Genomic DNA, 128,224 nt, shown 5'->3' with positions numbered 1-128,224 from the left:
GCAGCTGGCACGTAAACGCGCTGTGTGACTCAGAGAATGCATAGCAGTAGAGCTGTAGTAAAACACGAGTAGCATCTCCACTAAATTTAGGATGTCATCCAGGAATTTTTATTGAGGAAACATCCCAGTATTTAAACGTGACTGACTTTAACACGGGGATTTATATTCCTACCGTTATCGTCTCTCCACATGTGATTTATTTCCTCTCACGGTCAGATAGAGCAAGTGATGCACACAGATATAAATCTCCTTCTTGCATCCTGACTCTTTCTGCTCTCCTGCAACACTCCTCCACTCGATTCTCCTTGAGGATAGCGAGGAGGTTGGGGGAGGGGTGGCGGTATACAAATCAAACACTCACACGCCTCAGAGACATTTGTTCACACAGGGTCTCAAGGGTGGGACTACACTTCTGCAAGGAAGAGTTTTAATCTGTTCTTATGGCTGTGCTTACTACTACAGTTTACAGCTATATTCAGAGGAACCGACATGCTCTCTTGCGACTGTGTTTACTTAAGCACATTTGATAATTAATGTGCAGTGTGAGCAGTGTGATTTCCGTCGCTTATGGAGTGTGTTTAAGCTTCACCTTTGGGGAATACCCAGATGTTAATTGTATATATCCTCCATGCCTTGGTTGATTTGCAGTACACACACTGCTTTGAGCAGAGCTGAGTCCTATGGTGAGATGGATGATCTACCCCTTCAAATTTTTGCTAATTTTCTTTTAGGAGGATACACCAAAGCTAGACAGGTGTATGTTGCTGTGTCTCTGCTGCTTTTGCAACACATAGTGACAGTGAAGGTAAACCCCAAGGTATTAAATGTCGTATGCTGTGTCGTGCTTCACAAATCACTGAAAATGTGCCAGTAGGTCCGATGACCCATGAAGCCCTGCAGGCTTGTCTTCACAGCCTCTGGGAATATTTCTTTCATTTTAAACCTATAATATGCCCCATGTCACAAGACTTGTCACTCATCTGGGTAAGCTAACCACCCTGCAGCATCTGGCCTGAGGCTGAGGTTACCAGAGCAACGTGTCACCATAGGATTTATAACAAAAGCGGTCAGTCTGTGATAGCAATTAAAAAAATCTGAATCACCGCCCTCAAGTCTGTGCAGAAGAATGGTGGGTTGCCCCCTTTACTTTAGTGATGCATTTCAGCCCCAAGTGAAGAATTGTTCAAGTTCAAGTATCTCAGAGTCAAACCTATAAATGAAAACAAGATGGAGAGCCTGGACGAGCCCCCAATGTTTCATGTCTGTCTCAAAAACCAGGAGGTGACACGAAGTGTTAAAGCAAAGATCCAGTTATTTATTTAGGTCAAACAACTAAGAATGCCACAAAGGTACAAGGTGTGCCTGTCAGTATGTCAGTAGCGTTAGCGTGTATGCATGCATGATAGAATAGAATCTAAAGGAAAGGGAAATGTAGGAGCAGAGTCCTCTCTTTCTCTCACCAGATGGCACAAGTACAGTGTGCTCTTAGTATTGGGCACACCAGGGCCAGGTGTTCTAAATACCTGATGACCCGTCCATGCCTGCTGGGCACCTGCAACATAAGGGCACAGAAGTCGTTGCCTTCCAAGATGATCGACGCACACACATCTTTGTTGTTGCTTGAGGCTGCAATTTCGACTGGAAAAGTTGAACTGCACGCAAAGCGAGGATACAAATTTTTGCATGTGCGACCACGGCTTTAAACACAAGCACAGGTGACCAGCCCTGCAGCAAAAAGGAGGTGGGTTTGTTACAATGGAGACTGACAGAGGGATTTGGTGCAGGATTGACATTTTTCACACTGAGCCAGTTGAGATGGCTCCACATCAGATCAGAATGCCTGCCAGACACTTTCCTGTAAAGGCATCCTGGACATGTCCAATTGGAAGGAGACCAGATCTGAGAGACACTGCAGGGAAAACACATCCTACTTTTCAGGATCCCAGATGAAGAGCTGGAGAAGTGGCATGGGAGGAGTACCTCTGTACCTTCAGTGTACAGTATAGAGACACCATAATGTTTTTGCTACAGTACAGTGCGTGCATAATGAGTGTTTCTGCAGTGTAATGAAAACATATTTCATTTGTCTTCTCTACAATATCTGTCCCTGGCAGCTACAGCAAGGCTAAAATCTGTGTGTATGGGAAACTCAGTATTTTTCTTCTTCACACATTCTACATGTTAGAAAATAGCTGCTGAAAACATGAAAACACTGAGAATGATGTAGTACTGAATTGTAGAGTTACCCCATTAATCTGTTGTTTATGATTTCTGTGTCCAGGATTTTTTGGGCGCACTTGAATTGTGGCTGGATGAACAACAGAGCAATAGTCCCCTTAACACTACTTAAGCCCTGTGAACCAACTCACATATGACACCACCGCCCCACCCTCCCCAATGGTCACTTACAAACGTACCTTCAGCGACTTCCTCAGCTTACATGAGCCAGCTGATACTGCTCACTTCAATTCCAACAACCCAACAACAACAACAAAGAAAAAAAAACCTCACTGCAGATCGCGCGTAACGAGTTGATTTGCCAGTAAGTTGAAGGTCACCGTCCCCAATAAAGCTGCTAGACAGAGCATCCATCTTCAGGTCATAGTGAGAACACACACGCCCTCAGAGCACAAAGAAATGTTTTCATGATTTTGAGAGTTAATTTTATATAAAAATTAAAAAATCATTAAAATTGGGCTGAATGGTTATATGCATACATCTTTATTATTGCTTCACACAGACTTTAATGTTTTTATAGTTTTCTTTGGCAACTCAGACCACTTGGTGAAGGCCATGTTCAGACAGACAACAACACTGTCAGACAAAAGCACACCCTCCTCTTTCTTTTGAATGGGATCAAACCTGCGTCACAGCTGGGATGCCCACACAGGGAGCTCTATTAAAAAAAAACACAAGGTTATCAGACCAAAAGGTTAAACCTGACTCAAACTCAACAATGGAACATAATCCAACAAAGGCACTGCACTGGACATTAAAATACATGCAAACACACATTCCTGGTAGATTACTGTGTATTATGAACACTATTCTTCACTGTTTACCTCACCTTCTATGTAACAAAAGATAAAATGACTTACAGTGTGATCCTTTCTGGAGTTGTGAAATCCGTTCTCATAGTATTAGAAACCGCTGTGCAGTGTTTTGGTTTGATAAGCCTACATACGCCCACTAGGGTTGGAGAAAGGTTGTTGTCTTGGTTAAATATTAAAAAAGGCAGCAGTGACACAAGACAGGGTGGCTTTACTTTTTCTATATTTAATCTAAAACACAATCTTACCCTTCCATAACCCTAACCAAATTGTTTTTTAGCCTGAAGGCGCCAGTGTACTCCAACAGAAATGCTTGTTGGATGCCTGAGCATCGGAAGAGGGGTAAGGATGTGGGTGTTGTGCGCAAGTATGTCAAGTATGAAAAATGTGGTGAACTTAAAGGATGAACATATATATGGTTTTGAGTATCCTGATGTGACTGTCTGCCTTCACCTCAGTCAATGATTAGAGGAGCTGCTGAACATAACTAGTCATAAAAAATAAACTGGGCAGAAAAAAATGCTAATTTCTTCACACTAAAGTGAAAATAGACATTTTTTTTGCTTTGACTCATCATAACAAAGTAAAAGTTTATTGCAGTGTAATGGCTATAGAATAGTGACATCATCCACATTGAGCTTTGTTACCTATAAGCCTCACTTTCAGTGATCAGACACTGGGCATGATTTTTCCCAGGAAAAGATGTCTCCATTATGGACTAAATTTATAAACAAATTAACGCCTTTTCTCCTATAATACCTATAATATAATTTTAAGTCGTATTTATGCGTATGGATAGAAACAGAGCTTATCCACGCAAATGTAAAGGATGCATGGAAGTACGTGGCCAGTGATGGTTATATAATTTGAAACATATTTATTTCCGTACATAAAAGGATTATAAATGAGCTTTTAGTGCAAAGCAATAGCATGAATCAAATTACTAGGCCAGTGGTTATCAAACTTTTTCTGGTGTGCCCTCCTTCAGAAGACGAAAAAGTTCATACCCCCCAACCCCACAATTATAATCAATCATTAACAGTAATTGGGAAAGCAACTAATAAAACACTATTCAAGTTTAATCTTAGTGAAATAAAGATCTTGTTTGTTTATTTTCCCCTACATACATCATATTCATATAACTTTGTTACACTCTATATGACCCTCCACAGGGGCCTGCCCCCCACTTTGGGAACCACTGTACAAGGCAATGACACATCACCTGTTTTCTTTGCGACATTTGTGTTTGATCTGTGTTTAACATAAAAAAAAACCAAATTCACCTTTTTGCAAAGAAGGCAGATCACTGTATCTGTCCCATGAGGTCCAGCTAGGTGAAAGTTGATCCATTTTGCCTGAAACCTCCTCTTCTCATAGCACGTTAAGAGGCCACAGACATCCTTTGTTCTAAATCCAGTGTTTTCTTATTTTGTTCAAATTAAATCTTGGTTTCCTCCTGTGCCCAGAACAATCCACTATTGACTTGTGGAGGTTATGAGATAAAAACAAACAGAGAAAATACAGAGCGGCTGATTCTAACAACACAGATGAGACAGACAGTGTGGACATTTATAATGTCTTAGGGGTCCAAAAAATTTCATCCCTCCACACTGTGACTGGCCAGGTGTGTAGAGATAAGAAAGATTTAAACTCAAGCTCCTTTTTTTTTATTGTATTGCGGTGAACAAATGTGATTCCTCCAAACTGTATTAGGCAAAGCAATTTAGTCGCATCTATAGCTTATGTCACCTATGCCTTGGGCCATACATCAGTGAAAGGCAAATTTTTTGGAATTTTAATTTCCATTTTTGGAATTACGCAAAAAAAAGTTGTACTTGATGTGTAAATCCCTCAGCAGCTATCTTGACACCAGTCAGTTGACTGAATACAAATCAGCTGTGTTTCTAAAACATACAGAGACCTGATGCATTAATATTTGTATTTCATGAAATGAAACCTAATCCATGACTAGATTGGGCGCACACCCTTTGACACTTGTGTCTACAGCGGCTGATACCTGAGGTATTGAAATGCGGCATCCAGCAGTGATTAGAGGCTGGAATTGGTGACAGAAAATCTTTTCCTCCAGTCACTCATGCCACCTTGCCTGGGCACCTCAATCATGTTTTCTTATTAGGCTTCAGGACTTCAGCGGAATATTCATGTATAAATTGAGTATAATCGTGCTTGGGAAATGAATAGGACAATTGGGAGGAGGATTTGCATATCTTGCTGCTCAGATGTTAACCCTTATCAAGTCGGGAAACAACACAAATTATTTCAACAAAGACACATGGACCCAAAGGGGGGATTCAGCACCACAGCATCTGTTTAATACCTGATCCTGCTTTGCATGTGTGCTCTATATCAGCTGTTGCTGCTACTCGAGTGTCATCACCACGAACCATGCTGTTATTTTATTATTTTTCTGGCCTCATCTTTTAATAAAGGCTTACAGTGATTGTGATTACAGCTGCTCTACTCGTTGAGTAGCACTGATTATAAGTCGCTTTGCATAAGAGTCTCGCAAAGTGACTAAGATGTAAATGTGAATTAGCGTCAGCGCTAAGGATGCAGACAAGAGGGGCCAAAGCCACTGACAGAGCTCCCTTCTGGAAACTGAACTGACATGTTCATTTCCGAAACATTCCGCTGCATATCCATTTTGGCACCTGAAGTTCAATGTTCAGTATTTCTCTGTGAGAAGCAGGAAATAAGTCTTCAGTAATTTGCAGTAATCTTTTTCATTTCCAGTAGAGTCTGTGTCATTTTAAAACAAAGCTGTTCAGCTGCTCAGTGCTGTGTAGGCCTACAAAATTACATTTGTCCTAATCTTAATGGATGGAGCTGACCGCTTAGTCTTAAAGCATAAGTGTCTGAATCCCACACTTCTTGTCAGCACAGTGTCAACAGTACAAATGACTGCACTCTACTTTACATTACATGACATTATTTATGTGTTTATTTCTGTGTATCTGCAGGGTCTAAAGCTGGTTGTTAATCTGTCAGGCAATCTGAGATATTCTGATAACAATGTGTTCACATCCATTAAAATGTCTGTGGACACTAATGATGCTCAGATGATTATTAAAAGAAAATCAAAAGAAATAAAACAACCTAATGTGCAGATTGTCATGAAATGAATGACTCTCCAGAGGATAAACTCTTACTAACCTCTAAAGGATTAAAGGTTACCTGATGGCTGTAGATACTCATAATCATCAGAGGAGGAAACCTACAACTGTGGTGACCCGGTTGACCTTTCCTCTCTTTCATGCTACGATATTCACTCGAGTGTAACATATCTCAGAATCTATTTCCACTGGCTTTTCTGACTGCTCCCTGGAGGATCTCGGTCTATTTTGGTCACTGAGTTATTTTCCTTTAGCGGTTCTTTCATACCTGACTTGGTTCGGTTCAAACCAACTCATGTGCGTTTGCCTGGTCACTCAGATGTTGCAGTTGCAACTTTTCTGCAAATTTGTCCAATCATCAAAGCGTCTTGTGAGTTCCACCAAACATAGCAGTTCCCCATGTAAACTTAATACATGTATCTCAATGAAACCACTCAGTGTGTCATTTTCTTTTATTTTTTGGTGTTTTTTCAATTTTGTCGCAGGTACTGTACAGCTGATGTCAAAGCTGCAAGGGACCTCCAGACAAAACTATGACTGAGACGGCTTGCAAAGGAGGATCTCTGTCTCGGTCTGAAAGGAAACAGAACAACCATAGGAATTCAGACATAATAATACCCCTTTGTATCCAACACAATTAATATGTTGGGATGATATGTTGTGGATGTTGATGATCCACGCATCTCGTGGACTTCACTTCAGAGATTAGGATTACCCTGACCCCTACATAAAATGTTATACTTGCACAGAAGATATTGCATAGTGTATCAGGCTAACAGCCATTTGTGAAGTAGTTCATCCTGCTCCCCAGAGGAAGCACAATAAAAAATGCTGAACCCATTAACTTTCCTCTTTGGCCACCCTCAGGATAAGTTTGTATATTTTAAATGCCTAGCGGCAAGGTTGGTTTAAACCAATCAAAATACATGTAAATTCCCACTTTCATGTAGCTTATAGGGGCCCCTAGTTGGCTGCACTAGTGGCACCTGTGTATGAGCCATACAAGTCTCTGGTATCTGGAGCTTTATCAGTTAAACATTATATCTTTTTCAGATTAGTAACATTTCAGTTCAGCCTGAAAACACAGAAACCCCTGAACAAAACAAAACTCATTTTCAGAAGTGTACAGCATTATCTCCAGTGAACTGTCACAGCTGAAGCATCTGCAGAAAATCCTCACATCATCAATACATTGAGGCTGATCTACCTGATTTGAATGATTTGTCTACACCTGGCAGAGAAAATCACCTCCGTGATATGCGAGGGAGGCATTCCCATGAGAGAACAGTTGAACCTTGTAAAAGTTCTTGGGTCGTCTGGTGTCCCAGCAGCAAATATTATCCACTTGCTTAGACTTAATTCCATCAACCAAGAACAGTCCTGTGTTTAATATGATGTGTAGGCTAGAATGTGTCCATTCAATAATCTACGATCTCTAAAAAAACCAAGAGAGTTGACAGGCTTAGACTTTATTATATGTTAATATGGACTTAGGTCAGTAAAATTAAATGTGAAACATCACTTTAAATCTAAATTAAAAAACAAGTTGTGTTTGGGGCAAATGCATATTGCATAAAGCAGCCTTTCTACAGAATCCACTCTTCGTGTGTGCACATACATGTGTGCAGGTATACACACATGCATAAATATTGGTCATCTGACAAAAGATAAAAATACACACCACCACACCTAAGGACTACTACCTGCTACTTACTGCTACCGTCAGTAACCTAACCCTTTTCCTGTGTCTGTGCACCACGAGCTGCACCCTTGGAATGTACGCTGACTCTCTTTTAACCGAACTGTAACCGTGTTTGTGTGCTGTAACCTAACCAAACTTTAAGCTTCATGGTGTCAGATCAGAAATCAGTTTTATTTTTGTAATTTGTAACAGTTTTAGGACAAAGACAAATCACGTAGTCCCAGAAAACACCTGTATGTATCCTTCTGGAGGACAACTAAACAACAAGTTTTGCCATTATTTTTTTTGGAGGACTTTCCGACTACTTTTGGGACATAATACACTTCTCCACCATTGATCTGACCTCTGTTTTCCAAAAACTCATTTTGCCACATGCCATATACCATCCTCCATCTGAGCTGTGGAGCTTTGAGGAGACGATAACACAATACTGTGTAAACTGTGTAAAAAGTGATGAAAACTGTGAGTGTAATAGTTGTTTTGGCCAAACAGTGGTCGCAACGAGGCATGAAAAGCGATGTCATGAGAGCCTTAACATGAGAAACGTATTTCAGAAGCATTTTTGTTATATTTGAGATTCTCTTTATATCATGACAACAATAAATAAATCAACTGCTCTAAAAAAAAAGAAAAAGAAAAATACTGCTATCTGTGGCTGTAGCAGGCCTGTGATAAGCCCGTCCACTCATTTCATTCATCAATCATTTATTGGATGGCCTATCTACCTGTCTACTTAAATACCTGACTTCCCATGTGCACTCTGCCCATACACTCACTGTACATGACCGAAGTCTTCCACAAGACTGGGCAGATATATTGCTAAAGCTATAGCAAGCTAGTCGCACAAGAAGGGCAGAGAGTTAGCTTGACAGCTAATAGAGTGCTGCAGGAACGACTCCTAAAACCTGGAGCCAGTCCCCTCCAGTGTCAAAGACAATGGGGTTTTGAATGGGTTTTTTGTTATTTTCCAACAAGTGACTACATGAGACTACGGTGGTTGCTGCAGATGTTAAATGTCGTCACGCTGGACACTAGTCACTTACTGGTGGTGACGCAGAGTCATGTGACCATTTTATTAGTCATCGTCTACTGCCAAAAGGTAGTCGACTTGTTGACTAGTTGCAGGACATATATTAAACATGTTTTTACTCAGTAACAATGATCAAGTCTCATCAAAAAGGTCTCAAATGCAACCAGTAAATGGTTAACTAATGTAGGCAGGACCAACGTGGGGTACATGAGTCCTTGATTTGCTCTAAGAAGCTGTTCACAAATGAGCAGTAATCTGATTGGACTGAACTCCCATCAAGCTTGTTTGGCTGCAGTAACTACGATGGCAGGAGTCTTTCCTTCTCGAAATACTTTAAATGCTGTTTTTTTTTAACATGGCAGACCATAGATAAATGATTACTCTACAGTGAATTTTCTGATATTTTTATTAGCATAGAATCTGTCTGATAGTATTTCTTTAGACTCTTCTTCCTTCTTTTTATTTATCAGTCTGTTAGAGCGAAGTCGTGTTTAGTGCCAAGAGTTTTGTTTCCCTTGTTCTTTTCAATTATGTGGTCATTTCCATTTCATAACCTTCAGGAGAAGCCATTTGCTGCCACTCAGTTTTGTCCTCCACACTCCCTCTCCGTTCGAGTTGCAATTTCTTTCCCTGCTGATGGATTTCTCATCTGCCTCGAAATTATAATTTCTCCATCCAGAGCTGTTGGACCTGAAATGGAGCAACATTGTCATGCACATAGCAGAAAGCAAACTGCGAGGATTTTGTGGTACTTTCAAATCTTGCAACAACAAAGTGTGAAAACTGAGGGTGTCAAACAGAGAGGTGTTATTTTTCCATGTAATTGTGTGATTCATCCTCTTTAGCATTTCGGCACTCTGCTCCGTATCAGTGGATGCAGGATCAGTCAGTTGGTAGCGAGAGATCATGGTTTGTAGCACCTTTCTTTTAAGTGATAATATGCAAGTTTTTTCTTATTAATAAATATCAGTTTTGCTACTCTGTTTCACCTCCTGTTATCATTCAACGGTGATTCATTTTTTAGCCAACTAAGGACTTTTTATTTGTGGTACGAACAGTATGAAGGGAGCCTCTTTATACTAACCTGATCGCCAAATCACCACCAGAATATTAATATTGAACAATTCTAGAAAAAAAAAACAAGTTAAATACCAATTATTATTATTTATTTTTTTACATCCAGTAATTTCTCATTTTCTACAATATTTGTGCATGGAAAATTATAGTATGGTTGAGCTCAGGAACAGACCATTGTATGGCAAATAAGCTTTTCAAATCACATAGACTCAAGCAACCAATGTCCTCTATAACGCAGGAGAAGTTTTTCAAATGTGTTGGACAGTTGGTTCCTCTGACGGAACTCAAAGGCTAAGCAGCCTCTGAACAGGAACACTAGTCTGGATGGTGTTGGAGTTTTGACTCAAAGAAAAGTTTGACCATAGCAAATTTGTTACACATCTGTTTCAAGTCCTTACTTGGGATACACCAAAGTTTTAATGTCTGAAACCGCAGAATGAGTCTGTCCTTTGTCTCAAATGAAAAAAAAAAGTACTTGAATTGCAAAACTAAGGTTTTATGTTGCTCATTACAGCAAAAAAGAAAAAGTACTCTAATGTGATACTTCGTAATGCATTACTGTCAACAATGATTCATAGTTTGTGCTAGTTTAGCTAACTCGAACAGGTGGATAAGGTTAGGGATAAATCATGATTGCAGTTAATACAGGTGGACCCAGACATGGGCCACACCACTATCTTCACCTTGGGACTGGATGTAAATCACTTAGTGTGGAGTCATTAAATATGGATGTAATTCAAAGGATACTGAGTTGTCCATCTCTATATATGTCAGTAGTTCTGGGAATCTGTGGAAGAAAGCAAGGAAAATATAGGAGTGACAAGTGAGTGACACCCTGAGTGTCTTGATGAGGTATGTTGGGGGAATGCATAAACTGACTGCAAAACCTATCTTTTCTATTTGCCTCCAATTGCTTGTTGGTGCATGTGTGTGTAAAGCTGTTGAGGGATGATATCTCTGTCACCGCACTACTGGTTGGTTGTGCACTTGCATGGAGAGGGGGTAGGGTTAGCTGCTTCATCAGAAGTGCTTGTATGATCAAATAGATCCAGAAATCCTATCCCCCAGCAACTTCCCAGCAGTCTCTGTAACTGAGGGTGTGTTTGTGATACCTAGCCAGAGTCTAAATAGCCTAGTTCCAGTCAGGTGCATTACCACCACCCTCTGGGCTAGAGTGGAGCTTACCCTGGTTTGCATGCAGCCTGGGGAAAAAAGGGAATGGATTACTATCAGATTTGTGATATGGCCAATAGAAACACATACTTTATATTTGGCTAATTCTAAACAAAAGTGTAGTAAATCACAACTGGATTTGATCCGGATATGATATACTTGAAATGACAAGTGTAAATGGGGCCCTTGCAGATCAAAGAGTATACATAACACTCTTCGCATGCCAAGAGTGGAGTGAGCAGTAACAAGGGATGGATTAGACTATGCAAATTAAAAAGAATATGGGAGAACAAAATGCAAATGAAACTGCTGTAAGACATGTTCATTGCATTTACACATAGCTTAAATAACATGCATACACTGAACACAGTGTGTCATTTTGAGACATACAGTTACTCCAACAGCTAGAAAGGCTTCTTTGTCTCTGAAGGCCATCTGCAGATACGACACAAAGCTGGCAGAGCTGAACTGTTGCAGTTTGAAAGGAGGGAATCACTCATAACAGTTCTGTGAGCTACTTTTGATGATCTTTTTCTGGTGTCAAATAAGTTGTGGGAATTGTCAGCACTAACAATGCAAATGGCATAAAACATCTTTTTTTAGTACTACTCCATGTAGCATTGCGCAAGCACAGTAGATTTACCTCACTTGAAATTCACTTAAAGTCAATTGGCAGCATGGGTGGATCATCATGCTGGAAAGCACAGGACAACATGAGTCAATTACACTAAATGATCTAAATTTGAATCCTTAAAAAGGATTCAAATGTCTAAAATCTCCAGTTATAACAATACACTGACAAGTCTCTTTACAGTGCATACAGTCCATTATAAAGAGCACAGAATGTCCCCATCTTGCTAAAAACAGTTCAACTTGACTCTGTCCATCTCTTTATGATGTAACCCAAACATGTCCAAACATTTAAGCTCTGTTGTGTCATTCCATCAAGAGATGAGGACCTCTTGACCGAGCTGCTGCCGCTGTTTTATTGCTGCCCTGTAGTCAAGTGTTTCTGTGGAGAGATAACAACAAAGAACAATACCATGAATGCACCGATGCACATTTTGTGTCATTTTGCAGCATTCAGTCAGCTTAACCATGCATTTATTATTACTGTTTGGTCTGACAATTGTAGCTAAAGACAGTCCATGAATAATTAGAGAGTGACATTTTTTTGTTGTCCTGGCTTTGTGCTAATTGGGTTCAAAATGTTTTCACATGCATGCCAATTGGTGGTATGTTTTAGAAGAAGTGTGCATCGGGAAATAGGGCTCCCCCGAAAGTCATTGTGTAATTCGGACCCTGAGCAAGTTAATCTGTATACATAATAATAATAACAGTATACATAATTCATCCTGTTGATAAGTCCCCGAGTAATTTTAATAATTTTTTTATTTATTTGTTTATTTTGGTGAATATAGAAGTTATTTATTTATTTTTCAAAAATAAAACTTGTGTGAGGTTAAATGTTAAAATAAATTAACAAAATATTCAGTCTACTTGCTTCAGAATCATTGTCACTTTTGATTTTAGAAATTCACAGGCAGCTTGCTTCCATAGTACTACAGGCCAGAGATAAAATATGTATTTTTGATTTTGGGGTGAATGTCCCTTGAAATAATTAAATTAATATCATAAACGTGTGATGACTAGTCGACTGCTGGCTTGAACTAATGACTGTAAATCGACTAGGAAAATTTTTCTGAACGACATTCAGCTGGTCAGTCATTTCCTTACAGTTAGTTTACCCCCCAAAATAAAGATTGTTCAGGAGTCCCAAATGTTAAGTCTGAGTCATGCCTCAAGTCTTTTCTGGATGAATCTTATGTTAAGTCTCTCATCGCTGTGCACAACTCCAGCTCAAGTTGCAGACTTTGGACAAAATATAATGGCACGATATTTGCAATGACAGATGAGGACAAATGGAATCATATTGTTAATTACTGTTAATCTTATCATCTGGTAGAGCGGAACACTGTGGAGTCAGAGTATCCGCATTCTGTTTAACTTCAAGATAACAAGCAAGTGGCAGTCAGATAAGAAGTGACATGGATTTATGTGTCACTTCGAGACCATATGTAGAGGTTTTCTTTTCAGTCTGTGACCTTTGGCCACAAGCAGTCAATAAATGAACTCGTCTGACGTCTGCTGTGACAGTAAACAGTGTCTGACTCACTTCCAAACTCACCAGGAACTCTGCAGTCTCTTATCACTTCTCTCTACAGACTGAAAGTATTTGCTTAATCATTTTACAACTGATTTCACAGCATACAGTGGTGTACTGGCTGCAGACAGGTGAGATCAGCAGAACTGAAGTAGCTAATGTACAAAGTTTATTTCGAATGTTCTCCAGGCTATAATTTGGTAGGAAAATGTTGTTGTATCTTATGTCACAAACACTAAAACAGCTTTACATTAATGAAAATAATAGGTCAAGATTCTGTGCAGTCCCATGACACAAAGCTGGATGTGCAGCAGCAGCTTTTGTTGTAGTTGAAGCGAGCCAGACACATTTGTCACTTGCATATCTTACGCAACAGAAACACCCTCATTTTAAGTTATGCAGCTGTCTACACTGGCTTTGTGCATCTTGTGCCCCAACTCCATGTAACATGCGTAAACGTGATCTGAAGCGTTTATTTAGACTCCAAGTCTATTTTTTCGACAATATGTAGAGGTTGAAAAATAAAAAGGCACTGAAAGTGTATTTTATCCACAGAGTGCTCCAGAGGCAGAGATGAGGTAACCCTTCTCTGGCTGTAATCCTACAGACCCTCCCTTCACTTTATCCAGTAGCTGGGAAGCAAGTTACTGGAACTTGTCTGTCACCTGTCTGTCCTGGGCACAGGCACTGGTACTCTCTCACTCATCTTCACCCACACACTTGTGCTTATGCCACAATCAAATGCATTGTTTTGATGGGAAAATAGATCAGGGATATTCACACATATCAAAGGAAAATTTCACACTGCACAGAAAGTTTGGCTGCTCATTTCAGCTGATGCTTTGAAATGCTCAGGCAAGATAGATGGACGGTTTCGTGTGGGGTGACACTGATGTGACGTTGCAGTCTAGATGAGGGGTTATAGTCCTTGGGCTCCTCTTTATTTCGGGGCCTGGGGTCCTTTCTAGGTTCTTGATTTCACTTGGTAAGCTCACAGAAATGAGCAAATATGATCTGGAGCCCTGAGGCATTACTCGCCATTTTGTCACATATATATGTAATATAAGTCTTATGTTATATAAGTAGAACCAGACTACTAATTGGAGGACCTTGGATTAGGTCAGAGATGTAGTGAGGTGGGGGACGTAGAGGAGGAGCAGCAGCTGGTTCTGAGTTTCTCAAACCATCTGAATCTGATCTCTGGTCAGGTCTGTGCAGCCAGCTGGCATCTGTGCATGTTTAGGAGAGGTTTATAATGAGGATACCCAACTGTCACCCTCATTGTAATTTATAAGGGCCAAGATCCCATTTGTGTTTTTAGACTTTGTAGACATTAGAGATTGGTTGTCATAGTAACAGTACAGACAAGTGCTCAGCGACACGGAGCATGAGTTCTGTCCATCACCTGTGAATGCAGAAAGACACAAGTAAGGCGGACGTCTGGTCGTTGCTGCAGGTTGACCCCAGATGAGGCTGAAAGCAAGATAAAAGGTATATCAGGAAAACTGCATCAAATGTACTTTGGTTGTGTGTGACTACATATATATTTCTGTTTGAATCATTCCAATCAGCTTTCCTCAGGACAGAAACTGCTCCGATTAAGGTGATGAATGACTTTTATTACACCTCAGAGTAGAAACCTTGGTGTTTTATTTGATAGCAACAGCCATATAAAATCTGTAACAGAGTCATGTTTCTTTCAACTCAGAAAAATCTCTAAAATTAAGCCATTTCCATCCACCAAAAACCTTGAAACAGTAACTTATGCTTTTATTCCATCACTTCTTATTGCAGTTATCTCTTTGCTCTCTCAGTGATTAAAAATAAAAATAAAAACCGCTGGCATGTCCCAAAATATACCATACATCAAATACATACATATCCATACATCAGACTCACCTGTATCGATCCACAGCTGTGAAATAATTCTGTAATTCAGCAGTTTCTTCAGAAATGCTTCAGAAATGTTCCTTCCTCTTCAAAACGTTATGTGTGGCTGTGATACATTAATAACGCTGTTGTCCATTATCCACATTTTCTGATGAATGAACAGCATAGCATAAAACAGGGCTGCTTTGCTTAGTTTTTGACAGGTTGTCATGTTGGAGATATCTTTCATTGGACAGTAACACTGTGGAGGAAATATTTCTAGAAACATTGCTTTTTTAAAAAAAAATGAAAAAAATAATAATCACGTACAAGGCAGAGTCAGTGGAAATAGAAAACTTTTTTGCTTTGACCTATCATTACAAAGTAAATGTTGATTGCACAGTGTAATGGCTATAGAATAGTGACAACATCCATGTTTCGTATAAACCTTACTGTCACTGTGCAATTCAGGAATGACAATTCCCAGCAAAATGAAGTCTTGGTGTACAGAATAAATGACAAGAAATAACAAACTCAAGCCTTTTCTCTTAATGTTTTCTTTTAAGGCTACTTCCCCCATCACCTGGACACCAATTCCTATTTGTGCAGAGCAATAACATTACTCTGTTATTACTGTGCAAAGCACATCATTACAATAGCTTTTTAATATAATATTGTGACAATTTCATTTTACCTCTTCATTGAATGTGTTTGTTTCTTCTCTCTTATTTCCAAAGTGGTGCTGATCATGCCTTCATGGAGTTAGACTCTGAGGAAAACAGAAAGAGCTCCAGTTGTCTTTGCAAAGTGCAAACAATGGTGTCACTTCAAAACACTAATTGTATGATGACACACAATCATATAATCACCAGGTAATTTTAGAATAAAATGACCAGTTTAATTCATATTTAAATAGTTTTAGTTTAACTAAAATCTTTAGTAAATACTATCCACCATAATCACACAGTGGCTATTTTCTTCTGACACACACAGTGCTGTGTTTTATGTTTCAAGTCATATTTAATAACAAATCTGACAAATTATTTCACTGCTTACTGATTGATCAGCAACAGACAAGACAACAGTCAAAATCTGGGGGGACGTCAGGCCATATTTGATGCTGAAACAACCTGTTAGCTACAGTGAGACAACAGCTAGGATTAACCACTTCCTAAAACAAGTGTAAATTAATTCTGACATATCAGCGCACATCTTGCATACATTCATTTAAGCCTGGAGGTAAAATGCAGTGGATGTAATCATGCCTGTAATGTGATGCTGACTCTTGCTGTCTTTTGTCCATGTATGTAAGCAAAGCAGCTACAACAGGGTTGCTGGTATGTTAGGTTGGAACAAAATATCAGTCTGGTCATACATTTGTCCTTATCATAACACTTCTTTGTTGTATTTAATCTGTATGAACACTACACAGAAAAATGTGTTCCAGTGAGCAAAACGTCACATAACGTTACTGACTTACTGACTTAAGTGTTAAATAAATGTGTCCAAGGATTGCATAGATATTTTAGAATTAATTTATGCCTTTCCTATCATATCATGTAACACTTGCTAATGCTAATGCTGCTGTTAGCTGTTGTGAGTTTTTTTTTCAGTTGCTGATCAATTGGGAAGGAGTGAAATTATAAAAAAATTGTCAGATAAACTAAGTGTACACGACTTACAACCTGAAACACGATATAACGTTTGAGTGTGATGTCAGAGGAAAATGAAATTTGCATTTTGTTTATTTATAAAAAACAAATCCAGGCAGGATGTTGGGACCAGTTTTACCATCTTTACCACAACAGTTAATGACAACGAAACATATTTTGAGGACGAAGCACAAATGGATCTATGACATCAAAGAAAAATGATAGATAGTGGTATCCATGGTATCTGTGTTTAATTCCTCCCACATAACAACATTGACATTAGTTGATTTTAGAGCGCTGGTGTCTTTCAAATATGCATTATGCACAAGTCAGCCGACCCATTCAAGCAGTGCTGCGCTGTCCTTTGGGGGATGAGTAATACAAGCTGAGCTATCAGCAGAGAAAATCTCAACTACGAAATCTGCTCTCCCGCCCTCGCCTCTTGCATGCAGACGGGGTCACAAATAGAGACGACTCCAAGCCAAATAAATCCTGATTGCAGAACACACAGTCCGGGCTTTCTGACTTCCTAGCACGCCCAATAACCTTGACCGAAATAAGCCCCTGCTGACCGAGCCAGGTAGCCCTCACTTCTGATGATATCTTGGGTAATGGATGTGGACAATTCCACCTCACAATTACCAGGTTTGAGATAATGGAAGAGGAAGTGGAACATCACTGAATGAATAAACTGCAAGTCAACAGCCCAGATGGACTACATGATTCATTAGCAGAGAGGGTTTGTTTTGTTTGGTGCCTTTGAAAGAATGAAATAAATGAGCAGTTCTACGTTCACCACACTCCTCATATGTGTGTTCTATTGGCACAGGTAAATGAAAATGCAAAAATATGCAGTAGTGGGCCTGTGTCTGTGTGGGTTGACTCTACTGTCTGACATACTTAAAGTTATCCAGTACACCCACATGTACAACTGAAGGAGTGTATGATGTATTTAGTCTGGAAGTGTGTGCATGTAGAGTGTAGAGGTTTTGTTTCAGGACAGTCCATGTGTTGATCTTGTATCTGGTATGAAAAACAGGCCATTAAGATTACACTTAGGGTGATCAGATCCCAAAACACTAAATGTGGGACAAAGAGTTAGTCTAAAATACTGTTGATATCTTATCTGGTTTCAGTAGCCACACATTTTTTTTTGTGAGAATCACACACTGTGAGTTTTCCCCTGATTCCTTGCAAATTTTGCAAAAAATGCCTTCTGCTGTCCTCACATAGTAGTTTCCCAGTTTTTGTTGAAGCTGCATTTCCTTTTTTTGTGTTAGTTTCCATCATAATCAGCTTAAATCTGCACAGTTTATGCTACTGACAGTTTTTCCCATAGCACATGCTCTGCAGTGTTTTGAGTTTTAAAAACTTGAGCCATGCTGCGTAAAAATGCTGTGTAGTCATATGCAGTTTTTTTAAGTGTCTAAAAAAGGATAACAATGTTGCTATTTGTAATGACTGCTTGGTGCTAGTCATGTGAGAAGAAGCCAAATCACATTCCTTCAACAGTACAAATTGAATTGCCCATCTTAAAAGCCATCATCCAGATCATTACGACAAATTGATTAAGACTAAAAAGAAATAGAAAACTGTTAACATAGTTTTCTTATTTTGCTCCCTGAATGTCTGTATTTTGTAAAGTGATACATTTTATTTTGAAAGGCATTATGTTTTACTTTGAAAATCATTGTATTTTATTTTGAAAAGAATTATAATTTATTCTCTGCAAGGTGGAAAGATATGTGCATATATAGGTATTTGTATCACCTATCAGCCAAAATTAATTAGAACAGATTGGTGTATCGGATATCGGCAAATAAATATGGTATTATTTATGTCTGGCTTGCTGTATAGGATTATAATTAATAACATTGCAGAGAAAAAAATGCTTTACAATGAAAAAGTTTGTACTGCTGATAATAGACTACTGGTTTTAACAAAGTCTCTGCCTTCTGTGCACAAACTGTTGTCACCTTGCAGGTACTGATGCACCTAAATGAGGAGGTGGTCAGTTATTTTTTTAGTCATAGCTTGTGAATCTGTGCATCTAAGTCATTTTTCAAAACAGAACAATCCATGTTCTCAAATCAATAATCATAGCCCAGCTGACGCATGTTAGATTGCCACATGAATGACGCCAGGAGGACCAGCGTTTTGTGTCACTGAGCATTCAGATCTCAAGAATGAAGCGGATGGAACCAACGCTGTCCTTTGAAGCTTGCGTCCTGAAGGTCATATGGACTGCATGAGTTGCGTTCAGCCTCTGCAAAGCGCCACTGCCTACGTAAAGGTCATAAACGCTATATGAACATCACAAAGCCAGTGTGTCATCGTCAGTATCTGAGCATGGAGAGGGCCCACACACTGTCAAGGAAATCAATACAGGGAAAAAAATATTGCATTAAATGACACAGCAGATCGGAGAGGGACCATTTTAAAGTAACAGTCAAAAAAATTTAAAGTATTTGGCTATTTCATCTCAGTTTTGGGTTCTGGATACTTTTACAGACTTTTATTTGCAGATTCTCTAAAGCGATTGGTTGAAATCTGCACTACATTCGAATGAACCCAGCCACTGAGCCACTGACATGACTGAAGAGAATTGTCATTATGCAAGTGTCATTATGCAATTGTCATTATGCAAGTGCGTCATCCTCAAATGGTGTATTAAAATTCATACACATTTACAAAGAATAAAATTAAATGAGATTAGCAATAGAAAATCACAAAAAAACAACAAACCCTATGAAAATAAGCAATATAAAGTATAAAACAGGAATTAACAATAAAATAAAGTAAAATACCAGTAACAAGGGTGCTAATAAGGAAATACAGGTAGATGACAGGGTCTCTGGAGATGCAACAACCACCACACAACTTTATTGATGATTCAGCAGCTTTAAGCTTTTACAAACACACACAATACTGCAATCATGATTTAGATTTATAGTAGCAACCAAGATTATTTCTTCAAGCTTCAACTTCACTGTCCAGGAAATAATCAGATATTTAATGCATAGGAAGTCCTTCGAGAAAGACCTTCATCCTGTCTTGCTCTTGCTTCTCACCACAGACAGCAAACCTGAGCGACCCCGGGGCAGAGCGCTGTGGAAGTCGACAGGAGCGAACAGAGCTGAGACTCGAGAGCAGTCAGACAAGGTGTCAGGATGACAAATCCTTGCACCGGCTCATCCCCACAGATCAGCAACAATGTGCAGTGACAAGAGGCAGGGCCGGACTGACTGCTGCTGTAACGGGCTCAGACAGCGCAGGAACACCTGAGCGTACCCGAGTCCACACAGACCAACTGCTATCAGTCGTCGCTCAGCACCCTGCTGCACCGCCGCAGCCTCAACAAACCGACACAGGCAAGCTGTGTGATTTAGTTCCCACCTCAGCCACACGTCACCATTTTACTCAAGTCCATCTTCACACACACACACACACACCCACACAGGATAACTTTTGTGCAGTGACAGATTTTTAGTAGATCACAACAGTTGGCACTGAAGTTGAGCCGTACAAAAACATGCTCAGTTTCCTGGTTAGATATGATACAAAGGTTTATAATGTGGATCAGTCCATGATATACTGTGTTCTCTTTACATAAACAAACTTAAGATGTCTGTACAGGGTAGACTGCGATTTTTTTCACATTTCAGGAAAATAAATATGCAAGAACAGATGAAAGTTACTCAATGTTTGCTTACTCAGTAATAATAATGCAAGGTAGGTTAAAGCTGAAAGACATTGATCATATCAAAATGTTACCAGAAACTTTAGAAACATGTTAAGTTAGCTCAAGATACACTGTTCAAGAAATCAAGTTTAACCAACGGGTTGTTCTCATTAAGCAGTTTTTCTAATTTTCAAAGGTCAATCAGTTCTGCATTTCACACAAAAAAAATGAAAAAAGAAATCTGCTAATATGTTGATCGTGTGCCTTTAGAAACTTAATTTAATAAGTTGATTAAACTCTCTTCAGTACATCCCTTCAACTCATCATTTCAAATCAAAAGACTTCAAGCTAGGTTAGCTCATGTTTAGAACTTCTGGAGTGTACTAGAATTTTTAAGTTTAATTAACTTGAATGAATAAAACTTTTATATTTGCGTCGTGTGAATGCAAAAAGATAAGATTCCACCAAATTCCTGTATGATTTTCTGTGTATTTGCACAAACATAACTACACACAAAACACATAATGCCTTGCCTGGATGCTGATGCCTATACACATACAGCCCCATGCTAATTTGTTTGACAAAAACAAAACAAAAAAAATTAAATGCTCTTTCCATTCTTTTATTGACCTTTATCAACTCTGAATGTTACTTTCCCTTCATATTGATGATGTTGTTCCCGTTATTCAAACTTCACAGTACAAACTGTCTCCTCAACAGCAGTGAGCACTTCTGGGTATTTAAGTTCAAATAATTCCCATTGTCCTCCATTGTGAAGTTGTCTACTCTGGCTTTAAACATCTATGTAATGCTCAAATTTAGTACACTAACTATCAACTTAAGTAAATCTAAAAGCCACTGTGTATCAAAAATTTGAATTTCAAATTAGTTTAAAAGATCCAGCAATCACATAATAACTCTTTGCAGAGTGGCATTAATACAACTAATGTTTTGTACATTGTTACTTCTTGCATAAAAAGGCTGTTACTTAATATGCCTCAGCATGATAAATGGTATTGCATTTTCAATCTGAGTGTCACAGACAATTACTGACAAAGAATTAAATCACCACAAATAATGTTCTCGACAGGTCAGGGCATTTACTGTCGTTTCATAAGCAGCAAAATGAGGCTGCTGGGAGTGAAGGGCGGTCCATTATGCTCAGTCTCACCGAGCTGCTGTTGTCTTTAACCGTTCTCAAAAGACAGAGAAAAGGCAATCAAAGTAGTTGAGCCAAAAACAAGCAATTGATAACAAGTGACGACTAATGTCTGATGATGTCATCAGGGTTATATCTGTCTTGGTTTTAACTGAAGTGCACAACAAACTGGACACGTGGCTTTTCAAATCATGGGGGAAAAGTCCATATCTCAACCTTTAATGGTTCTATTTTGATCCAGTCTTTTTATAATCTGTCTCTTGTGAGTCCTTAAACTTTGTAGAAGTATAAACTTCTAAACTGGAAGTTTGCAAGTTCCAGCACTTGCTTCAACTAACCAATTTCCATTAGCCAAAATCAATGCTGGTGTCCTTAACAATTGTTTCCCCTCCATCGACAGTCAACAAGGACAACAAGAGATCGATTTACAAGTCTAAGAAACAGCACATCTTATATGTTTTACACCACCCTTTTTTTCGGGATACCCTCAAAACAGACACGGTTTGGAAGGACATTTGGGAGCTGTTGGAAATTACAAGTACGTAAACTGTCCTTGGCAATGTGAGGAGGGGATGAGGGAGGATGCTATCCCCATTGTTGGCAAAATGACCAGAATGCATCCCCCTTGTTAACCTGTGAGCCCTCCCCCCCCCCATGGATGTAATGAATTACTCAATTACTTATGCAGAATTTTTCAATATAGTAATATTTGTCAGATTGTGTTTAAAGCAACCCTCCCTATGTTTTGAGCTTGGTGGTTCCATTAAGTGAGATTTTAAATTTCTGGAAAATCTAACAGGGGGAACTCATTATAGATCTGTCTGAAAAACCTGTTTATACTATATATTGCCTTATTTTTAAGTACACTGCAGACAGGAAATGTAGAGTGTGAATACGCTTCTTTAAAGTAGGATATCTGGAAAAGCAGAACTGTAACATAATTTAGGAGCAGACAGTGGCGAAATCAGCCTTGGACTTATCTGCTAAGAGCAGAGGTGAGGGTTGCAGAGAAGAGTAAAGCTGAACCACTGTCTCTATTTTATTTTATTATTATTTTTTAATATTAAAACAATACACATGAACATGTATTTTTGGGACACAAAGAAAACCTTCAAAAAGTTGTGCTGTGTTTTGTGTATTTGTGTTTTTGTGTAACAGTAACTTCTAACCCTCATGTGCATGTTGTCTTGTGCATTGGTTACACTGCTTTTATTTTATGCACAATGAGCTCCCTGAAACCCAGAGGCAAGAAGTAACAAAGTGCAAATACTTTTCTAACGTACTTCTATTTTTCTGACAACTCTTTACTTTTACTCCCTACATTCGAACACAAATATCCATATGCTTGCTACTGTATTTTAAATGCATTTGAGAAGAATTACAATTTATTTTTATTATGCATCATTGCACGCCACCTTCCCAACATCAGGAATGATTTCAACCTAAATGGATAAAACAGTAACACAAAGAAATAGCCATTTCTTAGTGTTCTCATCAGTGCATATCGCACACGACAGACAAGATGGTGTGAAAAATGCTAAAAGAGGATAGATAAAGAGATAACAAGATGGAAAAGACATGAAACTTATAATAAGATGTAACAAGACAAAAGAGACATAACAAGATGATGAAAAAAAGTAACAAGACATGAAAGACCTAGCAAGACAAAAAAGATGTAACAAGACAGAAAAGACATAACAAGATGAGAAAGACATTAAAAGAAATGACAAGACGAATAAGACATTACCAGACGAAAAAGATGTAAAAAAAAAAAAAAAAAAAAAAAAAAAGGTAATAAGACATAAAACACATGAAATATGTAACAAGATGTAACAAGATGTAAAAGAGGTAACAAGACAAAAAAAATGTAACAAGACAAAAAAATGACAGAAATTTCAGAGCCTGTACTTTTTGACTTTTACTTGAGTAAAGAAGTTGCATCAGTACTTCTTATCTTATTTTACATAAGTATTTGTACTTGCACTGTAGTAAAAACTGTGTACTTTTGCCACCTCTGCTGAAAACAAGGGATGATTTAGAAAGTGCAGCTACTTTGATATAATAACATATTAAGTGAATATGGAGACAGCAGTATTAGAACATATGGGCGGCTTTCTAACACACATACACACACACGCAGAAACACTTACAGATCTGTATCAGATGCAGTGTAAAACAATGGATAGACTCATCCATACACGTCGTGTAGGAGGGCTCTGGATCTTGGCAGTCTGCATTGAGAACATGTGCGAAAATACAAGGCGATGAGTCAACACCCAGATCCTCGACAGCTCGAGTGAAACACAACATACATGACAGTAAAATCAAAAAGACGTAAGCAGGCGGATAGCTACTGTGTTCACTTTGAAGTGCACAGGGGCGGGTGCCCTCATGTACAGTTCCTTTGATGCTGGCACCCTTAAAAAGCATGCATTTACCTCCCAGCAGTATGACAGAACCTAATTACAGAAAGCTGCCTCCAGAAAATAAAATGAGGGGAAAGAAACTATTTTGGCTGTCGCTTTGACACTTTGCAGATAAACTTCTCTGCATGTTAATTTGCTACAGGCCCATCCCCGCAGGAAGTGGCATGGGCTAATAGCAGACTCTCATGCTGTGATTGGCCACTGGCGTTGGCCGTGGGAGGAAGTAGATATCTGAGGACACAGCACATAAATCGGATTAACACATAATTGACATGTTTACTGGGGTATTTTTAGCTTCCATTTGATTGGAAAGTAGGGAACAAGGCTAAATTCACGGTCCAATTACATTTGAGGATATAACTGCCGGGTACACATGTGCCCACGCTACCTTACAAATCTGATTTACATCGCTGTGTGCCTGAAATGAATTGAGGGTGACCTTGAAAAGGCGTAGGTAATTGAAATATTTCTTGCAGCTGTGGTTCAATGAATGAACACTTTAATGTAAGAAAATAGTGAAACATTATGGACTAATATAATAAAATTCTGAAAATATACAACCCTCCTGTGAGTGAACGTGAATTAAATGCAAGTGAGACACTTTTGGTATTTAATTTTTGCCTATATTACATTTTGTGTGTCAGTGCCTACAGGAAGTAACAACTCAAGACTTCACAGTAAAATACAAACTAAAAAGGAATACTGCATGCTGTCTGAGATTTCTAAATCTTCAGCTTTTGTCATCTCTCTGGTGTTAAGTGCCACACACCAGCCTCGTGTTAAACAGGAGCATGCTGTGTGTGCTTTACTGGCTTCACCTTGTATGATATCTCTGTTCAGAAATGCCAAACAGCTGTCACTCACTGCCATTTGAAGCTAGCAGATATCACAGTGTTGGTGAGCTCGTCTTTGTTGGTGAGCGGTTGTTGCTTTCGTGCTGCACTTCTAGCAAACAGTCAGACATAATGGGATGGGTGGACGGTGATGTCGTTTTGCTTTTCTGTCTGTGTTTGAAGTTTGTCTTGTTGTATGTGGCACTGCTGTCCTTTATCTGTCATTGTTTGTGCTTATCACTCTGTTCTTGTGATTTTTCCAGATAATTCAATAGTACACAAGAATTAATGACTTGCTGTTGTGCACAGCAAATGGGAAAGTGTTGTCACTATTGTGAAATCTCTTAAAGGTTGCTTTTGGAGTTTTTCATTTGCAGCCACACTATCAGGCAATGTTTTAGCCATTTTGTTGTTTTGTGCACACACGCTAGGATGTCACTGGTTTCATGCTCTTCCACTGATGGACAGGTGGCGGTGATATTGCTGGTAAACTTGGAGAGCACATACCTTCGCCAAGGCCAATAGTCTGCTCTTCTGTGACATGCAAATCTGCAAGCATAAACCTCATTGCCAATATTTTTGCTTGTTCTCATGCATGATATGTGTTTTTCTATAGCTACACCTTATTTTAAAAAACTGTTGTTAAAGTTGTAGAGATATTACAAGTGACCCTTTTTCGTTTGTGCTCCAGTAACATTAGAGCAAACTTGGCACCTCTGTCAACTTTCTCATTTCTCTTTAATAGTCACATATAGAGTCACATCTTAAGTTAGCTAATGATTGATGTAGATTAGCTTGCTGTAGTTAGCATTTTGCTAACATTAGCTAATTTAAGATGTTGGTTTTACAGGTTCCCCAGCAACATCTTTCAACCATCTTCAAAATGTGGTTTTCTTTTCAACATAGGAGAGCCTCAAACATACCGTATCTAAGTAGAATATACAGGAACTGAGAAAAGGGGCCAAAGTTCCAAGCTTGCTCAACTGTCATTGGAGCAGAGAGCGAAAAGGGGCAGGATTTAGACAGGGGCATTTTTTTTTTTTTTTTTTTTTTGTAATCCTGCTGACACACAGATAAACATCGAACACCAAACTGGCACTGAAAACAAAGTTTTGCAAAGAACAGAAGGAAATACATTTAACACATTTATTAGACCACAAGGATGCATATTGGTGAGAAACACTGAATGTAAACTGTTGTTCATTTACCAGGAAACTCCACATTTGAATTTGTGTAAGGTATGCCAGTGGTTCCACATGTTTATTGGTTGTGATCTCTCACTGTAATATGAAGCAACATCTCATTACAACCCGTGCATGTCTAAATGTTGTGAGTACTTTAACTACAGGGACTTTCCCCCTCTCATTTGAATCATTATGTTTCCCAGGATTTATATTTTTCTTTTATTCTTCCGGAGTATTCATCTCATCACACTCAGACACAGCTCTGAAACCTCTGATGTATGATACAAAATGAATACTGTATACTCCAAGCTTTGTATGAACATGAAATGTTAATGCGTACACTCTTTCATACAGATTTCATAATTCATAAAAGATCAGACGTACACTACATGAAATGTTTTGTAAATGTTGGATAGCTCATGTTTTGTGTTTCTTTACACCTGATAAATGACATATAAGACATAAAGTTCATATACTGCTGTTTGTGTGCTATAACACTGGTTTTGGTGACCAACAGGAGTCCTTAAGCCGGTTGTAGTGGGTCCCCAGCAGAAGGAGGAATAGAAGGTTTTACCTTTAATCACATCTTTTGAAAGCTGGAACAACAATGAAAATGATTTTGATTGATTGTAATTTATAGTGATCCTAGTTTGATAATTGATTGATGATGAAGACTTTATTATCTTTGAATGTAAAAATAAAAAAGAGTAGATTCTTTCGGATAAAATCTTCTCAGATTTCAGGTCTGTGGTCTAATGTGCATCTACTGTGGTGGTATTTGACGTGAAAAAGTAGAACCCCTGTCCTATGCAACACCCATGAGATACTACTTCACAAACACGTATTAATGCAATGTTTATTATTGCATTTTTTTTTTTGCCCGCGAAATGCCCAAAATCTGCCCAAATTTATAAAAGAAATGCTTTTGACAAAAGGAAATACAAATGAATTTAGAAATAATAACATTTTTATCATGGTTGATAACATTTTTTCAATAAGACATAACAATAAAACAACAATTGTGTGTTCAGAAGTTGGCTGGAATGAAATGAAATGGGAGACTACAATGCACCTATAAAGCTTTCTTCCATTTCTGACCTCTGCCTTAAAGATAAAGAAAAAAATAAAGGGGCAGTGCAAATAACATAAAATAATATCCTTCTTGGTCAACTGCAACAAGCCTTGACAGTATGCCCAAACACACACATGCCTGAGGAGGGAGAGACAGGGGTACACACAACCCTGTGCTATCAAACGGCCAAAAAAATAGGATGTTGTGTTGCAAGAGGTTTCTAGTAAAATGAATATACAGATTTGATAGAGGCAGATTTCCTCTCAGCAGAATAAATCAGATTTATGTCATATCAGAGTTGTACTGAGTGACTGGATGTATTTACATAACTACGGAATACAAGTTATAAATACATTAATATATGTAAAAACCAGCCCAACCAGCCAAATTCTGTCCACCCACCCAGCCTATTTTAACCTACACAATGCAACTCAAACCAGCTCAACTGGGCGGAAAAACCACCCAATCTGGCAACACTGTGTAGGATGAGATGGACAAATACTGTGTCTTAATATGCCAATATTATGCATGTTATAGCATTTATATATATGGGCAGATATTGTTTCATTACTGTAGTTACTTTATGAAAGTCAGCAGTAGAAATGAGCAAAATGGACAGTAGTTGTATGTATGAAAGTGTGGTGAATTATATCACCTTTATCAGTTGTTGGTCACCATAATCTGCTGTAGGAACCATCAAACAAAGGCTCTTAATCACTGAGTGTTTACATATGGGGGTGGACGGGACACATTGCAAGATAGTAAAATTGCAGCGCTTCAGATCTCTTTCCCCATGCTTAATCAAAGCTTCCCCACTTAATTACTGGGGCAGATTAAAAATAGCAAAGCCAGAGTGTATGTTCCCCCGTCAGCCCCCACAGCCTGTCAGAGCTGGCAACTGAGCCTGTGGGCAGCATATGTGAAAGACTCATCTGCTACTACCCTTCATCCCTTTAATGAATTTACTACATCACAAGTAAACATTTCACCCTCTCCTCCCGTCCACTGATAGCGATGACACACATCAGGAGTCAGCGCAGGCACTCCTCTCAGGCACGATGGTGCTCATTCCCCGAGAGTAACGCCTGTTGACATGGCTGCTGGGAGACTGGACATCTTAGGGGAGACGCACAAAGTCCACAAGGGCTGCCTGCTATTTCATGTGCTAAAACAAAATGTCAACATGCTGGCAGAGGCCATGTTCCTGCTCTTTACTTCTGGGAGTTTCATTTTTATGCTACTGTGCCCCAAATAGACACACATTAAGCCTCATTTAAATAGATTTTTATCCCTTGGACTCTGATATGGGTTTTTGTTGTTGTTGAATTAGTGCTGAATTATGTAACAGTGTTCAGTGGACTTGGAGAGATACTCGTGGTGACAATGAAAAGTATAATTAGAAAAGTCCTTATGCTCTAATTGGGAACAGTCGCACCAAATCATTTGACAGATGGCAACATGCAGGAATTGGCCAAATGTAGCGCCAACCCAAACAAGCAGATGATTTTTGGGATATCAGCTACGTGGTCACATAGTAAAGAATATTAAAACAGCTTTGGAAGTTCAAACTGATATCAGAGAGATATTCTGGCCCTGATTTAACAAGCTAAAGCAGCTAAAAACAAGTGCCACTTTTTGTTGGCATGATATGTATATGTAAAAACCATCAGATCTGCATCAATTCAACAAAAAACACCTGTCAGGCTTCTACTTAAAATGATTATGTTTGTTATTATTATGTATTAAACTAATTTTGGTGGCGAACACAACACATGTGGTGACTCTGTGGTTTTGACGCTACCTGCATGGCTGTAGCGATGGCAGCATCCAAGTCTTTAGTCCAGCCTGGAGTATCTGAACCACTATTTGAATGATTTCCATGAAATTTTGGGCCAACATTCATGGATCCCAGAGGATGAATCCCACTGACTTTGGCCTCAATTACCTCAATTTTCATCTTGTGCCATCAGCAAGTCAAAATCTGACTTTGATTTATCACTTTAGGGGGATGTTCCATTTTGGTTGGTTGGTCACATTGCAATGTTACAAAGAGGTCATTTGGGTCATTAAGAGAAGATTTCCACATGATCCTCTGTTGGTCATGCGAGAATGTTTCATATGGGTCTAAGTTGGTCATATAGTAACGTTCCGTACTGTATGTGACTTCAGGGGGATGTTCCATTTTGGTTACTTTTTGGCCACATAGTAATAACATAAAGAGAACATCTGGGGTATTCAGAGAATATTCTTATATGGTTCCCGGAGGACTTTTCATTCGGGAGCACATTTTGGGAAATAAAAAAAACATTCCCATATGGCTCTCTGTTGGTCGTATGACAACGTCTCCTCAGGATTTTTAAGAGGAAAAAGTTTCCTTGAAAACAGTTTGGGAACATTCACGAACAGAATTTCCTGTACTTACAAGGACGTTCCCATTTGGTTCCAACTTGATCACATCACAACATGGCATTAGAATTTAGAATACATTACGTCAGCCTATTTACCATTTCGTTACATTACAGTAACATTACAGAAACATTACAGAAACAAAGTGCCAGTGTCATCAGGTTTTGTGGAGATCAAACCAGAAGTGTAAACAGAATTGTTGTCTTCTATTTGCTTACATCCACCACAACAACAGTAGGGCCTTTTCTGTGTGGAGTTTGCATGTTGGGTTTCCTGTTTCCCCCATCATCAACAACATGTATGTTGTTAGGTCACTGTCTCCTGTCACTGCTGGCTCAGAGATGGAGTTGGTCACAGGGTGCATAGTGGCTGCCCAATGCTCCTAACCCTTAGTATGGGTTAAATGCAGAAAACAAATTTCCCTAAAGGATAACTTGTAAATATGCTTTCATGGTATTTCAAGATGTTAAGGTTTACGTCCCCTAAAGGTTCTGAAAATGCAGAACATTCAGTTTCTGAGTACAACACCACAGACCTAGTGGGGCTGTAGACTGTTAGTCTTGTTACTTTTATAACAAGCCCATTTGACATTTTTGGTTTTATTTTCTTGATCATTTAAAACGGTGCTCTGCCCAGCACATTATCCTTTTCAGAAAGCTTACATATATGGACAGAGCAGTACCACGGTAGTCGTGGAGGCAGTGCAGCCAATAGTTCAAGTGAGACACAACCACAGGACACGATGAAGAAGTTTACATGTTGAAATGTATTTAATGGCCGCACAGACCACCGCCATCTGCAACACTGCCTCAGCTTTTGTGTTTTTGTCAAGAGATACATTATTCGTCCTCCTCCAGTGTTTCCATGTTTGTTGTTGTCAGAAGCTTTTAACTCATCTTCTTCTTCAGGGTTCCTCTTGTCTCAGAGTAGCGCACTCTAGTGGATGTATTATTTAACATCTGTGCTAATATAAAGGATGCATCTAAATATGTGGGCGGTGATGGTTAAATTGAAACAAACATATCTATTTTTGTTTGTAAAGGGGGCATAAATGAGTCTTTATGCCTGACTGCTTCCTCCTGTTTGTGAGACCAAATATAAATGATTCTATAATGGTTTTGAGCATTTGAACTACACACCTTCTGACCACAAGACACACATGTCAGACTCTACCTTTCCTGTGTCTCTACAGGACAGTTTCAGTCATGAAAGCAAGCAGACAGCTGTCAGCCAGACTCTGAATAAAAGATTTTGCTCCAAGCAGACAGAGAATAAAGGCGTCTTTTTTGGGTCACCATCCTCAAACTTGTCTCCAGAGTCCTTGCAGAAGCACAACGGCCTCAGTGATAATTCTTAAGAAAAGCTATGAATGTTTCAAAGGCTTCTAGCAGGCCTTAAGGTGCGTCTTTATTCTTCATGATAGACCTATCAATCCAGTCAGTCAGGATAATGAATTTTGTACGACAAAGTGTGTGCATCAGGCTTTTGATGAGGATATGCTCTGTGCGGCTAGAAAGCAAGGAGACCTGTGTGGATTGTCTCCTGTTTGAAAATAAGAGAAGAAAGATCCTTAGAGTCTCACTCTAAAGAACTACAACAAAAATATAAATGCAACGCTTTTGTTTTTGCTCTTATTTTCCATGAGCTGAAGTATAAACTCTAAGTCTTCGTTTATGCACACAAAAGGTATATTTCTCTTCTTTCATACAGAGATGCTGAGTAAACAGCATGATTATTGCACAGGTTTTGCCTTGGACTAGTCACAATAAAAGCCCACTCTAAAATGTGAAGTTTTATCTTAACAGAAGACATATACTGGGCACTAAACTTTTTCACATAGCCCTAATTATATCAGATTTCTTTTCCAAGGAGGCCAAAGTCATGACACGCTGTACTCTGCCTCTGACTGACTTACTCTTATATACACACTCTAACCCTCACTATGGCTGATCCCTGAAAGTTAAAGATTTGAATCACCAGTCAGAAATTCCTTGTGTCAGCATGGCGGGAGAGATCATGAATCAAGTGGTTGGTAAACAAGTTTTAGCTGCTGTTTTTTAGCTGGGTCTTTGTTCACAGAGCAATGCAACAGCATGGCAGACTATAAACTTTACAAATTGAGTCTCTCACTCACCACAAACGGCAAAACTAACTATGATGGAAGCAGAGAAGAGTGATAGAAACAGAGCACGACTGACACACTGTCAGCCACTTCACCCCAGCGCACCATGGAGCGTACAGGGCAGGTGACGATTGCTTGTTTGCTTGTGCTTGTTTTTGCCAGCGACAGTCTCAAGATTTTTGTTTAAATCTATATTTAAGTGTCTGAGAACATTGTGGGAAAGATCATTTCAGTGAGAGAGCTAAAAAAATTCTCACCAAACTAACCAGACTCTCTTTGTAAAACTGTAACATCATCATCGCCAGCTTCTTTCAAACTTGACAGAAACCAAATCAGACTAACCTAAAAATATTTTGGCTTGTCTATCCACAGTTGATAAAGACAGGCATTCAAACGTGAGTCACACAGATGGATTATTTTGGGATAATGCTTACTAAGACAGATTAAAGCTACTTTGTGATAAAAATATGAGAGAAACACACATATTGTGTGCATAGAAAAAGTACTAGATATTTTACCTCAACTCAGGAAAATTGGGAGCGAAAACAAAAGTGCGGTGTTTTCATTTTTGCTGAGTGTGTATCATCTGAGGTTACCAACGTAGGCCATGGTGACATTTTAAACAAGTGTTTCTTTATTTACAAAGTGATGAAATGCTTTGCCACTTCTCCAGCTTCTTTCTGAAGATAATGACAAAGCGGTCAGACAGAGCAATTACAGAGCAGTTGTAGACAGATTGATCCTACACAATAGAAAATAGCAGTTAATTACAAAATGATGCAAGACAGCGGTACATCTGTTCAGACTAAATGTACAGTATTCTCAAAAATCGAGGTAGAAAAAGCACACACTGCTCGACTGATGACTGATTTGACACAGGTTCATACAGGTCACCAAAGAGTTCAAACTGGAGTGTAGTCAGCAGAGAAGGGACCACATCCTGGTTTATGAGGGCAATAGAGACACTGTTGACAACCAGTGGAGCAAAAGAGTCTCAAGGACATGTAAATTCTTAAAGTGAAACCGCGGAGTTCAACAGGTCTAGGTAGCTGTATAAAACCACCAGGGTCGGCAGCCAAAATGTGGAATGAAACCAATGAAGGCAAAATAAGAGTGAAAAAAGTCCACAGTATCATGGTTTCTGACACATACAGTTCTTTTTTAATTCAAGTGTGTGATAATGTGTTTGAGTGAAACATGGAAAAACTTCAGCCAAACTGTCATTCACTATTCAGAATCTCTTATGATTAATGTATACAGTGGCATGTAAGACATATGTTTCATGCAGACAAACAAACTACTTCCACTTTCTTTTTATAGCAACAAACACCGGGATGTCATGAATGGGAAATGCTTTCCAACACCATTTTCCACCCACTTCCATTCCCTTGGCACCACCACAATTTAGACATTTGTGAAATATTTAAGGTGCTCCTTTTAAATTTAGTGAGAGGACCAAATTGAACGCTACGTCTGAAGTGATATAAATAATATTTAATCCTGGCACAAAGCACAATACACCTCCAAGTGTTCCACTTCATATTTGAAATTAATCTGGGATGTGCTCAAATGCACGTTGTGAAAATGTTTAGAAGACAATGTGCGATAAAACAAATGTTTTTCCTCATCAAACATCAATTTTGTTAATATACAGAAATCTGTTTCCGTTCCGTTCCCTTTGAAAGCCCTGGGATGATTGATTGTGTTTACATGTCATTTCCTTTGTCACTACATTATCCTACCATAAATCCGCTGCCAGGACAGAATTGTGGCATATGCACAAAAGCAGTGTCGACTTTAATAGCCCATCAAACACGCTCTATGATTTTCTTTCCTAAAATAGAGTGACTGAGTCACACACACACTGAAGTGAACGTGCTGTCTCTCTGCCTTTGCGAGGGGCTATAGAGCCACCAACAGTGACTCTCATTCTGTCAGTCTTTGTCTTATCTACAGGCCGGCTGTGTACATGTCGCCCTGCACTGAGTGTACAAGCACAGGCCACCATACCCCACTTTCTGAGAGTCAGTACGAGCTGCTCAAGTGCCCTAAACCTTAAGAGCTTCGTGCACGCCCACAGCAGACAGTCGACGGTTGATGTTGCGATAACGACAGCGGAGAAGGTCACGATAAGTGGATCGCAGGTCTCTGTTGAAGAAGGCGTAGATGAAGGGGTTCATTAGGGAGTTGGCGTAGCCTAACCAGAGCAGTGTGCGCTCAAGCCAGATGGGCACACAGCTACACTCCACTCCGCAGATAAAGGGCCTGGCGGTGGACAGGATGAAGAATGGCAGCCAGCACACGGCAAACACCCCCACGATCACCCCCAGTGTTGTCGCTGCTTTCTGCTCCCGCTTGAAGATGGAGATGTTCCTGCGTTCACGGTTCAGCAGGCGGGACAAGGCGGCGCACTCCTCCGCCACACCGGGCGGCTTCAGGCCCTGCATTCGCAGCGCCTCATTAGCCACTGTTTCAAGGCGCTCTCTGCGCGAAAGGTCGGTGAAGCGGTGCTTGGCGCCGCTCTTACGAGCTGCCCTGAAGATCTTATAGTACATGACCAGCATGACCAGCATAGGGATGTAGAAGGCTACAGCTGTGGAATAGATGGTGTAGCCAAAGTCTTGGCTAATGAGGCACACACCGGCTGTGTGGACGTTTTTGGCCCAGCCACAGAAAGGTGGCAGAGTGATGGAAGCTGACACCAGCCACACTCCCAGGATCATCTTTGCCATCAGCTGACCATTCTGCCGGGCTGGGTAGGTGAGGGGTCGTGTGATCCCCAGGTATCTGTGGAGAAAGGAGACAAAGGCGTATCAGTACTTGTATTTTCACAAAAGGACAAAGAAACTCAACTAACTTGCTGAAAAAATATGTAGTTGGCTGCTTCAGAGGTGCAGAAAGACTAACGTTACCATTAACATGTATTTGATCAGGCAAATCTTACTAGAACCAATATGGTGGCAATGCTGATCGATCCCAGCAACAGGCTGAAGCAGTGAACCTAACTACACTTGGTATACTGTCACATGTTCAAGCTAGGGCTGCTAAGAAATGTAGTTTTGAGAGGATAACAGAGGGCTTTCTACAGTGCTAACTTTCAGGCAGCTTTTCAACATAGGACTAGGGTTGGGTATCGTTTGGATTTCTGTTCTGATTCTCATCCACCAACCCATCCATCCATCTTCAACCATTTATCCAAAGGTCAAGTGGCGGAGGTAACAGTCCCAGCAGGGGACCCAAGACGCCTCTTTCCCTGGCTATATTAGCCAGCTCTGACTGGGGAATCCCGAGGCATTCCCAGGCAAGAGTAGAGATGTAATCCCTCCACCAAGTCCATGGTCTGCCCCGTGGCCTCCTCCCAGCTGGACGGGCCAGGCCTCACCTCCCTAGGGAGGTGATCTAGGCACGTCTGTGTTCTGATTCTACTTATTGATTTCAGTTCTTAATAACTCTCATTTACGATTCTTTGAGTATCCTGCATTCTTCACAACATTACTGGATTAACGTTACCAGGTGAAACACTGAGCTAAACTAACTTTAGCTATATAAACTTAATGACTGTGGTCTCTTCTCTGATTGTTGGGGTTTACTTAAGCTACTTTTTGCATTCTACAACATAGCATTTGCTAAATTGAGGTGATTGTTACAGAACTCACAGCTTTGCAATTAAGCTGTTAGTCAGTCAGCTTAGAACTGGCTGAGTAGGCAGACTGAGAATAATGATGAAATGCATTAGGAGGTCACAGTCAATACATGGTGGTTTTTTGCAGTACACGGTTTAACTTAAAATTAGCATGAGGGAAATTTGCATAAAAAACAAGAAAGGAGTAGAAAGTAAAAGAAGAAGAAAGTAAAATGTCTTAATGATTTCTTTGAGATCCTCATTTTGGAATGGATTTGGCAGTGGTTCACAATACCCAACCCTACACAAGACAAACGGCAGTAGATGTTACTTTTTAAAACCCTTTAATACTTGTCCAGTGAAGTAGCTTCACCATGTCAAAAACAACATTTAACTTGTCTTCACTGAGATGAAACAGCAGTGAAATTATCAAAAACAAGTCTACACATTTCAAACACAGACATTTAAATGTGAGGTCATACGTTCTGTCATTGCCTGCAGGCCCTTTAGCTGCTGTTCTTTGGCTTTGGAGGAGATTAGCAGGTAGAGAGCTATCAATCAAACGCCCAGCTCTGTGGTTTCAAATAGCAGCTGGAGGTGTCAAAAAAATAGAGATAAAGTGAGGTGTGAAAGGCTTGCATTTGTACAAAACTGGGAAAATAGCCACTATTCACACAAAATGATAAATCTGTGTATACATCTCAGCATGTTTTGGCTGTATGCCCACAGCCTTCATCACTTCATCAGCGTCATGTGCGTCATTGATGAAAGCTGCATACTTGACACCCCCAGTTGTTGTTTTTTTCTGGTTTCCACTCTATTGTTAATCAAGATAAAAAGCTTTAAGGAGCACTGGCCAATTCACCTCATTGTCCACCAGTGATGCTATCAGCACTGCGGACATCAAATTCAGCTAAGTCAGCCTTGTTGGGATTCTTTACTTAATCAACAGCTTTGAGCTTATACAAGTCTGATCTGATCTGAAAGTGTTGCTTTATCTTTTCACATTGGCCTTAATGTTTGTAAGTCATGGTTTTGTGCTTGTTATGAATGCCATGGGACTGTGTAGAATCTGTACTTAAAGGAATAGTTTGAGTTATTTGATGTGGGGTACTTATCAATAGCCAATTAGCTATAGTAGATGACCATGCAGAGAGGAGAGAATGATCCACTGTGGACAGGGTCAGCAACAAAAAATCAATATCAGTTTAAGTGTACGCCATATTTAAAATATTTTCATGCCTTTACTTTTCAATCAAATAACCCTTTTTGATAAGAAATTGCCATTATATAAGCTAAACATCATTCTTTCCAAACCAAACAAATTCCATAGGCAAGTAGTTGCAGGACTAACACTGCCTTGGTCTGTTAGTTCTTTTGCATTGATGTCTGACTTTGTTGAATCTGAACTATCCTTTAAAACACTGAACTCACATGGTAACACAAACAAACTAGCAGATCAAGGCAGCGGTAGACCAGCAATTCCCACGTTCTCCCAGGTACGATCATAATTTCACCTATAGAGTTTCTTTGGTTTGGAGAGAGAGATATTTGGCTTATATCACAGAGTTTTACTGCCAGAAAAGGCTGTCTGATCACAAAGTAAAGCAGTGAAAATGCTCTTAACATGTTAGACTGATATGGATTGGATAAGTACGTCATAAAACCCACTTCGAATAATCCAAACTATTCCTTTATTATTCTGTTGAATTCAGATTGAAGACAGGCATTAATTAAACAACTTGTCGAACATGCTTAATGCCAAGTGACTCTGAAATCCATCCCAGCGTTTTTAAAAATTTTGCTAAAACTTTTCTGGAACACAGTGCAGCAACAAAAGGTCATTTGGAAATCCAAAGTACAGTAGTACTAATCCAAGTTTTTAGATCACCACAAGCTAACTGGCTTTAAAAAACAGGCGAACTGTAGTCCAGCATCTCTGCTGCACACTGTAGCTTGTTAACAACTGATAACACACACTCCAAGTGCTATTGATCTAGATCAGAATCACTTGAAAAGAACAATGAGACTGCAACTGCACTGCAGCTGAAAGCACTCCACTATGCCACACACAGATCTGCCACAGATCTGATGTTTTTAATCAGCTTTAAAAAGCTACATGGAGTCACCACCTGTGCAAATGGAAGGGCACCTGAGCATTGCAACTTACATGCAACTCCTGTCAGAAATCGTCAGTGTCGCCATGACAGCAAGAGAAATGTCCGTCATTCATCTGAGACAGGTGTCATTATTTTGTCGCCTGTGGCGGCTCTTGTGGACGGTTGGTGGCACAGGCAGCCATGAGCGACAAGAGTGGAAAGAAAGCTTCATTTCAGTCGGAAATAAACTCACAATGTTTTGTTGCTTTGCTCTAAGTTAAATTTGGAATTGCATATACGTGAATTTCCACAAATCACAAATCAGAAGTCTAGACAGTAACTTCCCATTTACACTCAAGTGTGACACACTATTACAAAGTCCTCCTTTAAGATCCCTCAGCTCAGGTTACTTGAGCTCTCTGGATATTATGTAACAACTACTATTTATTCAACTACCAATCCCTCCGACCACTGCTCTGCCTAGCTTTACAACAATCACTTAAAATGTACTTAAGCATGACGGGGGATTGCACACATCCAGGCGAGCGATGTCAAACAGATACAAGATAGATCTTGAGATGGGTACACTCAATGCTGTGGGAATTCGCAATACATAATGGAAGCCCAGTAATGGAACACTTCCCTCTGAATGCATTATTCAGTAATGAGAAAGGTGGTTGTGGTGTTTATTTGTGGGGATGTTTGTGTGTCTGGTGGGGGATGGAGGGCAGGTCTTCTATGACTCATCTTTGGCCCATTAGAGGGCAGAGCTGTTTTGAGACGATTCAAAATCCTCTCACCATCCTTGCGAAGACAAACAACTGCCAGGTTGGATAAGATAGCACGCATTTTAACACTTCATTACACAGCTCCCTGCATGGATTTTAGCAGCAGGATGAGCTGATGCAAACATCTGTGGGACCTCCGGTTGGTGTTATCTGGTGCGTTTTGACATAAAGGGATTAAACTTCACTGACCCCTCTGAGCCAGTAACAGGATACAGCATACATGGAAATTATATAATAAGGGGTACTGCAAAATGTGACGCAGACAGCCAATAATGACAGCAAAACATACCAAGGCATGAAAATATGCACAATATGTGCCCTAATAATGCAATGCAAAGGCAATGTTCAAGGTAAATTGTAGAGGAATTTTGTGGGGTGTGGCCCCCTGTCAATAACAGCATGCAGTGCACTCTCTAGCAACCGAGGGTTACATGGCTGTCTCTTCTCAACTCTCTGTCTGTGCAAAAAGTTGCTAGCAAGCATTGGTTTCAATGGCATTCATTTTGAGTTGCATCTCTGGTAATACTCACTCTGCTTTGAGCTCTGTTCTCTACTAACTCCTGAACAAAATATGTTGAATTTTTTGCTGGATAATACTTCATTCTTTTCACAAGCTAGTTGCTAAGTGTCTGTCTGCTGTTTGATGCCAGAGTGAATCAAAATGATAAAGTTAAGTGGTTGAGCTCCATATGTGTAAGAAAACCACAGTGGCCACAAAACTCATGCAAAACGCAAAAGGCAAAATACAAAAGGCACTATCTAGACCCAGTGAACCGCTCTAAGGTCATTAGCTCAAGAGACCAACAAAGTTTTTTGTGCCAGGCTGTAACCACTTACAGCCTGTAAAGTTGGACATTTTAATATGGGAGTCCATGGAGATGGAGGAACTGCAGATTTCAACACTTCCACATTCGCTTCATTTTTTCAGCCCCAGAGGTTGCAGCTTATTAAGAATATTATATTCCATTTTTGCTATATTATGCCAATAGATCCCCCTAAATCTTACATACTGAACCTTTACAGATACCAATACAAGGAGCTTAAACTTATACAAAGCTCGGTAGATCTGTGAGGGGCTGCAAAATCAAGTTACAATTCTCTGTGGATTCAGTCCTATAAGCAATACCTCTCACATTGCATGCAGTCATTTAATCATTTGATAATGTAAAAATATTTATCATGGCAGCTGTGAGGAACAATATTTTTCAGGGTGGTATGTGCAATATGCAATGAATTAGAGTCAAATGCAAAAATATGTAATACATATAGTGTATTAATCAAAATGCATAACATATTTAAAACCACATGGGATTCCTCACACCACAGGGGAAGCACATAATCATGCTAAGTACCAGAGGCAACGGATTATAATAACCTCCCAGAAAACACCATGCGCTAAACAGTAACACTGACGCACACAGGGGAGTTTAGAGGTTTTTTTTTCATATGTCTGGAGGATTTGGGACATATCCACAGCCGCAGCAGCCCTCAGGGATTACCCTGCCACAGACAAACAGTGTGCCCGAACTAATGGAGAATTCCATGACTTCTGCAAGGCTACCAGCTAAGGCATGGTAAAATGAACTATTTTCTGCACTGAAACACTGAAACCTGACCTGGTGAGCAACAGTCTTCAGTCATCTCCAGGAGCACCTCTCAAACCTTTTATGTCTAAGAGGGGATACACAGTGAAATATTTACCAAGCTGCAGTTGCTTTTGGGCGGAGGAGAGGTAAATATAGAACAGTGTCTCCTAAAAAGAAAGAAGTCTGTCAAATTACTTTATTTCAGAAATGTTTCCACTGGAGAATCCTCACTCATTCATCTCACTGAGGCATTTAAAATTCCTATGTCATGCTGCTCGAGGGCAATCCAAATTGAGCCTGTGAAAAAGTGAAGTGTTGCCCATTTCAGGGAGAATATCTTTTTTTGCCTCAGAGTGAGTGAAGTGGGCACAGAGATGCAGACGTCGCCTGAAATCAGAGCATTTTTGTTGAAGAACATCTCTTCAAGAACTGAGATGTGCAGCCTGCCTGCTTTTTCTCCAGTCAGTGCTGTGCATTTACCACTTTCATGCTTGGTTTGCTTTACATAAAGTGAATGAGATTGCTGAAAAGGGGGAGGATGTGAAAACACCCAATCCATTGTTCACACTGTGCTGAGTATAAACTCTTGCTGTCAGAGGAAAATCAGATATCTGCAAAATTTGAGAGAAGGGCTTGTTGTCTTAATGCTTTCCTTGGTGTATGGTGTACTGATAACACAACCCCAATTCCAAAAAATCTGGCACATTATTTAAAGGTAAATAAAAACGGAATGCAATGGTTGCAAATTCTTTTTGACCTTTTCCCAATTGAGTATAGCACAAAGACAAGATACTTAATTTTCAAACTGATAAAGTTTATTGTTTTTGTGGAATTATACACTTATTCTGAATTTGATACCCGCAACACATTCCAAAAAAAGTTTTGGCTGCAACAAAAGAATGGGAAAGTTGTGGAAAACTCAAAAAACATCTGTTTGGAACATTCCATAAGTGAACACGTCAACTGGCAACAGAGTGAAAGTATCATGATTGGGTATTAAAGTGGCATCCTCACAAGGCTCAGTCATTCACAAGCAATGATGGCGTGAGGTTCACCGCTTTGTGGACTGCGTGGGCAAATAGTCCAACAGTTTAAGAACAATCTTCTTAACACACTGTTTTAAGGAATTTAGGGATTTCGCCATCTACAACCCATAAAAGATTCAGAGAATCCAGAGAAATCTCTGCACACAAGTGGCAAGGCAGAAACCCAACACTGAATGCCTATGATCTTTAATCCCTCACGCAGTCTTGCATTAAACACTGCATTAAAAATCTACATGACTGTATAAAGGATTTGGGCTTTGGAACACTATGGAAAACCATTGTCAGTAAACAGTTTGTCGCTGCATCTACAAATGTAAGCTAAGTTGTAGTTGTAAAAGCCATATATCAACAACATCTGGACACACTGCCAGGAATCTTGGACATTGTATCCTCTAAAGAGAACTGTAGAAGAAGAAGAGGAAGAAGAAACTTATTTGTACAGCACCTTTCACACACATCAGTCACAAAGTGCTTTACAAGAAGTGAATCAATAGAACAGAAGATAAAGTGACCACTGCAGGTACATGTTGAAAATGCACAAAGACTGACGCAAATGCATAATGAACAAGACACTTCAAAACTCAGCATCTGTCATAGTATGGGCATGTTATTGCCCATGGCATCATGGGTAACTGCCACATCTGTGAAGGTATTGCCATGCTGAAAGGTATATACAGCTTTGGAGCAACATATGCTGCCATCCAAATTATGTCTTTTTCAGAGACGTCCCTGCTTATTTCAGAAGACAATGCCAAGACACATTCTGCAACAACATTCTGGTAAAACAGCGAGCCTTCATAGTAAAAGAGTTAAGGAACTAGACTGGCTAACCCGCAGTCCAGACGTGTCTCTAACTGAAAATGTGTGGCGCATTATGAAGTGCAAAATACAACAACAAAGACCCTGGACTGTTGAGCACCTGAACTCATTAATCAAGTAAGAATTGGAAAGAATTTTACTTTTAAAACTTCAACAATTAGTGTCCTCAATTATCAAATGTTTGCTAAGTGTTGTTAAAAGAAAAGGTGATGTATCACAGTGGCAAACCCAGTCCCAACTTTTTTGGAACATGTTGCAGGCACTGAATCATTGCGTTCTGTTTTTAATTACATTTTACACAATGTCCCAACTTTTTTGGAAACTGCAGTTGTAGGTTTTAGCAGATGGATGTACCCTTAACCAATTAGGTTTGGCTTTAGGCAAAAAAAATAAATCAAAACAAAAATGAAACTGTTTATTTCAACAAAAGTATCATCATAGAACATTTGCTCTGAGATGCCAGAGACTGAAAAGCACCAAATCTGTCTCGAGAGTGTTCTGGGGTTTCTCTGACATCAGACAAGAACCTCATACCTTAAGGAATGTTTCAGCTCCCCTGTTCTATTTGAGGAACATCCGTGAGACAGAAATTAAGCTGTTTCTCTCATAGAGCTCACTGCACAACATAAGCGGAGCTGTAATTTCCTCCTCAATGAAGAAGCAAAGTGGTAATTCATACTTAACACTGAATTCAACTCATTTTCTGTTTAGTTCAAATGAACCTGCACCTGATATAATCTCACATTACAAAAAAAAAGAAAATCAAAAAACCAATGATGTAGTTTAATGTGACAACTATTGTTTTCACTTTTAAACAACCACCATTGCTGATGAAAATCTGACAGAAATCATGTTCATGTTATGTTTATTCATGTTCGCCAGCTTCCTTCCCCACTGTCTGATGTACCTGACATATTCTGTGTTTTCCAGTTAGTTATAGCTGTTGTAGTTATGAAATAGCTACAGTTAGCAGGAGATGCACCATTAACTTGAATTAATTATAGATTTCTCGTTTTTTGAATGTTGTTGGAAACATTTGGGGGAATGTAAGTGTAGAACTCAACAAGAAATATAACAGGTCTAGCATTTTTAACATTTTAATGCAGAAATTTTACATATTATAGCTTTAAGTCAGATTCTGTTTTGATTTCTGACTTTTGTTCAGGATAAGGTTAAGATGAATGAGTAAAACAGCAGCAGTACTTTATATATATATACTCATTTAGAGTCTTACATAAGCCAAACTGAGTCATCCCTGGACAGACACACTTCTTCCCTCAGACTTGTCTGTTACCTCTAGCCAAAGGACTGCCAGCTTAGGTCAGACTGGTGTCAAACAGTCTGTGAATAAGTGTTGGCACACTATATGTACCATATATATGGCACACTATATGTACTATATATATATATAAAATTCATTTTTTGTTTTGGTAGAATGCAAGCACTTAACCTAAGTATGCTATTTTTAGCCACACTGGCTGTGTGGCTCTAGGGATGGTAATGTCGGTCAGTCAGCAGCTCCAACACTTTAGTTCAGACTAAATATCTCAACAACTGCTGCACAGATTGCCATGAAACTCTGTGCAGAGATGCATGTCCTCAAGGGATATGCAGCATTTTGGTGAATGATTTTTCATCTAGCACCCCCAGTACATCAGAGCAGGAAGAACTATTACTATAGTTTTTAGCCAAATTGACATTCCCATCAGCCACAGCTGTATGGCAATTCCCAGTATTAGCATCCTAATACCCTAAACTACGATAGCAAACATGGTAAGCTTTTTTAAAAAAACACATCAACATGTTAGCAAAATCATTATGTGTATTTTAGCATGCTTGAATTAGCATTTAGCTCAAAGCACTACTATCATTGTGTTGACACTACTGGTGACAATGAGGCTTCAAGTCGTTTTCAACTGAAGACAGTGACGTAAAGCCAGAAACTGATGTCTGACAGTTGTTGCGTGTCAGGCAAGAGGTGTTACAAATCAAAGTTGAGGTTTTTTTTCACTTCCACTCCCACTTCTTGTCTCACCACAGTTTCTGTGCTGCGTAAACAATGGTTAGCTAGTTTCCAGTTTTATTTAACCCTGCTCATTTTTCTCACTGTGACATCATCATCAACAACAACAAACAGCTTGACGATCCAAGTTTGCTGAATCTACACAAAAGCCCTTGGCACTTTTACTGGTGACTTTGCGACAATGTAGCTTCACAAGTTTGGCCATTTTGTAGCTATGTTGCCAGTAAGGCTGGGTATCATTTAAAAAAAATTACAATCCCATTACCAATACCAGTATCTTTAAAGTGATACCAGTTCCAATGGACCACCTCATTCAGTACTTTTTTTTTCAAAGGTTATTCTTTATGAAGAATGCTTGCAATGACTGGCTGCAAGCAAAACCATATATATTTTTCTACTAGATTTGGGTACAAAAAGCATTAAATGGCATTAAAATTAAACTAGCTGGACCTTGTTATTACAATTGACACTTTAAAGGTATTGAGTACAGATACCCAGACCCTAAATAGTGTGAACATACAGTAAGAGTAGCCTCAGAGCTACTAGCAGCACCATGGATTGTCAGCCTTGTTATATAGCAGCTTTGTTGTCTTTCTTTATTTCCCATCACAATTGTTCTGAGTTAGTGTAAGATCAGATTTACAAAACTGTAAGATAAAGATCATTCTACTTCCCTTTCTTATCTTAAATGAAAGTGCTGTTAAACAAATTTCTGTCCAAGAGAAAATGAGAAAGTTACTCGACTTGCCAACAAACAAATCAATCAAATGCTCTTTTTGTCTGCAGCCTGGCAGAACTTACTGTACAGCTTCAGACTCAAAAACACAATACAAAAAGCAGAAAGCAATGATTCAAAGAGACAAACTGACACACATGAATTAATTCAATTCATGATGAAATTTATTCTTCTACATACTAGGTTGAATTGCAAGAGACTAGCTTGGGATGATCTCTAAAACATGAGGCATTTTGCTGGTTATTGTGTTGCTTTATAAGGACTTAATAGGGACACGTCTGATCCAAACATTATCTGTATTCCTTAGCATGATTTGGAATCTCTGGCCAGCTGTTGGCTCCCTAGATAATTCTGTTTTTTCACACATGCCACCCCTGAGTACCCTTTAAAAACTATCATGCTTTGCTTTATATTGTTAATTATGATGCATTAGTAGGCTTTTCTAAGTGGTGAGCTATTTACAGAATCATTGTGTATACTTGAAAGCTACACCTGGAAGCAACGCCTCCACTCCTCTGACTTTAAGCCCTGACGCCTTTACAATGTCTGTTTTACTTCCTCATAATTGCTGCAAAGCAGTAATGTGGATGTTTTATGGCCATCGCTGCACAGCACACCACCTGTCCCTATCGCTGGTTTACTGGCTCTCACAGCCATAGAGATGATGGGCAGCTATTAGTGCCACAGTGATGAATGAAGTCCTCTTCCAACAGTCAGAGCTGGGTGTCCTTGGACAACAAAGCAAATACCACACAGGCTCTACAGAATAGAGTAGACAATGGGGTAATAGGATGGAGGAGATGTCGCAATTAAAAACCTACACATACTACGCAACACTATATAGTCATTCAGTGAAACACCTGATGAGTAGGGTACATTAAAATCACAGACAGCAGTTAAATGATTCCTCCAGCTTTATGAACACATCAAACACAGCAAGGTGACTTAACTGTGGGTTATGCACTTAATGAACTAGTTCATTTAACATGTCATCCAATCATGTCCATGCCATGATAGTGATTGGCAATATAATCATTTAAATGGGATTATGAGTCTTATGTGGGAGACATTGGTAGTGTTGCACTTACTCTCCTCCACACACCAGCTAATCACGCTTGGACCAAGTGACACCTTTAATGCAGCATCATCCCGCATAAACTGAATGTTAAAACACATTGAAATGTTGAAATAGCACCTTACTCCCAACTGACAAAAAAAATGCAACCAGAGCCCATCTAATGCTAGATCTTTTGGGACTTTTGTGGATATAATATATACATAATATGGAATATATAAATAAACACACACTTTTGGCAATGATTCTTCAAAAGTGGTTCCCACTTCTGACAAAAATACATAACGGGAGCAGGATAGTTAAACTTTATTGTCCAAAATGACATCAGGGCACTGAAACAGTAAAGTTTGTCATGATTATAAATAACTATAAATAGAAAAACACAAACTGAGCAAAATATCTGTATCTGAATCAAGAAAAAGATATAATAAGATATAAATATACAAAGAATGCTGCCTATAAGTCAGATATTGGACAACATATACGCTGATACAGATAAAGGTCGATATGGCTCTGATACATCAAAATTGTGTCCATAACATCAGTTGACCAGTATATCCATTCAGCTCTAGAAGGAACATTGTGAAGTTTCATAAAATAGCAGAGCTAAACTCCTTTTTTTTTTTTTTTTTTTTTTTACAGAATTTGTGTATAAAGTGCTTTAAAGTGCCAACCACTGCATATAAGGTAGAATGGTGCATAAAACTAAAATGGATGGAAATGTCAGTGGTATTGATTGTTATGGCAACAGATTAGAAACCTGATGTCCAGTCAATATCAAATCATCATCAGTTTCACTTGTGTTGTGTGTAAATTTCCTTTGTGTTGTATTTTTTGCTGTATGTTTTCTAGCCTGTGAAATAGTCTTTTACGTGAAACTGCGTGTGCTGCCGTGCTACCAGGACTCCCTGGAAGATGAGATGTAGCATGTCGTTGGGACCTCCTTGCTGGATAAAGGATAGCAAAATTAAATAAATAAAATAAAATGGAACGTGTTCCTCCACCTCAGATTGGACTGTACAAATCCATTGATTAGGCTGCATGAATTTAACACTACACAATGAACAGCTCATCATGTTGTGAAATGCACTTATTTGGTTTCTTGTCAAGAATTAGATGAGATTTGATACCACGCATCATGTCCTTGTTCAAAGTAGGGTTGGGCGACTGGACAAATATATCGGAGTCCATTTTGTCTTTTTATGTATTTTTGCTAATTTAATGGTCTACACATGTACACCCGCTGCTCCACAATGGACTCATTCAGGGATACAGGATACAGCCGCTCTCTACGACACACGCACACACCCTAATTTCAGTTGCTGGGCAACCAGAAATTTTCATACATTGCCAAACCTGGCTCAAAGGTAACAAAAGTCACCAGCACCACTAAAGCTCACCGATCAACATGTTGTATTCGTAACTGTGATGGTCTGAAGGCTTGTAGTCATATTAACAGACTCCAGGAGGTTACTGTGCCAAGCAATATTTTGGCACGTAAAAAACAGCATGTTGTTTTTAATTTTCAATTAAGTGCTAGTTGACTTGTTGTTTCCAGTCTTTTTGCCAGCAGCTAGCAGTAGCTTCAAATTTAGCATGCAGAAATGAGAGTGTTGTTGATATTATCACCTAATTGCAAGAATAAAGCGAGTGTTCCAAGATGTTAAGCTATTTCTTTCAGTAAAACATCTTTTGGTTGAGGTTTGGTGTTGAATAGGGATGCACACAAGTTTCATATATCAAGCTGCTCCTCACCAACACCGCCTTTTGTTCACATCATTTGTGATCATCATATCTCTGAGGTCAGTGATGAACTTTCTGGCTCAACATTACATACCGTAGACTCTTGGCTGTTGTGCTCTACAGGATGGAAACACACCACAAACCACCCAACCTTCACTATGTTATCTGCTTTAAGTGACTGCCGCTGCTATTTTCTGTTGCTGTGACTGCTGACTGCTGTTTCTGGTTGCACAGCAGTCACACTGCAGCACTATAAACTGAAACACACCACTCATATGCTGCCTTTATCTATACTTTACTGCATTGCAAAGCTGACGACACTATGTACATTTCATTTTAGGTTTAAGACAAGAAAACACTAAAAAAAAATCCCACCACACACATTATTTAACATTTTCTCTTCTCTTTTCGGCTCACTCTTCGGGCTCGCTGTCCCAGCGGACTCTGATAACATCATCAGGCCCTGATCTTTCACTGGTGTTTCCACCTCTTCGTTCTGATAATGTCCACCTCAGAGAGCCTCTCCGCTCTTACAGTCCTCAGGATACTTGGAAAGCACTCACACACATCTCTTGATCGGTCAGTCTATCACACATGGAACAGCAGTGTTATGTGTGGCTCCATTGATTCCATTACTAGTTCTGAGTGTTTTTTCTTTCCTTCCCCAGCATGAGATGGATTTGTTATTGGCCGCGAAAGCTGTTTTGAATAAACTGAGTTGAACACAATCATCCAACTATCTTTTACATAATACACAGTGCACCATGACAAGAATGCAAGATTGTAAGATGTTTGGTTAAGGTTAAGCAACTAGATCTAGGAATAATGAGAACATAATGAACAAAAACTCTTTTACATTTTTTTTATCTCTGTATTTTTTATCTTCTATCCTCCATACTTCACAAATGCCACACCTTTGCTCAAAGCAGTATAAATATTTTTCCTTGCTTACTGAAATTCTCTCTTCTATACATACTATATATATTATTATATTATATATTACTATATATTATTATATCAGTTCACTTTTTATGTTTAAGTTTGCATGATACATTAAGTCTATAATGCTAACCCACTTGATTAGGATTAGATAAAGCTTGTGGTTTGGGTTAAAATAAGTATGTTACGTATGTCACACGACAGAGGTGTCGTAAGTCACATGACAGAAGTCATGCACATAATATAGCGTAGATAACTCAAGACTTTAAACAAATCAACCTTGAATTTTAATTTTAGTGGGACTTGAGCTCCAGTTTCCTTGATGAAAATCTTATGTTTGTTTGATCCATCCATCCACCCCAACCACCTCCTTACACAGACTGTCTCGCTCTTTATATTACATCACCTGACTTCCTTCCGAGAGGTCGCCACTTAACAATAAATATTACTTATTTATGCTCTGTGTTTAATATGCACACGTATATGGATGGGAATCATCTGCATTCATTTTGTCCAAATTTGTGAACATTTTCTGAAAGCAGTGAAACAATATGGACAATAGTTAAAGCAAGAGACCACAAAGAAGTTTTACAAATCCCACAGTATTAGAAATGACGCCTGTCATCAATACATTAGTGAAAAGTATTCTCTGTCCACGTCGCAATGTATTTAATAGGGTTGGGCCAATGGACGATGCCATCTCCCATCGCAATGGCTGACAGCTGTTGACCCTCGTAACATCATGATTTAAAAGCCCTCTGTATTTGAGATGGTGTGTCCCATCAGAGTTGTACTTTCTTTTTAAAGACAACTGAGTTAAGGACATGTGGTGCACAGATGAAAGCCTTTTTATACCCAGCAACAATATCATCTTCCATCGCAGTGTTTCATTGTGGACATCGTCATATGCAAATATGGTAGACGTCACCCAACCACAGTAATTAATGGCTACACAGACTGCTGATTTCTACCATGCTGCCTCCCCCTTTGCCTCTGTCTCAAGTGGTACATTATTTCTTCTTTGTCTTCATCTTTGTAAACTCTGAGCAGCACGCTGTAGTAAATATATTGCTTAACATTCCTGCCAATGTTAAGGACACATGGGTGTATACTGGCAGCGACAGCCATATCATTTAAAACAGATGCATTAAATTTTCTTACGTATAAATGAGCCTTTTGTTGCCTCCTTTCATGACATTGCAGAAGACCGGGTCATGATGTCTTACTGTTTCTTGGAATTAATATTCTAGAGCAGACGCAAATTGGTCGCAACCTTAATTTTCATGGCCTCACCTATAAATAACATTTATGTAAGCAAAATAATGAGGTTAACACAAAATTTACATATGCATAACAACAAAGAGGCTTTTTTTTTTGACCAGCCCTGTTAGGAAGCTCACCAGCCAACAATTTTTCAGCCATGCACCTCGTGTGTCTGGTGCGCATTGTTTCCTAAATCTGGGACAGAATGTTTTTTCAGAAGAGATGAGACAAGCTAAAATAAACAAGACGGTTTTATCTTATCACTCTACCTCGTCACACCATTTACTTGTACTTTATGAATGGATTTTTCCCTCCTTGTTATGCATTACGCTATTTTTTTCTCTCCCTGTCAATTCCTTAATGGACTTCCATTATGAAGGCACCTATGGTGACCAGATTTATAATAGCTACAAAGCCTTTATAGACCTCCCTTTCTAACCAGAAAAATAAATATGTATGTCCACACACATGCAGTGAGATATGCTTAAAAATAATCTTCAATTTGCCTGTAATATGGCATGTGAAGTGCTATTACTGCCCACCACAATGTACATTTACTGTTGTCAGCATCCCACTAACAGCCCAAAATCTGAAAACTCATTTTGTGAGATCCCAAAACGCCCTCTCAAATATTAATGAGCGTGCTAACTCGCGCTTCATTATTATACAATGACTGGAGTCTGTTAGTGCAAGGTGAATAAGTGCCAGCGAGTCCATCTTCCTCTCTTTTCCCTGTCATGATGATGTGGGAGAGCAAGTGTGAAGAGCCCCTCCATCTTTGTCACCTTCCCTTTGGTTCTGTCACCGAGTGCACTCGTGCTCTCAAAGGACACCTCCAGAACTAAATAAGCTTAGAGGAAGTCTCGGATGTGGGGGAGGAATCTAATTCTCCACTTCCTCCCGTTTTACTTCTGACCTTTTAGAAAAAAAAAAATTGTTGAACAGTTTTAGTTACCAAGGAGACCACAGGCAGCTCCTCTTTTCAGCCGACTCACTTTCTTCCACTCTGGCATCTCGCCAGCAGTTAGTATAGCTGAAGTAGCTGTGTGCGGCCCATTATATGGCATCATTTCACGGCTGGGCAAATGAAAAAGGACAGTGAGGAGGAGTTTTATCCAACTTGTTCCTGAGTCACTAGACACTACCATGTAACACAGAGGCGAATGTTGAGGACTGCTCTTTTTCCCACTTCGTATTCTTGTACTGACCTTTTATTTTTGGGACATGGAAATACCACAAAATGCAGCTTAAAGCTTAAAGAGGATGCTACGGATATCTGTATTACTCCTGAATTCTGAGAATTCATCTTGTGCAGAAAGAAAATATGAGTCACTGTGATGTACTGATTCTTTACAATTCAAGTTTGAAACATATTGTTAGTAGAGCATGAATCATATTTTCAGTTTCATGTCTGTCATATTCATTTTCAGATTATTTGAAGTGGGGTTGTATGAAGTGCTTATCCATAGTCAGTGTAGTATCCACAATAGCCCGCAGTCGATACACCCCCAGTTTGGAGAAGCGGACAAGTATTGTTGTAGGAAGCTAAGCAATATAGCTGACCCTGTCCACAGCAGTACATTGCTTAACTTCATACGACAGTACTCATGCTGCTTCTCCAAACTGAGGGTGGGCAGACCACCATTTACTGTAGGTAATACACTGACTCTGGACTCATGCAACACCACTTCAAATTTACATAACTATCCCTTTAAGAAGCAAAACACAACAGTAATCATGCAAAAAAAGCAGATCAAAATCCTCAAATCAAACCTGTGTAATTCATATATAGTATACAAAGTTCCACTATAATTAAATGCACAATTCAGCTGATCCTCTTTCATCCACTGAAACATTTTTAGTGTCATTATTCCCATAAATAGACTATAAAACTCTAATACTGATTGACATTCAAAGAATTCAGCCCAGTTAATGAAGCTTTTCCCATCAAAATAACAAGATAACAAATGCAATAATATAAAAGTTTGTTTTTGTATCAGCCAGAACCGAGTTTCATTGCAAAACACATCTTTTGAGCCTCTCTTTAAAAGGGAGATACAACATGACATTACAGGAAATGATAATACCATGATTGCCTCAAACTTCATACAGCAAAAACAGCATTCATCTGTCACTTTTCTACACTAATTTCTTTTCCTTATGCCTTGTTGTGCCATATGTAAAGATGTCTGAATTTCCTTGTTGTTGAAAGGTGCTATACGAATAAGCCTGCCTTACCTTGCCTAAGGCTTCTCTCTATAGATTTATTTATGTAGGGCAACAGTTGCATCGTTGTTTTTAAATAGCAGTTCATGTGTAACATCATAGAAAAACACATCTAACATCATCAAAGAAGCCGATATGTACACGTGCTCTCCTTCACCGGGATGATGTGCAAATGTAAATCATGTCAAAAAAAGAAAACTGCTCTTTGATTTTGCACAGAAATCTTCTTTTCTTTTGTTCTCTTTAGTATTCTCAACCTAAAGAGTACAACACAGGAGAATGGAGGACTTCGACAAGATTAATAGGATCCAAAGTACGCCTTTAATCTTCAGCCAGATGTTTTAACGAAAAATATGCAACCTATAAATCAATCAATTAAGTAGTACTCTATAAAGAAACATTTAGATAAAATAAATGAAAAATGTGCACAAAGGGAATACTGTATATTCAGCTATGTCAGATAAAATAATTCAAGCAAAAAGGATTGGTAGCAGCTTACATCAGCAGGGCTGATATGAACGCTTCTCAGGAGAAGAAAGTAAATTGAATATAATTTGATTTTGCACCACATGACAAGATCAGAACATAAAGATATGGAGATGGAATCTACGCTCCTGTCTGAGCTCATTGTGGAGAAGCCGGACAGAACCATGACTGATGACAGAAACATTCATTACAAGAGCATTTCTACTGCTGTTTATCTCGCCTACGAGCGGTGAGAGGGAGACGTTAATTCTAAGTTATTCAGCCTCTTTCTCCTGGCGAAGCACATTTAAAATGTACAGTAGCACATTTGTACATTTCCCAGATTCATCGTCACTCGGGCTAATTTGACAGATAGGCAAACAAAATACCATAAAAGGTGAGCAAACACAGCTGTGACAACATGGTAATAATACTGATAATACTGATCAGGTGAAATAAAGGCCACGGTTGTGTTGCCAGAGCAGAACACATAGTTATAGCAAAGAGGAAACGAAAGTGTGCAATTCATAACAGCTACTGTATATTTTGTGGATAAAATATCACTACCCTGGTCGCTTAAAATCACAAAATCATTCATGTGAGAGACTACAGCCAGATTTTGGGGAAATTATGCGACACTAAAATCATCCATCTGTGCCTACCAGATCATTGGCTCCACATTTACATTTACTAAAGTATGGTGAGCATCAAGCTTTATCAGCCGAGCTAAAGAAAAGTTCTCATGGTTCTTTTTAAGAGGTGTCTTGAACGCACACAAACCCACAGACAACTTTGCAGTGGCATACAGTAAATATAGTACACACACTGTTATCTCACTTGGCTTCCTCCCTTATATATCCTCGCATACACTCCCATATAATGCACCAACACTGACAAACTGTTCTGAGCTAGCAAGTTAATATGTTTTAGGCAGGCTAACTGTGTGGCTCCTGCAACCTACTCACTGAAAATTGGAAGTTGGCACCTGGGACACTAATGGTATGATCATAAACAAGCTAACAACTGCCAGTTACCTGTCCCAGATCCTGGTAATAAAAATTAGTTGATATATTACTATTGTGTGTAGTATTGAGATCTGAGTTTTGAATGATTTATTTTTATGAGTAGTGGTTAGCTTTCAGTAATTTCCATTTGCTCAGTAATGTTACAGCAGTCATGCTGCTGTGGATTAACAGCAGTGGCTGCGTCACTACAAATGGGGCATTTCAGCTTCTCTGTTCTCTTCTCCAACTTGCTGGGTCCATCAAAATTTGCCAGGGACAGCAAGACCTGGCTCTTAAAGTGAAAGAGAGGTGATACCTATGATTAATCAAGAGAATAAATACAACTCTCATGCCCCTTCTGCCTTAGTTTGTGGCCAGATTATGCACTGTTTAAATTGGAAAGTGGGCTTGCACTTGTGCCATGCATTGTAGACCATGTGCTATGGATCTAAGTGAAGCCCTGAGTCTTGCTGGGAGACTGACACCAGAATCACCCATGTGTGCAGACGAGATAATTAGCTGCACATACGCATTGAGTGATAATGAGCCTCAACATCAGAATTTAATTTGGACGTGAGACAATGAGAGGTTTGTAGAGTAGTGCTCGTAGTATAGCACAGCAATTCTTTGTAAGAGGTTACTCAGATGTACACCAAATTACACACATCTTTGAACTTGCATATTGAAACATAAAATATACAATCTCCTACTGTGTGCATCCTCAGACACAGACACACTCACCAAGCACCTACAGACTAATAATATATTTTAAAAGTCTTTCTACTTTGAATACTGTAAGCTTCCTACTCAACCGTACATTACTGTATGCCATGTGTTGTCACTGAGCCTTAAAGACAAAATATAGCAACAGTTGTATCATGTTGGTGTTTTCATCAGTTAATTTAGTTGAATGTTTAATGTTTTTTTCTGATGGTCAATTTACATTACATTCAAATGGCTCCAAGACGCTGCTGTAATTGACAAAAACTCTGTCATTACTGGGTCCATTAGTAGCTATTCTGGAGCTTCCTAATCAAGTGTAATGCAATCAAAAGCTCAACAACAGCTACTAATAGACTTTATGATAAGATTATTTCAATCAGCTGCTGTTTTGCTTTGGTCGAGGATCAAATGTCAATCTCAAACGTTAATACACTGGATTACATTTGATGTTGCTTGTGATTGAAATTTTCCTATTCCCAGTAAGTCACATATACACTCACAGGCATTTCAAAGCATGCAAGGTTGCCTGCAGCGTAGTGACCCACTTAGTGGTCAGTTCTGGGGTTGAGTGTCTTGCTCAAGGGCAGTTTTGCAGCAGTTGGTTGCCATAACTCAATTTTCTCTTTCACAGCTGGAATACAAACTCAGTCCACTGCCAGGGGTTAAATCACTAACTTCTCAACATCTAGCTGACCTGAATAAGAGGAAGAACCTCAGCCATAAAGTCACATGAACTTAATCCGATCAGCATTTCCATCATACAGTAGTCTTGGATTATAAATTTAGAATCCAACTACAATAGATGAATGTACAGCAGTGAATATATAATGACTGAGGTGTCAGAGAGAGAAATATGAGATAGCTGATTAATGTCTGTGGTTAAAGAGATTGCTTTTATACGCTGTTGCTTTTGGCAGCATAATACTATATACTCAAACAGAGAGTCAAACTGATAAATTGACTGTTCTGATTATTTGAAGTGGGGTTGTATGAGGTACTTGTCATTAGTCAGTGTGTTACCTCAAGTAGATGCCCCCCCCCCCCCAGGTTTGGAGGAGCAGAGAGGTGGACAGGGTCAACATCAAAAGGCATTTTAGCCACTTGGGAAAGATCCAACTAAAAACAATCAATATCAGTTTAAATATACGCTACATTGAGAATTTTTTTTTACCATTTACCATTTTACTTTGCCAACCAAACTTCTTAAGGACAATCAGTCATTTTACCTTGCAGAATACAGAATTTGCTCTCTTGATCTGTTACTTAGTTTGAGTTATTGTGTGACTTCACTAAATTTGAACTATCCTTTCAAAATGCTGAAGTCACACAATATCACAAACAAACTAACAGATTAAGGCAGGGGTAAATCAGAAACTCCCATGTACTGTGGGATAAAATGACTAATTTTGTCCACTGACTTTGGTTGTTTTGGTGAAAGCAATATTTGGCTTATATAACAGTGGTTTCCCATCATTAAAGGCTGTTTGACGGCAAAGTAAAGCTGTGAAAATATTTTATATTTAGCCTACATTTAAACTGATAAAATACCTTTTGTTGCTGACTGTGTCCACAGAAGTACAGTGCTTAATTTAGTGTGCTGACAGGCATGTACAGTAGGTAATACACTGACCATCGATACATATCTCAATCCCACTTCCAAAAATGTGAACTATGCATTTAATATAAATACACATGCCTACACAAAATGGGTCAAAAAAATTTAACTTGTAAGTAATTGTGTACAGGATCATTCATACTATAAGATTTCATGAACCGCATAAATGTGCATGGATGAGCCGAATACCAAAACTTAAGTTGTACAGTTATTCTGCAGCAGCAGCAATATGCTAACTGTTCAAAATACATAATCTGCAATCCAGAGCATGATGTGTGTGTATGTCTGTGTTTCTCTCAGCTCCATCAACAGGAAACCCATTATATCATGGCTTGGTTTATGTGGTTGTTTAATCTTGATGAATCATGGACCCTACCTTTGTTATGCCAAACACAAAGCATGATTTATGCCACACTAAAGTCATTTAGCACTTTGCCCTTTTCTTCTTCCTGCCCCCGGAGATTGCTGGGTAAATAGGGTGACAAGCTGGGAATAGCAAAATAAAACTCAGACCTCAACCTGTGCGCTGGTTACTAATCCGTCATCCTCTGTGTCAAATTGCACAGGAAAGTGCGACATACAAATACCACTGCTGACGTATGGAAGTTGCGTGTCCTTGGCTTTTCATGCATTAAGGATTTCTAACAGTTTGCATCAACCCTGGGTTCATAAAACTCCCTCAAAACATCAATAACTGTGTATGATTTCAGTTTGAAGAAGTAAAACAGAAACATCAAATTGGGGTCAGATGTTTCTTATCCGAAAGAAGGGACATGCAAATGATTCAAAACATCAGCAGCCCCAAACAACCCCCCTCATAACCTAATTTTCATTTGTGAAAGCACTTTGGCTGGATATTTTCATTTTAGTCTTTGATCCATCAATACCACTGCTACTATTTAAATATGATGCAGAGCTGGAACTGGTTCAAGAGCTCGCTGATTAGTTACGTGGGCAAATCTGATTTAAGAGGCTCCCTACTGAGACAACCAATAAATCACCAAAATAAATCAAATGGCAGACTATGTGTTAGTGGAGTTTGAATCTCTTAATACATGGAGCAGTTTTAAATATGATTTTTCCCAACTATAAATTCTATCACTCTAGTCCCTTGTAAGGGCACAAGGGCCATCCTCTCTGCATAAGGCTTTGTCTGAGCTGTCCTCTTAAACGTTCCACTCACTTTGGAGCGTCCTCATATTGGAGTGTCCCTCCAAAGCTCTCACTGATCTATGAGGGGCATTAGTCAAAATAAAAAAATCTGGAACGTAAAATTTAACATGACTTGAAGTGAACGGCAGATCAAAAACTTGGCTCCAGGGATGGCAGTGTCGGTGAGGCTGGACCACTTTGGTTCAGACTAAAATATCTCAACAGCTGTTGCTATGACTGTTACTATAGCTAACCACTCCCTAGGAAAATGAACATGAATGCTCTCTGAAGTTGAAACAACAACCTAAAGGGTCTGTGAAAAATTGCTACAGGACTTTCCAACTCATAGAATTTTGACATCATATACATAGAATGACCATACAAAGTAAATGTTTGGTCGATAAGTTTTTAATAAGGCAGATGTTATTAGCATTTAGGTACCAGTAGCCAAAATGCTATTTGCACCTGGAGTGAATTAGCCAATGAGGCTAATCCCAATGGCATTATCTTTTCTAAACCTAGGAAGTAGTTTTGTTGCCTAACTCTGACCAAACTGTGACTGAAAACTGAAAATAAGTCAACTAAATCTACAAAATCAATATCAATTGACTTCCAGTTTCAATCCTCGGGAGTTGTTGCAGAGTCTTGTGTTTAACATTCTCATCCACCACAACCTCATCTTTACAGAGACTATGTCATTCTTTATAGCTAAACTGGTGGGCTGGGTGTGGCTAGATTAGTGATAAAAGTTATTTATTAGCATTAACCCTAATAAGAAGTCAGATGAAGAAATATTTTAGTGATTTTATGGAACGTAGTTGTGCATCAACATGTCTGGGCAAAAATCACTTTGTAATACAGCTTCAAATAGTTTCAGGATACATGAATACCAACACAAATCTTCAGTATTTTGAGCCAACCCATCACCCACGACTACGAGTCGTCCAACAATAACCCTACCTTTTGTAGTGTCCATGTTGTTTCCACATTACAACTTTAAAGCTCATGAACACACCGAAGTCGGAGGAGCAACTTGCCAACTTTGGAAATGGATCCACTCGAGGAGTATTTGAATGCAACACAAGACAGTGAACATAACCAACATTATACATGCTAAACATCCGTGAAATGTGTACAATGTCATTGCATTTTAGCATGCTGATCACATTCAGTTTAATGTTGCATTTCTGCCCTTCACTGAATACCCCTTTTACTTGAGTTATTTGCAAATTATACAGATCCCTCCACAGAGAGCAAAGTGAGAATGCAATTAGAAGGAGAGGGACAAGGGTGAAGTGAAGGCAAAAATGGGATGCATGATAACCACACTGTGCACTGTGGTTTAGTTCAATTGACGTCTCATAAAGCACTTTACAATCAGCTATCAATTATCTGGAAACTAGTGGGATCAAATATACTGATGGCTGAGCAAAATATGTCTCGTGGGAAGCAGGTACGGGAAATATTTGGTCATGACATGCAAGAGTATGACATTTGATCATTTCTATAAGCAGATATCTGCATATGAATGCAGAGTCTGCAGGCAAGGGACAAGATTTTGATATCAGAAGTTTCTGTTAGCAGACAGTTTGTAGTCCAAGTAGTGTTGACCATTTGCATTTGAACGGGCTTTGATTGCGTGCATAAACAAGTTGACAGCAAAAGAGGCGAAATGCAATCTCTTAACCCATTCACTATCATCCGATAATGGTTAAGCTTTTTATAAGCCTAGCTATTAGCATCCAAATACATTATCATCTCTCAAATTGCTAATCAAACTGTAAACAATGACTGGATCTGTTATCTTGATATCTGCTGGCTACATTTAAAGCCATAAACACTGAATGTAAACTGTGCAATTTACATTTTGAACTGGCTACATTGTCTATAATTATCCTTTATACAACCTTGATTAACTTTTTTTAAATTAAATTCCTGGGTTATTAAACACTTGCACAAATATAACCTGTATGCATTTGCTGCTGATAATATTTCTTTTTCTTTTAATTTCAAGTGTTCCCATGAGTTAGACAAAGCACAAGCCCTTCATCCATTGCGATGCACTACTTTTTTTTATTGCATATAACAAGCAATCGGAAAGCAAGAAACAAGTTGAAATCTGCTAAATATGGTAACTACCATATGGCATGAATGCAGCCTACCATAATGGGCCCATGCTGGACCTGCTGTAGCTGCAATAGACTTGACTACGAGCCAGAGTGAAATATATTTGTTTTCATAATCAACCGACGAGATAAGAAGCCCTCAAACACACCATACAAGATACATTACTCCAAATCTCAAGTGAGCAGTCACCTATAAACCTTTGCCATGACCCCCATGACCTCATAACTCTCAGTGACAATATTCGAGTAAAAGAACAATGTCAGAGTCAAGAGACAAACAACAAGCCACTGCCAACTCAGTCCCCTTCGGCTCCATTCCCACACACACCACCCTATCTGATCACATGATCAGCAGACAATTTGTCTCTCACTTCATGTGCTCCTGTAATAAAAGTCAAACAGACAGTCCAACAGGATGGAAACAGAGCTGCGGTTGATAGTACAAGCAGCACTTATCAATGATTAACTTGCCAAATGCCTGCTCCCAGCATTTTTATTTCATGCTGCTCTGAAATATTTTCATTGACAGCAGTTTTGCTCTGGAAGAAGCACTTGTTTAAAGGATACTGGCAGTGACGGAGTTTAAATTTAAAATATTGTTTCCTCTGTAAAGACGAGAGTGGTTTGTCTTCTGTGTCTGAAACAGTTGTTGTGGCTTGTAGCATTAAACGTGCCCCTTGTGGCTTCTAAAATGTACCACTCTGTAAACTGGTCGTGATCACAGGATTTCAGAATTCAGTGTAAAATCCTATTTAGTACGGAAACACACTTTCTGTCCTGATTTAGCATTCCTTTACAAGCATGAGCTGCCTTTGATCTGATCGCACTGGCCTAGCAGGAGATGTCCAATCCTCCACATGACGGCGAGGTGGCCGACAAGTGGGAAGTGAATGGTGCCTGAGAAAGTGGGGCTTAGGCGTCACATCACATTACCTGAGGATGCGTCAGCCAGGTCAAGTCATCTGTGTCTGCTGCTGCTGCGGGTGGACATTCCCCAGCTGCACTAAGCAAGTGCCGCCTCTCCTGGGACACACTTACGCGCCAACCCCACTAAAATATGATCAGATGTGGAGAGCGGGTCGATGCAGGAGCTGTGTGTGAACTTGGCTCATCATTGACACATCAGTCGGCAAAAAGGATGTGATGGCTGTGGCTAATCCCGCTGCCATCTAAGGGCCCTCACTAGCGTGATTTCCTGCCTCAAATCCCCTGCAGAGGCTTACGAGTGTGATCACACCTACACTGTATTTTCTTTAGTCTGAACCATGGTATAAAAGTTTGCTTTACTGCAGTTATGTGATATTTTTTCTTGACCTACATCCCATCCATCTCCCACAAGTTGACTGATACAGTGTAAAAATAAACTTTGTTTTAGCTTAAAAACTGAGTGTCCAGGCTGCCTTAAATTTTAGGCTGACTGAATTTGAAAAGGGATTTTTGTCATGATTCAAAACTTTCTTAGTCAAATACACAATAATAATTCAGTTGTACATGAGAAAACATGTTCAATAAGCATATGATATTAAGTTGAACTAATAACTTCAGTCACACTGAGGAACATTAATAACAAATTTGATTTCCTTGTAGATTTTCTCAGTTTGAAAAGTTAATTAAATCTAAGTGTAAGGGGGCAGGGAGTCAATTCAATATTAACTTTCATCATAGTCTGCAGTGTTTTTATTATTATTATTTAAAAAAAGCAACCAAGACTTATCTTAAAGTGCATTAGAGGCACACACTGCAAAAAAAAAAAAAAATAATAAAAATCATACAGAAATTTTGCACAATCAGCAAATCTTTTTTCATCAACTCAGCATAAATTCATGGTATCTCATTTCAGGGCACTTCAGAACTTATAAAGTTTTTTAATTTTAAGTCTTTTGACTTGACATGACAAGTTGAAAGAATGTACTATAAAGAATTTGGTCAAATCATTAAATTAATTTTCTAAAGAAATGTCATCATCAGTTATCAAACGTCTTAGCATGCTTGTTGAAATGAAGATTTGACTCCTCAAACTGAGAAAATGTCAAGGGAAATCAAATTTGTTTGTAATGTTTGTCAGAGTGACTGAAGAGTTGTTGGTTCAACTTAATATCTTAAGCTGACTAAAGATGTTTTCCCAAGTACAACTGAATTAATATTAAGTTTATTTGACTAGAAAAGTTTCTTTGTTTTGAGTCTTTACAAAATTACAATCACTTGTCTTTTCAAATTCAGTCAACGTAAAAAGTTTAAGTCAGCAAAAAAAACAATGCATAGCAAGTTTCCATCACGTTTTCTTCAATTAATCTGGTGATATGATACATATCACAATACAAGGGTTACAATTCAACATGTTACGATAATTGCAATACTATAAGCAAGTTGATATATCCTAAAACATAATAGTCTATACTGAAGTGTACCAATGTTTTCTTACACCCTTAATATTTACATTTAATTAATGAGAAAATATTAGCTGTTTCCACTTAATTCCTATATTATTTTTTACAGTGGAGTTAAGCCAGTCTTTATTTGATTTGCTGCAAATTTAACCAGCACCTGTCTCTTGTCATAGTATTTCTCCCCCATTCCTTTAGCACTGTCTTTTCTTGGACGTCTGAGGAGCTGCAGAAAAAGGACTACCCTCTCCTCCCACTGTTGTGAATAAATCATTCATATTTGACACATTGAATTATTGAATATACAACATATTACTCTCACTCAAGGTAAAAACTGACTGTAGCCAAAAGAGATGCTAACTTTTTAGGGAAGTGAGCACGAAAGTGGCTAAGCCTCTGCTGAAAGTGCATGCTGGGATATCTTGTGAAAGAGCAGACAGACATTCATTTAGACCAGAGGCCTTGGGTATATAACTTCTCATTTATTCACTTCACAACACTCAGACTGGACTCTTGTGCTGCGACTGGGCCAGTGCTGTGGTGTGTTAGGTTCAATTTGCAGCGCTGAGTCTCCACTTCAAGAAGCCGGAGGTGATGAATGGGTACTCATCCATAAGCATGACTTTCACAGCCATAAATCAGCATTTGCACATACAGAACAAAATCAATACTGCTGAAGAGTATTCTGTAGTTATTTTCATGTGACCTACATGACATGTAACCCTTTCTTCACGTCTGCCAACAACTGGCTGCTATTTTGCACGAACGTGATTAAGTTAAGTTTTATAGGGAAGCTATGGCTATATGAGATTTTGAATTTTTCATACGTATCGCAGAAGAGAAATGAGGAAATAGTAGAGGAAACAGACATTCTGATTGGGATTTGATGTAGTGTTATGACATTTATTATTTAAAGGGGAAATCTATAATATATTTACTATATCATAAAATTACCATGTTATGTCATCAGAGATTAACAGAACAAGCTAAGTTAAAATACCAGCGTCTCTGACAACAATGGTACAGCCAGCAAGCTCTCCTTTGAAATTTCTAGTCCAGTATGTAACAACTGTTTTTGTTTGCCTGTTTCACGTTTAGCTGAATCAAATTTAATGCCAAATGTTTGCTGACTGAGTTAAATAGTGTTTATGAGTTGTAAGAAATCATTAATAATGTTTTAGATTAGAAAGCATTTATGTTTATAATGGTTAAATTGAGCAGTGGGCTTTTGTTTTCAGGATAACATGAAAATGTTTTTTTTGTTTCATATTTTTGGGTGTATCAATGTGGGGGATTTTGCAAAAGAGCAGGACTGTTGGGAACATTAAATTTTGATAGGATTTTTGAATCAATGTGATGAAGTACTTGATTTTCACAGTATTCACTTTTCTACATTACATTAAAAAACATTCATACTGGATGTCCCTTTTTGGTTATTTTATCCATTCACAACCATATGCATTGATGCCATGATATAAAATTACCTATACAGACAATTTTATTCATATCATCCACCTCAAATACGAAGTTGAATAGTATTCAGTCTCCTAGTTTAGGTGATGCTATATGCTGCTGAGAAGATTAAAACAGCTTCAAGACCATAAACCACATTGAGAATGCTGTTTTCCCACACTGCTTGCTGTGACAGGAAATGCATCTTTTCTTGCCTAAACATGGTAACCTCTTTAGATGGACCACTCAGACAGCATAAACAGTCTTATTATAAAGCTTATTTTAACGTTTGTTTAAATATTTAAAAGGTATTTATATGTCCAGTGGTAAGATTTACAGGGATACATTGGCAGAATACGGCAGAAATGGACCATAATGAGAATGATTCATTAGTGTATAATCTCCTGAAGAAGACTGAGCCAATTATATCTACAGAGGGCATAGGTCCTCTTTCATGGAGGCCACCATCTTGAACCACCATATTTTTACAAAGGCCTAGAACAGACTAACCAAACACTGGCCCTCAATAAGGCCTTTCATGTTTTGTCAGCATAGATTCTTCTATGTGCTTGGGGAGGGTGAGGTGAGCTGTTTGTCTGCAAGCTCACTGCTAGATGCCACTAAATCCTACACACTACTCCTGTCCATAATGATATAGAGAATTTTATTCATACTGCCCACCTCTAATTTTAAGTTGCACATAGCATTTGGTCATCTAATCTAGATGATGCTAAATGCTAACATGGGAAGATTAAAACTGCTTTAAATCACATAACCACAGTGAAAATATTTTTCACACTGTTTGCTGACACTGTTTGCTGCTTTTCTTGCCTACGTAGACGGACTGCTCAGAAAGCAGAAACAGTTTTATAAAACCCTAACCCACCATGTTTCTACAATAGCATAAAACGGACAAATCAAACACTGGCTCTCTTTTGCACTAGTTTCACGACTATCATCAGTTCTCCTACACACTTTGAAGGAAAGGTGTTTGCAAGGTGTTTGCAATCTGCAAGCTTTTTACTAGATACCACTAAATCCTACTCACTGGTGCTTTTGATATATTTAATTTGATAATTTGATTAAAAGATTCACACAAGATATTCCTTTATCCATTCACAATATTTCTCAACCAATTTTCCACAAAATTAATTGTATTACATCATGCATGCATTGACACCTTGACATCAAATTACATTTACCACGATATAGAGAATTTTCTTCCTGTCACCTGCCTCTCATATTAAGTTGTAGATATTATTCTGTCCTCTAATCTAGATGATACTGCATTTTAACGTGAGAAGTTTAATACTGCATCAAGACCTTCAACCACAGTGATATTATTTTCCCACACTGTTTGCTGGGACAGGAAATACATCTTCCTTTTCTAACCACTGTTTCCTATTCAGATGGACTGCTCAGACAGCATACACAGCCTTTTAAAGGTGCAGTAAGCGACACCGGAGAAAGATAGTTGACCATGTCTTGCCAACCTGTGATTGGCCAAAGTTTTCTCTCAGACCACTTCATTTACATTATGCAAAAAGCTTATGCAAATGTTGTCCAATGATACCAAAAATAAACTGTTTTTCTCATCTTAAAAAAGTAATTAAACATTTGTTTAAATATCAAAAATGTTTTTAAAAGGTGAAACTTAACCACAATATAACTACATGTGCTAATTCAACCACAACACAATAAAATTAGACAGGCTATATTACTAGACAGACAAGTGGACAACTGTACCTGGGCCCCAGACCCATGTATGGTTTGTGGTGATTTAGCTAAAATTTTAAGCAATCAAAGTCATCTTTAAGCAGGTGCTGCATTATTAAGGGGGCATTTTTTGGATTTTAGACCCCATAGTCAGTTTACTCTTTAGAGTGAGTACTTACTAAGTCTGGGAAAAAGGAGTCTTCTTTGGGAGCTTTCTAAAGGTAAAGGGTTTCACAGACATGGGTATTTACCAGGCAGGGAGGTTCTAACAAAAGACACTATTGACACGAAATATGGGAAGTGGATTCAGTGTTTTGACCTATGCTTAAAGGGTCAATATGTAGCAATTACATGTGCAAAAATGAGTACTACAGTCCAAATAGCGAGTTGAAGCTGTATATTAAATAGATCAAAATCCTATTTAATATGCGGTCTGTGGTTGAAGAAAATTGTTTTCCCCCAGCCAATCCTTTCCAGACCCGGGGAAGCTGTGCAGGCTGCAGGAACTAGAGCACTGCTCCAAAAGTACACAATCTGGAGTTAAGTGGCCACCTGTTTCAATGCCTGCCAGACTACATTACTACATTGCTAAATTTAACTGTTATAAACATTTACGGCCTCTACAAGATAACTGATGATTTCTTACGACTCATAAACAGATACTTACTCATTTGGTGAGCATTCAGCATTAATTTGAGCTCTAACTAATGTGAAGCAGGCATACAGAAACACTTATTCTGGCCCCGAAGAGAAATTTCTGATGGGGACCCGCAGCTGTTGTGCTGATAGGGTCACATGTATTTCAGCTTAACATGTTTCTTTGATCTCTGATGACCTATCATGGTCACTTTAAGGTTTATTATAGTAAATATATTACAGTTTTCTCCTTTAAGACTAACAGTCAGGTTAGGTTACACTATTATTTTGTCCCCTTTATGGAGGTGCAAAACTAGAGTAACTCTGCAGCTAATATTGAGACTCTTCTTGCATCAAAAACTAGTTTTAAACTTTTACTATTAAAATTTATGCCATGGGGGTCTACAACTCATTTTTCCCCCAGGACAGACTCGTGTTAAAGAGGACGCTGAGTGTCAGAGAAGCTGTATTCCACCAGGATGTCAGCAGTCTCTCTGAGAGCACCCGTCAGATCCCTGCAGGATCATAAATGCATTGGACCCTGCACAAGGGACCACTCCTCTGCCAGGACATTGTCCATATTGGCATTTATAATCCAGCCTCTCCACTGTAATCATAAAGGAGCTCTGAGACACAATCAATGTCCCTGTGAGCAGTATGGCACGTAGTCCTCAGGGACTGTAAAAACCCCCACAGACAAACCTGTTCAGTCCTGAGCTTCAGTTGCAGCACTCAGCCATTCTTTGGCTTCGTTTTACAATTCATGGGAGTCTTAAATGACAGAGAGCCTAAATTACAGCTAATCATGTGTCTAATTGGCAATTCCCACCCTAATAAATTATGTCTATGATTCCCGTTGTGAATCATATGCCAAACACACTCTGCATTGTTTAATTAGAACACGCCTGTGTTTAACAGAGATCAGAGAGAACAGTTTACAGAACTGTATGCACAGCTTGTGTGACAATAAAACTGATCCAAAACTGACATCCCATTTAAATTAAAGTTCTCACTTAGTCCTCTGGTTGACAAGAAATAGGAAGACTGATTTCATGGCATATTCATCTATGGGATCTTTTCAAACACTCACAGGAGGATCCATTTGTCCTTTCTGGCTATATAGTGATTTCATTGATTCTTTGGACAACAATGTGGTATTTTCCAATAAGTCTGCCATGACATGAATTAGAGCTTACTTAATTCAGGGGTCTGCGATCAATATCAGATGATATCAAATCCATTTAACACATTCAGTTACATTTATGTTAACTCATAAACAGCAATTTTAGGACCGAACTCTTCCAGACATTTGTCACACAGACATGACATGAGAACTTCAAAATAAAGGTATATTTTTAAGATGACAATATAGATCGATATTTTTTCTTTGCATCAATTATATTGGATAGTTGAACATTGAATTGTTATATTGATCCAGATCAATGCATTGTTACACCCCTACTGTGTGCTATAAGCTCTGCGTTTCAACAGAAGCTCCTTAGAGACACTGGAGAGCAGGGGCATTTTAAAAGAGGGGGGCATGAAGGAGGCACTGGCCATCTCATTCATTCATTCATTGATTGTCTGTAACCGCTTATCCTTGAAGGGTCGTGCGGGGCTGGAGTCTATCCCAGCTGACATTGGGCGAGAGGCGGGGTTCACCCTGGACAAGTCGCCAGTTCATCGCAGGGCTGACGCATAGACAGACAACCACTCACTCTCACATTCACACCTACGGACAATTTAGAGTCACCAATTAACCTATTATGCTGCAGGTCTTTGGACTGTGGGAGGAAGCCGGAGAACCCAGAGAGAACTGGCCATCCCTGATATCTAACTGGCCACCCCAAGTCCCACCCCATTATCTTCAAGTGTGATTGGTTATCTGTCCAGTGAGAGGTGGGACCTTAGTTTCAACCAGCTGTTTGATGAATATTTTTAAATGTGCATCATTTTATTTTCTTTTATTTTCTTCTTTTATTTTTGCAAGGTTAATTTAGCATACACAACAAATTAATCAATTATTTCAATTTAAAAAAAAACATAAAAATATAAATGTTTTTCATGATGGAGTGTGGAGAATGAATTTATAAGTCTCAGCCTGAGGACAGATGTACAATGGAGGTAAATGGAGGTAAATTTCCTTTTGAGGACTAAGAATAAAGTATGGAAGTTTTATATTATATTTGTATAATGTCACTGTTGTGCTGTGGTTAGTATAACTTTTCAGCTTTGAAATACAAATAAACACAGGAATAAGAAACTGTAAGATACTGTGATGTTAGTAATTAAGTATATATGAGAAATGGTACCTTAATGTGTGTGTGTGAGCATGTGTGTGCACGCTACACAACACTCCTGCAGAGGTCAGTGCCTCACTTGGGCCACCGCTTTTGAGTTTTTGTTTGTTTGTTTTTTCTTTTTCTAAAAAGACTGAAAATACCTATTAACATGAATCCAATGAATCACTGCCAAAGATACAAACCCTGTTCATAAAAAACAACACATTCAGTTTAGTCCTTGTGCAATCATGTTAGTAACTTAACCCACTAAATCACTGTATTACCTTTCCATAATGGCAAACTAGTTTGCTATGTATTATGTTATAGGCAGTATGAAAAAATTTTAATAGCTAAGTAAGATAAGCTTAATTTGCTTAACTCTTCATTCAAATTCTAAAGAAAAGAGCATTAAACTCAACAAAACCATCTTTGTTAGTGCTCATGAGAGCAGACTGTGAAGCAGCTGCTATCGCTCTACAGACTATTTTTTTATATTTTTAAAAAAAAATTTAAAATCAGCCCAAAAAATCGCCCCCAAAAACAGCCGGCAATGGATTCATCCAATCATCCAACCCTCTCCGGTGCTCCTCCATGCCCTCCCTCCAGAAACACCCCAGGATACCACATAATTTATTAACCCCAGAGCAAGACACTGTTACTTCCTAGCAGTGTCTCGTATGCTTTATTTCCCCAGAAATCTTTATATAATCTGTATCAGGAGGGAAAAATGTCATTGGAACATGTGTTTTGTAACTTGATTATACTTCTGTAATTTCATGAGCGGGAGACTCTAACATGTCCGCCATCTCGAAAACCACTTGGCAGCTACAGGTAAGCGAACATTACAGAAGACCGGAAAATATTCAATGCAATGTATGTATAGGTAGTCCCTGGACTATCTCTGTCAGCTAAGGTGTCCATGGCCTGAATAACCTTGAAGACCCCTGCTGTAAGCAATTCACAAAAACAGCTGTGAGACCCGACATCAGTGGTTGGCCACACTCCCACTTATCATCCACTGGAATGTAAAGAGAGGCCTGGTTTAACACATGGAGAATGTTTATTTCTACTCAGGTTAACTATAGATGATGTCCTTGTGTATTTGCTGGGTCATGATGAAAAAAAAAAGTACAGTATGTCTATAGGAGGATGTAACATAACGATGTGTTCCTGGTTCCATATTGACTCAGGAGGCAAGCTCATGACCTGAGTGGGGAGTGAGTGTCTACAGATGACTCACAAATCACCCACTGTCCATCCATCTTCAGTAATCACTGTGACCTCTATAACCTTACCCTGGGGAGCATGTCAATCTCTGTCCAGCTAATCTAGTTACCCTCTATCCAATCAGCCAAAAACACATTCAACATAACATCTGTCAGCAGTGACATAGCTGGAGCAATCTCGCTGTATCACAGCGTGATATCTGTTCTAGTTCCTCCCATAATATCATTAGCTGTTCGTCAGGCATTATTTAAGTTAATTCTGCTCAGCGTATCCACAAGAAGGAAATGTGCATAATTGCGGGTGTAATGCTGTGAGGTAATAACACCTGATAGGCTGGCGGGAGGAAGTAATCAGATCATCAATACTACAACGAGCTTCTGTCTTCATTTAGGTTAGTGAGGCAGAACAGTGACAGCGATCACCTGACATTTATTTCATTGTGGATTACAGTGGGAGCAGTGGACATGTCTCATTTGTCAGAAGTTATCAGGCTCAGCTCTGGCATTATGAGCGGCGACTCCACAGAGCTGTAGTATAACTGGAGTGGATCTTGATGGGTGGGGATGAGTGCTAAGACTTTATTGTCCCCAGTCTGAATATGGAATTCAAAGCAACTCACAGTGGGACTTTTGGGAACTAAATTTCATGAATAATTTTGGAACAATGTATTATTACAAAACACCAGAGTGGCAAACCTCATATTTATGTATATAGTGGGACAGAACAGCAATATTTGTGGGGGAGAGTGGGGCATCTTGTCACATGGGTATGTTGTCACACTGGTTACAGATACAACACTAGAGGACATGTGCAACTCAGTGTTCTGAAGTAATGTTGCTCTTGACATGAAGTACATGTTACTGTAGTCTGAGGTGAGAACAATCTTCATAGATTTGTACAATAAAAGTGCAAAAAATAGTAAACGGCTGTATTTAATGTATGTAATAAAACTCTGATAAGCAAGTATGTTCGATTATATTATTTTTGCATAGAACACAGAGAGAAATGTGTGTTTTAAATAAAAGCTGTGTACTAAAGCTAGCTTGTGATATGGCTAGCCAAACAGACTGTCAGTGTAAAATCTGGTGAAATTACTTTAGTGTGTGAATCTGTACTTTTTGAGGATTTTCAACACATTTTAAGAATACAGTGATAATAATGATAACCATGGTGATATTGGTCACCATAACTGTGCTGTGAAATTTTCTGTTTGACCTTATAATCCAACTGCAGCCCTACAGAAACAGGCTTCACTAGCTGCTAAAATTGTTTTTGCTATGCAACAACAAAAGTTAAATTATTGTTATTATTATTAAATTATTATAAATGATATGGCCACAAAAAGATTGACATACACATGTGGGTGCATAATAATGCTTAAATTATAATTATTTTTAACATATATTATATATTTTGTTGAGTTGTGTCCTTACATTTTCCCAAATGTTTCCATCTATGTTCAAATGCAGACACATTCATAATGTATTCAAGTTACTGTTGCATTTCCTGCTGTTGCTGTGTAACTATAGTTGCTGAACATAACCTGAATAAAACTTTAATATTATCTCAGCCATGAACATGACGTCTGTTTTAATCATGTCAGATAGATTTTCATCAGCCATGGTCGTTGTTGATCTCACGCTACTGTGGCAGCAGACTTTACATATTGTGTGTTTAATATAGAAAATGAGTAACTGTGGTGCACTGAGACCAGTGAAAGAATTAAGTGTGACAAAATGCCCAGGTCTCCCCTACCTCAGTTTTCTCTTAAGTGAACTTTACTCGTTGCACTGTGAATTTCAGACGCTTTAGACAAATTCACTTTGATATAAGTGTTAAGGAGGCGGAATAATAGAGAGCAGGTGCGACCTATGTGCGCTCAACAGAGATGAAGGACGGTGGTGGATCGTTTTAGTCATGGCAGCTGTACGGTACTGACCCTAAGCGCGTAATTACAGAAAACATTACTGATGGCACAGTCAGGCAAATTAATTGAGCGAGCTATAAATTAATCACAGTCTGCGTATTAATTTTCTGGTTCTGTAGGTTCAACTGCACAGATAATCAGAGGAGCGGTTGATCTGGAATAAGACGTGTAAATGCCATTTTATGGAGCAAAAACGCTCTGACATTTTATATATTCATTAATGCATTTGGCACTTGATCTCTTTGTGCCCTCATGGAACTTAACTGGTTTATAGCAGCTTATAAAAGGCTACATATGTGACTTCCCCGCGTCAGTTTAAACGCAGGACGCGCTGCATGCGTAATATTGGTGCCACTGCAAATTGAGAGGCTTCAAAATCAAAGCAAACTTTGGAAACTTACCTGTCGACGCTGATCACACACAGGGTCATGATGGAGGCGGTGCAGCACATTACATCCATGCCGATGAAGATGTTGCAGAACACTTCCCCAAAGAGCCACTTTCCCCCGGTGAGGTCCGTCACTATCACAAACGGCATCACCACGATGGCCACTGACAGGTCCGCCACTGCCAGGGACACCAGCAGGTAGTTTGAAGGTTGCCTCAGCTTCTTCACCACGCACACCGCGATCACCACCAGCGTGTTCCCCATCACTGTGACCGCCGTGATGATCGCCAGCATCACCCCGATGATGATCTTCTCCGGGCGCCCGAAATCCTGTAGCTGCTCCCCGCACGACTCGTTCCACATGGTTGTGGGACTGATGGTGACGAGGACGTTGTACAGGAGCTGCAGGGTGCCATTGATAACTTCGGAAATATCCTCCTTCTTGTTTAAAGTGGAATCAATTACCGAAGTATTGAACATCACGACAACGTTGTCTCGGTGGGGGTGCAAGGGACGCCTCGCCAGTGCGCTCCAGTTACGCGCATATTTGGATATGTGTAACCTGCTCTCGGCTCCTGTCCAGCGGTTTTAGATCGAAGCTGTTGCAGCTGCACCACATCAGAGCTGCCAACAGCTCTCTCTATGGGCTCTTGACTGGTTCCTGTTTAAGAATGATCCGTCTGAGGAAGTACTGTAGGTGTATGCTCCATCACCAGAGGAAAAAACAACTTCTACTCCAAAACCAGGAAATGAAAAATAAAGTTGAAGAATCTAAATATAGCTGCTCCTGAAGTGCTTGTTTCTCAGTGCACGAACCGGACTATTATGGACTATTTGGGGAGTTGAGCTGCGCACACCGCACCTATTTGTGTGACGCATCGCTTAAGACGCACAGACAGCCTACTAACTGATACCTGGAGTGTAAAGAGACGGCAGAGTGGATTCAGGGAGCTCCGAGCGTGCAAAAGCATTGCGAGTTTAATGGCTATTTGTGCGTTTGGGTACAGGGTTCCCTCTCCGAATTGTACCACCTGGCGGTATATATACAGCTGAGTATACTGATCAAAAAATATTCAGTTTTATCGATAGAATTTAATGTTTTCTTTTATATCTGACTGTGATATTAGCTCCTCAGTACCAGAGGCGAAAGAAGCACTCTGATCTTTTTTTCCACAAAAATAACAACACCATGGTGTAGAAATAGGGGAGACCAGGGAATGTTGTATCTTCAGATTTGTCGTACCACTGCCAGTTTTACCAATTATAAAAGTGCTACTGTGATGTCAGTATCACACACTCCCATTTCCTTTTTTACTTAATAATTTTAATCACAAAACAATATACTACTCAGTAATGTACTAACTGTAATATTATTATCCTTTCTAGTAATGAGTAGTGTAAGGGATTGCAATTTCCCAAACAGTAATTATATTACAGTTACTATTTAAAGTAACTCTGAGTTACTGAGTTGCTTTTTGACCTATGTAGGCTATCTTAAGACAATAATTATTGGATACTGTGGATATTAATTCAGCAAATTACCTCTCATTGTTCCAACTCACTCAAGTTGTAATATTAAAATTCTTTGCATTTGACATTAAGTCACATAATCTGTGACTGTGTAGTAGATGTCCAAGTGGATTTTATTCGTCATAGGAAAATAATTGTACTTAGCTAACATATTAGAAAAAACAGAATTAAAAATAAAATCGCCTTTAAACCTTAAAGGGACAGTTCACCCCCAAATCAAAAATACATGTTTTCCCACTGACCTGTAGTGCTTATTTATCCCGTCAGATTTTTTTGTTTGTTTTTTTTTTTGTGTGTGAGTTACAGAGTTTTGGAGATATTGGCTGTGGAGATGTCTGCCTTCTCTCCAGATTAATGTGACAAAATGGCACAAGTCACAAAAATACATTTGAAAAATTCAAAAATCAGGCCTCTTTTCAGTCAATCATGACTCGGTTCTTCAAGTTAATTCAGTTTCATGGAGGAACTCCTGTTTTTTCTATTAGAAAGACAGTAGTTCTGTTAAATTCTACTGCTTTGTACATGAGACTGCTCACACCAAGGTGTGTGGATCATTCTGAGCAACTGGGTCATGATTTTTTTTTGTTTGTTTGTTTGTTTTTTGGTGTTAGGAGCAACACAATCATTATGCCGTTAAGTCACATTATGTTAGAGAGAAGGCAGACATCTCTTTGGCTGATATCCAAAACTCTGCAACTCATACCAAAAAAGTCTAGATGGATAAATAGCAATACAGGCCAGAGGAATGAGAAATTTTTGATTTTGATGTGAACCATCTCTTTAGGTTAACCTAAACCTAACCTATTACCACTGGAGACTTAAAATCATTGTTTTATTTGATGGACTTGCCCTGGCCTTTGGCCTTTGTGCCCTCAAAAAAAAGAAAACAAATTTAAAAAATTAAAAAAGATAACACCAAAGGCCAAGTGGCCTTGACCCTAAAATGATGAAATTTCTGGCCTGGTTAATACCATCCCTGGTCTCCCCTTCTCTGTTACAAATCATCCATTCAATATTTTACTAATGTGAAAGTACATGACCCTGTTCAGAATAATACATATTATATTACTGGATTATAATTATTGATTCATTAACATCATTTTAATGTTGCAGCTGGTAAAGGTGCAGCTGGTAACAGATTAATCTTTAAAGGGATTGTTCACCCAAAAATGAAAATTCAGTCAATATCTACTCAGCCTCATGTCGATTGAAGGTCAGGTTTAGTTTTTAAGTCCAAAAAACACCTCTGGAGTTTCACAGAAAAACAGTGTTGCAGAATCTCCCAAGCAATTGAAATGAATGGTGACCAGTTTTCAACTGGTAAAAATGACCTAAAAATAAATATAAATAAAATGCCTTTATACTGCACCACTGATGTAATCTAAGTCTCCTAAAGTTCCAACATGCTGTTCCCTTGTGTGTGTACACAGTCACACCACAACTTGGCATGCTGGGGCTTTAAGAGTCTTGGATTACACCAGATGAGCAGTATGGAGTCTTTTTTTTACATTTGAAAACAGGTCACCATTCTGCAGACTGTGCAATGCTTTTTTCTTCCACTCCAGCAGTTTTTTGTGGCCTGAAAAATTAAACCCACCCTTCAATTATTGCTTTAATATTACATTTATTTGTTGATTGTAAAATATATTTTATATTAATTGGAATCTTCAAAATAACCAAAGCTTTAAAATAAATATAGTGCAGTAGAAGTATAAAGTAGCATAAAACTGAAACACTCAAGTTAAGTACAAGTATCTCAAATTTGTACTTAAGTCCAGATCTTAGGTAAACTTACTTAGTGTTTCCACCACTGCTTGGTACACATCTATATTATCTATGCTATATTGTCATGATGGTCAAACTAGAGAAAAAAATATACAGCAAGTTTTCTATAAAAAAAGTCCCTGTTTTTCCCACGTGTCTCTTGAATTTGAAGAGGAGACAGGAAATGAACCTCGTGGCGTTTTGCCAGTGCCTCCAACAAGCACACCTGCTTATAAATAGAACAGCTCAAACACTCTAAAGCAAAAATTAGACTTTCTCTTGAAGCGTACAATGTGTTTTTCTATGGCGCTGATGCTTTTCTTGGTTGCCTCAGCTTCCCACATTTAAGCGCTGAAGACAAATCAAAAGAGAAAGTCCAGCACCGCTGATGATGCAGGAAGACAGTGAGGACATATGGGAAAGCTTCCCAGGACTTTGGCTGCTTGCATCATCGTCCAGGCAGCAACAGCTGTGGTGTGTTTGTCCCCTCTGGCTTTGGAGGCCCCGGTGCTGTTTCCCACAATTCCCTGAGCCTGTCAAGACAGCCCCATCACATGCTAGCCATCGCAGCCATGGCCTTTTACTCACCATTACCTACTATCCAGTCTGACAGACAGGTCAGTAATGATTGTCACATCGCATTAATGACACTGACCACTGCCAGTTTCTGCAAGATCTCCTGCTGTAGGGGAAATTTGGCCCATTTATGCCGAGGATGTTACAGATGTGTGGATGTCAGGGGAGACGGGTCACGTTTCCAGGGCGGAAAGCCTCTGAGACGAGGACTCGAGGCTTATGCAAAACAACATGTCAGCATGTCAGCGTCTCTTTCAGCCCGTCTGAGAGTCTTGTAATGAAAGGGGTTAAACAGGCATGGATTACACCTGCTTTTGGAGCAATGATGATTTGGATTGGTTTGGAGAAACAGAAGAGAAATTATAATTAACTTGATGGTTAATGTAGCTGCCAAACACATAATTAAGGCAGACATTTAGTCATTTTCATTTTGTATCTCTTTGTAGTCGTTTTGTGTCTCTATGTGGTTGTCTCTGTGGCCATTTTCCGTCTCATTGTGTCATTTAGCATTTTTTGTGGTTGTTTTTTTTTCGTTCTGTTCATTTTGTGTTGTTTTCTGGTCATTTTTCATCTTCTTGTGTTCATTTTGTTTCTCATTGTTGTCACTTTGCATCATTTTATTGTCATTTTGCATCTCATTGTAGTGGTTTTGCCTCTCTATAGTCATTTTGCTTCTCCTAATACCAACTTTACATTCCATTGTTGACATTTCTTGCCTCTTTGTGTTCGTTTTTCATCTTTATGTGTTTATTTTGTGTTTTGTGTGGTTGTTTTTGTGTTTTTTGTGGTCATTTCTCATCTATTTGTGTTCATTTTGTGTCTGTAGTCACTCTGCCTATCTCTGTGTAGTGGTTTTGTCTCTCTTTGTAGTTGTTTTGCATGTCTGTGTAGTCATTTTTCATTTCTTTATGGTTATTTTGCATGCTTTGTGATTGTTTTTGTCTGTTCATTTTGTGGTCATACTTCATTTATTTGTGTTAATTTTGTATCTGCTTGTAGTCATTTTTCACCTCAGTGTTCATTTTGCATCTCGTTGTGGTTGTTCTGTGTCCTTTTATAGTCTTTTCCATCTCTTTATTGTCATTTTGTATCTTTTTGTGGTGGTTTTTCCTCTGCTTATAGTTGTTTCTGCATGTATTTGTTGTCGTTTTGCCTCTCTTTATACTTGTTTGATTTACTATCCAACAACAGCAACTTCAAACAGAGATTCGGGCCCTGGGCCAGTGCACAGTGGGTCCCCTCAGTAATCCATCCAAGTCTGTGGTGCTTTCAGGCATCAAGTGTTTGTGGAGTCTGTTCTAAGTCTTGAACATTTAATTGCGGACAGTTGAAATTTGGTGCGAACAGCTTCAACCTTTATTAAAAGTGCAGTGGGGTTTGTCAGAAGTGAAAGTGTCATTTGAGCCAATTACAGGAAATGACCTCAAAATGCAAAACTTGTTTTGATCCCCCTTGCTGCCAAAATCCCTTGTGGCCTGTTTAGATGTCAGGTTACTAAGACTCTGTCCAATAAACAAACCCCATGTGAGTCCATGTGACCTAAGCTCACAAGCCCTGGATCCTTTCTAATTGGGAAGTAAGAAACTTAATGAAACCAAAACATTAAGTAAACATGTCTGCCACCAAGTATTACATTTTAACCTTTAATTGCACCAAAACGTCAATCATTTTCTGACGTTTAAATGTCAGAGCACGCTGCCAAAAGCAAACCTTCAGGTCTTATCTAAAAATTCTGCATTAGACGTGACAGGAAATGCTATCGACTATGTTGGCTGGGAGCCCATGTGTGCCTCTGACATGAACTGGCATAATGTTATCAGTCAGTCCGTTGAAGTCGAATGTCCGTTCTTTAGATGCAGATTGCAGCTGAAGGCGGACAGGTGGAGGTTGTCCCTCTTCGTAGGCCAGGGGGGAGGTAAACATAGTTTATCTTGTTTTCTTGGCAGCAAATTGAGGAGTTCTGAACATGACCTTAATATAGTGACACGATCAGGCGAGGAGCGGGAGCCTGGCAGCAAACAGGTAATTTCATCATGACAACAAAATGTAAGAGAGCGGCGTAATGGAAAAACACATTTGTTTTCAAAGTAGCTGGTCACAAAATGACCGGTGAAGAACACACAGTTTTTGTCTGCAATTTAGTGCTGAACTCGAGGCACTAATACTCAGACAGTATAACAAAACCATAAGTGATTTTTTTTTTTGCAAGAATCAATCTTTATCAAGCTTTATTCACACATGGTAAAAAATAAGGAAGGTAAGGATTCAAGACAAATTAATTTTTCTGGTAAAATAATCTTTGGTGTTCAGCACACACAAAACAAAAATGTGCATGTTGGTCATAAGTGCACGCTGCTTATTCCAACTGATATGTGCGTTTATTGTTGTACGGCTTATGTCCTAGTGGACATAGTAAGTATGACAGGATATACATAAGGAGTGAGAAAGTCATTTGGGAAGCAGTTTGAAGAATTGAGGTGGAGGGATGGCTCAAACAAGTACAGGACATTCCTCTAGGAAGCCAGGGCCCAAGTCACGTGTGAAACCAAAAGTAACGTCTTTGTTATGGACATGATGTCTGCTGTAACATTTTAATCCAAACCACAATCTTTTCCCAAACCTAGGGGTTTTCTGCCTAAACCTAACCAAACTGTGACTACTACCAACGTTTTACAATGTAAACCGTGTGTGTAATGTCACATGAATTATGTCAGCTATTCTGTCATTTAAGCACGCTGATATGCTGGTCATGTTTCTTTAAAAACTGAATTTAATGAGTTGATGGAAATATGTACAGTTCATTCATTCAATTCATCATTTCAAGTCAAAAGTCTTGATTTGTGTTTATGAGTTCTAAAGTGTGAGTTTAATCAACTCAAATAAATAAAAGACATTTACATTTACAGTTCATGAGAAAAGATTAGTTGACTCAATGAAATCCATGTATGACTTTTACAGTGTTTAATTCATGTAACTTGAATAAGGTTTAATTCTCCTTACTATAAAAGAAGCAATATTTATTAGCTCACGGACGTCTTAAACCCTTTTATCAACACATTGATTCAATGCATGTTGACTTTTGTTTAGTCGAAGCTGCAGATGAATCATTTCGGTATCAAAACACTGACATTTGGTCACTTCTCATTTCGGTTAACTGTTTTTGTTTTGGTCATGATGATGATGATTGATCTTTTGTGGTAAGGTTTCACTTCAAAATCTAGCTCATCTGCATCTGTGCAGCCAAAGTCTTGAATCTAAATGGAAATATCAAGGATTGAAAGTGTGATATGGAGGAAAAGAATGACCTGAGTGTTTAAAGTAGAAAGTAGGGGAAAAAAGCCGACTTACAGCTTCCCAGTGAGAATAAGTATTCAAAACACATACTGCAGTGCAACAAAGAAAGTGGTCGTGTCAATTTAAAAAAAAATCCTGTTAAACCTTTTTGCAAGAATGTGAGCTGATACATATTCACAGGTGAACAAAAGTTAAAGCCTCTTTTTCTAAGTCATGGTCATAACAACAAAAGGCCTTTTGATTCTGTATCAATAAATGTTTCTTGGCGTTTTTCATTCTTAACACAGACTTTGCTCTCAGCTGCTAATAGCAGCTTCCACTTTGATTGATTTAAAATATATAGTTAAGAGAGGGTTGCAGCAAGAACTGCACCTTGAGGTCTTTATGCTTAGCTTTTGAAAGACAGTCACATGTTTCTCCTTGCTGTAGCTGCCAAGTGCACTGGACAGAACTAAACTGTCTATATTAACGCAAAGCTTTACAAGTACAGGATGTATTTTGATATACACTGTTATCTACCAGGTCACAATAACAGATACTAAAGCTCATCTCTCCATGCCGGCCCTGGGGGCCACCCACCAAGTCTCTTTGCAATTATTAGAACCTTGTTGCTATCTAGTGAATCAGCCCAGGCTTCTACCAGTTTTGTATGGGACAATGTGAATCAAGGACATCATCAACAGAAGGTGCTTAACAATGAACAATTATCTGTAACATATGATATGACTTCGGTTCCCCAGGTTTGTTGGTTAGAAGCTGGGAAACAAACTTTTCTGTTTCAGAACCAATTTATGTTTTTTGCGAAATGTTCAGAAAATTAGGCGTGCAGAGGGAAAGGGGCTGGTTCCATGTTGGTGGAAAAGGACTATGCCAGACCTCCGTCCAGGGATCACAGAGAAAATGAGCTTTTAGGTGTATACAGCTGGTGATCTGGGGGGAAATGAGAAAGGATGCCATCCCCCTTGTTTGCAAAATGACCAAAATGTATCCCCCTTGTTCTCCAACCCGTAGTAGCAGGGAGAGTGCAGTTGCAGTGGGGTTGTTTGGTTGAATATGTCTGCCTGACTCGTTGATTCGTTGATTCATCTATGGCCCCGACCATGGCTCTGAAATATTTGTAGTCTAACAGTGCTGTTTAGTGAGAAATCCATGGTGCTGTCCATGGTGCTGAAGTACCAGTATCTATCTATTTTCTTACACAATCAAAGGTATAGTAAACATCTGTGGGTGGCTTTAATGTCAAACAATTTTGTTGTTTATCACAGGATTTTCTTGTCCAGATATTGAAACCCTTACACTGAACCCTGAAGTTGCTCCCGGTGCTTTTTCATACGTGCGGTAAGTTTAAGCAAGTACCAAATGAATGTAACGCCCGCTGTGCACTTGATTTCAGTCTTCTCATAAACAGTTCACGCAGCTTTGTGGATATTTGAATTTTTTTATGTGTCAAAAGTAACAAAATGCACATTAGAATATGGAGGAGTATAGGGCCAGGCCTAAGAGGGGAAAAAGGAGGAGGAAGTTTTTTTTTATTATTATTTTGCATTTTAAGAGTAGAGTCAAAATGTGGAGAATAAACTTGAACTTGCAGTATTTGCACATAATAAAAAAAAATCATCTGAGGAAGATGTTTTATTTTGTTTTTTAATGTGAGAATAAAGTTGTAACGTGAAAAATAATGCCAAAATCCTCGTCTCTTTTTCTTCCCTTAATGCAGCCCTAAATCTCTGTGGTATTAGAAAGAGGCAAACATGACAGTTTGTCCATTTCAGTGATGTGCGAAAGGCTGACTAATCACTAAAGGGGACAGGGGTTTCAGATTTTCTTGAGCTTCATTTGTCCACGGAGTTGAGTTTGCTGAGCAAGCAAACTGACCATGATTATTCACATCACACCTACAAACTGCCACACATCTCTGCTGTTGGCTGCTGAGCTGCTGCACTGAAACAGTTGAATCAACTTTTTTTTTTTCTCTCATTAACTTAACATGACCTTAATATTTATAGCATTTATTTTCATGACAAATAAATTAACTTACCAGTCTTATGATGAATTGAATGAATGCACTTTATGGGGTTCAGTCACTTTATTACATTAATTAATAAAGAAACATGATCAGAATACTAGGAAACTTCCCAGCATGTATTGTTCAGAGTTAAAACTCCCCTGAGACCTGACTTTTTTATAATTTGATGAAAACACATTTGACGAAAACTTGCTTTGTGTCTCTGATACATTTTAAGGTAAGTTATAGTTACTTGTTTTCACATTAATTAAAATACTGCGAACATGTGTTCTGAAGTACAACTTTTTTAATTTAAAACTATTTTTTTTTACAGTGCAAACTGCTCTGGGTTATTTCGTTTATTCTTGACAGGTAATCATATACTGACTGCTGATTACTCCCCATGAATCTGAAACAAGCCTCGCTCTAATTAAAATAAATGTTCTCACTGACAACCTGTTAGCTGCACTGTTTTACATTTACATTTTGCTGAGCCGCTTATATTAAAAGAGCCACACACAGTGAGCCAGGGGTCAATATGCATTATACATGAATGTTCCTATATTGACACAATTACTGTAAGGTCACACAGTCTTCGGTGTTTGCTGCTTTTAATCTTGACAGATTCTGATGTTGGTTTGACCTCATGGAGAAAGTTTTTTGGGCCAGTGTTTACATTCATTATGGGGGGTCAGTTAATCATAATCAGGGTTCTTTTTTTGATCCCCATGGGGAAATTGGTTCATACATACAAACAAACACATATATACACGTGCATATAATGATAATAACAATAATAATAAATGACAAAAAATATAACAAAGAAGAAGTATGTCAAAATATGTCCCTTATTCTTCAATATGTACCAATATAGAGGAACTATAGAAAAGAGGAAATCATGTATAAATATGCGCAATATGCTACAATATATAATAGAGTAAATAATAATGCTGTTTGTATTGCACATTTGAGTACAGCACAGTTTCTCATATGTGCTGCAGTTACCTGCCAGTAGATGGCATTACATCCCTTAAAACAAAAACATTTACAGGCCTCATCAGGTTCCCTTTTAGTTTTTATTGTTTGTGTGATGTTGTCCTTCAGTCACCAGGGATGAAAAGGAATCCATTCATGACTGACTTTCTTAAAATAGAAAAAGGCATGGCCATCAGTCTAAAAATAACTATCACTGTTAATAATTCTTTTCCCTTGAGTTCTTAAAATACGCCTGCAGGAGAGTTGATCTGACAGCAGTGAAACGCGTTCTTCCATCTGGTCACTCCCCCATAGAGGAACCAGATGGATGTTTAGTTTCTGGAACAATGATTAATTTATTTCTAAAGAGACCAGGCATGAGCACAAAGTCATCACCTCAATACCTCAGGGAGCATTTTTGTGATTATTTCCAAAGAGTCTAAGTCTAATAAGACTAATTGGCAATTTGTCTGACCGGTGACCTGAAAACCAAAGCTCTGTGGGCTTTTGGACTTTTCAGAACGTTAGTCCCCCTTCTGCAGCATTCTTATTGTAAAAAAAAGAAAAAACAAAAAAGCTTTTAAAATAACAGAAAGATATGAGTCTGTGTGCATGTCAGCGTCTGACCTTGAGTAGGAGGTGAAGCATATTTTCATAATGATCATCTTTTCAGTTTCTGCCTTTTTGTGTCCAAAATAAAAGTTCGTGGTTGTGAAGCGAGACAGTTAGTGAAAGCCAAGATTCTTTTAGACTTGCCATTATTACTAATTTCCCCCTGAATGCCATAAATGGCTGTGATACAGTCAGCACAGACAGATTGTGCTTCATTTGGGCTAATTCCCAAAAGATCATGTTTAATCACACAGTATCAGTGTTTAGCTTTGACTCAAGTATTTACAAAATGGATGTTGTCATGATTTATTGGTCACAACTTGTATTGAAAAATAAAAGTCTACAAAAAAGGCATGGAGTATAACAATTTCTTGTGTATGTGTTGCACACAGCTATCTGAGAACTCAGTGCGGTGTGATGGCGAAAATGAAAGTCTTTGGGAGTTTCATCCCACATAGTGTGTCAATAAATGATTTGTGAATAACCAAGCAAAAGGCCAAATGAAATTTGAATGTTCGCAAATTCATTTTGCAGCTGTACAACTTCTTTATAGCATTCTGCTTCTCCCCCCATTTTTATAATCACTCATCTGGTTTAGCACATCATGTCCACTTGAATATCATGACTGATTAATTTTATCATTATTTAATGTTAGTATTATTGTTATTTGACTGCATCACATGCCTGTACATTAAAGGTCAATTATATTAACTCCTGTGTTCATTATTTGCCTTAAGAGCCACTGTGATCACGTACTGCTGCCTAAACTCTATTTTGCCCTTTACTTTGTACTATACTGCACTGCTGCACTTTTAAAATGTTATTATTATTATTATTAACATTACACACTGTGCAAGACTTTTACTTTGATAAAACTACTGATTTAGATTTCTTCACCACCAGTACACCTGCGTTAGACAGGTTAAACCACCAGAGGGCGACACAACAATATTCCGTCATGTAAATTAATGACAAAAGATTGACAGGTTCAGTGAACCAGTGCCTTTGCTGCAAAATCCGCTGATTATCCAATAAGACATTAGGAGGGAAGATACCGCCAATCAATCGCTTCTGATAGATTAAATTTAGCTGGAGTTGACACGTTCTTCCCGGTGGGAGACGTATGACTTGATTATAGGTAAGTTCTCATACTAAAAATGTGATAACCAACTTGTTTTGTCGTTTGCTAAACATATGGAAAATACTGCTGAGTTTTCTGGCGGTATTTTGGCTGTATTTAGTTTTAATGTCAAGTAGTTGTCGTCATTGGCGGTGTAGTTTTCTTCAACACGTGTTTCAGTCAGCTAGCTAAAATATCGTTAATTAAAACCAGGTTATCGTTAACAGCGGTGCCATGCTAACAAGGCGCTCATTTAGCTCTTTGTCACGTTGGCTCGCAAGGATTAACATAAGATGGGGGCAAGCCGGTGAAACAAGGCGCCACAATGTCTGGCTAATTAACGCTAGACCGCCCAATAATGGTTAGCTGACATTAACGTTAGCTTCTTTATCTAAGTCAGCATATTTGCCATGCGGTCTCATCAGTGCGCTCTGCCACATAATTTTACCTTCTCATGTTTCCTCGCTGTTATCGAGTCCCTGCATATCACTAAATTAAATAAGAATGAAACATAGCTTTTAAAGTGTTGAATACTTTAATGAATTCTATAGAGAAAATTTATATATAGCATTTTAAAATGTGTTTACTTTAACTGTGCACCAAACTGTAAAGAAAAAATGACTTGATCAAAATATGTTTGCTTAATGGTTCTACACACAGCATGTCTGTCTGTACTTTGCTGAGGAGGATTGAGTTGTGTATCTTAACTTATGAACACGGCAGTGTTTAGTTTTTGGCAGATGTAGTTCAGGGAATCACTAATATTATACATCATCTGGACAGCTGTCCTTTGTGCTTTCTCTAGTGGAGATGTAGTCCTTCCTAATGAAAAGTATGTGTTTATAGATTTAATCTAATACTTGTCTTATTTTGATTATGCATGCAGATGATTGTCAGGCTCATTTGTGTTTTAGTTGGCTGTACAGTGCTCACCAAAACCTTTCAGCAACTAAATGAATGCTGAAATTGTGTTATTAAAGCTTTACATTTATGCCAACTCATCAAAAGCAACTAAATTATGATTTAACAATTTATGACTGAACTCTTCTAGACATTTACAACGCAGGCATGCCACTTGACTTTCAAAATGATGCCAAGATGCCAATATAGATCAATATGTTCACTACTTTGAATTGATAATTAAATACGGTTTTGATGTTTCATTACACCCCTACTGATCTGGGCATGCTTTGGAAGCATATTGTTAAAACAACTGAAAAAGAAGTACTTTTATATTTTATTGATTTTGGCGGCACCCTGACCTACCCTTAAAATGTAAAGTCTAAATAGAAATCTCTTCCTCCTTCCTTTTAACTAGCCAAAGCACTACTCATTGGAACTTGGCTGGCGAAAATGTAAACTAGGGCTACACGATGAATCAAAATAATATTGATATTGCAGTATTGCCAAGTGCAATATTGAGATCATAGGAGCTGTATTTTTTTTTTTGATAAAGTAAGAATTTGTGGAAAAACAGCATCATAATTAAGTAATATAGAGCTGCAGTGATGTCCTGGCTTACTACTCGTGTTTTCCAGATGAAAGACAATATCTTTGATTGTTACAGCCCCCAACAAATATTATTGTCGTCAATTTCTATATTTCTTTCCGTGTCTATGAAAATGAAAATGTGACAAAAAATGATCATTCCTACGAATTGTAAATCATATTTCAATCTTACCATCTGTCAAAATAATCGCTTGATTTGTTTATCATGTCATGCAGCTTTAATATAAACACCGACTTGTTTCCTCTGAGTTCAGCTTGGCGGTAGGTATTTAGAATAATCATATAGAAATAGCCAATGTTTTCTAATGTAGGTCATAAAGAGGCATCAGTACTAAATTCAGACCATTTAAAAACCTGTTAAAAACTTGTTTTCTTAGACTTTTTTCCTATGGGGTTTTCCCTGCAGTTAACCCATTGTTGTGCCCACTGGTGATATCAAAAGTGGACCAAATGGATCCAAACACTCCAGACCTTAGCAGTATGATGGGCGTCTTGTGGTTGGGACGCGGTAGAAGATTGCAGCCTCAGGAGCCGGCTGTAGGACGTAGTAGAGGGCAGCTTCTCTCTACAGAAGAGAATGGTGTAGGGCGAGCCAGAGGATTCTCTATTCCCGGCAATACCCCACATGGACGAGCATTAAGTCTACCCATTACTGAACCTGTGGTCGGACAAGCTCGAGGGCTGCTGCTGCAACCTTATGATGGCGGAGTCGGCCGAGCCAGAGGGATGCTCTTCCCAGCAACCGAACAAAGGGTAGGGGTGGCAAGAGGTGCGATCCTGCCGAGTCTGGAGTCACTGCCTGCACAGACACCTCCATTTGGAACCATGACACGAGACCTTCCAGAAGAGATGTCTCCAGTGAAAGAGGTTGGAACCAGAAATGTGTCTGTACCCCTAACGTAAGCATGTTCTAATTTTCTAACACGTATTACCCTACATTAAGAGCTGCTAAGGTTTTTGTCTGCTTACAGGTTGACATGCCCGCGCAGGGTCAAACATCAGGACTGCTGTCAATGTTTAGAGGAATAGGTGTTGAGCCTCCAGCGACCTCATGGGGAAGAGGAATGCTATATGTCGGTCTGTATTTAAAGATTTTATGGGATGTAGATTAATAGGGCTGGGATCAATAATTGGTTTACGGGTAGTTATTGTTAGCTACAACTACCACTGTCAGATGTGGCCAGGCATAGGTAGTATGTCAACTTTTTTTTTAATGTTATGATGATTATTTTTGAGAATAATCACTTCATCACTTTAGCTACAAACCTTAAAGCTTTTGACACTCTCTCGTGGCCCCAAAAAATTGCATACATTGTTTACATGATTAAAAATAAAATAAATTCAATGCATCAATTCCTCCTTATGTATATTTTTCAAATATTTGATTCAGAAATAAATCATTACAGCTATAAAACAACCTCTCCTATACTATTAAAAATGATAAATATAGAGAATACATAAAATAAGATCTGATTTTATTCCAGTAAAAAAAAATAGCTGATCTGATAAAACAGTTGCTTCAATACAAAATCTTTAGTTGATTTGATCACGATAGTGATTCTTCATAATGTTCTTTCTTTCTCTGACCTCTTGCACTCAGATGTGTGCATCCTTTGTTCTCTCTCTCAAGACATTTTTATATCATTAAATGTCATTAAATTAGATTTTCTTCCCAAAAGGCAGGCAGTGAGTGACCCCTGTTTATCTGAGGTTGAAGGACATTAGCAAACCCTAATGGGCTGACAGTGTTGACATATTCAGATCAGCTGGATTTAACCCACATTACTGTGTTACTATGCTGTTAATATGTTATGTGTAGAAGAACCATAAGAGTTGTTAAATGTTGTTGCAGGAAGAGGATCAGCTGGAGATTTAGGAGATGTGAAGCTGCAAGGTGCTCCAGTAGGTGTTATCAGCAGCCTAAAGAGTTTCAACCAGCCTCAAGAGGTGATGGACAGAGGCAGCAGGTAGGACAATGACAGAGGAGTGACAAAATCCATTATATTGACTGACCTACACTAAATATTAGAAGTTTTCCCAGGATTTTTTTGTTTGTGCTTTTTTGTTTAGTTTTGTTTTGAGACAAAGGTGATATTGAAATAAAATCATGAATTTTCCATTAAATATTTTAATATAAGAAAGAAAGAAAGAAAGAAAGAAAGAACTAATATCCAATAAAAAAAAAAAAGTGGTGTGTCCTATTTCTCCTGTGTAATAATTCCATTCAATACTGGATTGTTGCTGGGTGACATGACTATTGAAGAAACTTTTCTATACAAATAAAATGTATTAATCACACATTGGCAATCAGAATAGATGTGCTACATGAGAGCAATTTGCTGTATTTTTAAATACATAATTTTCACTAATACGAAAAGAACATTGGTTTTGTGTCATTCAAGTGTTAATTTATTGACGGTCCCTAAATGAACTGACAGAAGTTTATGCAGCACTTGTTGCATCTGATCAGGTAGAGACAGGATGAAAAGAAGACATCTTGTACAGTAATGACTGGGGTTTATTAGTGGGGTATCTGTCCATTCATCAAGTCCATGAAAAAATGTGTGACAAAAACATGAAGTAGGCAGATTTTTTTGATGAGGGTAAAATATGTTGCAGTATGTGGTAGTTGGTACAGAAATACCCCGGCCTACAAATCATATTCTCCAGACATGCTTACGTCTGGAGAATAAGATTTGCAGGAGTTGGTACAAACCCCTGAAAAAAATCACATCTTTTGTTCTCCACTGAAAATGGAGTGCCAATTCAACTAAATCATGAGTGACTCATATTGCAATTGCAGTATCTGTCAAATTGCACAATATGATCCTTTTTCATTTTGCTCACCCCCTACTGTCACCCCAACAGCACAGCACAGTACAGCAGCACCACAAACTACAGTACATTATACAGAAATAAAAAAAAAAAAAAAAATGGAATCAACACCTTTGAAACAAGGATCAACAAAAAATGAACGTTGTAGTGATTACAAAGGTTGGAATTTTTTGCATGGCTGTTATATTTCAGTGCATTAGTCTTCTTAATTCCTGATGTTATTACATATATTGTGCTGAGCTGTGGGTGAATGTCGCTTTGACGTTGTAGCCATAATAAACAAGGTACTTGTGTAACTGAAGTGGTGCAGTAGTTGGTAGAGCACTTTGTTTCAGTAAATGTAAGAGCAGCTTTTGACTCAAGTGCGCACAGATTAAGATATCCACTTTAATTCATAATGGTTAGCCTTGAGTTTATCACCGTAGATATTTGTAACTTTGATTTGAGGGTATCACTGGTTTGACTCAAAAATATTTGCAATTGAATCAATAAAACATATCAATCGCCAAAGACTGTGCATATATTTTGAAAAAGCGGATTTCCTCATTTTCATTTCATTCAGTGTACCCTAATTGTTTAGAGTTTTCATTGATACAGATTTACTCCGACCATGATATGTATTGAACACCTGATATGCCATTCTGGCCTGTTACAGTTTCCATGCCCAAGGTTGGTCCCCTCAGACGATGGTGGGGCTCGGAAAGGCAGCGATGCCTCAGCTTGGAGGAGGAAGAGGACAAGCCATGCTTCCTCCTTTTTCTCCAGGTCCTGTCAAATCCCTTCCTCCTGCCTCTGAGCAGCCACCAGAACTACCTTCTCTGACTCCCCCTGCTGGTAGGGAAACTAATGAATGGTTTTGAACACTTCATAAAGCAAATTAAACAACACATAAAATTTCAACTTGGTGAATCTAACAAAAAATGAAGTACATACATATGGAAGTGCTATATTTCAAAATTCAATTAATGTGAAGGAACCATGCCACCGCTCCCCACTACTCAAGAGAAGTTTGAGCTTTCCACTGATGAACCACCAAAGACCAAGCTGAAAATGGAGGCTGTCCGGTAAGTATAACACATTTATTTTATACCTCTTAGGGCCATGACACAACAATCTGACATCCAGTCACCATTATGTGTCTGTGGCAAACTATCACATGTTACTCAAAGTGGCTCTGAGTCTAACATCAAGCTTAATTTGTGTGTTGTCATTACTTAACTCATCCACCTCTTCTTGGTCCATACCATGGACTGATGATGCCAGTGCAAAACAAAGTACAGATTATTTTCAGTATTTTCGAGTGTAGAACTAAGTAGGAATTTACATTCTCAATTTGTGTTGTGAGAAAATGAAAAAACACACATATATTGATATTGAAATTTCATTCAAAATACAGTAACATAACATGGATTCTCAATTAGTGACTAGAAGACGATATTTTTACCAAATACCTCAAAATTGATATTGCAGCGGGTATACAGATGACTATTGATGCTTTCACAAAAGATGAATACACTATCTTTGATAAGTAATTATCATTAATTTGAGTAAAAATACTAAAAAGATAAATAAAAGAACAGCTAGAACAGTCAAAGCTCAGAAACAAACAATGACAAGACTTTACTGTTATGCAGCCTTTAAAACCAGGAAAAATTAACACTCATCAACACGTAACGGTATCTAAAATCTAATAGAGCATCTTGTCTCATATTACATTATCAAAATAATATCTGTATATTGCCCAGCCCCACTATAATGATCGTTTTTTTTAATCCATGTATATTCTCCTCTGGTCAGTGAGCCTCCTAATAAGGCTGGAACAAAAGGAACTCCAATAAATATTGCCTCGAACCACATCCCGATTCATTGCAAGAATGAAGCTGTTTATCAGTACCATGTTACATTCACGTAAGTATCATGTCGTTGATGTCTTTCCTCTATTTATCAACTGTTCGGCATTAATAACTGGTGGAAAAAAATGAATCTGTTGAAAGTTTTTAGCCACTATTTCCAGTGAACCTGATAACTTGTTGTAATCATTTTTGATCCATGCCGTGAACCAAACATGGACCTGGACAACAAAAACTGAGTTTACACTGTACTGAAAGTATTGTCTGTGTTGATAGATGTCACATTGATTTTCAATATTATCTTTCAGTCCGAATGTTGAATCGAGGGGGATGCGTTTTGGAATGATGAAAGATCACCGCTCGGCCACAGGAGAAGTAATAGCTTTTGATGGCTCCATACTCTACCTGCCTGTTAAGATGAAAGACGTAGGTATCACAGTTATTAGTTGTGTGGCTAAGATGTGTAAACTACAATAAGGTGGGTTCTGATAGAAGCTTAGCTTTGGACGCAACCACATCTTGTCAAATTTTACATTGATTTCAATTATGTATGGATGACTGAGCTCTGAGATCTAAAACTATTTAAAATCGGTTTGACAATTTAAATGTATTGAGTTTTCAGTGTGCAAAACTATACAGTGCAAAATCTATATGCAAGTCAGAGTGCTGAACTTAATGCTGGATTCATTTTTTTGCATAATATTTGATTGACCCGCAGGTGGTTGTTCTCAAGAGTTTGAGACGAACTGATAATGAGGAAATAGAAATCCAAATCAAGATGACGAAGATTTTGCCACCAAACTCGGATCTATGCATCCCATTCTACAATGTGGTGCTCAGGAGGTATTTTTACAAAAAGCTCCTACACTGTTTGCTCTGACACTGACCATTTTAGTTTTAGACTCTACATAAATTATCAAATTAAAACACATCTGTGTCAAAATCCAGATATATGGTGTAAAACAAAAGTACACGAATTTCACATAGTCAGTGATAGTTGATAGTTGAAAAGATGATGGCAGTAACCTTTTACCTGAGAGCTTAAGAATTTAAAATGACACGCTGTGATTGTCTTTAAGAGTTTTACTAATAAATCAATGTACTTCCTGTTTGTCACACAAGAAAACGCAGCATTTTTTCTTGTAATCATGAAAGCCCTTTAATACAATAACCTAAACAACCATGATTTTTTACCACATGATGCTACCGACTGTTCTTCTTTTTCAAGGGCATTGCACATCACTGGACTGAAGCTGGTGGGTCGAAATCATTACGATCCACAGAGCGCAGTCGTTCTTGGAAAGCATCGGTTAGTATTGAGTTGAAACATAAGTGCCGGTGCCAGCAATATCATGGGAGCTCTAGTCAATTCATTATCCTGTTTGTCTTTTTGTAGGCTGCAGGTGTGGCCAGGCTACTCAACCTGTATCAAGCGCACAGATGAAGGCCTGTTCCTGTGTGTGGATGTGTCTCACAAAGTCTTGAGGAACGACTCCGTGCTAGATGTCATGTGAGTTCACACAGCAAGTCAACAGTAGCATAAAAACAGTAGCAAGTACACAGGTAGATATTCATAAGCCAAGTGATTGGTTTTATAGGGCTGTAAGTAATGATTAATTTCATTATCAAGTAATGTGTTGATTATTTTCTCAGTTAATTGATTAGTTATTTGGTCCATAAAATGTCAGAAAATCAAACAATGATCACTGTTTCCCAAAGATCAGCAGTGAGTTGGGAGAAAATCTGTTCCGTTTGAGGCTATAATAAAAGAAGAGTATATCTTGATTTATTTATTTTATTTCTTCTGTATATGTGCTCAGACATGGTCATACAATTTTAAACGTTGAATGTGTCATTACCAAGCCACACACAGCTATATAGATGTCATGTAGTCATACATATTTAAATATCGGTTTGTAAGATGTGGTATTTTTAGTGTGTCTGTCCTCTGAGACAGAACCGTGAATACACTCAGCCACTATAACCCTTCTTTCTGGGAACGTGGTTGGATTAAGTGGTTACTTGCAGGGCAATGAATTGCCAAATGCAGCAGTCTATAAATAATCTATACATGCATTGGACAGACTGAAATGATTTTGCCCTAGTTTTGCCCTTTCTGTTTTAAACAGAAAAGAGAAAATTGACCTTTAGCTCCTTCTGTCTGCCAGGAACATTTTGTACCAACAGGGCAAAGAGAACTTCCGAGACGAATGCACCAAAGAACTCGCTGGCAGCATCGTCATCACCCGCTACAACAACCGCACCTACCGCATTGATGCCATCGAGTGGAACAAGTCACCCAAAGACACATTCAATCTGATGGATGGCACGAAAACCACCTTTGTGGAGTACTACAGGTGAGACTGCTCTGTCCATGAACTCATCAAAACTGACACATTTTTCAGTGTCAGTACAGGAGCTGGAAATGCTTAAACAAATAAAATTTTAATGTAGTATTTTCATTGTTTGAAAGGTGCTTGGATTTTGCTTGAAACTGCATGAGATTGTGAATACATTACTTTGATAATAAACCAGAGTTTTTGCATGAAGAAATAAATAAAGTCATATATTGGCTCAGCCAGCTTATATATATGATGCCGAGCCTACTACTAGACAAGTGACACGATTACTCCAGTATGCTATTGAAACATAATTTTGTTCATTTACAGCACGACATCCGCATACAATGTTTGATTTAATGTAAAGTAGACGTGAAAAAATCACTTTCTCAACATGTACATAAACATGTAATTTGCCACAGCTGTATGGTGCTTTAAACACTTACAATTGTCATTACATTGCACGGACCTCTGCATTGTAACAGCAAGAACTATGGGATTACAATCAGAGATACGGACCAGCCTCTGCTCATCCACCGACCAAAGGAGAGGCCCATGCCGGGACAGGAGGTAAAACCTCACGCCAGCATTAATTATTTTAAGGGAATAATATGCTCAAGACACACAGTCGGCTGCATTTTTAATAATAAAGCAAAGCTCCCTGCAGCAGACCTCTCAGATGATATGACCTCGATACTGGCATCAGATTGCCACCATGTGGCTACAATGACTATTGCAATCAAAACATGCCAGGACTAATTGCTTTACAACAACTGACTCAGGTTTGTGATGCTAAGCTGTCCCACATTTTCCCACGTGAGAGGCACTCTGATTTTGCTTTAACAACCTGTTTAGTACCAATAATACTTCTTTAGTTCCTCATACCGGTGAATACTTTAGACTTATTAGCCCATCAGACACATAATAATACAAATACAAATTTCTTTCGAACATATTGTAAGAGCAGTAAACACTTAATTGTGTAGATGGCTTTATAATGCTGATTTGTTGCAGCAAATCACTAAAGAGATCCTGCTGGTACCAGAGCTTTCATTTATGACGGGAATTCCAGAGAAGATGAGGAAGGACTTCAGAGCTATGAAGGTACATTTGATGTGTCTGGACAATGTTTTCCTCTCAAAGTGTGGTCCCATAGTACCCTTCTTTTTGACAACCAGAGGCATTTTCAAACAGCATTATTAATCTCCACCTCAGTTGTAGAGTATAAATCACTCATCATTAGCAGATAATTAACATCAGTCAGAATAACCCTCTTAAACTTAAAATATCATATTGTTTCAAGCTTACACGAGAATTTGTGGAAATGGCTTTTTTCATACATTGTAGGACCTGACCATGCACATCAATGTGAGCAGTGAGCAACACACCTGCTCAATCAATCAGCTTCTGAAGAACATCAACACCAACCCTGAGAGTCTGCAGGCGCTCAGCCGATGGGGACTGGAGATCGGCTCACAAATCCTGATGGTGAGGCTCTGCCGCTATTTTAAGATCCACCTTTGAATACTCAGTACAGGCTTCTTACACAGTATGGGAAAGTATGGAATTTGATTTTAGTCATTTCCAGGTCAACTTATGAAAAGTATCTTTCCAGAATTCCAGAATAAATTCTCACTTTCTGCTTCCTAAAATATAAAATTCAAAATTTCAAAAAAAAAAAAAAAAAAAAACTGATTCATACAAGCAGAGTGGTGGCATTTGGAGCAGGCAGCCAGCATGGCTGAAATATTTATTAATCTTGTCTGAACATTTGAGTTATGCAGTCATGTAGTTATCAATAAAGTAAATGGACTTTTCTGTGCAAGGAAACCATAACCTTATGGCTGCATTCATGTGAATAAACAAGTCTGCACAGACACCATCAAAACTAAATTATTTCATTCATTTTTCAACTCCTTTTTGCTTTTTACACTTAATATGTCAGTCCATTTTTTCCCTTTTACCACACTTCCATTTATTTCAGTTTTGTATGTTGTGTATTGGTTTCCTCTTTTGCAGATCAAGGGTAGAACTTTGCCTGTTGAAACCATCTACCTGCAGTCCTCATCCTTTGTCGCTGGTGCAGATATGTCCTGGTCTAGAGAGGTTATCAGGGATCCTTCAATCAGCTCTGTGAGTGTTGGCGAGAAATCTCTGCTGCTGCCTCCACATTTTTCTTTAATCATATTTCGTTCGAATGCAACAGGTAAAAACTCTGAACAGGAACACTGAGAAAGTGATGCAGTAACATTGTTTCCAGGCTGTGATATTGATATACTAGTGATCGGTGTGGAATTTTTGTCTTGGCTTCAGGAATGGCTGCTGTATTGATTTGTTTCTCCACCAACTTGACCCATCCATTCCTTAGATCCCACTGATCATCTGGGGCATCTTCTACCCTCGCCGCTGTGCAGAACAGGCTGAGGAGCTGGTTTCCACTTTTAACAAGGTGGCTGGGCCTATTGGGCTACGACTGGAACGACCCATCCGTGTGGAGCTGGGGGATGATCATACTGAGAATTATGTCAAGAGCATTGACGCTCAGCTCACCAATGAGGTATAAAAGAAAATAAAAATTTTAGATGGGCAGCTTAAGGAGCATTTTAATATTACTTGCATCGCACACAGTGTCCACAATAAATGTTTGTCATTCTCTGCCCGCATGCTTTTAACAAGCTCTGTGTTTCTCTTATAATTTCTTTCATGCCTGGTGGTATGTACAGATAAAACCTCTAAGCAGATGGTGCAGTAGGTGGTCTTGAATTTACTTTGGTTCAAATGTTTTGTTTCCTAGGTATATTCAAGGCTTTAAACGAGTGATCACAAGGAGAGGATGTCTTAATAAGCTGACTTTATTGAATAGAAATAAGCAGTGTAGCCTATAACCTTTGCAAAATTTAGCACATCATGAACACAGTGTGAGTGAAAGGTAAATCAAACGGAAATCATCGAAAAAAAATTATTTAAATGGACAGTGATGCCACCTACGACAAAATTATTGTGTAGCCACAATCTGAAAGGTTGTTTCAAATACTGAGGTTTTGGTTTGTTAAAGTGTCCTGAGCACAGTTAAATAATGATAAATACAGGCAAAGGGCAGGACTTCTGCAGATAAAGCCCACACCACACTCTTCTAGTCTATGCTAGTCAACAGTGGCACAAGTTTGACCGTGTTGACTGTCTGGTACCATTGAACGAAGGTTACAATGCAAGTAAGAGCACCTTGTGTAAGTTTTAATTTCTTATCTTTTTACAGCCCAACATACAGCTGGTTGTGTGCATCATGATTGGCAACAAGGACGATCTCTACACTGCCATCAAGAAGCTCTGCTGTGTCAAAAGTCCCATCCCATCCCAGGTTTGTAATGTTTGTCAACTGTTTGTACATGGCTGGTTTAGAATTAGACAAAGAGGGTTTTTTGTTTTTTTGTTTTTTTACTCACTCATTCATTCATTCTCTCCAACTGCTTATCCTTGATGGGTCGCAGGGGGCTGGAGCCTGTCCCAGCTGACATTGGGCGAAAGGCGCCAGTTCATTGTAGGGCTGACAAATAGAGAGAGGCAACCGCTCACTCTCACATTAACACCTATGGACAATTTAGAGTCACCGGTTAACCTATTATGTTGCATGTCCTTGGACTGTGGGTGGAAGCCGGAGCACTATGAGAGAGAACCAACGTCGACACAAGGAGAACATGTAAATTGCACATAGAAAGGCCCTGCCCCAGCCACAAGCTCCTCAGCGCCCTAGCCAGCTGGGGGATTCAAACCCAGGACCTTCTTGCTGTGAGGCAGCAGTACAACCACTGCACCACTGTGCCACTCTCATTTTGAACTGATAAACTAAATTATTCCTCAGGGCTGCACATTAACTTTATTGCACATATTGTGGGTACTAGAGTGGTAGAACGTTTTGTGGCACAGGCCACAAAAGTATATAATGCCTGTTACCTTCTACAAAAAACACCACAGTGTAGTTCATCACAACAGGCATGTGACTGGCAAGGGACATTAATGTTGCATACAAGGCAACAAATCTGATAAATATCGTCTTTATTTGTTCTTAATGGTAGATTGCAGGGACATAACAGCTCTTGCTAGATGAAACATCTGAGTCGTACACAATATTAAATTGAGTAAGTTTATATAATTGTTCATACTATACTTTTTGTGTGAAATTCTCTTTCCTCACAAACTTTCTGCTCACTTTGGTTCTTCTTTCAGTTCACATACACCTTGACTCTAAGTACACACACTGAGACTTGCCTTGCTCCGCCTCTCTCTATTTCTCTCTCCCTGCAGTCTGTCTCTGATCTGACTTTTTCTCATCAGAAGGATGTTTTTATAAAGACACCCAAAAGACACAACTCATGTTTTTGTATTTTTTCACTCACGATTCCATTTTCAAAACAACAGTTGAACCCTGTGTGGTTCTGTCTTATGCACAGATTGCAACGCTGTATTGCACAGGTGCTACAGAGGTCTACAGAGGTTTTTTTCATAGCATGTGCATCACATTTTCTCTCAGTTACAAGCAAAGGTCTTTGTCCTGTATTTGTCATCAGGTCATCAATGTGCGGACAATTTCCCAGCAACAGAAGTTGAAGAGCATTGCCCAAAAGATCCTACTGCAGATGAACAGCAAGATGGGAGGGGAGCTGTGGACTGTCCATGTCCCTCTAGTGAGTATCATGTTTTTGCAACAGCAGGAAGAAACAGCTTTTATACCAGGGCAGTGGATGGTTTGGGGAAACTATCTTGTAATTTTTCTGACAAAAAAGTGTATGTACTATTAAGCATGATATTACTTTAGTAACAGTAACTTGTAAAACAGTGAGTCATATACAAAAGAAAGATTGATACTTCTGAAATATTGGAACACTGTCACACAGATGTTGTGGTTCATGTGAAAGTAATAAATCCAGGAAAATAATGAACATCTATCTCACCTGAATAGAAACACTTGATGGTGATCGGAGTTGATGTCCACCATGACACCAGCAAGAAACGTCAATCAGTCATGGGCTTTGTTGCAAGTGTGAACAGGTAAACCTTTTTCCCTTCCCACTTTTGGTTTTTGTTTGGACATATTTTTTTTCTGTTGTTATTCATAATGAATTGATGTGAAGCTCTAAGCTTGGTTTAACCACTAGTGCAGTCTTCACCTTATTGCCACACAGAGCTTTGAGTTCCTTCTTGCATAATTAGACTGGCAGATTTTAAGGTTGCATCTGCAGAAAATCTATTAGAACATCCCTAAAGTAAACACAGATGAATAATCAAATTGTCTTTTAGAGAGTAATCGTTGTATTTCACATTTTCTTATATAAAATCTGTGTTTATATTGGTAATTAAACCTTATCTGAAATGCACTAATCCTCCTGCAGCTCACTGACCCGCTGGTACTCCAGAGTGACTTTCCAGACGCCCAGCGAGGAGCTGATCAGTGGCTTGAGAGCTTGCTTCTTGGGCGCACTGCAGAAGTACTACGAGGTAAATACTACCAACACATAACACACAATCCAGTCCTTCCTCTTTTAAACCACACCTAACACTTTCAGCCAAGATGCACTGATGACGGGGACAGACCTCTCCTCCCTTGTCTCCTCTGTTCCTCTCAGCTGGGTCAGCATGTTACAAGGCAGGAGTGGCATGCCATAGCTAAATAAACCAGTGACCTTTGTGTATGTTCTTTTGTGCAGGTGAACCACAACCTGCCAGAGAAGATTGTGATGTATCGGGATGGCGTGTCAGACAGCCAGCTGAAGATGGTGGAGCAGTACGAGATCCCACAGCTGATCAGATGCTTCAAGACTTTCCCCAACTACGACCCCAAGCTGGTCTTCATTGTGGTCCAAAAGCGGATCACCACCACCCTGTACTCCTGCACTGCCAACAACTTTGGCACAGCTCCACCTGGAACTGTTCTGGATCACACCCTCACCCAGACAGACTGGTCAGTCTTAGTGAATGTCTTTCCAAGTTAATGAGTTGTCAATAGATCCTGTTTTAAGATCTTAGTCCAAGTTGAAAGCTTATCGGATGCAGAGATATTAAAACTCTGGAAAACGATCACAGTAGCAGTAAAATTAGCAATATCATCTTGGAATACATCTTTGCTCCATGTATTGGATTTGGCCAGGATGAACACTTGTGCAAAGTGGTCAGGTGTTTTCACTATGAATCCAGCTCAAGGCCACAGATGGCCTGGTTTCTGCTTTAATTCATTTTGACTCTAGAAGTTTAGTTGAAAAGACAATGTGTTGATGTGACCGCTGTTTTCAAATCCAACCAAGAAACCACACGAGCACACTTGAACAAGGTGGTCTGAGATGGTTCCAGTCTAACTGGTATCGTTTGTGTGCAGTCTCAGCGTAGCACAAGAAGAGATTTTATGTAAACATGTCATGAAAATGTGGTTTATAAATAAAGAGGGTTGAGAGAGAAAGTGTCTCAGTCCTGCATGAGCAAACTAGCAGGTTAGCAGAACAGGGGCTCTGGTCTTTTTTCACCTGCATACATCAAAATGGTTGCAACACATGGTCTTCTGGCAGCAGTAGTAAATATCTGTACTTCAATTAAGAAACCATCAAAGACTTCAAATTCTGTTGTCTATTTGGAAGTTTTTAACACTGAAGTTTTTGTTATTGTGTTTTTTTAATTTCAGGGTGGACTTCTATCTGATGGCACATCGCAGTCGCCAGGGCTGTGGACTTCCCACACACTACATCTCACTGTACAACACAGCAAACCTCACACCAGACCATTTGCAAAGGTACCAATAACCACTAAACAGCATTCTTGTTACTGTCAGAAATTTTGGACAGTTTGTTAATTCTGTATATGCTATCTGAATGAGCCAGAAGTCTTTGTTTAAATTTGTTGGAGGAAAGCTTTGGCAGTGGTGAAACCAACACACAAAGGCTTAGTTCACACGGCAGTGAAATGCGACCCAAATCTGATCTTTTGCCTACATGCCACCCCCGTCTGATTTTTTTTCATGACCGTGTGAACAGCTTAAGTCACATGAAATCAGATTTTTTTTTTTTTTTTTTAATCCGACCTGGGTCACTTTCAGAGGTCGTACTATATTGGATATGCGACTGAGTGACAATCGTCACAATTGTGCACCAGTTGTTGCTAAGAAAATGGATATTTACAGTTTTTAAATAGTGTAAATAGCCGATATTCTTTTCCATTCCCTTAATTGTGCTAAAATGTTGAGTTTTCCCAATTCGTTTGGCATTTCTCGGCACAACACTGTAATCAGTGTGCTGCGCGTGACGTCCTGACGTCTTTGTTATTGTTCTTCTGCGCATGCGGGTCTGTTCTGGGACGTGTACTGTTCACACGGGAATCAATGTAAGTCAAGTATAGGTCACATTTAAAAAGTAATTTGAACTGCCGAACAAAAAAATCGTTGTTTTCTGTTAAAGTCCTGGTAGCAGCGGTTTGTAAAGTCTTGACAGCTCCACTTATCCAGCAACAATCACAACTAATTTGTCCCCCATGATTGTTATTTCCAAGGATCTGTGAACTTCATTGTTGTTGTTTCATCACCACTACAGAAGGCCTGTCACTATATTAATCTGATAGGGTATTTTTCAAGTTGTTCAAAGACCTTCCTGATAAAAGGCAAGCCACTGTGAATGGAAAAAATACAGTAAATGCTATATTTCTCAACACTTAGCGAAATGTTTAATATTTAGAGAAATGTAAAAGCTGTATCCAGCTGTACTCAGGCCAGTGAGAATGAGGCTGTAATATTGCTGTTTGATCAACACATTTAACATTGTCGCTTTGGTCCCCACACCAGGCTGACCTTCAAGATGTGTCACTTGTACTGGAACTGGCCGGGTACCATTCGTGTTCCAGCACCGTGCAAGTACGCCCACAAACTGGCTTTCCTGTGTGGTCAGTACCTGCACATGGAGCCGGCCATCCAGCTATCGGACAAGCTCTTCTTCCTTTGAGCTGCACCAGTTACTGCCACAAACATACTGCTTAGGCAAACTGCACAAGCAAAAGCTTGCACTGAAAAACAGTACTGAATGATGAGCAACTTATTTGAATTAATGAGTGATTCTTTATTAACATGTGGCACATAAGACTTTAATGTAAGTGTAGATTTCCAGCCAGGACTCCAATATCAATCAGTGCTACTGATGTTTCTGCTCTCACACTTTGATGAAAGGGCTAAATTTTTCTGTGAATGTAACACTGTATTGCATTATTGCAATAATTAATAATGTAGCATATTAGTGTAAGCACATTTAATTTCAAGTTTAGTTGAAAAAAAGAAAGTAAAAAAATGTTCTGTTTGAAATCAGTAGTGGCCTGAAGGTTTTGACTTTAAGGTTATGGGTGTTTTTGAGCTACTGTTCCTGTGGCATAAGGACTGGTCAGGGTTCTGTTAATGTTCAGAGTGTTCCACTGTGACAATTTTTATTTACTTCTATTCTGTACCTTATAAATCTGTTTATCTGTCTCTTTTTCCTCCTCACAATTAAAGGAGTGAAAATGTTGCAGCACAGTGTCTCCAGTCATTAAACCAAAACAGTTCCATCATTTTCAGATTCAAGACCTGGTGTTTGCAGGACACATCGTCTCTTGAGACATTTGCTTTATTGTAAGCTGTGGATAAAATCCATGTTTGTACTAGGGCTGCACGATATATCATAAATTTACCATTATCGCGATATCAACATCCGCAATATACATATCACAAAAGGCTTACTGAACTGCGATAAATGGTGTTTCCATGCGCCATGCATTCATGCTCTCCATGTCATTTCATATGTTTAGCCAATCAGATGGAGCCCTACCGCCATAGATGTCCACCCCCTAGGTAGATGGGCGTGGTTGAGGTCGTGAAGCGTGTGCCAAGAGAGCTTGTTGAGTGTCGTTATGCCGGAAGTGACAGCGACAAGCGGAGAAAATGTGGGCGAAGAACTTGTGGCTAAAAGAAACAGCACGTCTGTTATTTGGAAGTACTTTAGTTACAAGAGAGATGACACATTACAAACGCAGGTAGTCTGCAAGTCATGCCGAACAGTTGTATTAACCAGCAGAGGAAACACGACTAGTCTCCATATCCACCTACAACACAACCACAAAGAGCTGCATGAAGCGCTTCAAGAAGCTAGCGTTAGCAAAAGCAAAACTACTGACGTTAAGTCAGAGAGCAGCAAAACAGCCCAGCAGGCATCCATTCATCAGAGTTTTGCAAGTCTAACTCCTTATGAAAAATCATCAAAGCGCCACAAAGAAATAACAGAGGCCATCGCACGGTATTTAAGGACCTGATGCCTATGAATACAGTGAGCAGAGAGCTTTGTGAGTCTGATAAAGAAACTGGACTGAAGATATCAGATTCCATCACGGAATTATTTTTCCTAAGTCGCCATCCCACAGATGTACAACACCTGTCGGAAGACAGTTCAGTCCGAACTGAGTCAAATTATGCACTACACAAGTACTACAGACCTTTGGTCGAGTCGCACAACAGAGTCATACATGAGTTTCACCGTGCATTTCATCACTGACGACTTCGAACTGAAAACACGATGTCTAGAGACTGTGTATTTTCCGGACTCGCACACTGCTGAAAACACAGCTCTTGGATTACGTGCAGTGTTAGTCACCTGGGATTTACATGAAGACCAGCAAGTGTGTATCACCACGAACAGCGGCGCCAACATTGTGAAGGCCACCGAACTCAACAGCTGGGTCAGACATCAATGTTTTGGCCACAGGCTGCATCTGGCCATCGGTAAGTGTTAAAATGGCTAGGAGAATTAACGTATCTGCTTGTCACTGTAGCAGTAGTCTTTATTGTAGTCTTATTGTTTTGTAGTACGGCATATTATTAATTCACATGATAGAAGTTAAGTAATATTGGTAGAAGATAATATGCCAATTTTGTCACCTGTCACATGAATTTGTTTCAGTTGTTAGAGAAAAGGATTAGGAATATGGGAGAGAAAAGAGAGGAGAGGCTTCAGTGGAGAATACACACAAGGGATGAATTTTATTAAAGTTATAGCGTGTAGCATAAAGAGCAAAGTGAGATAAAAAATGAACAGCAGACTTTGTATTGTATAGCATGTTGATTTGTAACCTAATGATGATTTGCTCATGCAAACACAAGTTAGGTTACTATATGATAGATGATTGTTGCCAGTCTCAAATACTGTACTATTGGTGTTGATAGTCTATAATTATTGTAGTTACAAAACTATGGTGTATATTGCAGTTACTTTTTACCAGTAAGTTTTAAATCAAAAATGTTTGTCTTGTCTTCTCCCCACTCCCTATAAAATGCTGTTAAATATGATGACTGCGTTGCTCGAGCTGCTGGGCTCTGCAAAAAAAAAGTTGGGACACTTTTCCCATAGCTGGAAAGAGAAGGTGGCACTGAAAAAAGCACAGCAGGAGCACAACCTCCCAGAGCACTCACTCATCACTGAAGGCCCAACAAGGTGGGGGTCCAGGCAAAAGATGATCGAGAGAGTTCTGGAGCAGCAGCGGGCCTTATCTGACGTCCTCTCAGCAGACAGCAGGACCTGGATATACTTGAGTCTGTAAACCAGGCACTACAGCCTCTGTAAGAATTTACAGATGCTCTTTCGGGTGAGAGTTACGTGAGTGTTTCTTATGTGAAACCAGTCCTTCATCTGATGAAGACATCAGTTCTTGCAGAGAAGGAAGAAGACAGTGATTTAACAAAGTCCATTAAGGTGAAAATCCTGGACTACATGAACACCAAGTATGACAACCCAGCAACCCAGGAACTTTGGACATTACGTGCTTCATGGATACCAGATTCAAGGCCAGCTACATCAGCAGCGAAAAGGTCTCAGACATTAAGACCAGGGTGATGTCAGAAATGGAAGCAATAGCACTCAAGGTAATAATGTTATACTGTTTATTTGACACAAGGGTGATAAAATATTTATCTAAATAAAATAAAGATTTTGCATGATCTTGAATGGAACATGACATATAACTAAATATTAGTGCAAAATGAATAATGATAATTTTTTTTTTTTTTTTTTGATCCCCCCCAGTGCCACTTTGAAAAAGGCAAAGAAATCACTGGGCAGTTTCTTCAAGACTGTCCCAGTCCCTACTTCATCTTCTGTGCAACTGGTACAAGCTGTGGAAGCTGAACTCAACAGCTACTTGCTGTCCCCCACCATAGACAGTGAAGCAGACCCTCTGGCTTGGTGGAAGCGCCACCAGGTCAGCTACCCACAGCTGAGTAAACAGGCCAGGAGGTATCTCTGTATACCTGCAAGTAGTTCACCCTCAGAGAGACTTTTCAGCACATCAGGAAATGTTGTAACATGCCAACGCACGTTTAAAACCTAGCAAAGTAAACATGCTGATTTTCCTAGCGAAGAACTTGCCATAATAAAGCATGGTCACACAAATGTATGTACACAGACACACACATACACTTACATGAATGCACACAGACACATAGTACATTACAATACATATTGCCCTACAGTGATTGTTCCCACTTCTACATGGGTTTAACTACATTGTTATAGATCGTTCCTTGTGCTAGTTTTTTTGGCCGAGAACTTACTATGAAAGTAGATCATTATTTTTTTGTTTTTTTGTTTAATTTTACCATTTATCATATCATTTGGTGGCCTAGCACACTTTAGACAATTGCAATGAGACATTGCAATTAGATTTAAATTATGTTTATATTTAATTAAAATGTAAAATTATTTAACTTGTTTTCAGAATTTTATTTATTTATTTCAACAATTCCAGGTAGTAAGGGATGTTTCTGTTTAAAGTAGCAGAAATGTTTTAAGGGGGCATTAAAATGTTCTGTTAAAGTAATCAAGAAACTGTATTGCCATATAGCAGCTGTAGCCAGGTGCATTTTTTTCAATAAAAACATGTTGCTGGAATGGAAATATTGCATTTCATTTTTTTTCTTTTCTTTTTTCTGCATAGGCTACTCGATGTCTGGGGTCTATGTTAGCAGCAAATCCAAAGCACAAAGACAGCAACACCATATACTTAAGTATTTGTTTATTTATCACAAGTCATATCGTCATCACAACTCTCAACAACATTATCGCATATCACATGTTTTCCTAATATCGTGCAGCCTTAGTTTGTACCCTCTTTTGTTAAATCTTTGCCTCATGTCTTGATCATTTCTTTCATAACCACCTTTTGAGTCTCAGATGTGTTTAGTCTCTAAAACTGACCAAAGGGTATGTCATCAATTAGTCAAGGAGGAAAGAACCTGTCTGCCCTAAGAATGGTGTTGCAGTTGGTTTTCTAAACAGGGAAGTATGCAAATCACCATTGTCATCTTTAAAGAACATTCGATCAAAAAATATGGATTTCAGTTAAAGTAAAATCTAAGCTAAGCTGCTAGTGTTGTTTAAATATGAAAGAAACTCGAGTTCTGTCACAGACGAGCCTTACTTGTGAAGGTTGCACAGCTCGTCTCTCAGGTATACCTCAAGAGAATTTCTTCAAACTTGGTACAAGCATCTATTGAACCCAAGGATGAACTGATTAGATTTTGGTATTCAAAGGTCAAGGTCATTGTGAATTCATGACCACCCCGATATTGAAAACACAATTTCTCAAGAACTTTGAGAGAATTTCTTCAAACATGGTACTCAAGGATGCACTGATAAGATTTTCGTGGTCAAAGCTCAAGACTGCAATGACCTCACTACACACGTTTAAAAATTGATGAAGTGATGACATTTCACATGGAAAAGGTCAATGTCACTGTGACATCACAATGTTCAGCTCTCTATCTGCCCTCAGTACTCATTTTGTAGAAATAGTCTCTAAGTGAAGACAGCATGTCAGTGTAGTGATAACATCCATTTTGCCAAAAAAAATGCACTTAACTTAAATTCAGTCTTTAATACATGTATTGGTTGGCAGAAGTATACAACCACAAAGATGGTAATTCTTGTTGTCCACAGGCCTTCTTTTACAGCAGTTTAATGGAATAGAGCCATCATGCATTGATATGTTTACATCTGTGCTTTTCCTGCTGTGACATGTCAAGATCTCTACCTGCCTTATGAGGCATACAAGACCATACAAGTTTTAAAAATAGTCTTGACTTTCTTTCCATTATGTTTAATATTTTCTGTGATATACAGTAGTGTCATCTAGTAGAGCAAGTCAACTTTGAACACGTCACATTTACTGTAAGTAGTAGTTTCCACTCTTCAGGGGATAAATGGGATAATTTGCACCAGATTTGGAAAAATATTTGGACAGTTTTGTTTTTTTTTTAATCATAAAATGCAGTGGTTTTCAGTCTTTGTTCCTGGGACCCCCCCCCCCCCCCCCCCTACTTGTATCTGAGAAAAGCAAAAACCAAGATTAGCCTCATACACACTCATCCTTAAAAGAATAATGATTGATCATCACAGAGCTTGAGATCTGAAGCATGGTCTACTAAGCAGCTTTTTGGAGTGAGGACAAATTGTAATTTTTGTTAACAAACAAGTCCTTGGGGACTCCCCTGTGATTTTCTTGGGCCCTGGACCCCAGGAAAGGAGGCAATGATATGCAAAAGAGGTTAACTGACACTTCTTTACTGATGAGTTTGGTTTGCAGTAACTTGATTTGGACACCAGAGGTCGTCTTTGACCTCGTGGAGACTTTATTGTTTTGCAGTGGAAATGAAAAGTCAATTGGACACCTGCTTGCCCTACAAAACTGATACTGATTGGCTATACTCATTCACTTCACAAAAGTTTAAATGATTAAATCTGGTAATTAGTTAAGGGGAAATTATAATTTTTCTATGCAGTAGAGCTCTGGTTATAGTGGGTATTTAAAGAGTTTATTTGATCATGGATACTCAACAAAACTATAAACACTTGTTTTTGCTCCCATTTCTCATGAGTTGGAGTGTCGGGCTTCCTTATTTTTCTAGTTTTACAATATTTCTAAACTAATGATGACAAAAGATTCTTTCTCAACATTTAGAAAGAGACAAATCATTGATGAAAGTTTTCATTAGTAGTGATTTTATATTTAAGTTAACATTCCGTCCATGTTTTGTTCTGCTGAACCAAGATCCATTGATTTTATATATTTTGTAGCAGTTCTTCATTTCAGTCAGCTTTGTTAAGAATATTGTATACAGTAGCCACCAATCGTCTCTTTTTATCATGTGTTTTTAGAATTTCATCTGTTTCCAAGGTCAAAATGTTTTGTTATCCAGTTTTTTAATGGCAAATACTTAAAAAAAACTAAATCTTTTCATTTATACTGTTAAGTTTTAACTGATTGTTTTTCTATCCACAGATCCTCATTTAGTTTGTCAGTTATCTGGTCAATGTTCAACATTTGAGCTGCACTGTGATGAAACTCCAAATTGAGGAGATTTAAGCCTCACTCCTCTTTAGGGTGTTGCAGTGATTTTCACCTCAACTGGTGAGTTTTACTGGACCAGATAAAGGAAGCAAGAAGTGAGGTCACTTCCTTACAAAAGGATTTGGTGGTGTAATTGGTACAGTTTAAAATATGTATAGAGGTTTTGGTAGCCAAAAAGAAAAAGGTTCTACCTACCTATTAATCTTCAAATCAGTGTTTTGCCTGAGGTTTTTAAGTAATGGAAGAAATTAATCTTTATACAACTTTATCTTCTCTGCTTTAATATTGTAGCCAAGATATTCAGTATTCCTTGTTTGCGTGTTTATACGTATGTCTATTACCAATAATTCTTTTTTCATACATTCACTTTAAAACCTGATAGCTTTGAAAAGTCATCATTTCTTTACACGTGGGATTGAAATGTTAGCACTTATAATACTTAGTGATAAATCATTAGAAAATAGAAAGTTTGAATTGTTTCTTACCAACTGTAATGCCATTTATTTTCTCTGTTTGTCTAATTTTTTTACTCAAAGGTTTAACTACTAATTCAAACAGGGAAGGTGAAATCTTTGAGCTGTGCCTCTACAAAGGCCTCTGAAAGAACTTCATTGGTATATATATACCTGTGTTTTTGGTGGTTTGTAGACGGTTTTAATCAAATCACTGGAAAGTCATAAACCTCTGGAACACTATACAGATAAAACCATTCAAGCCAGTCAAGAGCTTTTTCTGCATCAATTCACCCATCTTATATATCATACCTGACCTGTAATGATAAAAAATAACTACAGTATAATTTGTAAAATATCGACCTGTTACCTCCTTATTCTGTCTTGTTACCCAGTACTTACATATATGTATTGATAGGTACTGTGCTGAAAAAAGTACACTCTGGAGTAATTGCGCAGTACGTTGTGGGCTGTAAATCTAAAGTGTTACCAAATAACAATAATGATGAAAGAAATTACTACAGTTTTATACTATATTAGAATATACAGAGTTGTTACTATCAGCAATTATAATGCAATATAATTGGAAAGCTTTTCAGTGATAATATGCATTCAAAAAATTAAAAGAAAATTAAAAAAAACTGAATTATTAATTTAATATATATTTTATTGGTAATATGGACAGAAAATCACATCAGTAAGTTATCAGGTTGAAGTTTACATTAAAAAATACAATGAACAAACAATACAATGAAATGCATTTTGTTCTGACCTATGAAGTGATGTAGATGTCATCACTTGTTCTTCCCTGAAACATCAATAGAATAGGTACACGTTAGTTAAAAAATACACTATAAATTCTCTCCAAATTCATCACAAACGTCCAGATAACTACTAGTAGATGATCCTTAATGTGTAGTAATAGAATTGGTACACAGCAGTTGAAAAATAACTACAGTATAAATTCATTGCAGCAATATTGCAGTATGTTGCAGGCTGTTATCTAAAGCATTACCAAATAATATTAATGATAAAAGATATTCCCACAGTATCTTACTGTATTAAAATGTACAGAGTGATTAGTATTAGCAATCATTATACAATTTGAAATTTAAAATTTAAGAAATTATTAAGAGTTAAATACAATCATATCCACAGTAGAAGCTCTAGAACTAGAGCTTCTCCTGCTGGACAAAACAATGTCAACATGTAAGAGGTGTGATGGATCACATTACATCTCTTCTTAGTTTGAGTTTTATGTAGCTCATAATGTTTTATTTATTTATTTATTTTTAAGATGATGTGATTTCCGGAGGTGGACAAAATAACAGAAATAAAATATGACAAAAGGATGTTAACTTGTGACAAAATCACAAGTTTAAAAAAACCTTAGTCGTTAAGAGTTTTAAGAATTTCAAGCCATACAAGATATTAGATGCCAACCATGAACTGCAGTGTCCTCAGTCTGAGTCATCAGGATCGCTTTTTCAAGGCCACCCATTCATTATTAAATCAAGGGTCTGCAAGATCAGTATGTGTTCTTTGTTACATATATTTATAGGATGGAGCAATTATTTTTTTGTTCACTTTGTTTTTGCTTCACGTCTTTCATGTCTTGTTTCAGTTTTCTTACTTCTTCTTCCCATCCCTGCTGTCTTTTTTCCTCCTGTTTTTTACATTGCATTTCAGATAATTGTGCTTCCAGTTCTTTTATCCTCTTTTGCAGTTCATGTTGTTTTTTGTTGTAAATCTGTGATTGTATTTGCTCAGCATCCAGTCCCAAAAGGTCAGTGTTGTAGCAGCTGCCCCCGTTTTTCCTCACCATGTCCTCAATCTTGGTCAGCAGCTCTCTGACTTGTTTGCGGTCTTCATCTTTGTTATTGAAGAGTTGGTATCTGCCTCCGCAGTCATTTAAGAGTTTTTTGACAGAGCTATCGCAGTCTTGAATATAGTTCTCAAGAGTCTGACCTTCCAGATCTTCTGCTCTGGTAAACAGAGGGATGATGTAATCTCCAGCCTTCTTGCCCCAAACCTGTTTGATCAGTTCCACAGAGTCTTTTTCTTCTTGTGTTATGTTGCCGATCTGCAGCACCACTAAGAAAACATGAGGTCCAGGAGTCAACATCTTCATGCTTTTGCCAAGTTCCAGCTGAATGTCCTCTTCAGTAAGAGGTGTGTCAAACAACCCGGGGGTGTTGACCACAACGACAGGTCGTCCATCAACCTCTCCTCTTGCCAGCTCACAAGTCTTGTTTGCTGGCTTAGGGGCGGCTCTGGGGTGAAAATGCTTTTTGCCCAAAATGGTGTTTGCTGTTGCACCTTTCCCCCTGCCAGTCTTCCCAATCAACACCATCCTGAGACTCTTGTCTTTATCGGTTCCAAACATAGGCATCTGTCTCATACTCTGCCGTTCAGCTGAAAGTCTTGAAGACATCTGACCCCTGGTGAACATTTCCTTTGTGAAGCAGCTGGAACGTTCATCTCTCATTCTATCCACAGCCTCCAATAACTGTGCTCTGCTGTCTGGGATCTGCTGCTCATCATTGATGCTGAGAGCCACATATCGTCCTCCACAGCTCCGACAGAGCTCCTTGATGTCCTTGTTTTGCTTTCGAAGGTTATCAACAGTGAGATGTGAAGAACCTGACTTCACAGTGAACAGAATCATGATGAAGTTATTGACTAGAGGGCTGAATATCTTCTGGATGGTCTCAAATTCTCTTTTGTCTTCTTCCGTCAGTGGACCTACAGGTAGGACCAGGAAAAAGGCATGGACCCCATCAGGATCACAGCCGGTGATACAGTTTAACGATTCATCTACCATGTCCTCCACAGGTTTTCCGTACAAGGCAGGCATCTCCACCACACAGACCTGGCGTCCACACACCTCTCCCCCATTTTTAACACACACTGATGTGTTGACTGATTGGAGCTCTGTCTGTCCTAGAATGGTCTTGGCTGCTGAAGTCTTTCCTGCTCCTCTCCTCCCACACAGAACCAGGTTTAAAGCTGGTTTCATGAATTCTCTCTCTCCTGAAATAAAAACAAAACAAAACGCTGAATTAGAAAAGTCAACTTTGAACAGTCTTAAAGGGGCAGTCCAACCCCAAATCAAAGGGGAAGGCTTGGTCACTAACACACAGGTGCAGTTTGGCTGTGGGTGTGCCAGAGGTCAAAGTATTCAGGTCTATTACTTACTGCAAAAGGACTGATACCAATCTAGCCGTGGAAATAAGTAAAAGTTCTGCAGTCTAAACCTTACTAATGTCAAAGTATGCAAGTATAATATAGTAATTGACAAATCTTCTATCAAAGTAGAACATCAGTACTACCTGCCTGATGGGTCCACTTGTTTTTAATAGACACAAGGCCTGCATGGACTTTGACAAATTCTAAATTTAATTTTACAGTTTTCTTGACTTCATGATATGAATAGAATTTATTTATTTGAAATGCTTGCATCATTTCAGTGTGTACTCACAAACATTGTATGGATCTCAAACAAAAAAATATTTAATTTTGTGGAACAATATGGAGAAATTTAATGGGGTTTATGAACTTTTCCAAAGCACTGTATGAAAAGTTGTTTTTTTAAAGATATCAGGGTATTATCAAGATCTTTTTAAGAATCTTAGCAGCGATCCTGGGTAAATGTGTCATCGTACCTTGTACTTTACAGCAGTGGAGGTAGTTAATGTGTTGTCAGTGGTGGTGAAACTTGCGATTGTAAGCTTGTTTTTATGGTTGTTGTAATTCTGTATTATCAATGGATCTAACTTCCTTGTTCACCTTTAGTCTGAACATTTCTGTACATAGACTAATAAAGGCACCAATAAAAAAGGACCACTGTGGCAAACTTTGTAGCATTTCTAAACAATTAACTTAAATAATTCACCTCTTCCAAGTTATTACTTACCCATTGAACTGCGTCGCATCGCTGCCATCGTGGAGTTTTGAAAGTATATTGCAAGAGAGAATATATTCTTGGTCCGTGTGGTTACATTGGTATCAATGAACAGTGATTGTTGTCCAGCTAAATCGGGCCTGAACAGTCAGCAGACACCTGAGGAACATAAACAAGCAGTTTTTAGTCATAGATCTGAAAATTTTATCTTATTGTTGTACGTGTTTATTTGCATTTAAATTTCAGTTGTGAATTTCAGAATAAACTCACCAAGTGAGATCCTCCTCGCTGCCAAGTGCATTTGTGAAATGTCAACCTTCGCACTGACACCAGACTCACCTTGGACAAACCTTTCCTTGCAGCAGACTGGGTGGGACACTTACAGACATGATAACAGTCTTACAGATTACAGGTTAATATTTAACTGATATACAAGGAAATGAGAAGCTTGATACTGTATTCTTATATTGGGTGCATGTGGGTGTATATATGTATTTATTTAGTTGTATATTTTCATGCTATTCCATTCTCATTTTTTAATTAAGCATATATGTGTGTATTATATATATGTTGGATTTTGGGTATATTATGAGGGAACAGTAACTCTTATTTTGTTGTACAGCCCTGTGTTGTATAATGAGAATAAATATTCTTGAATCCTGGAGTCCTAAAGTTTCCACTGATATAACCACAAAATACAACATAAAAAAAATAAAATTAACTAAACAAAAATGTGCTCTTGCTTCATTTTTACAGAATACATATAGAAAGCTAATCTTCTCATGGACAGCAGGTCATGTAGAGGCATCAGTATTTAAATAAATTAAAATGACTGTTTCATAACCAATTAAAAACTTCTTGTAGTAGATTTAATGATTAAATATTAATTGATTAATCACTGTTAAGAATTGAAGAGATTAAAAATGTATCAAGCAATAATGTATGTTTTGTGTACCATTTATCCAGAGCTCACAGATTTTCTCCCAGTTTGGTTTGGTCTGCCTAAAATGGCAGTAATTCTGCCTCATTTGACATTTTTTTGAGCCTTTAAAAAAATAAATAATGCGAGGGCCTCATTGTTTTATGACCGTTTGTTTCATTTTTTTTGTCTTTCAACATTTCACATAATTAATGTGTTGCTAGAATTGTTTCAATAAAACTTAAAATGACAAATAAAACCATGTTTTTTTTACGGTATCTATTTTATGATGATAAATCTATGAAAAGGACCTGTTCCCTCTGTAGATGTAAAGGGCTCATTCTAAGATAACAAAAACACAAAAATTCTTATTTTTCCTGTTATTATATTCTAATGAAGATGACTATGAATTATTCCATCTCTCCCATATTCAGACAATTAATCTGGAAATCTTTCACACTGGACCTTTAATATTAAAAGGCTGGAAAAGTAGGCCTACATAAAAATGTGTGAATTCGTCGTTAACCGGTATTTCGTCAACCAGATGAGGTACGTTCATTTTGTGAGGGCTTCACTCGGCTCTCTGCTAATCAAGCATCACTTTCCTCAGGTGTGCCAACCTTCAAATGCAGCCAGGAAATCGTGAGGCCGACAGGTGATTTGACTAAACCGTTTCCTCGTGTTTATTCAGCTATTCAAATAACGAGTCACCGTCGCAAGGCAGAGAGGAAGAGACAAGTTGGCCTGCAAGGACAACCAGACAACTCGGGTAGTTCAACCAGGAGGGTCCGTGTCAGTAACCGACCTGATGATGATGCAGTGCGGAATGAGAGAGGACGTTAGTCAGCGGTGAGACCCACCCGGTAAGAGCAGTTTTCTGCCTGCGCACCAGACTTCATTAACAAATGTTTAAGTTTAGTGTGTTTGTTGATCTACAAAGGTACTGTCGCAGTCAAATTTAAATAATGAGGTGGTTTACAAATAAGGAGGGCCTGAAGGTAAATTCGGCATGGATAGTTCCCCCCAAAAAGCAAAGCTTAAACTTTGCTTTGAAGCAATATATTGTAAAGTTAGGTCAACACACTGCAGCTGGATCCCTCCTCTTCTGTTTGTCATGGTGTATCAACAGAGTTTCAGGTTAGGATGCACAATCTGTGTACTGCCACATTTTATTGTTTTGTCAATTCAGTGACGACGACATTGGTAATTTTTAGTGTCTAGCTACCTCTCCTAAAAACCTGTGCAAGTAGTCTAACTTGAAATAGTGTGTGCCTTAAAAAACACAGCTAATCTTACTGTTATCCTTAAAAAAATCAAAATAATATTCACTCCTTAACTTCATACAGACAGGAGATTTATTCATAACTCAGACTACTTAAAATAGTTTTCTCTTAATGAAAGAAACATGGATATCTGTACTAATTAAATTATATATTTTCTTTTAAATAAAAAACTGATATTAAATTTAACTCGAAGTCAAAGTGTTACAATTAAACACTTGGTGGGACACTGAAAAAATAGATAGAATATTAGTATGCAGGCAGCTCTTCTTGTGGTAACTAGATTTAATAATTTTACATTATTTGAGCTAAAAGTAATTTAGAAAAGTACATATACAGACAAGACACGTTGAGCCATTTGGTTCTGGGGCAATTGTAACACAGTGTTACAGTTGCCCTTAATCTGCAGCCATGTTAAAATCTTGTATGCTAACTAGCAACACATATATTAGTATAGTTCATTAATGTTAATTTTCAACCACTAACCTAGAAGTAAAACTAAGTTTAAATTCAGTCATCCAAACTTTACATAGCAGTTGAAAAATATTGTAGATCCTTAAAGTAACTTTCATACCTCAAAATCTGTGTGTGTGTGTGTGTGTGTGTGTGTGTGTGTGTGTGTGTGTGTGTGTGTGTGTGTGTGTTGAAAACATCTACTTTGGCCTAAAACTTCTGCTCTTGTTCCAGAGGCAGAGACAGAATCGTACTGAGCATGTGCAGAGTATATGTCATCACTGTAGCTCATTTCTGATTGGAGGAACTGAGTGTTACAATTTCTCCCTGTTACAGTTGTCCCTGGTCTCCCGTGTATCCAAGATACCAAAAACAACCCTGCAATAAATAAAACTGTTGAACTGAGCTGAAGGTTAAAATGGTATTTTATTTACTTGAGTTTGTAGTGTCTGTTTGTTTGTTTTAACTTGATTGTACTTGACTGTGTTAGTGTCAGTGTAGTACAGGGGAACATGTTGTCTGCCTCTGTGACCACAGCTGGAAAGGTCAGACTGTAAAGAGACTGAAGAGACACAGTGTGACAGATGGTAATAGATGATCTTTGCGCATTTCTGTTTGAGTAGAGGTGTTCCCTGCTGGGTGTTTCTCAGCATCACAGCAGATTGCCAGCTTGTTTTGCATATCATTTCCTTTTTAAAAATGAAACGGACAATGCAAATTTCTGCCCTGTTGCCGCCTGCTGCACTGAAACATGAATACGGTTGTGTGGTCAGTGTTGCTCATTCAGACGCAGACCAGCATCCTCTTTTACCTGAAGTAAGTACTTATGTTTTAGTAGGTTACCTGTTAGGATTCTATTAAACTTGGGAAGAAAAATTATATAGGTCTAATTATAGGTTTGGTATTTTTGCAAACCTTAGGATCTCTTCTAGAATTAATAAAAAAAAAAAAAAAAATACATGTATGTACAAACTACATGAGGTTGCAATGTTGAGAGCCAATTGTTGGTCTTGCAGGATTGGAGATTGATGTAGAACTTTCTGCATTTTAAATACCTCAAGATCCCTTTGATGGGTTCCAGTCTGCTTGGATTTGAATATGAATCATGTATTCTTATGACATTTATATGTGTTGGATGTAATATAACACACAGCTACAGTATGATTGTAATGGTCAAAGGTGCTACAAGTGCAAGTTAATAGTTGATGGATGTGATGATAAGGTGTCAAAGTGTAATCAGTGATCAGTTTTCCACCTGAGATTGGATTTAGATGAATCGTGAGAAATGCTGTTGTATTTCATCTTTTTAGTGTTTTTTAGAACAAGGAGAACAATCAGACAAAACAGAAATTAACTATAAAAGACACAGTTAGTATTTTCAGTGGTTTTCCTTGAGTTAGTCAGTAGAGTCTGTATGATGACATAGTTTTTTTGTAGTAGTGCTGTCAGTGGTTTAAGCTCTACCAGAGGACCAGTGCTATTTTCACACCAACCATAGCGTGTTTCTACACAGATAAAACTGAACTTAATCCAGTTTGGTCAACTAGAGGATACAGTGCAAAGGCCAAAGTTCTGTGGACACCCAAAATTGCATGTTCATTAATGTGCTGCTGTAACGGCCTCCGCTCCACTGTGGGGGAAAAAAAAAAAATCCAGCAGGGACTTTTTTTTTTTATCTTGGTGAGGAGGTGTGGTTGACTCAATTGCTATGTATGAGTCATTCTTTTAGGTGTGATTGGTTGATCCCAGAAAAAGGGGAAATGCTATTTTAGAACATATCTGATCAATAAACTAAGTCAGATTTTAGAAGTAGAGGTGAAAACACAGGCCTACATGCACAGTTGCCTTGTCACATGTGGATAGTTGTGATATATATATATATATATATATATATATACATACACACACACACACACACACACACACACACACACATCACATTTATATATTTAGCATGTAATTTTAGTACTTAAAGTTCACCCCCAAATCAAAAAGCCATGTTTTTCTATAGTGCTATTTAACCATCTATATATTTTTGGAGTGAGTTGAGTTTAGGAACTATTTCCTTTCTGCAGTGGAATCAACAGAAACAACTATTTGTACCAGAAAGAAAATAGTTCATACATGAAACTGCTCACAATGAGGTCTGTGGATTATCTTGAGTAACTGGCTCATAATTTTTGGAAGAGACTGAAGTTTTGATTTCTTTATTTTCTTTTGGTCCATTAAGCACCACAAGCCAATTATTTTGGGAAAAGATACCACTGTGTGGTATACTGTCACCAGGTCTGTAGCTCACACCAAAAACTATCCAGATGGATGAAAAGCACTACAGGCCAGGGGAAATATAGCATGTATTTTTGATTTGGGTGTGATCCCTTTTTAATATTGCCCTTTTGTGAGCCTTCAAGGTGTGGACATCTAGTGGAAAAACTGAACTGCATCAAAATATGCAGCCAATCAGCATCCTAGGAGGAATTACCGGCAGCTTTAGGCATGGTTCTAGGTGTGAGAGTAGTGTCTATGGATGCGGCTTAGTCTTGAACAAACAATGGCGGCTCCTGAAGAGGTTAGTGTAGATACTGCAATGGCATCAGTTGTATCAGAACTGGAGAGAATGTCTTCAGTAAAAGAAAAGCAACTGGTTGAAGTTGGCCTGTGTTGAGATAATGGGCAGATGGTAAATCCAATCACCTGCTAAGTGTTTTTGAAAGTGCTTGTCCTTTTCCAAACAATTTCTAAGGACAACTTCCCAGATAGTTCTCTGTAACAAACCATGTGGTGTGTCAGGTTAAGATTTTTTGGGAACATGTTTATGTTATTTGGTCCTAATTCTGTTGAATGTTGATAATGTCTTCCTCTATAGATTTGAGTTGAAGACTGAGGCTGTACGAGGAGCATCTTCATTATTTCTTCATCATCCCACCATCCTCCATGCGTCGTCTGCCTCCTGTGCCTGCTGACTGCTGAAGACTCAACAACATCCATCTGTTCATCACCTCAGAGCTTCAGTCTTCTTTTTTTTTTCACTAAATCACTCCTCCACCTGTCTGTCCTGCAGTCATGAATCCATACAGTGACATAAACCTGAACCCTCACACACTTGATGACATCCCTTTATCAAGTCCACCTCCATATTCACCTTCTGACCCTTATGATAACTCCCATAATGCATCTCTGGCAGCCACCTTACCATCTCCCTCGGTCATCCAGACAGGTCAGAGCTGCCTGACAAGTTTTAGCCATAACTTTCCTTCTTATCAGGCATCATCAGGCCAAGATGGAGGTCAAAACTTGGTTCCATCACCACAAAGCTCCACCTCTCCGCCTCTAGCATCTGATCCAGGCTTTAGTCTCAGATCCAGGCTTCAGTCCACCCTAGCTCTGGTCTCCTCTCCAGCTCAAACTCTATCTACAGTGTCAGTGACCACACCAAACCCTTACCCTGCCCCCAACACACCCCCCTCTGGCCAGGTGTCCATCATCATCCCATCCCCGGACCTCCACCCGTCTCCTCTCCAGTCTCAGTGCTCTGAGGACACCTTCCCAGACCTGGAGTGCTCAATCTGCTTCAGCCAGTTCAACAACATCTTCCGCTGTCCCAAAATGCTTCAGTGCAAGCACACCTTCTGCCTAGAGTGCTTGGCACGCATCAACGTCAAGTCGGCTCAGCCCAACGCCATCCAGTGCCCTCTGTGCCGCAGCCTCACGCCCCTGCCCACCCTCGGCCTGCCCAGACTGGCCACGGACTCTGACGTGCTGTCTTACCTGCCGGCCGCCATGCAGAGAGTCTATAGCATCCGCTTCCTCCGTAACAAAGGGAAGCTGCAGGTCAAAAGGTCAGGAGTTCATTTCAGGTTCAGGCTTTTAATTAAATATGATTTAACTAGGAATGTAACGATACCAAACCTGACACTACAAAAATTTAGTGATTTAAAATAAAAAAAATAAGAAAGATAAGAAAAAGAAAAATGACAGCTTGGTAAAATGCCATGTATTAAATAATATGTATATATACATACAGAATTTTTGTTTGTATAAAATTTGTTAACTTTTAACTTAGTGCTTCTGCTTTTCTTCTTCAATAAAATAGCCAGTCATCTAACATGATATCATATGATACATTAGGTCATATCGCCACAGTCTGGTACAGTATTGAGACAATGTATTACAAAATCACAATATTTAATATATTATTACATCACTAGATTCAGCAGTTTCCCTACATTATTCTTATTCTTCGTTTTTATGTATAACTATCATAAAGTGTCATATTAATGACTTTAACGGACTTAGACGTAATTTTGAAACTAAACTTGTCACAAATGTTTTCTCAGTTTTGGTAGACGCTTTTTCTTGATAATCATTAGCTATCAAAATGTAATCACCTCATATTTTACTGACTAAATGTTGACAGCCTTGCTAGCTGCAGTGAACTCCTGTTTGCACATTGAAGGGAAGATATCAGCACCATAAAACAATTACAGTGTAACACATTAACAGTGTTTGTGGACAGGAATAACAACACCTGGAGGCTAAAAGCCTCTGGATAAGTGTTACTGAATCTGAAAGAGCTAAACTAAATAAGACATTGTTGGTTGGATGAAAGGAGGAATGTTGTCTGTTACCTCTTGGCAAGTGGTGGAACAATGGGTTGCAGCCTGTGGCCTTTGGTATTATTTTGACCTCTTTGTCCAAATGTTTCTGCATTGAGCTCATGTGTTGCCATACCACCAATATTTTTGGGTCAAAAGTCCAGTTTATTAGAGCATATTTGTTTTGCTGCCAAATTTAGCTGTAAAAAAATCACTCACAGAACAGGTTCATATGCTTAAAACTGTTATACAACCCCAATTCCAACAAAGGTGAGACGTTGTGTAAAACATAAATAAAAACAGAATGCAATGATTTGCAAATACTTTTCGACTTGAATTAAATTGAGTGCAGTGCAAAGACAAGATATTTGATGCTTAAATTTCATTTTTTTTGTAAATATACACTCATTCTGAAAAAAAAAAAATAATTTTTCAAAAAAAGTTGGACCAGGGCTAAAGAAGAAAAAGACCATCAAGCACTAACTTCAAAAGCCCCATTAATGCTGAACAGTAGATACAGGTTTTGGAGCAACATATACTGCCATCCAGATGACATCTCTGCTTATTTCAGCAAGACAATGTCAACTCTTTTACTTTGAAGCGTTGCTGTTGTAACGTGCAAAATGTCCAATTATTGTCCTCCCAAATTCTTCCTGAGTGTTGTTGAAAGAGAAGTTGATGTGTTACAGTGGTAAACATGCCCCCGTCCCAACTTTTTAGAACTTGTTCTAGGTATCATTCATAATGAGTGTATATTTACAAAAAACAAAGTTAATAAGTTTAAACATTAAATATCATGTCTTTGTACTGTATTCAATCCAATATACATCGAACTGTTTTTGTAAATCATTGCATTCTGTTTTTATTTACATTTTACACAACAGCCCTCATTTTTTGGAAGTTGGGTCGTACATGATGTTTTTCCCAAGTGATTAAAAAAAAATCTTTAAAAAAATGCCACGATAATTTTAACAGAATTCACAGCTTAATTTTTATTAATGTTTTGTTTCTCATCAAGATCATCTGACAGTCGTCAGCGGTGGGGTCAGAGGTCCCTAACATCTCTGAGATCAGTGGACCGCTCTCTGGATGTGGGGCTTCCCAGTCCGCCTGTCGGGGGCGGCAGCGAGGCGGGTGGCATGGGTGGAGCCCTGTTCAGACTGACGGGGCGGCCGGCATGCCGAGCCTTCCTCCTTACATCTGTGGTGATGATGATGGTGCTGCTGACGGGCATCATCATCTTCCTCCTCATCTTCAAAACTGACTCCCCACAGTGAGTGAAATCACACAACATCACATCCAGTCATTCACCAGTAAAATGCCGCCATCTTAAGGGAACTTAATGACTGAATGTAGTTAATGAGCAACATCTGTCTCACTGCTGTGGTTTAACAGATGAAAACTGATCCAGATGTGCAATAAAACCCATCGTTCCTGGCTGTTGTGCAACAAGAAGCTTTTAACTTGCTGATGACATCCAAGGCCAAGACACAGAGAGGAAGAGCTGTTCTTAAATCGACACTCTGGGATTCAAAGGTAATGGAAACTCTCACCTGAACTGAGAAAGCACTTTAGAAACTAAGAAGCAGTGGACTTTAATCTGCTTCATGATATTTAACTTGTGCCAAAATTTTCAAATAAGCGAGTGGATGTCTGAAAATACACAGCTGACATTTTGTTTTTTATGTATATATGACAAGTTACAAAATGACAATCATGTACCTACTGCAGTAGAGGCCAGCAGTATCTACTGTAGGAAACTGTGAAGCAGTGGAACTAAATCTGCCTCACAGCACTGAACTTGTGCCAAAAGCTTTAAATGATTAGCTAGCTGTTTAAAAAAAAAAGAAGAAGTGCTGGACAAATTTTCCTGGTCAGTTTTATTGGTTCAAGTCACAGAATTGTGGTTAGGTGAAGGCAGAGGTGGGAGATGAGGAAATTTAATCTGCCTCAGAACACTTAAAACTTTGCAGAATGCAAAAAAAACCACATCTTTTGTTACAAAATGTCGGTCAGGTAATACAAGATGGCTGATCTGAAGGTCAATTAAAGTGATAGTTCACCCAAAAATTAAATTTTACTCAATATCAACTCACTTTTGTGCTGCTGTGAGGATGGGAAGATTTCCAGTTCACAAAACACTCCCGGAGCTTCAGTGGAAAAATAGCATTGCAGCCAAATCCAGTACAACTGAAGTGAATGGTAACCAGTTTTAAAATGTAAAAAAAGGACACAAAACCCCACAAAATGTCCATACTGCTCATGTGATGTAATCCATGTCCCAATTTTGTGTTTTTGTGTGTCCTTTTTTTTTTACATTTTAAAACTGGTCACGTTCACTTCAATTTTACTGGATTTGGCTGCAATGCTGTTTTCTGCTTAAGCTCCAGGAGTGTTTGTGAACTGAAGATCTTCACCCATCCTCACATCAGCACCGGGGTGAGTAGATATCGAGTGAAATTTAATTTTTGGGTGAACTATCACTTTAACTGCTTTGAAAATAACACAACAGATTGATAGAACAGTTTTATAACGGGTAAAGGGCAACATTTCTCGTGACTCCCACCCACCTACAGAACCAACTGAAATAATCATTAAACTTTTAATCTCATAGACTTACACTTTGTACTTTGTCACTCTGAGATCAGAACTCCATTAAAGCATAAAGTTATAAAATCAGATAACGACTGAAATATGAGATTACAAACTTTCAACTTTCACTTCCATCTCATATTCTCCTGTTTTAACTTGTTCTGGTAGCTTTCAGCACTTTAAAAGAGAACCCAACAACTGTTACTTGTTTGATTCTGTGTGTTATTTATGTCTTGTCTATAAAACTGCCCGTTGTTTACATTAGAATCTGTTTCCTCTTGTTGAGCTGCAGCTCTGCACACAGACATAAACAAATGCTGTGAAGAGGAGGCATGCAAATGAGCTGAGCCACAGTTAGAGTCTGACGCAGAGCGCAGTGGATTGTTGTGGATGCTGAAACTTTATTATATGACAGTGGCTTTTTACAACTTAACAACTGATCAAACTCTAATACAGCTCGAGACTTAGGCGGCCCCAAACAACAAGGCATTTTTCTGTCTAACCTCTTTATTTCTTAAGTTATTTGTCCACTTATTTCACACATTTGTCTCTGAAACTTTTTATCTCCACCCCAGTGCAGTAGAAGTGAATGGATTTACTTTTACAGTGCTTAAAGTGTCAAAATATTTTCCCAGAACTGGCACCCGTTACTCTAGATAATCTTGTTTTGGGGACTATTTCTTCAAAAGAAAGTAGTTCCTGGCTGTGAGTTCTGTTGATTATCCACAATAACAGGGATTTTTTCTGCAAAGATGTGTTGTAGTTTATTTATTTTTTAAATGTTTTTCAATACCACGACCAACACAAAATTCCATTGCCATCAGTTGTGCTGATGTGGAGATGGAGATCTCAGAGGCAAATATTTGAAAACCTTGACTGATAAAACTCAAACCCCTCCACCGGCATTCAGCCTGCCAGCTTGTCTGTTGCTGTGAGTTTGTGGGACAGTGAGCGCTTAACTAGTATCAAGGGTGTAGCTGTCAGTTTTCCCCCTCATTGATGATACAGTTGATGTGAAAATGGGCGAGGAAACTCTGAGCCTCATTTCAAAGAAGTGGATAAACTTCTTCCCACCCCCACCCCGCACACTACGCCCCCTCGACTGGTATCAAGTACAGACAGGACTCTGTGTCTAATCCCCGACCAATCATGATATCAGTTATGCATTTCACCTTCAAAAACAACCATGACTTAATTTTGTGTTCAGCTGAAAATGTGAACTCCCCACAAGCAAATCTCTTCCCTAAAATACTTTTGACTTGCAAATGAAGCTCGACCTGTAAGCAAAAACTACCCTCATTGTGTTGTCCCAAAAAAATCATCCTTGGAAATATATTATACATGTTGTATCTGTTATTTACCTTAAGTTACAAATATTTATGTGATGACTGCAACTGAGAGGGAAAATTTTATTCCAATGTTTATCTCGTGTTAAAACTATATTGTGTACCATGTTTTTAGGCTCTGACCTGTTTTACTGTGCAATGTAAAATAATTTTATACTGTGTATTTATGGAACTGTTTTAGCAAAGCATGCACTATCACCATGTTTGCCTTATGTTACACTTTAATAAATGCTTTTTTGAATTATACTGCTTATCTTTTTTTACTAAGGAGAAATTCTAGAGTGGAGCTGACCTGATGTTCAGAGAGGGGACATGTTACAGGAAAATCTGGAGTTTAAGTTTCTTTTAATTTAAATTTAAATACAGTATATCCACACTATTAAAGTTTTCTGTATTAAGTACAGTAGGTTTAAAAAAAAAGTCTGGACAAACATGAGTTTGGAGGAAATGCTGTTGGTGCGTCCAGCAGGGTTTTGGAGGTTGGAGACAGAGTGCCTTATGGGTGGGAAAAGTTAAGCCAATTCTAACAGCCCATAACTGACAGGGGCCCTAAAAATATAGGAACATTAGGTATTTTTTTCAATATTGAATTATTAACATACATGTAACATAAATGGATTATTTTATTTACAGTCTACTAATGAAACTTTTTTCTTTCCTTTTTAATGTATGTTTTCATTTGCATATAATCATCTGAAAATAAGAATTGTCACTCTAGAATGAACCCTTCATATCTACAAAAGGTCCTTTTCCACAGAGGCCAGCATGTTGGTTCGTCTTGATACAAAGCCAGTCCTGACTCCCCTGGGGCCCTCAGCAAAATTCTGCAAAAGCCCCCCCAACTGACCCATGTGCCAATATAAACCATTTGCTATTATCACAGTCACACCTGACAGCCCAGTGCTCCCAGTACAATCCTCCCACCTTATATCCAGTTTCCTCCATCCGGTAGACCCATATAGAACAGAATGAGGTACAAGAAACAATATTTATTGGATAGAGTATTTTGTACACAACCTTTTGTGAATATTAATGTTAACATAAATAAGAAATATTAGAATATATAATGCAGAAAATACAGAAACACTGAGCTTTGGGTCAGATACATGGTAATTAATCAGTTAATTAACTTTGGATTTAATATTTAATCAATCCATCAGACAGTGTCAATCCATTAATTTCAGTCTTGCATTAGTCCACAGTTGTAATTAATGGTGGATTAGAAGTACATTTATGTCAAGTACTGTACTCATTTGTGGTATTTGTACTTAGCTTTGAATATTTCCAGTTTATCCAACTTTGTACTAAATCCCAGAGACAAAATACTGTACTCGCATGCAACAGACATGTGATGATATCATAGAATATGATGCATTACTGTAGATTAAACTAGCCAACAGTAGTTTCTAAAGTAGCTAAGATGAGCATCTACAGCAGTAACATTAATGCAACAATAATTCATCCAAAAACATCAAATAGAATAACACTGACGAGGAAAATTTTACTGCAAGATGTCTGCTTTAATTGCATTTAACTGATATAAATACTTTCATACTGTTACTTAAGTAAGGTTTTGTGAATGCAGGACTTTTATTTGTGGTGTTGTAGAAGTTTGTAGTATTTCTACAGTATGGTATTAGTACATTACTTGAGTAAAGTTACTAAAGGATCTGAAGACTTTTTATACTTCTGACTGTAACTAAACCTTGACTGAGACAGATAAACATATATATGATTATATCTATTAACTGAAAATGTTTTCAGTGGGAAGTTTTCTTTGAGTTCCCAGAATGTTCTAGGATAATGTTCCCTAAAACCGTTCTCGAAATGGTTTGAGATCCTGTTTTTTCAGAATATTATCCTAAAAGCCTTGTGGAAACTTAAAGAAAACTTAACCCTGAAACAATTTTAAGAACATTAGGGCATAATGTTGTAGCAATGTTGTCACCAACTGGTCACCACACACTTTGGGAGATTCTGCAACGCTGGTTTCCTGTGAAACTCCAGCGATGTTATGAGGACAGACAAAATAGACCTGACTCTCAAGTGGATGAGTAGATAATGACTGAATTTTTGGGTGAACTATCACTTTAAGAAAAACCTGCACAAAAACTGAGGGAGAATATCAAAATGAATGCTGTGGAAGCAACTCATAAACTACCAAACTACTAAAACATAGGCCTAATACAAACGAGCATGTCATTCATCTTGTCTAAGATAAGCTAAAATTCACATTTCAGACTTGCACCAATAGTTAACTGAGGAGGCTGATGGCATGTCTGACCCTGCCCCTGCTGGTAAAGCCAACACGACACCAGCGCCTGCTCTTTATGACTCTGTTGCGGGTAAAGGATTTGGTTGGAATATTAACTCAATAGCAGGAGGATATGGTTTACTACTTTGGATTATGGACCCAATACCATTTGGGCTAGTGTTCCTCCTTGAATATGTCCAGTGCCCAATGTAGATTGTGGAGGAAAAGAGAATGGACTAAAATGAATGTGGATAATATTGGGCGCTTGGTTCAACAGTATTTGGAGAATTATTATAACTTCAGTCCAATATTTACTGATGGATCTAAAGATCCAGAGACTGAACATGTAGGAACAGCAGTGTGTACATAGTGTACATACCTGAGTTTGATGTAGCTGTATGCAAAAGAATAAATAACAGATTATCTGTCATTACGACTTTTTATAATATTAGGACTACAGTGGGTAGAAGAGGTAAGGCCGGAGAGAGTTTTCATTTGTTCAGATTGCACTGCAGCTCTTCATAGTATGATTTCAAAAGAAACTGTTATAGATCAGTGTTTCTCAACCCTGGCCCCTGTTTCTCTGCTCCAACACACCTGATTCAAATGATCAGGGCCCTGTTTCCCAGAGCCTTTGTAGCACTATGAAGGCTCTGGGAAACAGGGCCCAGGTTGTTGTCAGGCTTCTGCAGAGGCTTGATGTTAGCCTGATGTTAGCCTGCAGTGGAAGAACACTGGAGAGGGTGACCGCTTTCAGATTCTTAGGAACTCTTTTAGGTTCTAAGTTAATATGGGTAGATCACATAAATAAAATTGTTGGGAAATGCCAGAAGATTTTAAATATCATGACCACAGTTTGATCACAGTTTGAAGCTGGTGAATACGAGTTTTGGGTACGCCACTGGTATGTTGTTGTTCCATACACTCCTAACATGACCGATGACCTTCCTACATACACATCCTATCGGTTATTGACTTTGCTTATTTGATTTGATTTGAGTTAAATAAATCAACTTTTGATTGATATATCTGTGTGTGGCCTCCCTTTTTGCTGCCGGCCTTGAGCCAGTTGGTAACACACTGATTACACCTGTAACGAATGTGTGTGGGGTATTTTTGTATGTTTTGTTTTTGTTTCTTAAGCTTTGCCCAGAGGAACCAGCAATTTGGTTGAGACCCCAAACAAAGCAATGCCCAAGGTATGTCTATAGTCACTAAGCAACTTTCATATGGTGCCATGATCCAACATGATCCAACATGTTCACAACTTTAGCTCGTTTATTTTGCACAAACATAGGATGACTTGTTATGACTGAAATGTGTATTCCTATATTTTAGATGGAGAGTCAGGCACACCACCATATGAGGTCAATCTTGAGGAGGCTGGACAAAATTGAGGACACGCTTCCAACCATCAAATCCACGCTAATGAAGCTTGTAAGAACCGATGACCTTGAGGATGAAGAGTTCCCCAAGGCACTAACAACAGCAGCACAGCTTGAAGAGGCTTGTGCAAAGCTAAGTGATGCTGCTCAAAGAGAGAAAGTGATATGTGCAAACAGATGATGCCGTGTGTTAATATAGATGTAAACAATTGTTTGAAGCCTCATTCAAAGATTTATGTACTTAAAAAGTCATCTTGCAGTACTCCGCTTTTCAATGAATAATAACCACTTGCATATATTTTGGATTGTACAATAATAGTCACCTCACACATTAGGGATGTATACTTCCACTTCCCTGATTAAACCACTACTGTATAATGTCAGTGTACTGGATTTTGATGTTACTTTCTTAGATCCTCAGTTACGCCTTGTCCTAACTGCATCTGTGTGTCCTGGCAGCAAAGAATGACAACATCTGCTGCTCTTTATACTCCAGATGTCAAGTCAAGACAAACTGTGGGTTTGATTTATACATGACACATCAGAAACAGACACCGAGCATCTGTTGACCTTTTGGAGAAAGAGGTCTCGTTGCTTTCTATGCTTGTTCTGTTATTTTTTATTGTTTTTTTGTTTTGTTTTTTTGTAAAATGCTCACTATGTGCAGTTATGACAAGGTGTTTTAGAAAACTACAGATGAATTTGACCTTTTATTGATTGTAACAGTCAGACCTAAAAAAAAGGTCTACAGAAGATTGCTATAGATAATACAATGTTATAAGAATATTCTGCATTGTTTCTCTTTTAAGGTCAATTTCCTGTCTCTTTTAGAGGGTGCAAGTCCAGGAGAGTCCATTAGAAGAATGATGCAGAAAATCAGGTCCAGTGCCCTTTGGGTACACTATAGCTTTAAGGGTCATAAAGGAAAAAAAAAATCCAGGACCTAACTATATATTCAGTCATAGTGATGAAATTAAGATGACTTCCACTGTCCTGCCTGAGGTATTCCAATAATGCTTCATTTTTTTTTTCCATTTGTCAAAACAGATTCTAATTTTAATTACTCAGCTTGTCATCAAGCCTCTGCAGGAGCCTGACAACAACCTGATCATTTGAATCAGGTGTGTTGGAGCAGGGAAACATCTAAAACATGCAGGGCAGGGGTCCCTGATGACCCGGTTTGAGAAACACTGGTCTAAGAAATGAGAAGCTGCTAGCTGCATCAGTTAGGGTTAAATAACTTGTCGCCAGCTGAAACATATTAATTACTGCAGTCATTATCCAGTGGAAGGCTTGTACCCATTTGCTCAATTAAATCCAGCTGGTGACTTTTTCTTTAAGCCAGGCAGTGTGTATGTTGTATTGTATTGTGTTGTACCTACAGGTGACCAGCAAGTGGAGCTAAAGCATCAACAAATGAAAGGACATGCGTGTTATGAATGAATAGTATTGGGATCTGATATGATAGAAATACGAGATTAGTGGCAACTGTCAGAATTCTACAGAGTGATGAAAACAAAATTTAATCAATTAACTGTGGAAATGAACACAGGAACAGTATAGACATACACAAGATAAGAAAGATACACAGCCAGTTGAAGAACAGGTCAAATCTGTGGAAACTGTCTGATTGGAGAAGTTACTTTCTTTTAAAGGGAAGTAAAAAAAAAAAAAAAAAATTCATCTGTCCTGTAGTGCTATTTATTCATCTATACTGCCTTGGTGTGAGTTGCTAGTTTTGACGTTATTAGCTGTAGACATGTCTCTCTTCTCTCAAATATAATGTGACACAAATCCTATGTTGCTCCAAAATTCATTCCAGGTTTCTCTTGCCAACAATTTATGTTTTTAGACTTTCTCCTCCCTATTTCTGGGCTCAGATCCTATTTAGCTATACTGATTTTTTTTTTCTTTCGTAAAAAGTATACAGTGAATGCGAAATCAAAGGATGACAGGTTTTTTAATCCTGCTGAACACTTGCTGGAGCAACTTGAGTAGAGATGATTTTTTGGTCAGTGGTCAGGGAAAGAGAGGACAGAGGAGGGTTTCTTTAGTTCATTGACCTCATTCAGAACAATTTCATGTGTCGGTCCAGGACACACACACACACACACACACACACACTTGTTTGTACGTTGTTTGTCTGATAGAAAGCTTGTTGTTGAGGCAGCAGAGAGCATCCACATTGTCAGATGATCCTTTGCCAGTTTCCCAGGATTCCATCCTGTGCAGGGCATGTACCCTGAGAGAGTCTGAAACTGAACAACCAGCATTACTGGACACTCAGATAATCCAGTTCTCCTGAGAAAGAGAAAGCCCGATACAGGCTAAAAATCAGTTTTATCTGTTCTGATTGGCAGAAAAGTGTGTGTTCACATAGGACCCCATAATTCATAGTAGGAGGCTTATTGAGAACATAACCTATCTGGGCCACAGATATGATTATACTGTTGCTTCTAAATACATTTTTGTTACTTTGGGTATTAAATTGCACTTTTAAATTCTGATTATTTATGGTTTCATTTGTCCGAGTTCTGTGAAACTGTGCCTACTCGGGGCATCAAAAAAATCATAAACATATACACACAAACCTACAACTATGCAACTAAAGACACAAATATGCTGGTACATGCTGATCTGGAGGGAAATCATACCTGTAAAAAAAAACAGACAAATGTTTAATTAAAGCTCCAGTAGGTAACATTGTTTATAATAAATAGAAAAGAGCTATGTTGCGCTGAGTTGCATTTTCATGACCGCTTATATCATGGCAAACCGCACCCGACATGAATCGCGAGCCCGACTCGCTTCCAAGCAGGCTGTGGATCGAGCTGACCACTGCCAAACCGTGTCGAGCCTCCTTTTTGTCCCTCTCCAACAATCGACTGTTGGTCTACTGAGCTTATATGTTTATCACATGTTCATTTTTGTTGACTTTTCTTCTTTACCTGCTTCTCAGGATCTTGTAAATAGATTAGTTCTCATATGAAATGTCATAGTGAGTTGGTGTGTCCTCACCTGAGGGAGTTGGTTAATTAGTGGCACCAGTTAATTGACTGGCCACACCTGGTTGGGTATCTGCCTTGGTCTTTTGTCTATATCTGCTCTGTGAAGCACTCATGTCAGTAGCAATGATGATGGTCGAGAACTTAAATGTCTGCTGCTGTTTTTATTCACCGTATTTCTTTGCACTGAGAGCATGTTTTGTTTGACTCTCCTTTTCAGCTCAGGCTTGGTGTCCCCCAGTTCCTGAGAAGAAGATCTTTAGCTGCTAGATATCCCTCTGTCTTCACTCATCTTGCACCCCAATTTTAATTATGTTTTGGGTTGGTAAAGCTTCCAGAGCACAGCAAAATAAGGACATATAGGCAGAGGGCCAGCTCTCTACTGATACAGCCACCACCAAACACACATTTCTAGTCGGTCATGAGTGACGATGTAATAGGA

General features: G+C 38.6%; 4 protein-coding genes across 4 annotated transcripts; 2 read left to right on the top strand and 2 right to left on the bottom strand.

Annotated features, from left to right (window-relative positions):
* Positions 1-32,346: 32,346 nt before the first annotated feature.
* On the bottom strand, positions 32,347-71,688 carry htr7c (5-hydroxytryptamine (serotonin) receptor 7c). The gene is made up of 2 exons (XM_084729613.1): positions 70,811-71,688; positions 32,347-34,522 (listed from the first exon to the last, which is right to left on the bottom strand). The coding sequence occupies exons 1-2, from the start codon at positions 71,275-71,277 to the stop codon at positions 33,784-33,786; spliced, it is 1,206 nt and encodes a 401-aa protein (XP_084585739.1). The 5' UTR covers positions 71,278-71,688; the 3' UTR covers positions 32,347-33,783.
* A 12,914-nt stretch (positions 71,689-84,602) lies between these two features.
* On the top strand, positions 84,603-99,731 carry piwil2 (piwi-like RNA-mediated gene silencing 2). The gene is made up of 23 exons (XM_084729612.1): positions 84,603-85,064; positions 85,154-85,259; positions 86,035-86,149; positions 87,673-87,851; positions 87,991-88,081; positions 88,815-88,925; positions 89,176-89,293; positions 89,586-89,710; positions 90,096-90,176; positions 90,264-90,377; positions 91,036-91,224; positions 91,692-91,776; positions 92,221-92,310; positions 92,554-92,694; positions 93,226-93,339; positions 93,575-93,763; positions 94,463-94,564; positions 95,772-95,888; positions 96,164-96,252; positions 96,594-96,699; positions 96,909-97,162; positions 97,874-97,981; positions 99,023-99,731. Exons 1-23 carry the CDS (start codon positions 84,633-84,635, stop codon positions 99,177-99,179), a joined length of 3,213 nt encoding a protein of 1,070 aa, XP_084585738.1. The 5' UTR covers positions 84,603-84,632; the 3' UTR covers positions 99,180-99,731.
* Positions 99,732-106,709: 6,978 nt separating this feature from the next.
* LOC146320700 (GTPase IMAP family member 8-like) lies at positions 106,710-110,250 on the bottom strand. Its single transcript, XM_084729611.1, has 2 exons — positions 109,966-110,250; positions 106,710-109,082 (listed from the first exon to the last, which is right to left on the bottom strand). Exons 1-2 carry the CDS (start codon positions 109,991-109,993, stop codon positions 107,605-107,607), a joined length of 1,506 nt encoding a protein of 501 aa, XP_084585737.1. The 5' UTR covers positions 109,994-110,250; the 3' UTR covers positions 106,710-107,604.
* Positions 110,251-115,578: 5,328 nt separating this feature from the next.
* LOC146320699 (uncharacterized) lies at positions 115,579-119,103 on the top strand. The gene is made up of 3 exons (XM_084729610.1): positions 115,579-116,444; positions 118,219-118,473; positions 118,596-119,103. The coding sequence occupies exons 1-3, from the start codon at positions 115,669-115,671 to the stop codon at positions 118,597-118,599; spliced, it is 1,035 nt and encodes a 344-aa protein (XP_084585736.1). The 5' UTR covers positions 115,579-115,668; the 3' UTR covers positions 118,600-119,103.
* The last annotated feature ends 9,121 nt before the right edge of the window (positions 119,104-128,224 follow it).

The sequence above is a fragment of the Lutjanus erythropterus genome, chromosome 10, assembly GCF_056507025.1.
Source record: "Lutjanus erythropterus isolate fLutEry1 chromosome 10, fLutEry1.hap2, whole genome shotgun sequence".
NCBI classification, from domain to species: Eukaryota; Metazoa; Chordata; class Actinopteri; order Lutjaniformes; family Lutjanidae; genus Lutjanus; species Lutjanus erythropterus.
Note: the sequence above shows the minus strand (reverse complement) of the source record. Positions and strands in the feature narration are given on the sequence as shown.

What these genes read in the sequence shown, in the direction of transcription:
- htr7c (XM_084729613.1), bottom strand. Translation starts at nt 71,277, where the DNA reads ATGTTCAATACTTCGGTAATTGATTCCACTTTAAACAAGAAGGAGGAT. An exon ending in TGTGTGATCAGCGTCGACAG is followed by an intron (nt 34,523 to 70,810) that starts GTAAGTTTCCAA and finishes CTTTCTCCACAG; the next exon opens with ATACCTGGGGATCACACGAC.
- piwil2 (XM_084729612.1), top strand. Translation starts at nt 84,633, where the DNA reads ATGGATCCAAACACTCCAGACCTTAGCAGTATGATGGGCGTCTTGTGG. An exon ending in AAGAGGAATGCTATATGTCG is followed by an intron (nt 85,260 to 86,034) that starts GTCTGTATTTAA and finishes ATGTTGTTGCAG; the next exon opens with GAAGAGGATCAGCTGGAGAT. An exon ending in ACGCTCAGCTCACCAATGAG is followed by an intron (nt 93,764 to 94,462) that starts GTATAAAAGAAA and finishes ATCTTTTTACAG; the next exon opens with CCCAACATACAGCTGGTTGT.
- LOC146320700 (XM_084729611.1), bottom strand. Translation starts at nt 109,993, where the DNA reads ATGGCAGCGATGCGACGCAGTTCAATGG. An exon ending in GATGCGACGCAGTTCAATGG is followed by an intron (nt 109,083 to 109,965) that starts GTAAGTAATAAC and finishes TTTTTATTTCAG; the next exon opens with GAGAGAGAGAATTCATGAAA.
- LOC146320699 (XM_084729610.1), top strand. Translation starts at nt 115,669, where the DNA reads ATGAATCCATACAGTGACATAAACCTGAACCCTCACACACTTGATGAC. An exon ending in GGGAAGCTGCAGGTCAAAAG is followed by an intron (nt 116,445 to 118,218) that starts GTCAGGAGTTCA and finishes TTTCTCATCAAG; the next exon opens with ATCATCTGACAGTCGTCAGC.